Source organism: Brachyistius frenatus, unplaced genomic scaffold (assembly GCF_029030835.1).
Source record: "Brachyistius frenatus isolate BFR_SWC_R1_liver_20210118 unplaced genomic scaffold, ASM2903083v1 Contig_26, whole genome shotgun sequence".
Taxonomy (NCBI): Eukaryota; Metazoa; Chordata; class Actinopteri; family Embiotocidae; genus Brachyistius; species Brachyistius frenatus.
The window spans coordinates 1,590,011-1,727,707 of NW_027210625.1; the positions used below are offsets into that span (position 1 = coordinate 1,590,011).

The 137,697-nt window shown below is 44.3% G+C and overlaps 1 long non-coding RNA gene across 1 annotated transcript; it reads right to left on the bottom strand.

The window, feature by feature from the left end:
* Positions 1-879: 879 nt before the first annotated feature.
* Positions 880-111,233, bottom strand: LOC138620766 (uncharacterized). Its single transcript, XR_011310890.1, has 3 exons — positions 111,157-111,233; positions 110,191-110,311; positions 880-993 (listed from the first exon to the last, which is right to left on the bottom strand). It is a non-coding gene; the product is annotated as an uncharacterized lncRNA (long non-coding RNA).
* Between the last annotated feature and the right edge of the window lie 26,464 nt (positions 111,234-137,697).

Below are 137,697 nucleotides of genomic sequence, written 5' to 3' on the forward strand. Positions count from 1 at the left end.
ATAAATCCATTTTTGCGATCCCATCTCAGCGGAGATGTTCTGGGGCAGGTGTATGTTCTGGGACAGGGAGACTTTATGCTGCAGAGCCTTAATGAGGTGTAAAAAAACAAAACAGAAAAGTATGGGGACAGAGATTGAGAGGGAGACATGAAGATTTGGAGGAAAAATAACCAGCGGAGGGAGAGGAAGAGAGTACAGTGAGTTGGCTGTGCGCTCAAAGACAAGAGAACAAACCCCTCAAAGTCATTCAGCTAATCCATCTCGACAACACTGAAGCCTCATCATATCGACCCCTCCCTAAGCTGTACACACAAACACACACGCACGCGCACACACACACACACACACACACACACACACACACACACACACACACACACACACACACTTCACTCCTTTCCTGACAGACCCTCTCCCCCTTCCTCTTCCTCACCACCAGCTCCTCTCCGACAGTTGAAAGGAGAGAGGGATGAAACGAACAGGAGGTTGGGGAAGGAGGAGGAAGGTCAGGAGGGATACTGTGGATGCCAGAGCGCCCTCTCCCCCCCTCCCCTCCCCACCACCACCTGACTACTACAATAACTAGTAACCTCCTACGACTGATGGCTTCACTAGCTGACCACCCACGTGTCAAGTTTTCCAGTCCGACGCTCCTCAGAGAGGAGGAAGGTGGGGAATCCTGTTTCTGAAAATGGGACCCTTCCATAAGAACCTAACCAACCCTCACTGCAGTTTTTTAAATTAAATTAAAAGATGACAGTTCTTCAGGTGCTCAGCAAGATTCATGACCTGATAGCAGGAGGTGAAAGCGATTTCAAGCGACAGTATGCAGTTCTTAGCCCGCAGCCACAGAGGTGTTTTTACTGGGCCTACCTTCCTTCCTCCTCCTCCTCCTCCTCCGCCCGCCTCAAAGCTTGTCCCTCAACTTGATGAGCTCTCAACCTGGAATGGGCGTCCAGCCTGCGGTCGAGGTAACAGGCAAATGCAGCCAATCTGCAATTAAAAGGAAATGTAAACAAAAATAAGACCGAGTTCACTCTTCCTTCAAATGAATCGTGTACACTGCATTTCAAATGTACTGATGTTTTTGCCTTGTTCAACCACTTTGACGATGTTTTCTAACAAAACAACACACGTTTTTTCAGCTCCAACGTTTTTCAAGAGAACGTTTTAGTCGACTATTGGTTTAAAGGAAAGTTGGAGCAACTGAGAAGCTAAAAAACAGATGTAAAAGCTGAAATCTTAAACAAAACACCTTGATTTTGTTGCTACAGCAAACATGCCGACTGATGTTCCTCACTTTAAAAGTGAACCCCACAATTTTTAAAATACCCCAATCTTTTAAGACAGTGGGGGCACAAACATGTTTTAATTTTCTACACTGGATGCAGGAATGAAAGTACAAGTGGGACGGTCTTCGAATCACACACACACACACACACATTTTCACAAATTAAACTGGGATTTCAACCGGACGTCAGCAAAAGCAGAGTAAGTATTCAAGGTATCTGCTTGTTTGAAGATGTTTCTCACGCTCCAAAAAAGGATGCACACACAATAATGCGACACCCGGGATTTCACCTGTAGTTTGAGGAGAAAAACAGATGGAAAGTTCAACAATTCAGTAGAATCAGCGGAGGTTTCGTAAACATTACACGGATGTGTATAATCTGGTTCAATAGTAGATTGGCGTCATTACAGCTGCACACACACTGAATTGTGACGTTGCTCAGCACAAACTGGTAGAAAGCATGTCAGCATGCAGACAAAACTCTGATACCGAGGCTTTTATTTGTTCCTCTTTAAACAACAGCGGTACGCATAAACCAAATGTTCTGTCTCCTCGACCGACTGTAAGATTAAAACGGCAATAAGATGGAGCTTTTCGCAGCCTTCGAGGAAAAGATGTGCTTCAAAATTTTCGATGGGGTACGGCTTTTCTCAAAATCCTCGCTTGGATTCTTACTCGCCGATATCGTGTCATATTTTCTTAACCCGATGCAAAATTTAAGAAGAAAAGCAAAAAAATTAGCAGTCACAGACTTCTCGAACAGCCTTGCCCATTATTAATGGTTGTTGATCAAAATCACCATGGCGACCAGAAAGCAGCAGGTCATATCGACATTCAGCCAAACGCTCTCTCTGTCACTCTTTCTCCTCCTCCCTCTCCCCAGCAGCAGCATCTCTCCGAAACACTCAAACGGCGAAGCGTCGCCAGAAAAGTCGATTTTTCCTGTCGGACAGTGGATCGGCTGCCCGTGGAGAGGAGGATTGTGGGAAGGCAGGGCGCCGAGGCTCTGATGTTGTGTGGCCGTTGGCACTGTTTAGATGCTCTGCCCCCAGGACCAATGGCATTACTAAAGATTACCGCGCCACACTTGGCAGCAGTGTGTGCGTGTTATTGTGTGTTTCTCCCACGTTAGTGTGTGTGTGTGTGTGCGTGCGCGATGAGACCGTGTGTGTGCGTTCAAGCATGAGCAACCAGTCCTGTGCTTTAACGTGCATGTGCATGGGCCTGTGTGTGTGTGTGTGTGTGTGTGTGTGTGTATGAATTTTCTGGCCTGTATGCGTGTCCCCTCTGGACAGCTGGTGTGCCAAAGCCTGTTGAGCTGTTTGTCACACTTCTCTCACTCAGGAGAGCTCAAACGGCGAGCGAGGCCTTTAACGGCTGACATACTGGAGGCTGTACTGACAAACACACAGACAGATATACTTTCTTACTTATTTTAGGCAGCGATGCTCACACTGAAAAATTATCCTTTTGCATCTGAGGCTTGTGCCGTATTTCGGAGGACCCGAAAATCAAAGTTTATTCTGGAGCACGAGATCACACGAGGCCGTAAAATATCCTCCAGTTTAGCCAACTTTTTTTTTTTACATCACTTAATCAAACCAGTCTCGAGTCATTACAGCCAAGTCTCAAACCTCCCAAGAAGTAACAGGTCAAACCGGCCAAAATGCAGCTGAATCTAAAGCCGTTTCCTTTGAATGGCGATCAGTACGACAGCTCAGCATTTGAACATCTTCCTTTCAAACAGGCGTTAATAGTCTGATTAGTATCTGAGAAAAATTCAAGGTTTTGGTTCTAAGCGGTAAAACAAATGAATTCCAATCTCACATGTCAAATCAAAGTCATTACTTTTAATACGTTTAAGTTTGACTCAAGTATAATGTCTTCTGAAATATTATTAATTCATAGGATCACTGTGTGCAACGATGAGTTAAAGGACCTGGAAGTCTGTCTGCATCTTCTAATGGATGTTTACAACTCGCTAAGTGTGCAGTTGTTTGTCTCTTAGTCTAAGTAAGGTAAATAATATGTCGCAATGTTGCAGCATCCTCAGATCTCAAGTAGCTACACCAAGTACACTGTCATTAAAAACAAATCGGTATGAAATTGAGCTTTATCGTCATTTTTTTCCGAACGTCAGCTGAGCGTCAGTGTTCTTATTTATGAGATGCTTTTGCAACTATTTGCTGCTCACAATCCTCGCTGGATAAGCTGCCTCCCTAAAACATGACGTACAGTATAGTTTCAAAAGTCTGACATTTCACTGAAATCTTGCAGGCAGTGACACACTGCTCTCTTTCCAGATGCCAGAAAACATCATGAGCGGTCTGGCAAGTAGTAGTTCAGTGCGTCTGCTCAGTGATACCTTAACAGAGAGTACGTCCTTAAAACTCAATGTCAGACAACTCAGCTCAGTCACATATACGGACTCGTACTAACTCAAGATGACTAGATTTAAATCATAACCTCTTATGTATTTAAAGTATACATTAGAAGGAGCAATGCCCGGATATAAATTGTGTGATCATGAAGTGTGACATAATACTGATTATACATACACATTGGAGAAATAATTTGTAAATGTGTGCACGCATTCTACAGCTTGGAAAAGCTGTGATTTAAAAAAGGCCTTTATGTGCATTTGTGCACGTGCAGGATTAATGCGCTGACTGTGTAGAGGTCTGCGTGTGTGTTTGTAAATGCAGTATTTGTCTTTGTGTGAATTCCTGCATGAACAATTCTCCAAGTATTAATTTGGAACTGCTAATCCTTTTATATTCCCCTCCTACTCCCTGAAGCTGCGAGGCTCTCTGGCTGTGGATGGTACAACAGGGACACACACATGCAACGCAACACACACACGCACACACACACACACACACACACACACACACACACACACACACACACACACACACACACACGCACACGCACAGAGACACACACATCACCTCCATCTTACATTTTTTTTTTCTTATAACAGACCGACACTGTCCTGCGTTGTGTGGCCTTTTCTCGCTCCTATACAGGCTGGCAAATATAAGCTTTTGCTGATGTCAGATTAATAGGATTTATCAGTATTAAAGTTCACATATTTATACATGTAATAATTGGTTTAAGGCTTCCTTTGGCTGGAATCATTTACAGTTTCACACTAAAACTAAGCTTTTTGTCTTATTTGAAATCAAACTGCTCTTGCTTCTATTGTTCACCTTTTTAATTATGATCTGAATGTGTTTGTTGGAGATTTGTCATATTCGGCTTCTTAGGACTCCCTTAAAAACACGATGACGCTTCTCGGGAGGTCTATCCTTTAAAGTTTTGGGCTACCTCGTGGAATACATGACTTTAGATAAAGAACATGGGAAGGACGAGGAGCTATTGTGAGCTCACCCGCCTCCCACTGATTTTTCTATGGGACGCTAAAGATGCTGTTGAGATAATTAATAATACAATCTACAGTTTGAATAATTTATGGGTCTTTTGAAGGAATTCAGCAACAAGGATCCCATATTTTGGATTGATTTTCTACTGATCACATCTCTGACAGATAAATTCTCCATGGCAACAGTGACCAAGCACTACTAGTGATTGGAGTCGTCCACCATGAAAACAGCTGGGCTATAAATGATAAGCGATTATTGTCTTATCCTTGAGTCTACTGGTTTTGTATGTTACGTAACGCAGGAAATCATCAGAGAAGAAAAAAATTGAATGGGAAATACTGAATGGGGGAAAGCACCTGTGGAATAAGATAGTGGGAGATAATAGAGGATGGAAAAGGGACGGATGGGCACAGAAGGAATGAAAGAACAATGAAGGGAATAGAAATAAATAAGAAGAAGGAGGGAGAGGGGACAAGATGGGAAAACAGCTGAGGAAAAATCAGATGGCAGGTAGAGAGGGATGGAGGGAGTCAAGGCAAGGATAAAAAGTTCCTGTTTCTTGGTTAAAAGAAGAAAAAAAAAGAAGAAGAGGCAATTAGAGGACAAAAAGGAAAAGATCAATAGAAAGATAAGGGAGGAATGAAAGAGGGGAGATGGATGATAGTGAGAGGGGAGGAAGGACAGAAGAAGGGAGAGAGAGACGATGTCCTCACTCTGCCTTCACATCCATAAGCGCCACGGCAGTAAATTTCTTGCCATTTCATGGCCGTCAGCCGGGGCCAGTAAAACGGCGGCGCCGCCGCCGCCGAGGAGACAGACCCCGGGGGGCCGAGGTGAGCCTGAAGGACGAGCTGTCCCTCACACACACACTTGCTCTTTTTCTCACTAACACACATTTCTCTCTTCTTTTTGTCGTTCTCACACACACACTTCCAAACACTCCTTCTCTCCCCTCTCTTCACACCCACTTTCTCTCGTCAGTTTTGTCTCTTTCTGCTCTTTTTCTTTCACACACACACACACACACACACACACACACACACACACACACACACACACACACACACACACACACACACACACACACACACACACACTTGCCATTGCTCCCAACGATGAAGACCCCCCGGTGTCCCCGAGTCCCTCCGAGTCCGCAGGCGCCTACAAATCCCAGGGAGCCTTGCTATGGGACTGCAAGGGTCGCGGCCCAGAAGCCCAAAGTCCCATACTTCATTTCCTCTCATTTCGAAAACGATGAGCTGGAAATTCCTTGGGAAAAAAGGGAAAAAAATATATCAGAGGATCACAGAAATCAAGGGCAACCGAGTTAAGATAAGGCGAGTGTGCGCGCGTGTGTGTGTGTCCACTATGCAGTGAGAAAAAGAGGGAGTGCGAGAGATAAAGCGCATTAAGGGTGTTTGGGAAGATGAGTGTGTGACCCATAAAGATATAAAAAGGCCGGCAGTCTGGGCTTTCCGCAGGCTTTATCCATTAAACTGAGTCCCATGGCTCAGAAATGACAGATAATACACACTCTGACTGGTTGTGACAATTCATCTGTCGGCCTCGACGGCCAGTCGGTCGGCACACGTGCAGTGTTAAAACACTGGAGAGTCGGGCAGAGAAATATAGAAAAGTGGGACAGAGAGGGACAAAGAATATGGCACAAATATCTGAAAGCAGATTTAACTGTTTACGTGGATTCATTATGGAATTATACCATTCATATTAATGTTTCTATATGCTCAAAAGAAGCACCCAAACACACCGCGACGGCCCGATCAGAGTTTCCCTCGAGTTTTCAACTTGTTTCTATTGTCGCTATCTAATGCTAATTTAACTGCTCAATGGTGAGATGTCATTTTAAGGCAGCATGTGAAAGTATTCGTTTTTACGGGACGCGCAAAGATGCTTTCACAGGTGCGTCTACCTGGTAAAAAGCTCTTCTGCCGTACGTGATAAAACAATGGAGTAAGTAAACATCTCTCCTGCAGGAAGGCATCTTTGGTATTTGTCAGCACACAGTTGGGATGCCATATGTGAAACAAAATGCCACCGAAGGTGTTAAAAATGTTAATGTAGAGACTACAGTATGCCTTATCTCTTGGTGCACTGCACTAAAAAGGCTGAATGAAGCTGACAAAATCCAATTTTTTACTCTTAAGGAGAAAAATGTCCAACTTCAATGAGGACAATGTGACATAAAAATGTCTCTTTCCAGGCACTCAAGTTTTTTTTAAAAGAATAAAAACAGTTTAATAAATGTAATATATATATATATATATATAAGATGTACCAATGCACTTCTGCAAACTGTGAACCCAGAAAATGCACACCAGTTGAATCCTGTTTCAATTTTTCTCTTCATTTAGGACATTTTAATATTTGCTTGAAGTGGAACAATTCATCTCAATTTCATAGCATCGTGGCATACAGTCTGATAGATAACAGTGTTGGGTTGATCAAAAGGAAAAAAGCTCAATATTTCTGCACACGAGCTGAAAAATCAGACCAAATCCATTTTGACTTGTCAAAAAAGGTGGATTTATTAGCGTTGCTGCTTCGCAACGGCTGCTGGAACACAGCCGGCATTACCGTTACTGCTGCTATCGGTGCTATGATAAGTCAAAGATCGAGGCGTGAAGGAATCTCACGGTGGCGGCGAAGCCATTACGATTCAGGGATGAGAAATGTATTGTACAAGATGGACGGACTTTTAAAAGGGAGGAAGAAAAATTGATGTTTTTTTTTTTTTTTTTTTTTTTTAATTAAGCGTGGTCAAATCCAATATATAACAAACCCTTCCTCTGGAGAAACTGTCAGTATAGCCGGAAAGCTTTGTGTCTTTTGTGTTTAAAACCTCTGGTTATGTTTCTTCAATTAAATTCCATTGGCTGCCTTTTGGTAAAAGTTTTCCAATAATATTACCAGTTAATAAAATGCAATTAATTCGCGTTGGTAAAAGTAGAGGTATAATGTTATTTTTTTTTCAAAGGTGAGTGAGCAGAAAAGTTTGGGAACTATTAGGAGGATGGATATATCTATTTAATGTATTTAAAAAAAAAAAAAATGGAGTAATATCCTCTGACATCCACAACAGCAGACACATTTCACAAAAGAACAAAAACAAGGTCTAACATTATAGTTTTGACTCAAAATTATTGCTGTAAGCAAACAGTTCAAACATGAAAATCCTGTGACTTTTCTGACGAACAACTTTTGTTTGCTAATGACGAATAAAACACAAAAATGCACGAAAATCTGCTTCAGGGCCCCATCGGGCGCAAAGGTGGCTGATGTAAAAATGTCTATTCTTGCTCCTGCAGGACACCAAAGATGTGGCTGCAAACAGATGTATCAGAGGGTGATCAGGTGCCCCACAGGAGGTGGAGGTCCTACAAAGAGATGGAGGTGTGTGTGTGCGTGCCAGCAGGGCAGCGGAGGGCCAGCCTGTCTGAGTCCCCTGACAGCCACTTGTCACTCTACCCTCAGACCATCTGGGCCCTTTCCTCTGTCTTATCTCCGCACACGCACACGCACACGCACATACACACACACTGCACCGCTGTGGGAGCTGGTGGTGACAGTGGTGACGGCGGGGGTTGGGAGGGCAACAGATGCCAGTTTCTGCACATTTGTTTCCCTCCGTGCTTTTCACCTTCCCACCTCTCTCCATCTATCTTTGTCCCCTTTTGTCAGCCCCTCCCTCCATCTATTCTTCCCTTCCTTCATCCCTCCTCCTCTTCCTCCTTTTTCCCTGTCTCACTTCCTCTCTCCTCTTCCCCCCCCCCTCTCAGCTTTCTTTTCCTTCCATCCTTCCCTCCTCTCTCTTGCATTTCTCTCCACCCTCGGTCTCTATCATGTTAGGCCAGCTGGCATCTCACACCCCTCTCACCACACTCTAGCCCACACACACACACACACACACACACACACACACACACACACACACACACACACACACACACACACACACACACACACACACACAGTGAGCCATATGCTAGCGTTGACCTCCACCGTTGCATTAGACCAGAGATGTAGTTTTTACACAAGTTGCTCTCACTGGGAGCTAAACGATTCACCGGGGACTAATAACTCTCTTGATACAATACGTGGCACAGAGATGGTTCAACAAAAACCTGAGAGCCCCGAGAGACAAGCTGACACAAACACCTGCACGTGCACCGTCCTCATACTGGAAACAACACTGGTTGACAGTTAAGGGCGGTAATATGACCTTTACTGTAAATGACCTGTACTAATCAGCCACTTCCTCTTTCCTCTCCCTTCTGTCTTTCCCTGCATGCATCTCCTTTGCCTTTCGCGTCCACTTTGCTCCTTTGAGCACTCGTCCTCGTCTCGTCCTGCACCTCCTCTCCTTCTTCTCTTCAGGGAGGACAGCCCATCACCATTCGAGACACATAACCAGTCTCAGCCTCAAGTGACAGCATCGCACACACACACACACACACACACACACACACACACACACACACACACACACACACACACACACACACACACACACACACACACACACACACACACAGGCTACTCTCCATCCGTCACATTTACATTTCAAACTGCCTGCGCTTCCACCAACACATCCATTATTTACCAGCCTCTGGCCAAAGAGGAGAGCACCATATCCACACTCCCCAGGTAATGTGTGTGTGTGTGTGTGTGTGTGTGTGTGTGTGTGTGTGTGTGTGTGTGTGTGTGTGTGTGTGTGTGTGTGTGTGTGTGTGAGGGACAAGTACTCCAGTATGCTTGCTGCACTTCCTCTCTGTTGCTTCCCTCAGCAGCCTGCAATTATATTCTCCAAACTTCATAAAACTACATTTTTTCTTCCTTTTCTCATTTCGCTCTGGATTCCGCCTTCTCGCTTCTCGTCCCTGTCGATCATTTAAAAGTCGATTACGGGGCGTTCGGTACCAACAGTGGTGTCAAAATAACTGTACATCACCGGAATTTGGCAAGAAAGAAAACATTCCACAGATTTTAGTTTTTGAAGAAGTTAGAAGTTTGACTTCTTTTGTAAAACAGGAAATGGTTTGTTTTCATTGAAGGTTTTAAAGGTCTTTTGCAACTTTTTAAGGTTGCTATTATTTCTGTGTTTATGTCGATGTGGGTTTTTATTTTTGTTAACATGCTCTTAGGTTGCATTTCGTGCTGCCTGTTTCCTTGTGATAAAAATAATAACCCAAACTAAAGCCTGTTTCTTTTATTGAAGTCGGAGGCACATCCGTGCAAACGCACATAATATACGTGTTCACACGTGTGATTCTCAATGCATGTATATCCCTCGCACGCTCACGTGTGATTCATACTTCGCACCCTGACCGCCGTCTTCGAGCGTGCGGCCGACTGTGCGCGCGTTTGTTAGGCGTGTGCACGATTCGCACTCCTCACGTCAAAACAGCCGAGGCAGGAAGACGGAAGAAGCGGCACATTCTGTCCATCTTGCACACACCTCCTCCTTGCTGTTTTTCTAGCCTCTCTGCACCTCCTGATGCCTCCTCACACCTCCTACACACGAGGTGAGAGCTAAGAATGACATGTTGACTCTCATTTGTAAACTGATTGTGGGATTCTCCTCATTTATCTGTCATGTTAGGATTTGGGGCGTTTTTTTTTTTTTTTTTTTTTGTCTTTACACAGAATTCTGTCAACTTCAGAGTCCAAAAAAGGACCAGGAGAGACAATACGTTAGAAAATATGAATCAATAGAGCTCGGAACAAATCTGTAATGATTCCTTTGATTTATTTGATGTTTTATCAAAACCAATCATGTCACACTCGCTATTTCAAACCCTAAAGGTGGAACCCTCCACACTTAATTGATACAAATCCAAAAGCTCTCGCTATGGACTGCATTGAGGCCTCTTCCTTCATCAGTGACACGCACCAAAGGATTGTGGGATTGCTGGCCAAGTGTCTTGGCACGAGCCCATGTGGTTGGCTGCTGCCACGGCGATGAAACGGTGTGATGTTCGCTCCAGCAGGCCCCCCCACGATCGCTGCACCGGCAGACCACAACAACACACCTTGGCCGGCGCTCCTGGCTGCCGTCCTGAGCCTCGAATACCAAAACGGCACGCTCGGCTCGGCTCCTCTGCCTTCGCTTTCCTCGCCGCTTCAGCCGCCTTCCCTCCAGCCCTTCTTGTTTTTTTTTTACCTTGCTTTCTCACCCAGCCAGATGAGCGAGCACCAAAATAGCGAGCTGTGTATATTTATACGTCTAAAACATCACAGAGATGCCACAACACTGGTGATGAAGTGTTAGACATCTCACGTTGCCTTTAATACCGCCTCGAGCCTTACCACCCGTACCGTGGACAGCAGTCTGTTCCTTCACACCTCTGCAGCGTTAATATAAGGTGTGATAATTTCTTGGTGCAAAACACCAAAGAGTTTGTCCCACCGGTCAACCTACCCGTTAACTGACGAGCACAAATTCCCCCGTGTGAGAGAATTTTACTGCAAATAAGTGAAACTTGACAGCTGAACCCATCAACGGGCCGACCATTCAAGAGCTGACGCGTCATCTTAATCCGTACAAAACACACCTGGCTGCTGCTGAATGAGCGAGGGCAGTCATCTTTCAACAGATACAACAGTTCAGCCAAACCCCCTTTTTTTTTTTTTTTTTTTTTTTAACAGTACAAATTAGCACCAAAGAAAAACAAGTGAAAACACATGGAGTCGATTCAGAAATACTCGGTCCTCTGCAGAGAGTCTTAGCAGCATGTGTGGGCCATTCGCCTGCTCCGTCTCTGTTTGGGACGTCCTCTTGGCACAGCTACAGTCGGAGGTTCGCGCAGCACCTGCGCGTCCTGCCCACTCTGCTCCCTTGTCTGTGTTTGATGGTGAGTGTGTGTGCATGTAAATTAAAAACACGTGGCACCTGGTCATCTTTAAATGCACACAGCTGTTGTGTGAAAATGTAAAAGGAAAAAAACAAACAGTTTGTGCGCATACGTTTGAGTTGCGTGTGAGTTTGTGCATTTGCGTGCATATGTGAAATTGCATCACGCTGACATGTGCAGGACCGGAGCCCCGAGGACAACAAGGTGGCCCAGTTATTTTCACTTAAGTCTGATTGACAACAAAGCCTGACTTGAGGCATGCATGCTTAATTCACAACTGGCTGCCTGCTAAATAACACAAAACACAACACCTGTTACCTGTTTGCACGCACGGCAGATGCAAAGTCGTATCCTCTCCATTAAGTCCAAGTGTAAACTAGTGTTCACTCGACCAATAAACAGCTTCCACTGTGTTATTATACCCGGGTGGTGTTGACGTCCACACTAAGAGACATCTTACTATTTAAATACATTATATAACATTAAATACATGACACTCACATTTCTTTGTGGGTCAGATTAAATGTGATCATAGTTTCAACAATAATGTCCCCACAAAGTCTGCTGAATCTACAAATTTAAAACGTTATTTTATAATCCAGGATTTTTTTTTATACCAAAATCTGAGTTTTCAATCAAACTTCATTAAAATTACAATTTCATCGCTGTCCATGTGGATGCACAATAAATGTCCTCTTGGTTCGACCTCTCTTTCTTCACTGCCATTGTGCCTTTAGGTATCATCCTTCCTTCTCGTAAAAGCTACAACAGATATGTTTGAACTCAACTCCGGAGAAGATGAATCTCAGCACAAAGTAACACACAACTTTTCCTCCAAAATTGTTCAACATCTGTCACACCTCGGTGTCAGGTAGTTAATGTGATTTTTTACAAGTGCCGGTTCACTTGTAAATTGAGAGGTGTGAACCAAAACGAGCCAACTCCAGGAACGCAACAAAGTCAACTTTTTTTTCCCCTGCTGTTCAGACCAAAGTCTGCAGGTGTGATTGCACCTTTTGCTTCATTCAAATTTAATCCCATTTTCTGAAATCTGCAGCTCGTGATGAAAATCCGCCGCACGTCTCCAATTCACAGAGCTTTTGTCACATTAGTCAACAGGGCCCTGTGACTACAGGCTGTTTACAAAGCGAAGACTCTCTCCTCTCTGTCACGTCGCGCTACAACTGGAGGGGAGCCGCGCAATCAAAGCTCGCCGAACACACGTCATCCTTTGAGGGGGTCTTTGAAATCTGGCCCTCATCCGCACACAGGAGCGCATCACGCTGCATTAGACAGTTTGTGGAATAAATATTTGACGGCCGGCAATATCACAAGATGCACAGAAACCTCCGAGCAAGCAGCTGCCCCCCCCCAATCCCCTCCCCCACACACACACACACACACACACACACACACACACACACACACACACTCCCAATCATCGTCCCCCCCTCCTGTCCCGCTCTCCCCTCCCATCTTTTATCCTCCCTCCTTGCAGCCCTCCGCCCTGCCTGCCTGGCTTCTGCAGACAGAGAGCCGGTTTAAAGCTCAATTGTGCATTTTGCAGATAAAGTAGCAAAACTACTAGAGGCGGTGTTGTGAGCGCTCGTTGCCAGGGCAACACTGGTAGGGAGACCTGGTTCTCCATTACTACTTAATTTAGGCGCTCTAATTGCATTCCACACAATCTGTGGCCACAATGTTATGCCGAGGAAGAGGAGGAAAAAGTTGGGGAGGGGGCTGGTGGCAGATAGGTCTGCCTAAGAGCTCTGAGCGTGGGGCAAATGGCTTTGATATTCCCTTTATTGCCATTTGTAGTGATAAAATGTTTAGCTTAAAGATGAACCGCGACATAAAATTTTAGCTTTGCGCAATATTCAAGAGTGCATTATGTTTAATGTTAGGACAGAGTCTGAGTCATTGAAAATCAACAGCTCAGAAGTTAAATATATCATCAGTGAAAGAAGAGGATGGAGCTCATAGAGGTTGAATCTTTGTTTGGTAAAGATTGTGTGTGTGTGTGTGTGTGTGTGTGTGTGTGTGTGTGTGTGTGTGTGTGTGTGTGTGTGTGTGTGTGTGTGTGTGTGTGTGTGAGAGGGAAAATAAAGTAGAGGGAATGTGAGAGCGCAGTAAAATTGCTCTAATTGTTCAATCTTCTAGCCTCTGAGTTCGTCTTTCCCTTCAAAAGGAGCACACACACACACACACACACACACACACACACACACACACACACACACACACACACACACACACACACACACACACACACACACACACACACACACACACACACACACCGACAGGCCTGTGAGCTTCACTGTCCCTTTGAACCTCTATAGGCCATGGCCTTGAGAGAAAGCTGGCCCACGATGCTTTTCTTCGGCCGGGGGTTTGAAATGATTGGTAACTGTTGAGCCAGTGTTTTCAGGTCCCTGACCCCCAGCGCTGAAGTGCCACAGACACTAGATTCAACATAGCCCCAATTATCCTGCACTCTCCCCAGCCACTTCACCAACCCTGTGAACGCCCTGCCTCAGCTACACTGCAAAAAAACACACTCCTCACGTAGTTGATAGTGTTTGTGTGCTGAAAGTATGACTTTCATTTAAAGTACAAAATGTTGTACAAAGCGCAAACATGGAATGAGGTACATTTCAAGTGAATAATAATTTTGCAACTCTATTTTGGACAAATGCTACACAACCTATAGATGGATCACCAACGCTTTTCTGCCCTGAACACTGAGCTGTTTTCTCTGAGCAGGAAAAAAGGTGAACATGCACAAGTCTGAGAAGTTTGTGTGGCTTTCTCTCCTCGTTTCATCCTTCCTGATACACAACTTTGAACATATCAATCATAACCAATTAGACAATAAAGAAAAAAGTGTCACTACTGTACTACTACTACTACTACTACTATAGATGTGTGCAAGACTCCTCAAAAAACATGTACCATCCAAGCCTTGTCTCCAAGATGCTGCAACTACAAGACGCATTGTGGAACAACTTAACAACTTCAGCCGCTGGCAGGAGCTCAGATTCAACTTTCAAATCATAATAAACGAAGCACTGCGCCAACAGGACAAGCAAGGGAGACGGCGCACTGCTCTGTGTTTGTACAAGCGTGGTTTCATAAAATGAATCACCACAGCTGTAAGAACAGGAGATGTGCAAAAGAAATCAAGTCAATCACAGTTATCACTGAGTGAAATCCATCAAGAAAAAAAATTGTAATTTGTTTTAATCAAGTTTATAAATGCTTGAAGCACCATTAATTATAATGCCTCATGTTAATGAATGACTTCTCAAATTTATGGTCCACTTCGATGAAGGTCAGCTCATTGTGTGTACATGGAATTAGTCTTACAGGTACTTTTACTACGACGGTAGCTAAGGAAACATGGTTTGACAGCATGTGAGCGGTTCGGTATCAGTACGTTCATAAATGTGTGAGAAACTTTCCCCTTCCAGAGGCCAGTGTGTGTGTGTGTGTGTGTGTGTGTGTGTGTGTGTGTGTGTGTGTGTGTGTGTGTGTGTGTGTGTGTGTGTGTGTGTGTGTGTGTGTATGATGGGATGTCTGTGTTTGATAGAGTTTTGGTGGATGCGTGAAGGGGGTAGCTGGCAGTTTTGACCCCTGCAACTCTCGCCGACCTGTCCTTTGTCTCCTCTTGCCCTGGTCCCTTCACCCCCCACCCCCATGTCCCCTCAGCCCCACCAACAAAAGGACCTCTTGGGTGAGGAGGAGGAGGTGTGGGGGTGTGGGGGGGCACCTCTTTTATGACTTCTTTGCCTGTTTTCTCTCCCCTCCACCCCATTCGGTTTTCAGCCCTTGCCTCATCCTCCGAAGTCGGGGGCCACCATTTATATCGTTGCCTGGGAATTAAGGCCCCGTGGCCCCTTTTGTTGCGAGGTGGACTGGGGCAGCGGTGACTGGGGCAGGGGGCGAGGGGCAGGGGAGGGCTGCCCTTTGTTCCAGCCAGCAGTGTGGGCTTCAGTTCCCACAGACCTGGGGGCCGACGGGGGGCCCCGGCCCCCGCTGCATGACATCGATGAGGTAATGTTTACAGAATCACAGGCACCTCATACATGCAGCCTGCATTATCACAGAGACAAACGCAAACGCAAACGCACACACACACACACACACACACACACACACACACACACACACACACACACACACACACACACACACACACACACACACACACACACACACACACACACACAGGTGAAAGGTAACTTTTACACACATACACACCATTTAAAAAAATAAAAATCATCAAATAAGTTTTTTTTTCTTCTCTTTTACGATTTCTGACACAATTGTATTATATTGCACAAAAGAGTTCTCCCTCCTTCCAGTCACGATTGTGCTGTTTCCATAGAGGTGCAGGACCTGCTGCTGCAGAGAGAAATGAGCCCACGGTGAGGAAAAATGTGACGGGAGCAAAATACAACCATAAACTGCTCAGGGTTCAGAGGGTCAAAAAAAAGCAATGCTCTGTAAGAGTAACATTGCTAAAAAAAATATAAAAAATAAAAATGTCACACTCAATATACGCAGCTTTTACATGATAGAAACACATGTAGGTAGTCTGACATCATGTATGTAAGACGGGGGCAGAACTGCAGTAAAAAAAAACTCCTAAAAAAGAAATAATAACCTATTACTTAAGATGAGAATACCACTATTGTAAAACGTACACATGTACCTAGTGCCTAATAAAGACATCAATGGTTGTCATAGTGTCATGATAAAAAAAAATTCAGACTCTCGGTGTGTAGAAGGAGATTTTACAGAAACCAAGATAAATGAGTGAAAAAGTTTTGTCTGATTTCTTTTGTATCCTGATTCCTCTGAGTTACCTTGTTTCCAACGTGCATGTGAACACACTGGAAGAGACTCTTTTTCTGACTTCTCTCATTTTCAGTGAGCTGGAAACCTTCTCGCATCGTCACCGTCGCTCTCTTTCTTGTACTTTTCATAAATTCATAAGCTGAATCCTATCTGTTTGCACTCGCTCTATGACACCTGCCAAAAGGCATTGTGAGCAAACTGGAAATCACAAACCAAGGAAAAAAACAGACGAGGCAACAGTTTAACATGATCAAAACTTACGTTAAACATTGTCACAAAGTATGTCAGAAAAGCAGTGAGCGGACTTATCTTATAGCTCTATGACGAATAATAAGCAAACAGGGAAAACAAAATTATCTTAAAAGACACACAGCAACTGTTTTCCAGAAATCATGTTTGTATAAAACTACTCGGATCAGGAATCAGGTGTCATGATTATGAAGAGGAGGTGGTCGGGTTGGATTGTGGGCGTACAGAGCTGTCAAATCTTTCTCCCATCTGCGGTTTAAGCAATAAATGCACTTTGGTTAAGGTAAGAAAAAGACTGTGTTTATAGAAATCAACACGTGGGAATTTAATCACTGTGAACTTTAAACTGGTCAAAACAAGATGATGTAGAACAGCAAGATTCGATATTTAAAATCCATCTTGATTTCACAAACGTCTCCACAAACACTGATTCCTCATTACGTAAACAGAAAAAGTCCTCTGGTCACAATCACTTTCACTTGTAATGTATTTAGTGTTGCAGTTTGGCTGAACATGATTTCTAGGAGACGAGGTTGTCCTGTGTTTTGGAAGCAGGAAAATGAGCCTCGTCTCCCGTTTGAGTAGTTTGAAGAGGAACAAGCTGCTGTTGTTATCTGTCCTACCATCCCACACACACACACACACACACACACACACACACACACACACACACACACACACACACACACACACACACACACACACACACACACACACACACACACACACACACACACACACACACACACACATACACACACGTCTTCTCTCTGCCGCCCTCCTTCTTCCACCTCCCCAAATATTTAGAATCTGTTGAGCTGTTGATGCCCGCAGCTCCGACAAGCTGCAGAGTTCATTCAGAGTTGCAAAGATAACTACTGTATTAGAGTCGATGAGAGTGTCCGTGTCTAGAGAGAAGAGGGAAAGGGAGAGAGGATAACACACACACACACACACACACACACACACACACACACACACACACACACACACACACACACACACACACACACACACACACACACACACACACACACCCGTACGACGGCGACACACCAAGCAGAAGACAAAACATACCACCGCCCACACACACACACACACACACACACACACACACACACACACACACACACACACACACACACACACACACACACACACACACACACACACACACACACACCGGATCAGTGGCTGCAGTCGTCTATTAACAGTTACTTCTCGTTTTTCGCAGCATCCTCGTCTCTTACACACAAAGTTCACAACACGATGAGGGTAAGTGCTGCAGAAAGACGGGTTTTCCGTATATTTCCGTGTTGGTTTTGAGGGAAAGCTGTGATTTCATCCTGAATCGTTGTTTTCCTTGCTTGCTGCTACAAATCTGCAGAATATCTGGTGAGATTTCGTCTACGTGTACTTGATACTTCTTGCGGTTGTTCTGTATTGTATCCGCCTCTTCTTCTTCTTGCGTCATCTTTCCTTTCTTCGGACAGACCTAAACACCCTGTATTTTCTCCCCCCTTCACCTCTGGACTTACAGGTGTAGTGATTTTTCTGGCTGTCACAAGGTGAAATTGCAAAAGATCAATTTACACAAGCTGAACTGCAAGGAGAGTTATTGACACAGTAGTAGTGGGCCGATGGGTCAGGACCCATCGGCCCACTGCTCTCTCTCTTCCTTCTCCGTGTGTTCCCTTTATCTCACTCTGCTCTGGACTCCTCTTCCTCAGCTGCTTTCCTACTCTCGCCTTTCCCTCATTGAGAGTGATATAGTGAATGTCTTCAGCTTCTGGGCTTCTCATTGTAATTATGGAAGGCAAACAGCTTGCAAAGGTAAATTAACAAATGAAACAAATGGTAGTTTCAAGCCCACCACCTGGTGTGTATGTGAATCTGACCATTATGAAAGCTTGAGGTTCTGATTCTAGTAATGAGAAGCTGAGAAGAGAGGATAAAAGAAGAAATAATAGTGAAACATGCTTTAACAAATTGATTTATGGAAAAATAGAGCTGCCTTCTACCAATGAATGACCAAAACTCCACGTTTTAAACAAGTCAAGAATGACAAGTGTATGCTTCAGATTTCATATCGCAGATTTACTGTTTAACAACCCCGTCAGCGCTCCCAACACATGAAAACAATGCAACTTCACTCACAACACAGACTTAAAGCTCAGCGAGACTGACCTCTAACCTTGAGAGACAAACAAAAATGACAGTAGCAAAGAGATGTCTCCGTGCAAAATGCACAAATTAAAGCAGCGGCTACTTTTACGAGCACTAATGTGGACTTGACTTAGTGGTACGAGGCTAAGGGAAATATGGAAAGCATAAAGAGCCATTTTCCATGATATAAACATGTCTGTGTACCCCAATATATAGCTCCGTGCTTGCCAGAGTCGTACATCCCCTCTGTCGTGGTCACCGTCGTGCCTGTTTGTGGTCACACGGAGACATTCGGCTCTGATCTGTGTCTTGGTGACTGAGAGCTGCTGTCCTACAAGTGAGGAATGTCTCCGGCCCCTTGTGTGGTAGATGCTCGATAGCAGCTTTAACAATGGCTGCTATTGTTGAGTCTAATCCATAACACTGATATGATGCTAATGAAGGGATGTGTAATCATTATCCATGGCCTGGCCCATGTTTTTGCACTTTGAGAGGATTTGTGAACGAATCCAGTGATCGGGGTTAATCTTGTTTCAGTTTCAGGTCAACTTTGACACAGTGCTGCTTTTTTTTTTTAGCTGCACTGTTTAGTGTGTGTGGTTTGAGCTTTGCCTCTCTCATTGTGTATGCATGTATGTATGTATGTATGTATGTATGTATGTGTGTGTGTGTGTGTGTGTGTGTGTGTGTGTGTGCGTGTGCGTGTGCGTGTGTGTGCTTAAAGGCAAATGTGGATGATATTTGTGCGTTTGGGAGTGTTTTAATATATTTTCAAGAGTGGATTTGTTTCTGTCAGGTCAGAGTTTCAGATCATTTTCCTTCCTCAAAGGCAACATTTGCAAATAAAAGCAGGATAGAAAACCGTTTGTCATATTCGACTGTACAAGTCAGACTACCAGTAAAAACATTCACTTTGATTTACTTCACAGACCTTTACCTTTAAACCAGCTGAATTTGGCACCTCTTCTTCTTCATCCTTTTTCAGTCAGAATCAGGTCATGTTAAGATTCAGAACACAGTTATTTTCTCTTTAAAATATATGTATTTTATGCATTTTTGTCCAAAATATTGTTTCGGATTCTTGACTTTTGCCGAACTTTTTTCTTCTGTTTTGCATGTTTGACCTGCAAACACGACAAATTCCGCACATATGTTTAAAATCTCTCCTCTTCAGTGGTTTAAACTTCTGGCTTAAATGTTTCCATCGACATATTTTTCAGATAATCGTGTCTGGCAGCCGGACGAACAGTAACCCCCCTGCTGCTGCACTTAAACGTCGTCATATCGCTGTTTTATAATGCCACAAAAACTTGAACTGCATCAGAGCGGGCTTTTTGTCATCGTTCTCCAAATGTTCCACGCTGAAATGCAACGCCAGCTGCTTTTACTAATCTGCTCTGGAGAGAAACGCTAAAAGACTGAGTGCGAGGCCAAAAAGCAGGGAAAAGATGCATGTTTAGGAAACACAGTGCAGACATAGAGTAAGGTTAGTCAGCCGCTTTAATTGCCCACAGCTGTAAATATGAGTGTGAGTGGTTGTGTCTGTCAGCCCCGTGATAGCCTGGTGACCAGTCCTGATGTACCTGCCTGTCACTCAGTGTCAGCAGGGCTAAACTTCCAATTCACACCACTGCAAAGGACAAGGGGGTATACTGGGACAGACGGATACCACCTGGTCTTAATTTTACTCCCAATCGTACACACTGGAAACACAACGCCATCGAATTATACTGAAATGAAATAATACTTCCAAATAAAAACTTAAAAGCAAATCAACACAAGGAAAAGAAACCGGGCTGCAAAATGACGACAAAATATTTGCAGGTCGGGCAAAGTTGTTTGGTATAAAAGCATTTAAAAGAAATGTCTTCATCACGGAAAACAGAAGACAACAACAACGATGACAAGCTCGTGGAAAATAAGGACAAGAACAACTGGAACAAAAAACACATCTAAGAAACGGGGTCAGAGCTCTTGTGTGAGTTTTTTTTTGGCCTTTTTGTGTATCAAAATCACTTCAGGATAAGAGAATAATTGCAGTATTGGCTGTTCTTGGGAGTATTTTCATGATTCCTTCACGTGACAGGCCAATCACAGTCATCTCAAATAGTTTTTCCATTACAGCTACAGATAAAGAGCTTTTTTCCCGCCATTAAAAAATAAACACACTAGGAGGACGGGCAAAGAGAACAATTTCAACATCCATTCACAGCAGAAGAAAATAGGTGTGTTTGCTCTTTCGGGTCAACAACATATTACTGGAGCACCTTTTACCGCCGTGCAGAGCCCTGTCAAAACAGTGCCGTGAAATCCTCCTGTGGCTCAGTCCCAGCGCCGTGCTGCTAATAAGCCGCACGCACTCGCAGTTACAAAAGGACAATTGTGGCAATTTCCTCTTTCCCTTAATCATCTCCTTTTTTATGATAAGGATGTAACTAACTGCGGAGGTGAAGTTACATTCTAATAAAGTCAGCCGGTTAACAATGTAATCTCAAATTACGCCGTAATTACCGCCTCTTAGTCACCGGGGGATGCTCTGTAATTCAATCGCTGGCCCCTGCGATACTGTACAACAAAAAAAGGCGCGTTATCGGGGCTATTTCACCGTGGAAATGAATAGCCCTAACCAGCGTTGCTCCCGCTTGGGGTAATTAGACAGCATAGTCTCCGGCTGCACGCAAGCCCAGACGCTCAGTTATCAGTGAGGAGGCCTTATCCATCAGGGCTTTAAAATGTGCAAGTCTGCAGGGAAGTGTGTGCGCATCAGGATTTATATACGCGTGTATGGATGTGTCTGTATTGTTGCACATGTTTTCAGCGACTTCAGGTATGCGTCTATAGAGGAGCATATTTACAAGCCTGTGGTTTTATTTCTGTATGAATAAGGTGTTTTTCTGTGTGTGGGAATTCACGTGTAAATCTACAGATCTAAAGCTGCAGCTTCTTCCTGACTCTGTAAATCTCTCCTCGCAGTCCTCCTTAACCCCCAAACCTCCTCGGACAAAAATGAAAAGTTCTCCTCTCCGAAGACACACCGCCAGGATAGTGTGGGAATTGTTTTCTGCCTTCCTTCGACTGGGTCGGGGTTCACACACTTTGCAGCGTGCATGTTGGAAAATTAAAAAAAATAATAATAAAGCAGACTCGCATGCGTAAATGCCACGAGACCCAAACCCAATTTGTCATTTATTTTCAAGACGGTGATTTCTTTAGAGACACTGCCTGCTCGATATTATGTGGCAGGGAAAAGTCTAATGCCCCTCAATAGGTTTTCCCCAGGAAAGGGGGAAAAATTAGATTTGCCAACTGAGAACTTCATTTGGCAGGGCGGGCTCTGAGGGGGAACCTGCGAGGGGAGAGTCGGGGGAAGAAATGAAAATCCACGCTGCAGTGCTGAATCAGCAGCGCCTCTTGTCCCTCCTTCTCTTCCTCCCTTGTTCTTCCAATCCCTCCTCCCCTTCCCTTGTTCTCTTCCTCTACATCAGCACAGCGAATTCCCTCACCGTCACCAAGAAGGAGGCAATGTTGTCAGCCTCTGTTTCCTCTACTGGTACATCATCCCCACTCTTCTTCACTTATTTGCTCTTAACGCCACCTGCAAGTCAAGCAGCCTCAAAGCAAAGTCGCACGAGGCAACAGCGGGAGTAAATAGCCGCCTGTCGAAAGTGAAGGTAAACAGTGAAGGCATCGCCGTGCACTCCGAGCCCTCTGACCCCACCCCCCACACGCTGGGACCACTGAAGAAGAGATGGGTAAAATGGATGACAGGCCCCAGCAGAGGGGCCAGGTGCAAGGGCAAGTCGAGAAGAGGAGGCGGTAGAAGTGGGGGGACTTCCAATTTGTTGGGGGTAGGACTGCAGAAGATGAGGTTTGGACCATAAATGGCCTCCTCTTGCAACGTAGAAACAAATACATTTTCATGTCACGCTGTCAGTGACTTGACAAGAAGGCACACACCTCCTGAACACCTCAAATACATCTGTGCATGGGTAGTCACGACGGCAGCGAGCCCGGGGTTCATGGGAGAAATAGGCGACATGGTAGAGGCGTGATAAATCTGACACGGGTGCTCTCATTTTCAACACTGACAGCGAACAGTCACCTAGGTGTCAATGCCTGATCGGATGGATGGGAGACGGCAGAGTGTGACTCGCCAAAACGGAGGGAGCACACGGTACGCAAACACGGACAGGTATGAATGTAATCATACAGCCTACACGGGCTGATCCAAATGCACACATGTCACGATGGAAGTGCACACGGAGCAGGTGACGGCTGTTGAACCCGCCTACGCAGACTCTCGACAATAATGTGAGAAGAGCACGGACGCGGAAAGGCTGATTATATGCGGTGGTTGCGGATTATGTGAAGATTACGTTCTTCCACCACGAAAGGATTACGTGACAACAGCACGACTCGGACACACCGTTCTGACATGTTTACCGAGTGGAAAGATTTGATCGTGTTTATCAAGTGTAACCTAAAGTGAGGGAACTTTTGATTTGAGTATCAAGCTACAAAGCAGATTTTGTTTCCTCTTCTAAGAGCACACAGGAGTCCAGAACATTGCAGATGCGGTTTTGACGCCGGTACCGTTACATACTGCTGGCACAACTACAACTAACTTACAACTGCGTTCAATAGGATGCATTTCCTATCTTGTTATAGAGGGAAAATGCAGTTGTGTTTAAGTGTTAATATTCAACTCAGTATGTGTTTACAGTAAATAATAGTTCATGAGGTTTGAACTCAGGCTACTGGAGTCCCACACGTACAGTTTTAAAGCACAGCTTTGCAGCCGAACTTCCTCTTTCTTGTCATCTTCTTGCACCATCTGCCATGTGGATGTGCATTTTTGGCCTTTTGTGGCAAAGATGAGACTACTTTTTGAAACTAATCAGTTGATGCCTCTGGTGTGTGAAAGGATGCCAATAAGAGGATGATTTTATCCAAATTATACAATATCATTGCTGCGTATTTGCAGCATTGGTGGCCCCCGGTGGGACGTAAAGCACTAAGTCACGTATTTTTCCTACTTTTCCTTCCATGCTCGATTGAACAGAATTCTGGGACAGTATTCGTGTAATCCTGGCAGTGCTGTGTTTCTTTTCCATGCTCTACCCGTCAGGTTACACAGTGGTGATGTGTCTCGCTCTGTGTTGTGTCTTTGGAAGGCTCTCCTCAGCAGCAGTAAGCCGACAGTCCGTGTGTTTAGATTGGAGAATTAAACTCGGTCTAGTCTTTCAGACGCTGACCACAGTCTAGTCTAAGGCCAAGACCCACATTTTGATTTGCTTCTAAAGGGTTTCTTATGGCCAGCTCGACACAGATGCTGTAAAAGTCAGTAAAACCAAAAGAGCTGCTTATAAGTATTTTTCATTCTCCCTCAGATCTATCACGTCCTAAATATTCACTCTTCTACTTTTCAACACTTCAACAACTGTGTGGAGACCTGCAGCGTGCCAACAGAACTATACTGGACTCGGTCTAACAAAATCAGGAAAAATGGAATAATTCACTGATGATGGATAAATTAGAAACACCTGCATTTCCACCCCGTGAGACCAATTCTGTGAACCTGTTTAGTTCCTGGAGAGAGATGCTACCATAAGGTTTCCAAATCCCCGCAACACAAGGTTTTCTTGACAGGTAATATATTAAATCAAAGAAATACTGGTGTGGTTTGATTCTTCCCAGAACATTCCTTTGTTGCACATAAAAGGATGTGGATTAAGTACCAGTGCAGTGGTTGTGTAGAAATATCAAGTTCAAAGGTCATTAATCATAGAAATGTGTCTTGATCAAAAACTCCTATTGATATTTTGCCACTATATTGTCAAAATGACACACAGGGTTGAAGGTAAAGATGAAGTTAATGCGGTCAGTAATTGACAGCTCAACAGACGTGACAAAAGCTGTCATTACAGGTCCAGCAGTGTGAAACAAAACAGCACTGGACCCACATCTGGTTTATATAGTGTGTACGCGTCAACCTGGTCGTATAAAACAGGATTGACTCTCTGTCTTGATGAAAATCACTTGTTTTATGGCCTACGCTGCCACTGCTCCCGGCGCTGAAACCATCACAGTTAAAACCACAACTGCATCATCCTCCCGAGCTGCTATTACACACACACACACACACACACACACACACACACACACACACACACACACACACACACACACACACACACACACACACACACACACACACACACACACACACACACACACACACACACACACACACGTCGTAAAGCATCCAAATCAATTTGTTTCAAAAACACGTTTCTCACAACCTTATTGGGTGGTTTTAGAGATATATGATGCACCTTCAGCTGCGAAGAAGGAAAAATTGCCGGCGCCGGGCAAGCCCATTTGTCCGGCTTGATGATGCGGTGGCCCTGTCACCGTCGCCGCCATTAAGACGGAAAAAAAAAAAAAATAAACAGGGGGCTCGGGGAAACCTCACCCCTACATGTCAATGGACCACTGACCGTCTGCCACGCTGTACACCATGACCATTGCTGAGCTTAGGGGGCATAAATCAAGATAATTCTCTCTGCACGCCTTGAACTCTGACCCCACCACAATTCACACCAGCGTCAGACAAGGAGGGGGGAGGGGGGAGCGGTGGGGAAATAAAGCAGAGGGGGGAGATGGATGAAAAAGGGTGGGGGAGAGAGAGAGAGAGAGAGAGAGAGAGAGAGCGGATGGGGTTCAGCTCAGAGGGATGGCGGGTGAGGTAACAGAGAAGATGTGTGTGTATATGCATGTTTATGTGTGCGTGCGACAGCACGTGCGTGCGTCCGTTGCGATTAGTCACCGCTGTCCAGATTGAGGCGGCCGTCCCATCTAAACGCTCTGTCTTTATGAGCCATTAATCTTCGACTCAGGCCATTTTCATTACCGCCAAACCTCGCTTTGGAGCCACCAGCTGCATGATACTGCATAGTGGAAATTAATAACCCACCCATCTCTGCCTTACAGTCACCACCACCCCTCCTCCCCACACACACCTCTCCATCACCGCCCCACCCGCTCAGGGTCTTGCATATGATGGAAGACGTGAGAAGATGAGTTTCCACGCCACTTTTTAGTCGCTATTTGCGCCCTTGCAATCCTGGCAAAGCCTTTAGTTTTCTCAAGCCTCTGTGCCGCTGCCCTCCTGCCACACTGCACACACCCTTTCTCCTCGTCTCCTGCTGCCATTTGACTCCCCGACGTAAGACAAACAACTCATCCTGAGAATTACTTAAAATTCTCCTGGTGCCCTGATGCTGTGCTGCAGCCGCAAGCGAGGAGAAATGAAGAGAAAAGAAAGGCCTGAGACAACCGTCGGTGACAGAGAAAGAGGGAGGGGGAGAAGAAAGAGGCGGAAGACAAGGAGAAATTGATGTGGGGGTGAGGGCGGGTGGATGGGAGGGGGGGGGGGTATAAGAAGTCCTCTGTCTGGGTTTTTCTAACTGAACTGAAAGGGAGTTGGAAATGACCCCCTGGGTCCCTTTAGGAACGCTAGGTGTCTGCTGGTGTGGTTGTTAGTGTGAAACAGGGATGAACATTATTAAATACTGTACATATGTAGGGAACCCTGCAGGGAGAGAGAGGAGGAGGGACACAGATAAAAGAGATGAGGAGTAATGGGGGGGGGGGATGATTTATATGATGGAAGAACAGGATGGAAGAAGGAAAGGACGAGAGGCTTCAAAATGGGCTCTCCCTGAGGCTTCGCCCGTGGGGAGCCCCGGCGAGCTCGTGGAGTGGCGGAGGAGAGATGTAGCTGTTGCGATATGACACCACTGACAATCAATAAGGAGGAACAGCCAAATTAATAGCCCTCATTGGCAAACAGGAGGCAGAGGAAATTAGTGAGTTGCTGGTTGTTACTGCTGACTCAAAATGATAAAGCACAAGGACTGAAATAAAAGTGGCAATACACAATGGAGTGACTTAAGCCGACAGCTGCGGTAGTCACTCTTGATGTCTGTTTATGAAACGCATTCATTATGAGTGTCCGCACGAGTCGCCTGCAGGAGTGACCAGGAAAGTAAAGAGAGTGACAAAATGAAAAGTTGGAAATAGTTTTTTTCCGCTGCGGCGTGCCATCAGAGGGGAGCCTTTCTCATTTCCTGTTGAGAAGTGCAGTGCATTGTGGGCAAAATATATAGGAGGTTTTGTGATATGAATCACCGCTGGTCATCCGTCATCTTACAACAGACAAAACAAATCACAAATTAAGAACAAGCAACTTTCTTGTCGAAAGCTTGGATTAACTGTATCTTCCTCTGTCCTCCATTAAACAGCCCAAATTAAAATTTTATATTGCACCATGTCGAAAAATGTTGTAACTTGCATATCTGTTATCCATACAAAGAAATGCAATCAATACAATATAAAGTTTGAAGTTGACGATGCTTCAACTGTCCTTAATTTCATCCTGATCTTTTAAAGCATCAGGATCCCTCTAAACACAAATCAATAGAAACAACGTTCAGACATATAAGAGACTCTAAATGAACTCTACAGATTATGCTATTCCACGGCCTCTTGCATCCCTCAGCCGCTTTGCATAATGAGATAAACAGCGTATACAAGCCCCGACGACCCGCACCTTGCCTCGGCTAGCCTGTGTTTGTGTAGGAGAAGAGGTAGAGTCATTCGGTTTGACCTGCCTCCGTTTCCAACCGGCAGAGTTGATAGACGAGCTGCGCTCTCTCGAGGCTTGTACCGGTTTGTTTATTCCACGGAACATGAAATATTCTGCATAACACATCACTTCTCTCAGATGTCCACGACTGGTAATGATGGTTAGACTCAGGGAAGTTGTGCTAAAGTACACAAGAGCAAAATAAAACCGAAAGCAATGATCTATTTATGATTTTAGCCATTACAAAGGCTTGTGTTCTCCCTGTTATATAATTAGGAGAAATTAAGTTGTAATAATGTTAGGGAAGATATTTAGAGTGATTATACACAATGGATTTATTGCCATCATATCAATAATCTCAGTAAAGAAGGCCCCTTTGAGCTTTAATGCTGTACTTCACAGCAACTCTCCTTATCGGGGACGATGACAGCAGATAATTATGTTGTGTTTCTTTGTCCTGTGACTTCCCTTGACAACACACTCATAAACCAAGGACACAGAGGAGGTGCTTTTGCTGTCTCCCGCGTGTGATGTCATCGACCTCGCACGCACTTCTTGCGATGACATCACCCCAAACCGTCTGCTCGGCCCATTTTCTCCTCGGCGGTCATGAATCAGTCAAATCTGAAACCTTTTATCCGCCGCACCGAGCGAAACAATCGACCTAGGACCAAATTCGTGAACGAGATGTTTGTGGGTGGATGGTGCTGAGAAGGGAGGGGCGGGGTGAGTCAGGCTGGGTTGGGTTTACATGCCGAGAAAGTTCAACGTGCCTTCGGGCGCCCAAGTATCGGATTTGAGCCGACGACCTCCGCGGTGTCACAGTTCTAGGCCCCGTGTGAATGTGCGATTGGCCCAGAGCTGCTCTGTGAAGGGCGGGTTCAGAGGGTGCGGGGTCCCGGCCCGTGCAGCTAGTCGGTCCGCAGGGATCTGGGAAGTTCCAAGGTCTGGCCTCCTCCTCCTCCTCCTCCTCCTCTCCCTACTTCATCATTCCTCTTCTTCGGGCTATCAACAATCAGCTGCAAGTGCAGAGAGATGGAGCAACAGAAAGCAAAGCTGTTCTTTAACTCCTCTCTTCTTCTTCTTCTTCTCCTCTGGTCTCTCTCCCGCACGGAGATGCTGCAGGGAAGGTGTTTGTGCTTCAGAGTGGCTTCAGTAAGGGACCTATTGTTCTCCTCCCAGAGGCTCTCAAATCAATATCTCATCTCTCCCCTCTTTCTCTCTCTGCAACAGGGCACCACCGAGGAAAAAGGCCCATCGACTACACAGGACCCGCTTTCATGATTCACGCCACTGAAGAAGAGAAAGACAGAGACAGAGAGGGGAAGTAAGAAAGACGAGGGGGAAGAGAAAGTGGCTGGGAGGAGGAGGAGGAGGAGGGGGACACTGCGGGGGCCGGCAGTATAAAGACACCAGAGGAAGGAGGCGACCTCTGGGTCATCGCTCTCCTTAGCACCGCACACAGCCGGCCTATCTATAGCTGCCGAGCTCAGCCACATTGATCTTATTGTCTTTAAAGGAAGAAAGAGAGGTTGATCCTGGGAGGCCTTAATATCATCAAGCTAACAGCATCAGAGCAAATACTAATTATAGCTCATCCAGGGTAAAGTGCAAATATGTTCATCTGATGCAGTAGAAATATTGGAACATATGCTATTTTTAATTATTTCTATGTCCAACTAGTTTGTATTATTGCCTGAGTTGAGGCCGTAGATCAATACTGTAATGCAGACAAATCAGAGTCAGGCTACAGACATACCGAGAACACTGTTCAAACTTGAATTGATGTTTGTGCTACGTTAGAGAACATTTTTAAGTCCAACCTGTTGCTGGGATAAGTTCTAAGGAAGTCCTGGTCCAAGGTTGAGCTGTTCAATAAAACAGCAAGAGAATTCATTCAAAAATCCTGCTGACCCACGGATCACCTTTCTAAAACAGATGACATAACGTCACCATTTTTCTTCCATACAGTAGCAGGGATTGTGTGCTTAAATGCACTTCAGCAACGTAGTTTCTTGAAGTTGGATCATTCAGTTGAGGCCAATCTTGGGATTCTCTCTAAGAAACGTTTTATCATGAAATTTCATCACTTCCTCGGCTCAAGTCAAACACTTGTATGTATTTTAATCCTCCGAGCCTTGATCTGACATCAACCGAGTCATGTTGGGTCAGGGCTACAGCAGAGAAATTTTAGTAGCATAATGTGTGAAAAATCTCTCTATATATATATATATTTTTTTTTTCTTCACCAAGTCCGTGTTTCTCTTTCTGTATCACTGCACTATTTTCACAGCTGCACCGCGGATTACGTCTTCCACGAATGTGAAAGAAAATGAAATTCTGCTTTCCGCGGGGGTAACGTCTTTATAGCTTTCCCCACACAGGTGTCTCTGTGTGAGTGAGCGAGATAGCGACAGAGAGGGAGAGAGAGGGAGCGAAAGATGCCTTAATGGAGTTATGCAAATGGTGGCGGCCCCATAATCCCCTGGCTAAGTATTTCACCAGAGACGTGGACCGTACAGCTGTGTACGACGGGGCTCCACGCCGCGTCTGCTTGTACACATAAAGCTCTGATACAACTATACATCTCAATCCATGTAGTGTGAATTAAGTTCACCCCCCCCCCCCCCGCCGCCTCCTTCAGAACAGTCTCCTTCTGTTTGCCGCCCGCTGCTTCCTTCACCACATACCTTTCTCTGCCAATAAACTTAAAGATCCCTGCTTGCTGGTGTACATCCAGACTTCACTTGCCTATATTCAGCTCAAGAAGACACACTTTCTGTGCATGCGAACACATGCATACAGTACGCATCCATTTATTTATAATGCCGCTCGTGTGGGAGTTTGTTTACATGTTTATGGGTTATGGCATATGAATTTGTTCTTTCGATACATTATAGAGCAGGATTTGCAACGCTCCAGAGCTTCCAGGTTGAAGATTTATGTGTGTGTGCTTTTTATGGTGCTTTATGGTTTTCTACTGTGCGTGTGTGTGTTGACACACGTTGCGTTATTCTATGCTTGAGTGTCTCTCTTGATGAATGTGTCCTCGAGGCCGATTACACTCGGCGTTATGTGTATGTATGTGCAATTAAACTTGTGAATTAAAGGGGATTTTATTGAGTGTGTCTGTTTTGTACTGCATGGCTTCGGTATGCATATTGTGTGTGCCTCCCATGCACATCTTTTGCATAAAAAGTGTAGTTGACGTGTGTGTGTGTGTGTGTGTGTGTGTGTGTGTGTGTGTGTGTGTGTGTGTGTGTGTGTGTGTGTGTGTGTGTGTGTGTGTGTGTGTGTGTGTGTGTGTGTGTGTGAGATGTCTGCAAATGAGTCAGACCTACCCAGTCTACAGAGTGGGTGACCTCTGACATAGAAAGAACGAGACATCAAGGAAGAGAGACGGAGAAGGGGGACTGATGCAGGGAAGCCTTCCTTGCTCCCACCCTCCCACACCCCCTCCGGTGACTCACACACCCAGCGTGAGTGTAGGCCTCTACCCACAACCCCCTGCTGCTTGTTTAGAACAACAACAGAGGGAGACATTGGGATCACAGAGTAGCTGGCAGGGAGGGAGGGCGGGAGGAGAGAAAAAAGAGGAGGGGAGAGATTAGGTGGAGAGACACTGGATATTTCCTGGTTTCCGTGTGTTTCGTGGTTTCCAGGGATGGCTGAAACCATATACTGCGAACAAAATGAAATACTCAAAGGGCCATGAAAATTAGTTTCCTTTAAAAAAAAATATGGCATTCATTTAGAAACATGTGGAGAAGCATGATGTGCATGGATGACAAGGACTCCTTGTTCTTCCTGGAAAGATCAACAAATGTTACAGCAACAAATGGCTGGAAATGTACTGATCTGAGATAAAAAACATATTTTCATATTTAAGTGATCAGAAAAGGCAAAAACCTTTTTTGGGGGGGAATATAATGAAGCCAAGGTGTTGCGTCTTGGGGATACTGGACTGATCGATTGCCTCAAAGAATTTTCTTTTCTCCATTTTGCCGAACTTGACTGACCTGCACAGTTCACTGACCTCAACCCCATCCGACACCGCTGGGAACAACTTAGGAGGCCGACTGCAGGCCAGGTGGAAAACCTTCCCAGTAGAGTGGAGGCTGTTATAGCAGCTGTCTACATGACGTACATGAAACATCGCTTCTTATGCTGTGCATGTACACAAACTAAACATGCCTACAGATATGCTTATTCAAACACATGTTAATGCAGGAAAATGCATTTGTCCACATAAGCCACTAATTATACACACACACACACACACACACACACACACACACACACACACACACACACACACACACACACACACACACACACACACACACACACACAAATAAAAGTACAACCCTGCACACGCATGCACCTGACACTCCTCCAATCCCATTAAGATGTGTTTAAGGGTGTCTAATGGAAATTGATCAGTGATTAAGATCATTTTCGGTTAATCCAATTAATCAATGCCTGCTGATTAGGATGGCAGCAAAAAAGGTAAAAGACTCATCACAACTCCCGCAGGTCCCGGCGGTCCCCCGCCGACCGTGTCGACACTTCGCCATCAGCTGCAGTTATCAGGGAATTTTAAACAGGTGTGTCACCTTCAGGTCCGGCCGGTGAGGAGGAAGTCAAGCCGACCTGCTCAACAGAGCTGACGAAAGGAGAGGAAGGCGGGATGACACTGGAACTCTCCAATGAATGGAAAGCAAGAGAAATCCATTATGGGTATCTCAGTCAAGACGATAATCAAGCACCGGTTGTAAAATAACACTGCAGCAATATTCAAACAAACCTCACCGAAATTTCTGACTGTTCAAGAGGAAAATTGTTGATGATTCATGTAATCTATTACTTATAACCTCCCTAAAACTTCACTTCAAACGACAATAATCTTGCAGAAATGTGGCCGGATTCTAAAATTTGTCAGAGAAAACTAGTTTTGGATTAAAAGTGGGTTTTTAAAAGTGAGACAGTGGATTTGGGGGGCAAAATATACCCTTAGTTTATTATATATTATTATTAAGATTGACAGAATCCAGGTGTTTTGCCGACATATAACACTACAGGGTTTCATTATTAATGGTTTCCCTTCAGACTTCAGCTTGCCAATAACCACTCGTTATCCTCACTCCGCCACGTCCTTACACTTTTCTCATGAAAAATATTCGTAAAGTTTCAGTGAACCTCAAGCATTAATGTGTTGCACTGCGGCTATCGTTATGCCCACAGCGTGTCAGTGGGATTTGCTGAAGTGAAAGCTACGCTCTGGGTCAGAACTTGTAGTGTGAGAGGGTGGAGGAAGAGGTTGGTCGGTCATTTGGCGGGTCACTGAGAGAGTTGTAGCCGATGGGCTGTTCTTGACAGACTTTGGCCGGAAAAAGATGCGAGAGACGCAGACAAGTCTTTCCACTGTGAGTAGCCAAAGTACAAATGTAGGCCAGAGACCTGTTCGAGCGCAGGACAGACAGAATTAATAGGGCAATTTATGGGAAATGTTGGATAGAGGGGGGCGCTGCCGGTTGTCACTTTCTCTCTCAATCTCCAAAGCACTCGGTTGCACACAGATCGACATGCACGTTGATAAATTGCGTGCCACATGCAGCCGAAAGCGCCAAACCTCACGCACCGAATCTGCACCTACGGCAGTTCCCACACACCTCACATGGAGGACGGCACACCTGGTACGGGCAGTAAGTCATTCACAGCAAGACAGTGGAGCAGAAAACACACTCGCTGTAATCGCACACACCATGTACGACTCAATAAAGGAAGCTCTACAGATATAGGAGAGTTATAAGCTTGATATTAGCTTGGCCAGTCGCTACCTGCAGAATAAGCCACTTAACTGAAAATCCTGGGAAATGTATCTGCTCTAATCTATAGTTTGTCTGGTCCAAATCAGATGGCTGAACAACCTTAACTCTATTATCGCACACACAGCACCGATCCACCGATCCACCGATCCACCTCCACCAGTCTCCTACTCTTGTGTCTTTCCCACACGTGTGAACGAGACCCCAAACACCTTCACTATTTCCAATCCACCCTTTTCTGACCACAACCTGAGATTTGGAGATGGTGACCGTTAACCTAGTTGCCAATGAAGCCAGTGTGGGCTGAGTGAAAAACTCTAGATGAAAACAAAAAAGAAGCCCTGTTTCCTGGTGTCATATATGCGTTAAAGGGATCCATTGTTTAAAAGTGTGCAATTAATATGGGAACATTCAAGCTAAAACAGGTCAAAAATATGACAACTGAAATGACATTAGCTATTACTGAAGTAATCAAAGTCCTGACAACAAACAGAAGACACTTGTAGGGTTTTCCGAGGTCTTTCTTTGAAAGGCTAGTTTGTTAAATCGCACACTACAGAGTGTGGGTCTTTAATGAATTATCATAGATTTTTAATTTGGTTATATTTCCCCACAGAGAGAAGGAGAACGGTGTGGTGGGGACGGAGAGAAAAAGGATAGTAAAGAGCAGTCGTGGGTAGAATGGAGAGCAGAGGCGGAATACAGGAAACGAGGGAGGAAATGAGAGCTCAGGAGGTGGATAAAGGAAAGCTTGGTTAAAAATCACAATTCAGTGGCTGATTAACTGATCCTACGTGACCTTTCGTAAAAAAAAAAAAAAAAAACAAAAAAAACACGTCGTGCACTCTTAGTTTGCAGAAACTAACCATTCTGTGTAATTGAAATGGAGATGCAGGGATGATCAATCTACTCTCAGGCTTTGTTTTTTAGTAGTTTCACATTTTTTACTATTTCACAAGCTGCTGAGAACACACACAGCAAAATTTATAAAATGAAGGGTAACAATGCAAGCAAGATATTTAGGCCCCAAAAGTGCTTTGGTTGATAAAATGCATGAGCAGGTGACAAGTGTTTAACTTTACACACTAAATACACACCACACAAGTGGGTATTTTACCTATTTTTCCCCACTCAACCGTGCCTCTTCTTGTGTGTTTAAAGGGCTTTATTGTGCTAAATTGTGGTTAAAAAAGGGCAAACAGTGCTCATTTTCTCTCGCTGTTGAGTAGGCCGTGTGCAGAAGAAACCAACAAAGCCGTAGAACAGGTGAATGACAGCGTGGCCCCTGCACGATGAAGCACCCGATTGAATTATTTACCTCCTCCATAAACATTTCCCCCCTGCCACCAGGAAGAAAAGGACCTCCTTCCCTGAGTTATGACAGTAAACTGGTTTCGGCAGCGAGCCTCTTCAGAAATAATAGGCCTTTAAGGGCTAAGTTATAGCACAAGGAAGATTCTCCCTGACAATTCACTGACTTCGCCACTGCGCCGAGAGTCGCGAGGTTGTGCAACCTGGCACAGAGATACGCCGAAGGGGGTTTGGGAGAGTAATGAAGGGCCGTTCTGCTTACTTCATAAACTTGTCACAGCTCCTTTTCATTTTATTTCCTGAACAAACTTGATTATTGCCCCCTCCCTCCTCCCGATGGCGTACACAGCTATGGCGTAAAAAAAAAAAAAAAATAAATAAATATATATATATCAGTTTTGCCACCCTAAAAAGTGCTGCAGTATTAAAAAATGGCTCGAGGATAAAATATGGATGAGGCTGCTTCGGTGCTCCAGGTGCGTCAAGTGTGATTTAATATGAGGAAGGGACGCGCGGCAAGGGAAGGGAGATTACTGGGGAGAGCGCAGACAGACAGGGTGACCTCTGACCTCTGAATAGCAGCCAGTCAGCTAATGCTGCTGAGCTGAACCTCACAAAACAGCCACTGGGGAGAGACCTGCCGAAATCCATCAGCTTTACTGATCAAGAAGAAGCACACGTCAATCTCTGGCCAATCTGTTACTGTTCGTGGGAGTGTGTATTTTTGGGATATAAGGTGTCAACACTGAATGTGGGACAAACTGTGCAGAGGTGTGTGTGTGTGTGTGTGTGTGTGTGTGTGTGTGTGTGTGTGTGTGTGTGTGTGTGTGTGTGTGTGTGTGTGTGTGTGTGTGTGTGTGTGTGTGTGCGCACTTGGCAGCGTGTGTTTGTATGAATCATAGGCTTATATGTGCTATAAGAAAAGGTGACAGAGAAGGCATGCGTGTTTAAAGGTGCAGTGTTAATGACTGAACCAAGTTATTAGTATAGGTGCTGCAAACAAATAAGAGAAATAATGTTTCTAGAAATACCAACAGAAGCTTTGAATCAATGTCAACGTGGCTTCATCTGTTTACAGCCACTCCCTCAAGGTATCGCAGTTAATTTGACAACGAAAATGTGACTTGGTTCAGGCTTCTTTCTCTGGGACTTTGTCCTCTACTGGTCGCAGAGCCACAGGCTAGGAAATGGACTTTCCTGTTGTTCAGAGGGGCTAAGCTGACAGAGCATGAACGCAACCGCAAAGCCTCCAAAGTGCCTCCTGAAACCGGCTGGCTCGGTAGCTAATCATTACACATCTTCCTCTCATGTGTTCAGCACTTTTTACTCCTGTCTTCCAACTCTATCCACCCCCACTCCTTCTCATCTCTCCTATTCTGACCCCGGTCTCTCACCTCCCCTTGCGCATCACTTTTCCCTTTCTTGTGTGAAAATGACAGTTTGTGTGCGTGTGCGTGTGTGTGTGTGTGTGTGTGTGTGTGTTTGGGAGAGAAAATGACAGTGGCTGTCGAAGAATAAAGAGAGCGCTCTGTTGGTGTGTATGCACTCTGCAGCAGGGTTTGTGCTCTGAGAACTACCTTGCATGCCCTCTAAATCTGCTGAGCTCTCACAAAAAGGAACTCTGCTTTCCCTCTTTGCCCACCCCACCCCCCACCCCCTCTCCACCCCTCCATCAGATCTCACACAGCGCCAAGGCGGAGTTGTACATCGGAGCTCTGAGATGGGGAAGCACCGCCTGCTGCCAGCCTCGAAGTGAAGAACAGACTCCAGCTTCTCCCTAAGTGTCACTCAACAGCAGCAAAAATGTGCCACTCCAACTGTAACACTCGATTCCAAAAAAAAGAAAAAAGGAAATCTTTAAAATTCTCGGGGTGACAAACTCGTTTCACATTTCCTCTTAAATTAAACACAACACTTCCTTCCGTTTCTTCACAATGAACACAATCCTGATTCATCGCAACCACCACGACCAGCAGACAGGGCTCACTGGGCAGCAACTGAGGCATGAGTGACCCTCGCTGACCGCTGGACAGCCACGGGGACAAACCCACAGGTAGCTGTGCATAATTCCCCTTCCTGCCCCGTGTAATAGCTTCTGGTGACCTCTGGCTGCACGCCGCGACCCATCATGCCCCATCAAGCTCAGCCCAGTCCTGGCAGCACGGTGATCCCTGGAGCTGTGTTAGTGAAAGGCCGGGGATGTTTTTTCATTACTGTCACCTTTGGCCCTCCTCTAAATTGCTACCAATGAATTGCTCAAACTCTTTCTTACAGATCTGAGCCATAAATCATATAATAGGACTCACTTACTAAATATATCTTATTATGAATCATCAATAAGTGAGTCTTGGTCATTTAGAAAAACAAAAAAAACATCTAGTATTTCATATATGCTGTGTTTCTAGAAGCATCACATCTGTTTTTGGAAATATTTGCATGTTTTTATGTGTTCCATTGTCTACAATATATGCTACATGCATGCAAAACAACTGCTGTGCACACACACACACACACACACACACACACACACACACACACACACACACACACACACACACACACACACACACACACACACACACACACACACACACACACACACACACACGGCTGCAGCTGGCTGGGATGACATGTTAAGGATGTGTTAATTCATCCCTCTAAGTTTCCTTATCATGTCTGCTGCTTGGCCATTCATTAATAGTCCTGTTTTAATTAGCCATTAGTGAACACACTCCCCATGTCAGAGATATGAGATGGGGGGAGTGTGTGTGTGTGTGTGTGTGTGTGTGTGTGTGTGTGTGTGTGTGTGTGTGTGTGTGTGTGTGTGTGTGTGTGTGGCATGGAGAGAGGAGACTGGGAGTAGGCATACTGCAAGGAAGGTGTTAGGAGTATGGATGTGTAGTGTGTGTGGATGTGTGTGTGTGTGTGTGTTTGTGTGTGTTTGTGTGTCGACAGCTCCATTCTCCCACTGTGGCGGCAGAACAATTGGCAGGGACACGCTGTTCAGTGGGGCCTCCTCCTCATTATTGGCCCACTGCTCACTTGTGAGCCGTATCATTGTACTGCAAGACAATGGCTGCCAGGGGCCCCACCCGACATGATACCCCCCACCTCCTACACACACACACACACACGCACACGCACACGCACACACACACACACACACACACACACACACACACACACACAAGTCCAGCTATAAGCTTAACTCCCTCTCCTCTCCCTTCCTCGTGTACCCGCAGAGCGGAGGCCCCGCTCCCTCCTCTGCATCTCAACCCCGCAGTATCGCCGCACCTGATTGGCTGCGGCACGGACACCCGACGCTGGTCAGAGAACAGGGGATTAAGTCTAATTAGCATGAACAATAAAAACAAACAAACACGGATGGGGGAGAAGGGTCACGGAGGCAATCCCACTGTCTCTCTTAATTAGCATTGTTTACCAAGTGACACAGTTGGTTCATGATATCAGCTACATAACAGCACACATCTATTAGATTCAACGCTCGCGCGGTCACGTGTGCACACTGTGCTGAAACACAAACCGTATGCATATGTGTCGGGGTGTGTTTACAGCCCAGTGGTTAAGATTGTTCCGTTATTTCCTGTCAAAATTATGGAAATGAATGATTGCCTTTAAATTAATTTGTGTCTAATGTAAAATGAATGTTACTGCTGACAATTTGTGTACATCTAAAATACACTATATAGCTGAAAATGCGGACATGCCTGTTGACAAGCAAAACCTTCACAGGTTGTCTCCTGCCAGACTCCATAGTCACAGCAGTCTGTGCAACCAGCTTAATACAACCCTTAGTTGCTACAGTAATCAAGACATAATCGTACTTATTTTTACCCAAGCCATGATCTTCTCCTCAACCTCACCGCACTGCAACCATGGCGACGTACAGTAAGTGCAGTCTGCCTGTTGTCAAACATGTCGTTTCAGTACGTGGATGTGTTGCTCTTGCGCAAATGCTCTCCATGCATGAACAAAATGGTCCACGGTAGCCATTTTACACTTAAAAACAGTAGTTAATACACAGCAGGGGAGTTAATATGTATCAGAAGAAAATGCACTACTTCCAAGGGAAACGTCCAGAATGAAAAAAAGCAAATACGGTGTGTGGACGCTTGTGAAAGAGAAAAGCCGCTAAATATCCAATTAAACACACAGAGAAGATTGTTTTCTGCATGAAAACATATTTACCAGCACAGACATTTATCAACCACAGAAAGCAATATTAGAAATGATAACATTGGAAGAGTCAACACATCCAACACCTGTGTGTTTATCAGCCAACATCAGCATTGGACATCACAGATGCTCTTGGGGCTGAATGGGAGCAAAACCTTGCAGCCGAGGCCCGTATCTGGTGGGAAGCATTCACAGCAAAATGATATGTTCAACAATCACATGCCCACACGGGCCATTAGCGAGTCATAGACGTTTCAAAACTCATAAGAGCCCAAAGAGCACTAGTTTAGAAGTTACAGGGTCTGAGCGACGGCACGGATGCAGCATGAACATAAATAAAGTTCCACCAGTACACTGATGGGCTGAATAAAAAGAGGACTATCGATCGCCACACCGCACGTATAAATATTAGTGATGAGATGATTGATGATCGGATTTTTAAATCTCTTTGGCATCGGAGAAAAATTGCATTTGCCTCCGAGTATCTGCCCGTCGACGATACTGAAGGCCCCCCCCCCCCCTGGGGAACTCATAGCTGCAGTGGGGGTCAGTGAAAACTGGGCCAAATCAAAGTGATTAAGGACCTGCAAATCAATAACGCCTTTATATTAGATTTACTCACCCTCCTAGGATCGCACCGCGTCAGCAGAAAGATGGAGAGAGGCTGATGCTGAAATGAGCCCAGATCCAACTGAGCGTCGGCAGATTGGGCGCCGGTATAAATCTTTAGGCTCACATCAAGCCTTTGAGGCGCGATAAAATAATATAATCATCTTTGAATGTTGGGGCGAGGATAAGTTGAGGGCTGTCTCTTGTTTCTGCTGATCTCATAACTCCGATATTTTGATGATGAAACAACAAGGAAAACCATTACCCAGAAACCATCTGTGAGGATTCTTGATGGTTAACTTCGGTGGGAAGTAGCTGTACAATATAAACGTCTGTGGAAGCTGTTTTAAATTTTGAATTATGCCAGAGATAGAGGTAATCACGGGGTTCTGTCGGAGATGGAGAGAGACACCACAATGTAGGCTCTTAAGATAATGATTTAATTTCTGACTGGAGAACAATGGGATGTCCTGAAGAAAAACATAGTAAGAGGGAACTGATCAGATCTCTTCATGTGGCATATGTTGGCAATATCAGTTAAGAGAACAAACAACAGGTAGTTTCTATACTATCGTTTGTACATTATGTTAATACCTGTAAATTATATCAATATGCTGATCTATAGAATTTTTTTTTTAAAGAAAAATAGATAATTTTGCAGAATCAATTACTTGTTCGGCGTGATACGCGTCAGCTTGTGAGTGCAGAAGATTTCCTGCAGTGTGTTGCGCTGGTGTCCAACAAGAATCTTCACAATTCCTCATTAAAAAGAATGAAATAAAGATGAAGTGCACTATAACGATACTTTCGGAAAGTATGATAATCAAACAATGCCAGTCTGTGTGACCACCAGAGAAGATAATAGGACATGTTTGGCAGAGGAAAGCAGGCATAGGTGCTTTTTGAAATAAGTCAGTGAGAACATGAAGTGGATTTTTAGCTAATAAGCTACAATGTGTAATTTTGTTCTTCGAATCAGGCCAAAGAAACTGAAATGCAGGTGTACAAGCGGCATAAAGAAATCTTTTGAATCAAATGCTTTCAGGTTATGCAAAGATACCTTGACATATTTTCACTTGCAAGAGAAAAGACCAAGAAGAGAAATCTGTAGAGGAAGAGGGAAGAAGCAGCTTCAACAGGCTGATATGAGTCACGGCTGAAAGCAACAAATTCACTCCCGTTTTCTGCTTTGCCAGATGTCAGTCTGGAAAATGCAACAGTTTACTCATTGAAGCCGACAAGGCAGTTTGAGTGAAAGTGAGTCGAAAAAAAAAAAAAAAAAATAGGCACGCAAGTTGAAACTTTTCATCACAGAAATGATTTAGAACAGAGTCAAGCTCGCTTATTGCATCTCACTTATTGCCAGCCATATTTCCTAAATGGAAATGACAAAAAGATATGAGGAAAGCGGGAAAAGCAGGTCCTGACCTCGGACCAAATATCAGGATTTACAGCCCTCAGATGGCACCACAATCAGACACAATAATCACGAGGCCAACGTGTGGGTTGCCAATGCATCCTCCACGAACACTCGTTAATAATATAAATAAATCAATAAATAAAAAAACATTCACATGACAATTGGTTGAACTCATCACGAAATGAGCGCCTGAGCATGTACGTACACACTTGCACATGCACAATGTGCCGCTACCCTGTATCTCCATGGAGACAACATGTCCTATTGCCACCGCCAAGCCCCCTCCCCCTCCCCCCAACCAGTGTTTGTCTCACAGTAAATCTAAATTGGCGAGTGCAGTTAACCCCCTCACCTCCTCCTCAGCCAGCTCCTCAGTCTGTGGATCTCTGCAGCAGACCATGAGAGAGAATTACAATCAATGTGAGAAAAAAAGGAGCGCGGAGAAAAGGGAGGGGACGGGGTAAAAGAAAAGGCAGTGGAACGTGTTAGCACACAACAGAGCCGGGGTCATTCAGGAGCCACATGTTTTTCTTTTTTTAAAGCACTGAAGATAAAGAATAAAGTAACTTCCACTGTGTGTGTGTGCGTTTACAGTTTCCTTTTAGGAAAGAAAGGTTATTCTGTAAGAATTTTTGATGTAATCTTGTGTGAGAGGGAAGGTGTATGGATATATGTGTGTTTTTATGTTGGGGGGGGGGGGTGTTCAAGAAGGGCTCTGAAGGAACCTCCAATCTGTTTACAGCTCTGATTGGAATTACACAATCAATTACCACCCCCTGCTGTGGCCCAAATGAGCCAGCCCAAAAGACAGGGGAATTGGTTAAATGTTATTGTTGGGAGGCCATTATCCAACAATCGGGGTGGTTAATGCAAGAAAATGACATTCATTAAAAGGCTCGACGGGAGGCTCCCAGGGGCCAGGCTGCAGCTGACCCTCATTCACTGCCCGGCTTTGTGGGCCCTCGTCCACTGTGGGGAGGGGAGATCATGTCAAAGGCACAAAATGCTCCTCTTTTGTCAGAGAGTGGCCTCCAGTCTCTCTTTGCAAGCGTGTGTGTGTGTGTGTGTGTGTGTGTGTGTGTGTGACAGAGTGGGGCAGAGAGCCAGAGAAAATACCTGTGACTGCGAGCGTGAATGTTTTTGTGCTTGAGAAAATGTGTGTGAGGTGTCAGCGAGAGAAAAAAAAAAAGGATAATTACATCATTCTGTGAATTAGAGGGGGAGAGTGATTGAGGCCCCCCCTCGCCGATGGATGCACATGTAATCCTGCAGTAATGAGGCAGCACCAGAATCATACTCCACACACACTTAGTCCTATAATGTATATCATCAACGCTACTGCTTATGAAAAAAAATGCTATTCCCCCCTGTGAGTGCACTTCCATCCGGCAACGGTGATCTATCAACGCAGACAGAGCTATCCAAAGCCAAAAGTCAAAAGTAAGTGCAGACACCAGCCCACAGAGAGAAAGCGAACCGGTCGTGCCATTATTTTTGATACTGGATCCCTGTGAGAGATTATTTTTGCAAACTTCCACCAACGCAAAGCCTTTCTTTGTCTTGTTCTATTCAGAGAGTCGCAGATAGGACAGCGGGTCAGTGAGAGGAAGACAGCCGTGGCCTTGTTATTTCTGTTCATCCTACAGGAAACAAGAACCGTTTCATTTATGAGACACAAGGAAGAAATTTGTTTCTTTAGGGCCAAAAGTCACACTGTAGAGTACAAAGAGTGAACAAACGAGGCTTTTTCACCAAACAGTCAAGAAGCCCATCGAAGTAAAAACAGTCAAAAACATGCAAATTGAGGTTTAAAAAACTAAAGTTTGGTCTGAAGCGAAACCTCTGGTTGCAGTGACACAACACCATCACCACCGTGCACTGACTGCTCAATGGTTGAAGAGATGTTGGAAAGGGGGATTGAAGACCCGGGAAAGCACTGACTCAAATCAGAGGACCTTTGGACACCAAATCTGGATCGAGTCAAACAAGGTTTACCTCGTCATTTGCCAGAACGAGGTTTGGTAACAGGATGCCAGTCGGCCAAGGCAAACATGTCGAAGGAGCAAATGCAGTTAAGGCAACAATCCAAAGGAAAAAGTGCAGCTTATAGACGCGCGTTGAAGATCGGGCTCTGAAAAAAGCAGGAATGGAGTGAGGACAGCTGGTGGACAGGAGAGTGACGGCAGCTCAAGCAGAAGACGGGTCGTTATGACCGGTTAGGATCATAAGTTCCTCAAGATGTTCCTGAGAAACTGTCGCAGGTGGAGGATCAAATGATCCATACATGATCAACTGAGAAAAGGCTGGCGATTTCTTTTCTGTACGACATGCGACGAACTTCCATTACCGTGCACGCTGCAGTCATGTGGTACGGCTCCCAATGAATTTGTCATTCCGATCTATGAGGACATGAGACTGACATCCGATTAGCACCGATAACTGTTACAGATAACCAGGATGAGCGGGGAGCCACAGGAGTGCGGATCCCAGCGGCGTGCTGTTGAGGACTGAATCAATTTTGCGCACTTGCCAGGTCTGTGGCTTATTGAACACACGGATTGACCCTCCTAAAGACGGCGGCAGCCTCAAAGCAAAACAGCGACCTTTGACACTTGACCATCTGCTGGCTCCTCGGAAAAATAAATTAACTTGGCAGGAATAACGCATTGCAATGTTCATTTTGGAAGGAAAAAAAAAATATCGCACAGATAAAGGGATCAAATGGAAATCAAATACAGTAATTACAAAGCAATAGTTTAATGAAATGTTCTGGTTGTTACAGTTGCATGCTGTCTACTGAGAGCCTGGCTCATCAGAGAGAGGTGAAATAATTATCACAGGCACCTGTTATGGCAAAGAACAGGTGGAGCTATAGTGTTTGTAATCTCACATCTCAACAGATATTATCGAGATGTGTGTGTGTGGGTGTGGGTGTGAGTGTGTATGTGCACACAAATTTCCTCTTTGTGCCAAGATACTGTGTGTTAGTGTGTGTGTTAGATGCTGAGTTAAGCCTCTGATTGAGAAACAAGCCACAGTAGCAACATGCCTCACTGTTTCCCTCAGCATCTGTCTTGAGCAGCATGGGGCCTCCGTGAGGGAAGAAGGGAGGGAGGGAGGAGGAAGCAATGGAGAGCTGACTTCCCTTCATCTCTACTTCCTCTCTCTCTCTCTCTCTCTCTCTCTCTCTCTCTCTCTCTCTCTCTCTCTCCCCCTCTCTCTCTCTCTTCTCATTATTTGGGAGGCAACATTGGAGTTGAAAAAGACCCCCTTTCCTCTCTTTCTCTACCCCTCTCCGTCTCCCGTCTCAGTGCGAGTTTTTTTTGTCTTCCATCATCTGCGAGTCAGCGCCGGGTCATATCACAACACGACGTGCTCTGCAGTGAGTTTAGTACCAGACACACCAGCTCCCCGACTCTTCCCTTTGCAACAGACACAATTTCTTTGAGACGCGCCGCGCCACATTGTCAAAATACTGGAGGTAGAAAAGGCAGATAGTCAAACGGAGGAGCTGTCCTGAATGTTTGCAAAATCTCACCACTGCTTAGCTCCTGTGTTACTTGTGAAAGCAAATGGAAATAGATAGCGGCACTGGAAAATATACCTAGGGTATAGAAGAAACAGAAATGCCAGTCTAACCATTTATATTGTTTTCTAATTAGTACTGAGGATATTACTGTCCCAAAAAAGGGGCAAACTCATCGTGTGTATTGTGCGGTCAACGCATTGAAAAACTGGAAAACAAACATCTTATTTCTGCAAGGCTAACAGACAGGATGAGAAACTACATACGGCATATCGTCGCTCTTTCGCTGTAATGATCAGTAATAAAGGTGCAAAATGAAGTCAGCTGGCTGCGAGATGATCAGCTCCACATGCTAGCTCTGTTGGGGTGCCATTTCATCCAGTTTACCCAATCCAGGAACTACACAAGGTGAAACAGCAGCGCTATGAACTTGAACTACCTCTGCATTTTAAACAGCAAAGTAAAGTCAGTAGAATCAAACTGGTTTAAGACTTAACGGTGAGAGTAGTCAAATGTTTCAGGGCTGTTAATTGCTCCATATTTATCTGGACTTATTGTCTTCTCTGCGACCAGCCAGTGATTATGTGGCACTTAAATGTAGTTGTGTGGAAACAATCCAAACTTATAGGAACACAATGTCTGGAGGACAGGGTCAACTTTTCCTGCTCAAAATTGCCTGCCAGCTTGCAGCCTGAGTAGTTGTCAGAGTCCAGCCCCGTTTAAAGAAGGTTCTACGAGTAACAGCCAAGCGGTCCAACACTTCCTTTTCCATGTACCCCTCGCTGTTTACAGTTGAATAAGCAACTTCAAACACAAGAATTCAGTTAAAGGACAACGTCTACAACCAGTTTTCTGACTACTCAGACTAGAAAGAGAAACCAGAATGCTTAGAGTACCAAAATCGAGTCGCTTTGCCGACAGGTTCTGCATTTAAAAGCCGCTACCTGCTTATGCAGATTATAGAGATAGGAGCTGTAGTGGAAATCTCAAAGAAAAAAAAAAACATGTGGCAGTAAAGAAAGGCTTATCTGACTTAATCTAACTCTTCACTGAGGCCCACTGAGGCCCACTGTGACGTACAGCACAATGGACCTTTTTTGTCAAAAGAGGAAAAGCCCAGGTGTAACCACTAACACTGGCGATGGCTCAATCCACTTCAGTGTCCCAGGAAACCAAACGAGTCAGCCTGCATTCACAGTTATAAATTACACCTGTGCTTTTTACTGCCAAAACGTGTCAAACTGTCTGCTGTGAAAAGAGGGAGCTTTTCTTTGGAGCGCCTTTGTCTTAAAGTTATCTCCTTTGCATGCTATGATTATTCTTGAACACAATAGATCTGAACAAATTCATGCTTTTAAATTGTTTTTCTAATATCCAACAATAGCTAATATCCTGATATCTCAAGCACTGGAAAGGAAAAAAAGCACTACAAATTGTTGTGTTGTCTGCGAACAATGTGCTTCAATGTGCTCCGCTACTGATTCTGTGTCATGGGAATACAGTGAATGCCCTGTCCTTAAAACCTCATATATGCTGCAAACTTCAGTTTAAAAGGATGCTTAAAAGCTTGCTGGGTGTTTACTACTGAAGGTTGAACAACTCCTGAGTGTCCTTGAAGAGGTAGACGAGTCTATTAATAGCTGGGAACTGTAACAGTGTGCGAGTCGGATGAGTAAAGTGGCATTTCAGAGCTCTTCATCCAAAGAAAGAGCTATAATCTTCAAGACAACATGTTGTGCTGTATGTCAATATGAGCGCTGTGAGTCCACTGGCCTTCACGTGGTGTGTCTCACATTCAGTTGTCCAAATCTGTTAAATTAGAAAATTGTAATAATCTTCTTAGGTTTACCTCCGATAAGAAGACGCTCTGTTTAAATAAAGGTGAAGTAGAAAAAGAGATTAGAAATTCCAAGAAGTATGGACTCCGTGAAACCGAGGACAACACTATATATATACAGTTGTGTAACTTCTTGATAACTTTTCCATAACTGTCATTTGGTACAAATTCTGACACTGTTTTTTCAGTTCTGTTGAGGTTAGAAGTACTTGTTCAGGCAAATTTCCTGGACAGAGCTACTAAAATCTTAATGACTGGAAAAACTGAGATTCTTTGAAACCCACATAAATATTCATTTATTATTCAAACCGCCATTCTTCATATTTCTTGAATCAGATTCTGCTGACCAGCTGACACTTCACATCAAATTTTATGGTCTTTTCCAGGAACCTAGAAATTTAGTTATTTATATCTTTTCTTTTATAGGAATTTCTTGGCAAAATGTGGGCTCTATTTCCAAACTCTACACACATTTTATAATCTTTTACACTCTTATGGTCGACTGCACACGAGTATTTACAAGATCAACACTGCTGTGAACAACTTCTGGTCGTAAAATGGACATGATCTGCATGATGAAAGTGTAAACAAGCCAGTTTGACTCAGATGTAAACACGTAAATAAAAAAATCCACTGCAATTCTGTCAGATCAAGAGCCGATAAACTTGATCAAAAATCAACAGTCTTAGGAGAAAAAAAGTCTAATTTTCAAACATAGAAACAAGACTCCAGGCTAAAATCAGATCTGGCAAAAGACACATTGGATATCTAAAGACTAAATAGTACACAAACAAGACAATAACTCTTCGCATGCCATCTCATATAGCTACTAATAAATAAAGTAATCCTCCATCTTCATTTGCTGAGAATAAATTATTTCTGCTTTCATCCTTGGCACTAAAACCATTTCGCTTGACTATGATTCAGTTCAAGACGTGCTTTGACGCTAATATTTCAAATATGAGAGCCAAATATATGTTTCCACCGTTAAGAGCCAGACAACTGTACTCAAATATTTACTTTTGTTTTTAAAAACATTCCGACCAATCTGCCCTTAGGTAGTTCAGTGCGCTGAACTGGAAGCTGCAGTCGGTGTCTGAACCTGAACGTGGACTGACTCGAGAGGATTACAACATCGTCTGCTGTCACCAACAGGGCACACACGCCGAGGAACTCCACGTCCAGAGGAAAGCCAAGCGAACAAACAACAGTGTGGTTGTGTCAAGTGAAGGAGACGTATCATTAACGCCAGAGTTGTAACTAGAAGGGGCCAATCAACACCTGTTTCCACTGTTATCACGCTTTCACAAAAGAAAAAAAAAAAAGTGACATCTAACCATAAAAACAAAATATTCCAACGCGCATGAATCAAAACAGCACGTAGAGCTCGCTGCATCCAAACCAACTCCTGCTCTTTTCCTGAACGGCAACTATTTTGGCTAACCGACTGTTATGAAGCGCATTCCTACAGCAAAGCGGGGCCTATATAGAGCTACGATAAGATGGTGACTGTGGTGTTTCCAAGCGAGTGATCTCCAGCAGCCAGCCTAGCTATCATTATCTGTTAAAGAGCCTCCGTCCCTATGGATCATCATTACGAGGCGCATTAGAAAATACTTTGATTAAACTCCCCTAATCCAGCACAGACAGCTGCAGTCCATTCACAGCTGCCTAATCTCCCCGCCACTAAATACCACCGAGACAATGGGCAACAAATGACAACTTACGTGAGGGGAGGGGAGGCAGAAATAAAGGAGAGAGAAAACAAAGAAAAAGAGGGAGAGAAAAGGGAGGGGAGAGCTGATTCTTCTATCAAAGGCAGGCGGTAAACAGTGCTGATGGCAAGCCGTATCATGCCAGGAGATGGCTGATGCTGTCTGTGAAGTGAAAGGGGATACAGAGAAAGACAGAGGGAATGCGAGGTACAGGGTAAAGAGTTTGGGGAAAGGGACTGGGAGGAGGGAGCAATGACTGAGCTGGAGCGAGTGAGGGAGGGAGGAGAGGGGGCGGGGGGCGGGTGGGGGGGTGACGAGAGGAGGAGAGGAGGAGGTGGGGTGGAAGGAGCAGAGACGGATGATGGAGTTGCATCTCCCCTCAGCTGGCAGATGAAATGTTGCAGACGCAGGAGAGATCTCTTTCACCGCAACTACAAACAAGGCGAGGGTGCTGATGGGAGCTGCCGCAATCAAGATGAGAGGAGAGTACAGAGAGAAAGAGAGAAAAATGAAACTACTCCTCAATGGTACAAATCACCGCAGGGAGGTTATCAGGGCCGTCGGCAATCACTATAATGACAACATGGTGTGACATGATAGTTACAGCACTCAAAGAAAATCATTCGCCCAGGCTGGGGAAGAGATAGGCAGGCGGGCAGCTTCATAAATACTGGTCTGGCTGAGAGAGTGAGAGTTTATATATATATGTGTGTGTGTGTGTGTGTGTGTGTGTACGTGTTTTACTGTAGGCGTCCCGCGTCCATGTGTGTTTTTCGTATTTAAGATGACGGGTGTGTGGCTGTTGAGTGGAGGAGAATGAGCATGCGAGTGTGTTGTGATTGTGTGGGACGGGTGAGGAGGTGTACCGCGCAGATTTGTTTGTTTTGTTGACCTGTTCATCTTTTTATAATCAGCAGCATCATCAGTCGCAGCGTGTCGAGTGCGCAAAGACGCATTCAGGAACAAAACCGTATACGACACATCTGTCAGCAGCGCCTTGTCAACACACAGCACACTGAACAAAGTATTGCGAATCAACATTCAAACCGCCACAACTTAGGCTGCAACGTGACTGAAGTTATTGTTATAGTTAGAAATCATCCCCGAAAGTTAGCCTTACAGACAAATAGTGTCTGGATTTAAATGCCACTCGCTGCAGCTTCACGCACTCTTGAATCCATTCAGAAGATTTTGGGTCAAATGTCGCAATACGGTCAGTCTGGGGTTTACATGCACCGATGCATTTAATCAGAGTAGCTCTGCAACATGCCTGAAGGTAATGAACACATCAAGTGTTTGACTAGCTCACAGTCGTTGCTGTTATTGTGTTGCCCTTAAGCAATAGCTTGATAATGACGCATGCGTACTCCTACTGGTAGCAGTGAAGGGGAGAAGGCGCGCACACGAAGGGCTTTTTTTGAGTGATGTTACTTTGCAATTGGCTGAAAGCATCCGATACTGTTGTTGTAACAAAACTGAACTCTGAGCTGTTTCCGTTCAGCTCGGTAGCTTCAATTGTTTTCGTTGGTACTTTTTAAATTTTTTTTTTTTTTTATCAGCTTGTGATAAGGTTTCATATACCCCTGTGTTCCCCCGGCTGCAAGAACATTAAGGCTGCAGTTTTGTATTTGTCACTTATTTTTAATAACAGTGAAAACAAACCAACTTCTCTCATTATAACCAGAAAAGTGAGTGTGTATTTAGAAGAATAAAAGTCTCTTGTTACAAGTCAATAAGCTGGTATGTCATAATAATGAGAAAAATAGCCCATTACAGCATGAAAGTGTCTTGTTAAAAGGAAACTCGGTGTACATTTTTAGTCACAGCTGCACACCGTGTATCTAACAGGCAAATTCAATCTGAAATCATCAGCTGGAATCACCTGGTCAGTCTATTTCTTGGAAAGAGCAAATATTATTAACATTTTGTTCGCTGTGGATGTGTGAAGCACTCGGGGTAATTTGCCTGAGCCATGCTGAGGTGCTCCTGGATGAATCATACATGGACATGCTCACAACACCCATGCTGGGGAATAATGAGACCCAATGAAGTGAAGAATATGAACACACCTCGTCTACAACAACACCTCTTTCTCACGCTCTCTCCCTCCCTTTTTCATACGCTACCCCCCTCCCCTTCTCAGTCACCACCCGCCCCATCTCTTCTTCTCTGATCTCCCTGCGAAGGTGTGCAGTACATCGACGAGGCGCCTGTTTGTGGTGTGAGCACGCATGTATTATTACACATCTACCCTGCGTGATGGCGGGGAGCGGCGGACTCGGCGGCCGCGGTTGTTATGCGGACGGGCGATTGTGCTTGGGAACAGAAGAGGGCCAGGTTAATACGGCTCAGCTCCACGTCGGAGAGGCTGCTGGCAGGGGTCGGAGGTCGCGTGATGAGAAAGCACAAAGCGAGCGCCGGACTTCTCTCTCCGTTTGTGTGTGTGTGGGCAGCGCGGAGGTCAGGATGGTAGGGAGACTGAGTCACTGCAACCACACAGGCCTACACGCCCATACACAACTCGCTTTAAATAAGCTCAAACACCCAAACAAACACGGATAACGACGAACGCAAGGCAAGGTTGTACTTTGAAGCGTGTGCATCCTCGCACACTGGGCCTTTGCTGTAGGGCGTCATAGGTTTTATTTACAGAAAATCAATTAAAAACATCTCCAAGCCCACAGGAATGAAGCGGAAATACCACGTCTTACTGAGTCTTATTCCGTGGTGTTGTGCTACTTAGAGAAGATGCACTTTTTTGCTGAACTGCGAATTTTGCTCCAGTCCAAAATCAAAAGCTGAAGCGGAGACTGCCAGCCCTCTCAAGAGTTCAAAGTTAAATCTGACTTGAAATGAGAGACTGTTATGAAAAAGGCAATATTTGTGCTTTTTCCACAGCTAAATTTATACTTCTTTTGTGAACTACTGTATTGCTGTGATTTGAATAAAAGAATCTAGGAAGCAAAAATGGCAGCATAAAGACACCAGAACAGAAATAAGGGGTCACAAATAAACACAACTTTGTTTTAAGGGGGTTACGAAGCAAAATATATTGTCAATCAATGGTTTACACTGAGCTGCAATTCAATAGCTTCTTTTTTTTTTTTTTTTTTTTTTTAACAAAGTCCCTCCTGGCTGATAAATATCTGTAGTGCAAACCTGAAGCCTCCAAACCCAGTCCTCACCCACTCCGATGAGATCATTATGATATTATCAGGGTTATTTTGTCATCATAAATGAAGCCACAGAAAACATTAAACTACTAAAACTGAAATTTGTGCAAAAACAAATGTTAGAATGTGCCTTTTGATGCAAAGTGGTTTAAAGTAAAGCAATGATGCCTGAACGGTTTGAGATAAATACACCAATAAAGGGTGAACAAGGCTGATGTCTGCACGTGATTCCATTGAAACAAATAAGCAGCAACTTCTTAACCTTGAGTGCGAGCATGCCTCAAATATACTCGACAAAGTCACTCCATTGCAAGAAGAGGAAAAAACACGGAGCCATATTTCTATATGGGGGTCATTTACCGCGCAGTAAACAGACCTACTCATCCAATGTAACCCCCCCGGTCACTTCTCCCCTCTTCGCCCCTCTCCGAGCTCCCCGCAATCATGAAAATGATCACTATCACGGCGGCAGCCTCCGCCACCGTCGACCGGACTACGGGAGTCTGCCGTGCCGAGACAGTATCAGCCTGAAGTCATTTACATAATAACAGATCATCATTCAAAAAGGTCCTTTTATTTGCAGTATAACAGGAAACTGTCAAGATGTCACCCTCGGCTGGGTCCTTAGCGACACGCCGGTAAACAGTGGAGGAGTGGTCTCATTGTGGTGGAGTGAGAACGATGGGGGGGGAAGAAGACAGCGAGATGGTAAAGAAAAGAGGACTCGCTGGTAACACCACAAAGACTCACAAAGGAAGAAATCAAAAGCAAAATGGCAGAGAAGAGAAGAGTTGTTTGACACGAGTGATTAAAAGAAGTCTTCTCAGCGAGTCCCCCCAGAATCCACAGCCTCAATTTACCCACCGATGTGTTCCGACCCAGAATTAAACCCGACTGGGACACAAGTCTGGGGTCGAGTTAGAAAATTGTCAATCTTTCACTCAAGTAATCGTTACTGCTGACTTGGAAACCGTTAACTTCAAAGGTGCATCTTGCAATTTTACCTGGAACTTTGAATTTACTGTGCAAGCATGTGTGTGGAATTACTAATAAATGATTTAATCAGGTAGAAATGTATTATTTGACGCCATCGGAGAGATCAATGCACCTGCAGATGCGCTGAATGTGTGACGGATGACTTGATGAGTTTAAATCTGACAGGGAAAAAGGAGGATATGGCATCGCGATGTTAAAATACGACGGGACAAAATCACATCAGTGACCTGAACAGGAAGTTTTTGGGGTTAAAGGTTGGGCGAGTTCTAGGTACCACATATCCGTGTATATATTTTAGTCACCTCCCTTAGTTTGAAGGCATGAAGCCGGAGCGCACACAGACAGGCTTACTCCAAAGCCATATTAGACACACACGCCCGACTTGGTTTCTTCACACCTTCCTGTGTGTGACAGGATATCACCAGCAGCCACTCGACCTAGGAGCGATTTCTCCTCATCTTCGCCGCTCCTCGCGGGCCTCTCAGCATCCACTCCTTCCTCAGACTTGCTCCTCTACATCTTTTCCACCCTCATTGCCTCTCACATCATTTGACATCAAAGGGGCCGCGACGAGTCTCGCTGTTTACCCTCCCTAGCAGGCGCTCATTACAAAAACATCAAAATAAGCCGTGCAGAGAGGCAGGGCGAATTAATGATCTCCCTGTGCCACCGGTGCCCTTCACTCCCCCCGAACGGTGCCAGGCCATTTGATGCAGAACAAATACATGTGCATGTGGAGGCAAACGTGTAGTTAGATGAAGACGCAAACATGCGTATCCGTATACTCACATGCACACACCCACGCATGCTTTGGTGCCAAGGCCCGTAGCTGCTAACGACCGTTCAATTAGTGGAAATTAGGGAAGCATTGTGAGGTCCATGCTGTGACCATTAGTTGTTGGAGAGAAGGACAAGGAGTGTGGGCCAGGATTAATCCCTCAAGAGCAAAATGGAGAACCTCGCAGGTCACCATCCAACAGGGCCTTTAGGTTTTGAAGATAACGACCCCCAGCGAGGGTGGGGAATGATAATGACAGACCGACATGTTGTATGAAATCTGTTTTGAACTAGCCCTCGCTGTAATTACGAGGTCCATTGCTGGTCGGGCGGTGAAGATTGGATTTAAAATCTCTCATTGCATTATTAGCAATGCTATGTGGGTGCAGTCAGTTGTTTCAACAGCAGATCCAGCGCAAACGCTCATTAGAAGAGCAGGTTGAAGCAAATCCTCATTAGATCAAGTGATTTCATACAAATTGCTGTTCCACAAAAGCAAACCTGATTGTTAAATCAAAGTGCTTTGCCAATGCATTGTGACACAACACATACATCAGTGTTCACAGGTCGCTCTGCAACACGTGGCTTTTCCCATGCATGTAATGCCAGGTTTTTATTTGGAAATTAATTCCTAATCTAATCTATACAGCCCTATTAATAACTATTATAAAGCACACCCCAGTCATGAATTAATCAGGGATTGGTAATTAGTGTAAAATTTAAATGCATGTTGTAAACCCACATCGAGTGTCTGCCACTAGACGGAGGTGCCAAGCCATCGCTGTACTAATTAGTTTGCAATTATGTTTAATAAGTTCTGTGGAAGCCAATCATCTTACAGTCGGGGAGCTGGGCTCTTCCGATACAGGCACCGTGGAACCGACATGGAGGAGTCACAGAGGAATGTCGCATCTTACGCATTTTGTTCCTCCTGCATTCATTTATCTGAGGAAGGTTTGCTGAGTAATGCATGCTTGATTTTCAGAAATGCCCTACTTCACACTCAGTTAAACCCACTTCCTGCTGGGAACTTCCCAGTGAAGCCAGTCCTCTCTCTCTCTCTCCACCATCATTTTCTGCACATTCCCCTCTGAGAATGAGTTGTTTTGTGATGAAGTGCAGTTTTTGGTTTACCTACTTTTATCTCAGCCTGCTTGGGGTGGTGATTTTCTACATTTCCCAGAATGCCTTTCTAAAACAATCATTGTCCCAGAGCCTGTAGCACTAGCTGTGGGTTATTTGAAAGTGGAGATAAAATAGTTATACTGAATGAAAGTGGCAGGGAGTTTCATTGTTTTAACCAACTCATTTCTTTTCGACTGTCCAGTGGTAGTAAATGAATTCAGATGGGGGACACTAACAGGAGATTTTTATGAAAATGTACAAGTAAACATTGCTATTTATTTGAGTTAATCCATTACTGTTTTTGAAATGAGAGTTCACGTAGTAAAGCATTTTATTTGATCTATGATGTATTCTGAATTATTTCCTGCTCCCTTCTTGGTAGAAACTGACCTCTGACCTCTCGCCTTCTACGGTGAAACTTTCCCCCAATTCATGTTGTAATTATGAGCAGCAATCCTGACATTTTCTGAGAGTTGAGATATGTTTCACAAGCAATAAAATATTGCTGATGCACACGAGATGATCCAGACAGCTCCTGGGTCAGAGGGCGTTATCTGACTAATACATGTGTAGAATGAACGCTGCTTAAAGTGGGCAACCCTGCGAAGCTGCAGAGCCACATTTGCTGGCAGTCATATCAAAGTAAAAACATCTCTTGTTAGTTGATACCCAAACCCACAATGCATCTGGAGCGCCAACATATCTCACAATGAGGTCCGCTACCTTGGAGGTATATATTAGACTGTAGGTTGTTCGATTCGTTCAACGCAAAAACCCGCAATCAAATCAAACCGACAGAGCTAAACTGATTCACAAAGATGTGATGACAGGCCTCGTGACACCTAAAAACATGAAAAGCTCAATTCAAAAAGTCTTAAAATGTTGTAGCTGTGTAACAATGTTAAACAGTCATCAGGGATGAACTAAAGAAAGAGAAAGCGAGTTCTACAATTCAGGGAGTATACATGTTTATGAAGGCCGTGGTGCCACACTGGAAGACTGACAACAAAATTAGAGTCCAACAGTATCACCTCCTAAACCCTGATAACACAGCGCTGTTTGAATTGTACTACAAAAGCTAGACGGAAAATCAGGAAAGATAAAACAATCCATTTTATGACCCTCCAGATAAAACAAAAGAATAATAATAAAACAACACAATGAACAGGATGAATGCATGAACCCTGGCTGGGTATCTGTCAGGCTGAGTGCTGCACTGAATTCACTGAGTTGAAAGCATTTTGTGAAAGTTGGCTTCGGACCAAAACGCCTCTAAATGGCTTTATATGTTGGTTTTTAAATGGTCAGCTGCAGGTGCTGATTGAGACTGGAAAAAGAAAAAGGGATGAAAGGTAGTTCGAACCCAAAATATTAAAATTTGTCTTTTGGATTAGGGGAAAAGCAGGCATTTTTCCTGCTTTTTTTGTTTTGTTTGAACGGCGTTGGAGACAACAGCTTCAGAGAGCGATGAAGCAACATATTAGTCGTTAAAACTCTGACAGCTCTCTACAAAGATCTCCTCCTGAGCGCATGGCAACACATCGGGCCTAACGGCAGGGTTCAGCTGGGACTCTTGGCTTTGGCTCTTGACTCGAATCGGCTGCGCGAGCGTGTGTGCACGAGCGCGTGTGTGTGTGCGTGTGTGTGTGTGTGTGTGTGTGTGTGTGAGCTAACAGTCGCTGCGGTGCCATTTGGACCGGTGCCTGACACCCTCCGTGTTAATAAGAGTAATCAGTGCCCCCATGCCTGTTACCAGCCTACATAGCACAGCAGAGACATGGCACAGGCCCGCACTGCCACCTGAGTGTGTTTACGCAAAACAGACGTCGCCTCCCCCGCCACACACACACACACACACACACACACACACACACACACACACACACACACACACACACACACACACACGCACGCACGCACGCACGCACGCACACACACACAGAGACCTCGTGGAAGCTAATGAGGGGGAAATGCAGTCAATACAGTACAATTGATCAGCATTGTCCGGCGACAGCACGCCATCGATTGGGTTTCCCTCGCCAGTAATGCCTCATTAGCTGCGTCTTCAACACACATGAGCAAACACACAATCAGGTGTAATGCATTGCGCCGTAAACAAATCATAGCATTTAATTTCAAAGCGCTCGACGGGCTTCGGTTCATTTCGCAGAGAACCGCCTCGTACATTTGCAGCGCATGAACGTGCTGCTGCAGCCGCGTTCCATATGTTTTTATTAATACCAATTGATATCAATATTAAAGCTCTTGGTGGAATAGCCTGTTGAGGCAGTGGAAGTAGAGGAAAAGCAATCTAACAGAAGTTTAATTTTAAAGCTGATCTGCCTCAAACCCCCGTAGCTCGTGCTACAGATTGATTTGTGATATTCTCACCATTACTAGTTCAGTCTCACGGCGTAAAAACAGCTGGTTTTGTCACGCGTGCGCTGAACACATGACCGTGACTGCAAAATGATTATCAGGACAAGGAAGAAGATCTACTGCTCACCACACTTCCCCCTACTTTTATCAAAATGCACCTTGTTGTGAATTACAAGACAGTTTAAGCTCATTAGGACATTTTCAAATAAACTGGTGAATGTTTAGCTTTTCTGTTCAACTCGTTTAAATACCAGTACTTAACACTTGAAATTTAGATGCAATATTTGTAGCAACACAAGATTTCATTCTTAGAGATAGAGAGGCTTGTCAAAAAACATCAGCTTTCTATAACTTCTGTGTGAAAATACTGATGCCTGTAACTGTGGGCATTTTGTATATACACCTATATTTCATCACTATTTTCTTGAAATCTTTGTGTTTTACTTGGCATTCATGTCACTCTTCATAATTCTCACCAATGTGAGGGTGGAACTGATTTATTTGGAGCATCTGTTGGCCCTGCTGGACTGAAATGCAGCCATGTACACTATAAAGCAACACATTCTTTACTCCAGAGTGAAGCAATTGATTTGACGTTGTGCAAAATCGTTATCAATTACTATAATGTTTTGAAGTGGCTGGAGTTAGGGGCTACCGCAAAATCATTTTGCATCTTCAGCATATACAGCATCATATATCCTCTCGCTGCTCGGAAGGAGACTTGTCAAATGTTTATTTTATCAGCAATTAGGTTTGTTTAGTTATGTTACACGGGGAATCTCTCCTTCCGGCTAGTAACTGTGAGACCTTCCACCGTCGAGGCCTGCGTGCTAACCTCTGCCCAGATCAGATATTTTTTTGTCCTCTGGAGGGATTCAGACTTGATTTGAGGCGCTGTAATTTGATATATGGTTTGTGGTTGTGTAGTGTGTGTGTGTGTGTGTGTTTGGATGGTGGTTGGGAGGTAAATTTGAGTGTGTGCACATGTCCATTAGTGTATTTACGTGTGTATTTGAATGTCTACGGACGTGAAGTGGTAACTGAAACGAGGTGTGTGAGTGAGACTTGTTCCATTGGCCAAACACTGCTCCCATAGATGTGTCTCCTAAGACGCGCTGCTGATCCCCAGCCAGACCGCTGCTTCCTGAGGCCTGCGAGGATGAAAAATATCCCCAGTGCGTGAGCACACACACAAATACACAAATCTGTGGAAAGCCCACTTGCCTGCCTGGAAAACCCTGGAGTCCTGGGGGACTGGATTCCCTCAGAAAACACACACTATTCCTCTTACAGTGTGGGCAGTGTGTTACATCGGCTTGAAATCAACATGCTGAGGAAGCCTTGGGCAGAGGATTCTCGCGCTCTTTCATTGAAAACACTCTCCAGAGGCGTACCCCCCTCTGTTCTCAGATGTCCCACTTGAACCTTAGATTGAAACAGCAAGAAGTAGAAGAAGAGCAGTGAAAGACTCCCCTCAAGCCTGTCTTTGCTGTTTGCCTTTCATCTCCAAGCTGGCAAGTTCCTGCGGTTCAGAGCGGCGCTCAAAATAGAGGCAAACGTGTCAGTCCGCGATGCGTGTTTGCCCATTAAGGCCAAGAGTCGGCCTGTCAAGCTTTCAGTTGTCCTCGGCACTCGCCGTGATGACTGAACACATCTTTATAGCTATTACGGGACTAGGGTGAGGTCGGAGGGGTGTTTCTCTGCACGTCAGTCAGCAACAGTGAAAGTGTGCATGTGTGTGCGTGTGTGTGTGTGTGTGAAGCAGCAGCGGGCCGGATCAATCAAAGATGTCTGATTAAGAGCAAGAAGGCAGGTTCCCATTTCCCTCTAAACTGAAGGCAATCCCGCCACATGTAGATTGGGTGTCATTCAAGCGCAGGCTGCCTCTGACTTGTGTACATAGACAAACACATTAACCACTGGGGCCGATTGCCGTAATGACAGTAATAGAGCAAGCCCGATGACAGACAACAGAATAGCACTTTGGCCAGGGCTGACAGAGAAGGAAATAGGGAAACAGATTTCCAGTTTTTTTTTTAAGGGTCTCTCTTTTTGTCCCTCAACTAAAGGTGCTCATTTGCTAAGGTGAAACGGCTGTGACACAGCAAGCAGGGGGCAATTTCTCTCCCATCAAGTGTGTGTTTAATTTTCCCTGTCCCTTTTTTTTTTTTACTCATCCCCCAGGGCTGCTTGAAGGCTACAATTGATGTTAACATTTCACTTGATTGTACAATTTCTGGGCTGAAGGCCTCCCCTCGCCAATTACTAGTAATCCTTAAACATGTGTGGATTTGATTCTTTGTGCGGTCGAAAGTTGCGATGTGCCACGGCCTGTTTGGTCCAGTCAACGACTGTCAGGAATTTCTTTGCTCATCCTGTGTATTCAACCTTAGCTGCACACGTCCTTCACACAAAGAAGGGACATTTTTTCTACAACTAAACGTGTCCATAAAGGAATGTAGACACAACCATAATCACCTCTTTCAATACTCTGGGAATACTTTGGTGAGACGTGACCTCACAAACAGACCAATTTAATGAATTTCTCTCAATGAATCATGCTTCATAATTGGACTCGTAGCATACAGATGCTGACTTACAATTATCAGATTGTTAACTTTCAATCAGTTTGATCTTAATTGTAAAATTAAGTTGACTGTAGTTCAGATCACACGTAGCAGGCTGCAGGTGCGCACTTTTTTTGTTTGTTTCCATGTTCACTGATGACAAATCAACACAGAATACCACACTGCTCTCTTTGCCCCCCGTCCTCCAACAACAAACACTATACATGTGCATATATCTGCATTGATGCGAACCTACAAACTCACAAATCCTCACCAGCAGCAGGAGTCCAAATCAAGCTCATGTTCCCCTTTGATTTCTTCAGAGGGAGGCCTGCTTGGATTTGACTCTGCAAAGTCAGAGTGGAGCAGCTAGTTTGAAGGCGGTGGGAGACAAGGCGGTGATTTGCGTATTATTAACGTACGAAAGGATGCACACGTGTGTTCCTGTGTGAGAGGCAGTAATCTTAGTTTCTCCTAGATTTGTAACAATCTTTCTGTATTTCAATCTCTTTCACTTTTTGAATTCAATACACACTAAAAACCCAGCGGGAGAAAAGAAAAAAAATCAAAGCCATACCGTCATCTAGTTATGCAAAATGTGCAGAGTATAGTATTTGTAAACCCGGGCTAGCTGTTCAAACAAAGCATGATTATATATCTCGCCTCCACGTTCTCCCCTGTCCTCTTTTTCCCATTTTTCCAGGTGAGAAGATTATGTGGCGGGGTTGTGTCATTTTACTCAAATTGCGCACACCTGACAGCCCGGAGAGAGTGTGTATGTGGCGTGTAAAGCTGGTGCTGGTGCAGCCCTGTATGTTTGCATATCTGCCCGTGCTGTGTGAGTGTGTGGGCATCTGTGGGTGTGTTTGTTTTCGCGGCCACTAACGGGAGCATCAGTGGTGAAAGGTTGGCCTTCGGTGTCGGTGGACCTCTAATTTGTTCCGCCACGGCAGAAGTCGGCTAATGCAGCACACCTGCTATCCCTGTACCATCATTAGTTGGTGCAGAACGGCAAAAAGGTCAAACATAAACAGAGAGATCACAGAGAGGCAGAGAGAAACACAGACAGAATGAGAAAGAAGAAAAGAGAGCGTGTGTGCACGAGAGAGATAGCGGGAGAGGGATGAGTGCTAATGTGGGGATGATGAGTGGGCGTGGGCTGCCCAAGCATGGTGAGATGCATGATGGGAATACTTCACACACCCGGGGTGCCTGCCTGTGATCTTGGCAAACAAGCCTCAACACGTAGGCATGATCAGTGCACACGCGTGCGCGGAAACACACCGACGGACTACTCGCTGAACGTACTCGCAGAGTAATAACTGCAAGAAACCCCACAGTCAGCTGTGCAGATGTGATACAATTTATTTCCATTAATTCTGCTCCAAAGTGAAGAAGCAACAATGACCAAAGTGTGAATGAAAAAAAACCATTCCATCCATCATCATCCATCTTGAAAACCATGCGCTACCTATCTGGAAAACATACCAGAGGTGACTGGAGAGAGACTTGGATTAGGATTCCCACCATGGAGGAATATGAGCCTCCTCTTCCTCAGGCTGCTCTTGAGGGAAAATGTGCAAAGCAAAGGCCACGTGTACAAATGGAAACAGGCTACTTTTCTGTTTTATAGCCAACTTGGCTTCGTGCTTAGTGTTAGTGTGTATATCAATTAGTGTTCAAGTTACGAGGGGAAAAGTTTGGAGTTTGCAGGGGTATGTCTATCAGTCTGCCAAATTTGGTCCGCTGTCAGCGCGTATCACGGTTGATTGGTCTATCGAGACTCGTGGGGCTGCTCATAATGTGCTGTTCTGCGTGCCTATTTTGTTATTTTTGTGCGAGGATTTTGATAGCAAACCAAAGACTTTTAACAACCAACTGGACTGTACTTCCTGACAGCGCATTCTGCCCAGCGGAGTCTCTTTGATCTCATCAACACCAGCGATGACAAATGAATTATGAAACAAAGTAGTTACGAACCTAGAGACACGCCTCAATTTCGAGGCCAAAGTGGTGGAAGTCATACTGCGCCCAGTACGCGTTTATCCGGCCAGCGAAAGAGCGCCTCACCAGACACCGGAAATAAAAACTCCACCGGGTGGTGACAGGTATAATCAGCCTCGTGTGAACTTATTTGGTTTGAATATGACCAACTTCCATTTATATGTAAAAGTCCTGCGCTATGGGTTCAAATAAAACGAGAAGCTTCACCACTTAGTGACATCCAACATTGGCCCTGCTGAACAAAACAAGTCATCACAATAATGTGTGTGGTAAGGAGGGACAAATACTCCCCTGACCACACACACACACACGTGCACACACACACACACACACACACACACACACACACACACACACACACACACACACACACACACACACACACACACACACACACACACACACACACACACACACACACACACACACACACACACACACACAAACAGCGTACACACACGTAATAAACACTGTCCGACGCACGCACACACACACACACACACACACTCTCAAAGAGCGGAGTGAGAGAAGATGCTGTTTCCACATACCTGGCTGCGAGGTAATTAATCGCTGTGGTATTTAGGAGCGTTCAACTAGACAAATATGACAGAGACAGGGACAATTAGTTTGGCTGTTTAAGCTACATTAACTCTCTCAGCTATTACACCCCAGTGCCACAGCCTAAGTCCTCCCATAGGAAAGCAATGCCACGATCGCCGCTCAGTGAGTGTGGAAGACGTGTAGGAGGAACGAAGAAAAACACGAGGAGAGGCTTGTTTGTCGTGATGCATAATTGGGAATAAATTTCAATTATCTGCTCTGTCACTTTCTGAGGTGTGTGTTTTTGCAGTTCTTTGGAGGTATATGAAAGGTTTGAGGTTGTAAATCAGCCTGTGTACAGTACGTGTGTGTTTACCACAGCGTTTGTGTGTGTGTCTGGACATAACTGTACAAAAAAACGACAAGCATTGCTGTTTGGTTAACACCTTGCATCTCAGAAATGTCACCATTTTCCAAACGACAACAACTTATTTTTAGTTGACAAGCATGTATTTTGGGGGGTTTATCTGATGGGTTTTGAAGTACAGTCGCTTCATCACTCCAAGGCTTCCGATGCAAAACAGGAGATTTGTGAAAATTTGTATTTAAAAATAATAATAATAATAAAAAAAACAGCATCAAATATTCGATTTAAGAGGAACAAATTCATGCACATTATACCTGGATATATTTAATAGCCTGTGACACTAATGATATGTGGTGCAGTACAGTTCATCTCAACAAAATAAAGTAATTTGGTTTGTTTCTGCCTTGAAAATCCTTGAGGGCAGATTAATTTGACAGGAGAAAATCCTTAAAGAATTATTACAATTTAAAGGATGGATTTAGACAACTGCAAATATGTAAAAAAAATAAAAATGAAATGATCTAAATCAGTAGATTGTTATCATAAACTACTGAAAAGACTCAAATAGAGAATTGTGTTTATCATAGTAGGTTTAAAATAATTTCTGAATGGGTTCACGACAAGATCCTGATTAAAAGCTTACAAATAGAAATGTATGTGTCACCAAACATGACCATGGAAGTAACTTCAATTCTGGACACTCGTGTAACAGATTGACTGCAACAATGAGACGCAATTACAATTTCCACAGTTCATCCACAGACAGATGAAGTCAGTCTCAGCATGGAAGTGGCTCGTGTTGATCCGAAAGCCGACCTCTGCTCTCCTGGTGGAAATGAACGTGAGCGGAATAATGATACGGCGTCATCTCCCGGGTCACGGCGAGAGCAACACAACAAACGTGACCCACCGACATCTATACAGATACACAGGAGTCGTTCGGGAGCACGTAGGGACGGCCCATATATCGATATTATGAAATTTGTTACGTTATGTTTCTCCACATATTTTTTGGTCATGTGCCGTGGTTCTTCCTGATCACAGTATAACTCACGCAATAGACAATGGTGGATGACACTACTTTAAAATGCGGGTAAAGATCATAGAGTTTTATCATTTCGCGTTTGAGGGCCTCATAATGCTACAAATACTGCCCTAATGGTTTTCACAGCCTGATGAGAGGAATTTAATTTTAAGATGCTGGATATCTACAAAACATAGCAATTATACAGTAATGGTATCACTATTAGCCTTAAAAACCATATTTTGGTGGAGCCAAACACCCATTCATGTAACCCCTCTGCACCCGTCTCATCCTCTCCACTGGCACACATGAAGAGACAACACAGACTGAGCTTTTTCTGCTGCGGTACACGGGAATTTGAACAAAAAAAGGTGCCTGTATTGAATGCTTCTTGTCTATAAATGAAGTTACAGTGTGTACGATTAACTTTAATCTGTGAGTCGATGCACAGATGCAACATTTGAACTCATTTTCAACTTATATTAGCCAAATTGCACCCCTGTGTTTGGGGAAAATGGTTGAGTCCATTGGCCTGCGTTGACCTCGTTCTGAGCTGGTAGTTGGCCACTTATCATCAAAATGGGGGTGAGGCGGAAAAAAAGAGGGACCCTTGCCAAGTCCTCCAAAAAAGTTAGCAACTCGTCTGGCACTCTAAACAACAAAACAATGATTGCTCTCTTGTCCACATTGCCGGTGCTACGAGGCAGCAGTGCCAAGACTCTTGTGGAAAATTCAAAACAAGTGGGTGTTTGACAAGTAGCGACAAACACATTAACGCCAAGGTGGGAGAAATGGTAGCTCAGTGGCTGAGTGTTGGTCAGCACATGTTTGAGCCTGTTTTTGTACCATTTTGCATTTGATCAATCAGTGATGATCTTGTAATGCTGCTTGTTTGTGCTTGTCTTTTTCACTCAGAGCGAAAAGCCCGGGGAAACTCGTTTATTTGACAACTTTAGAACCCGTTATCTCCAGATAACACTAACTATAATACTAAATACCTGATAATTATGCTGTCAAGCAACACCACAACTGTGTTCTCACAATGGCACAGCCATTAAAACGGCGTGTTGAGTTTGGATGACGTGATGGAGCGGCTGTCAACGCAGAGAAAACACTGCATTTGTTTACTCATCTGATCGAGCTGTGTCGGCGTAGCAGCACGATGATTAGGACCGACGTAAAGTGGGGAGCTGGAGCTGGTACGGCGGACAGGACTGTAGGATTTCTTGTTTTTTACGGTCTACAGGGTTAATTAAATTCTGCCCTCCATCCTCAACCAGGGAACCAGGGCCTTCAGGACAAGTTCAGAGAAGAAGGTGGACGGTGAAAGAAGAGGAGGAAAGCCCCGGAGTGGTAGTGAGAGGAAACTACAGAATCTAAGAGTGACAGACGGAAGGAAAGTAGGGAAGAGAGTGGACATATGATTCAAAGTTGTGCTAAAATCCCCGAGAGGCGAGCCCTGCTTCAGCTTCCACCTTTTGCCTTGAGCTCTTCCAGCTGCACCTCCAGCTCTGGCTCCAACTGCAGGCTGCACACCCCGCAGCCTAAAGGTGTGAGCACCTGCCTCTGTAGATATTTTCCTTATCCATAATCAGCTTTAATTGATGCTCGGCTTAGTCAGATATTAGTGAATCATTTCCAGAATGATATCTGAACATTGATTATGTTTACAATCCCACGCACGACTGTTTCCTGCAGCCCAAATCACAAACCTCAACCATGACACCGCCTCAAACTCTCCACACACTAACCCAAATTCTCACTCCTTCCTCCTTTCCCAAACCTTTGCTCAGCCCCCTCCTTCATCTCTTGCCACCTCCCCGCTCCATAACCCCACCGTCAAATCCCTTCATCCAGCTTCCTCCAGCCCCACCCCGAGCCTCATCCCCCTGGCTCAGCCTCTCTCTGGGCTACAGGCTACTCAGTGGGGTGCGCTGGAGCAGGGTAGGTATCTGCTGTGCAGCGTGCTGCGCCTGGCGCTCAGGGCGGCTCTCCGGGGTGAAAAGCCGGCAGGGTTCTGATGAGCTCGGGGTGTCATCTTCAGCTTCCACCACCCGGCAAAATGAAAGGAGCGAGAGAAAGAGAGGGGAAATGGAGGGAGCGAGAGAGAGGCGATGGTTGAGTGAATAGGCGTGCGTTGTAAATCTTCACAGCAGCAACATGCAACCGTGGAGAAGGGAGGGTGACGACTGGGTGATGGAGAACGGCAGGCAGGAAGAAAAAGGGAGCGGGAGAGATGGTGCAGAATGGGGAGCGGATTTGCCTCACTCACTTAATGCACTGCTTATGACAGCTAAAGGGGAAAGTGCGCTGGAAATTGGTGAGGAGGAATTACCAGTGTTATACCGCTTGCCATCTTACAAATGAATACCGTTTAGCCTCGGCATATAAATGAGTGGATTTTGCTTGGAGAGGAAACGAGAACGAAAAGAGAGTAGTGGAATGAGAGACAGAGGAAGGCAAAGTGGCGGCGCAAGCAATCAGTGGCCGGCGTGTTTTGCGGAGGTGTGTGTGTGTATGTGAATTTGTGCACATGGAGATATGTTTGTGTGCATAACTGCGGGCATGTGTGTGGCTCAGTGTGAGGCTCTGTGCCGAGCCAGCCGCCTGAAATTATGCAAGCAAGTAACAATGAGCAAATTGAACCTCCGCACGCTGACACACACACACACACACACACACACACACACACACACACACACACACACACACACACACACACACACACACACACACACACACACACACACACACACACACACGCACGCGCACGCGCACACGCACACACGCAGGCTCAGCGCAAGGTCAGGCTCAAAGACAAGGGAGTAGGGGCGTTTTAGCAGTGGGTGGGAGCGAAAAACAGATCATGATAAATTGGCTCACATTTTACAAAACGCTGCCCTTAATGCACCTCTGCTAGCCATGCCCGCTAGCCCGGCACTGGGGCTGCTTTAATAGCAGCAGCTAGCCATTTGTGATATATGAAAACCAGGCTGTGGCACTAATTGCGCAATTACAAAGCGGAAGCGGTACTGTGTTTTGGCAGCGTGGGGAGGGAGGACAGACAGGGAAGAGAAGAGCAGAGTGGAGCATTGCACACAATAACATGCCTTTTTTCTTTAGTTCTTTATATTTTTTCTCCACCTTGTTAATCCTCCCTCCTTCCTCCAGCCGCCTCCTCTGCCTCTTTTCCTTCCCGTCACCCCTGTGCAGAGGGCTCTGGCCAACTGAGCTGTGCCCCTGGCATCCCTGTAGTTTATTGAGAGGTAGAGTGAGTGTGCCAGTTTCACTAAACCACAGGGAGCAGAGGAACTGGGAGAGAGGGAGCTCCAGAGCATGTGAACATGCTGAAAGTGAGAAGGAGTGCATTGAGATAGGGAGGGAGGAGGGGAGGTGCGAGGAGAGGAGAGAAGGCAAAATTTGTCTTGCGCGTCGATGAAAGGACAATTTATTAGGAGCTGCTCAGGGAGACAGAATATTTTGCCCCAGTGCTTTACGGACTGTCTGGATGAGAAATGGGAGCATATTAGCGCAGTGCCGGGCCCGGGCCTGGGACGGGCTGGGGCCGAGGCTGGAGCAGCAACAACCTGGCACAGTCCCATCACAGTCTGCAGCAAACACCCCTGAGGGTCGTGGATCAGGGGCACACGGGAGTGGGGGCGGGGAGGGGGGATGCTGTAGCCAACGTGAGGATGGTGGTAAATATATCCAGATATATCCACAACACGAGGGTCGTCGCATGATTATAAATCTATTCAGAAGTTGTTTTTCTAAGCTCTACTTTGACTGCTGGGAAACTTACACGCCAGCCGTTGTCCTTAAATAACTTGGTGAGTTAATCAGTTCATCGGTTGATGAACAATCAGTTTGTAATTATGAGGATGGCTTTTTCAAAACTATTGCACACTACCACAGAACGAAAAGGTGCGGCTGCAAAACAAAAGCAAAAGATAGAAAGATAGAAATCCGCACATTTATCTTCTTTGCAATATAATCTAAGCTTTTGCTGACAAGAACTTTCAAGAGAAGAAGTACGGGCAAGTTTTGATCTTTTCTCTAATAACCGGAGATCCATTAATTCATAATTTTGGACTTTTGGTCAGACTAAAGTGGGAAACTGTACAGACTAAACATTCAGTTCCTCAACCTTTTTCCCTTCAATGGGCCTCCAAATCTCTGAGATGAGTTTGAATCACCACCCGGCCTAAAAGTTATTTAATACTATCAATTACATACAAAAGTACATATTATAACACTATATTTTGTACAAACAGAGATGGAATTAATCCAAACCTGAGCTTGTTCTCAGCTTGCTGCACTCATTTACTTGTTCACATAATGTAACTGAACCAAAAATGACGTACAGACTTTCCTGTGAATAGTCCAGCTTTTTTTCTTCCTTTGTTCCACAAACTGCAGGTTTCTTAATGCAAAACCATCAAATTCTTTCCCTTACATGGCATCACAGTCATTAAGAAGATGTTTTGTCGAGCTTGCAGTAAAGCCAGTCTCCACAGATGTTGTCAAAAGTTGTGCATCCTCTCCACTACTACTACTTATTGTGACTGGTGTGTAATATCACAATGTTTCTGCATAAAAATTAAAAAAACAAAAAACAAATCCGGAACACAAACTGCGTGTTTGGTTTCTGTGCGGGTGGTGGAATTATCTTGCACGCATGGAGTATGTTTGTCCACTCCTGTGGCGGCGGCGGCGGCGGCGAGATTAAGGAATCCCTCTTTGGCCGGCCTGACAGACAGCACAACAGTGGGGGCAACGCAGCAAACAACACCTGTGCACATCGCGGTGGATAGCTATCCCAGGGTAGAACTAACATTAGCATGCTGCTGTAAACATGAGCCGAGCAGGTGTCTCATCATTCATTACCAGCGGCCGTGCTTTGATTGTATTTAAGTGAGACGATATAGAGTATATTGCTGCGCACATCGTAGTGACGGCGAGAATTACAAAGAACGTGTCTCGTTCGGACAAGTATTGTAAGTGTGCAATACTGTATATGTTTAAGATGCACAGGATGGAGCAGAACCGTCCATTAAAATAACAAACAAGCAGGAAAAGCACATTGGGATTCCTGTCAAGAACATACATTTGATTCAGTCCCACTTTTCTATGTGAATAGTAATTAGGTTCCTTGCAGTGATAGAAGAGGGGAAAAAAATGAAGTAGGTAAAGCACCGTAGCACCTAGGTTAAAATTATAATTGTTTTTCCTTTTAAAGGTGTTTCGTTAATTTTCCTCCTGCACATAAAAAAAAAACAAAAAAACAAAACAAACCAAGAATAAACAGATGGTCACAAAAAAGCTAAGCAGACTTTCTCCGCCGCTCCTCATTCCTCCAGCCGCCGAGGCCGCTCCCCTGGCGTATACCGTGCCAGTGCCTCGACATATCTCCGGTGTAACTAGCAAAGCACACTTCCTATTTATCTCCCATTTCACTGAGCCGCAGCTAGCTAGCACGGCTGGCGTGACCTCCGCTGGGCGCACATTAATTTCACCTCGCTGTTTCTGTGGCATCGATTAATAAAAAGTGACTAGGTTTTCAGCAAATGAACACACGCTGATAAATGAGGGCCTGCGCCTAATTGCTTGGTAAATTAAGAGCTCACAATGGTGACGACGATGTGTGCTGCTTTTAATATTTAAAAACTCATTAAGTGTGTGAACGTCTCGCTTAGTTGAGCAGGCGGCCTTGTATGATCACCTTTAGGTGCTATTAATGGTGATGTGAAATGTCAGTGAGGGTTTCAGGTTGGAGGTGGAACAGCTGATCTGATCGGAGCTGCTTTAAGGTGACTCCAACCTCCAGATTGCCTCTTTTCACCTTCGAAAAATATTCCCTCTCACACCTACACACACACACACACACACACACACACACACACACACACGCACGCACGCACGCACGCACACGCACGCACACGCACACGCACGCACGCACAGCCCTGCACACACCTAAACACACACATGTGCAGGATATAGAACCAAATGCAATGTTTGGCATCACCACAAATGAGTGTGTGCTGTGGGAATACACAACAGCTCAAATATCAGACACGCACACGCACACGCACACACACACACACACACACACACACACACACACACACACACACACACACACACACACACACACACACACACACACACACACGCACAGCTTACAGAGTACAATATTATACAATTTGGAATCACCCACATGTACACAAGCATAAGATTTCTCCATTCTCATGTAATCAAAGACACACACACACACACACACACACACACACACACACACACACACACACACACACACACACACACACACACACACACACACACACACACACACACAGAGTTGTGTGTCTACATGTACAATACAAAACCACCATGCAGTATGTGGAATTACACACTCAACACAAATTCTCTTTTCCACTCGCACACACAAATAAACACTCCTCCTACTCATGCACATCTACCACACACACCACAACCCAAATGTCATGCACCATTTGGAATCTGGAGAGCAGAGATGAGCGAGCACTGGCAAATATTGAAAGTATTTATTTCTTTCCACAGATGAACGGGACGTAATCCTCCAAATATATTTAGTCGTGTTATGGATTTGTTGTCGCTTAATTTGCATGACAACACACTACCTTTCACTGCGCACACAGCCGCAATTGCAGCGCTGATATCATCTTTATTATTATTGAGCCATAATGTGGCGCTACACGGAGGGGGGAAATTGAGCAAGTTAAGCCTGGAGTAGCAGCAGACACTTGGCTTACGGTGATGGATCGCTTTCAGTAATGTCTCTTTATTATGATTGGCCAAGATCAATATTTTAACAGTTCGGTTTCGGCCTTCAGTACAGTGCTCAATATGTATTATTCATGACCTTTATCAGCATGGAGGGATGGGTGGGATATATGGAGAGGAGGGCTGACATTTTTCAGACGGAAGCAGGCAGAGGCCTGCTCTGTCTGGGACATGAATAGGACTGTGTAATGGACACAAATGGCTGTGTGCGTGTGTGGGTGTGTGAGAGTGGCTGCATCCTTGACTGCCGCAGCATATCCATGGGCCAAGAGACACGTGGTTAAAAGGATGGTTCACCCAAATTACAACAAAAAACATGTTGTCTCACTTCCACCACCTCTAGCGGCATCCAGCCTGCGGACGGATGTGGATTTAAGAATGCATTTATTTGTGTACTGTGGTTGTATGATGCTCTTTTGAGCAACTACGTGCGCTTGTTATGGATTTGGTGTCAGACGGACTAAGCCAAGGTGAACTCATTTGTAGTAAGGCTGCTATGAAATGGCCACAAGAAGACATGTGGTGATATTTTACACAATAGCGACAGGTGGGTATCAAAAGAAGAGATTAAAAGTTACAGACCTTGAACGGCACAGGGGAAGCGGCCCATGACAGAAGACCGGCACGCACAAAAGCAGCAATGTAGACGTCATGAATACACCTGACCTACAATAACAAGTCAAGATGTCTGCGGTGAAAACCTGATACTGGTGAACCTTACGCGAGATATACTCAATGTGTATCATTGTTTCTGATGCATGTTCGTTTAAGTCTACGCATCAACCGCGCACATTTCTTAAGAAGCATGCAGATCAGTGTTAAACAGGACTAGATAATCCAGGGACTTTACCCTGTGAAGAGTAGAAAGTAGTTCCAGCTCCTCCTGCCGCTCGCCTGAGGCCTTTCCATGTGGAGTCTGCAAGTTCTTCATCTCAAGGCACGCGTGTTAGGTTAATTAGTGATCCTAAATTAGCCATACTGTCTTTCTGGACTGGAGACCTGTCTAGGGAGTACCCGACCTTTTCCCAAAATCAGCTGGGACCCTCTACAGGATGAAACGTGTATAGATAATGGATGGATGTTTGAACTGATCCATAAAAGTCTATATTATTTAACACGAGTGAAAAATCTAGTGCGGACACGCCTCTCATTATGATAAATTGGTAATCCCGTAATCCTCAATGGGAATTGAAGCCAGAAAGATGTAGTTCCAGTGACCAAGATGAACATATGTAAAATATAATAAAGTTATATTGTTATGCTATCCTATAGTCAATTCATGTCCTGGGTCAATCCAACAAAAACAGAAGGAGGAGATGGAGGGGACGCCTCATATTGTGGAGCCCACATCAGATAAAATGTGCCACACTCGCTGCGGTTTGTGAAGCTGCGAGAGGAGCGTCTGGGATTAAGAGCTGTGACATATTCATATCTGACCAGACTTAAAGCTGCTGCCACACAGGAGGGTCTGTCGCTATCAAAGCTGCAAGAAATCAGCCAGAGAGGGAAGAAGAAGGGAGCGAGATAGGGATAAAGAGATACAGAGGAGGTACAGTAGGAGTGAGGGAGAGCGGAGTCAGAACAGCAGAGAGGATTTCTTACAGAGCTCCCCAAACCATCTCTCAAAAAGAAAATCCTTTGTACCCCTCTTCCAAACCCAGTGCCCTCCCTCACCTCTACCCTGCTCCCCTTCCCTTCCCAGCTTCGTATTTAAGTCCCCATGTGGCATGAATAGGGAGCGAGTCCTGGAAAAGTTTGTCTCGGGGAAGGCCGGGTCGCTGTGTAGCTGATTATATCAGTTTCAGCGGCGTACTGGTAATAGGCTCCTCTTCGAGCAGTCGCTAACCCTGGCTCTCCCCTGGCAGCCGCCGAGAGTGGAATTAATCAGGCCTACTGGGAGCCTCCTCCATCCCCTCTCTGCAGGCGAGCCACTCCGCAGTCATTTACCAGCCAATCCCACTGTCAACCCACTGTCATTTAGGCCCTTTTCATTACGCCTTTTCTCCCCCCTCCCTTTCCCTACACACACAACCTCACTCTTTGCCTCTCACGTTGGATTTGAAAAAATGAGAAAAATGGAAATGGGTGACAGATTAGCCTAATGCTGGGTACTTTTTATAGACGGCCTATTATGATCGCTATCCCTTTGTACCAAACACACAGAGTAGGGTGCTGCAAACCTGCCAAAAAGCAGGAAATTAGCATCATCGAACTAATAAGAAATGAGAAATTACAGGGTTTCCGTATAGCATCCATACAGTTGTCTTCCCACTCGCTCAAGTCTGTAATTAGGAGCTCGTTAATGAGCCCATGCCAATGCTTGCGTAGGACTGAGCACGCCGATGTCCTAAATGTGACATTAGGCCAACTTTCTTCATCGCCTATAAAAACCCCAGGCCATAACTACCAATTACCGAGGATAGGTGTCCCTGGGGTGCAGGGCCCTCATATCAGGCTGGCCTCGCCTGCTAAGCCTGCTTAAGTGACCTATTTTTGGCTCGGAGCTAGTCTGTAAAACACCTCTAAGGTTAGATTATCCAATGATGAAATACAAGGCTTCCCCGCCACAAATTACCCACGGATGAGGCGCCACCAGGCCATTCCTACGCCTTGCTGATGGTCGTCTTCTTTTTGCCTCCCTTTCCCTCTTCGTTGTTCTGTCCCCCGCTCGCCTCTCTCTCTCAACAAGGCAGAAAAATATTCATGAGTAAACAAAAGGAGTGATTTGAAAAATGGCTGGAGGAAAAAGAGATTAATAAAAAGCATGAATAGTGCATTATGGAAGAGCTGAGGAGCCCCGCCATCTCATTGAGGTTAGAGGGAGATTGCATTTGGGCTTTATTAAGAGTGCAGCTCTTGGTCGTAGTCAAGAGCCCTAAAGAGGAAACGATGCTTCGACGTCTGAGTGACGGTAAGCAAAGTAGTGAGAAGGGAAGGGAACAGGGGCTGCAGCTGTGACCGTACTTCTGTAAAAAAAAAAAAGGACTTTTCCTGCTGTTAAAAATTCTGCCCGGATACCTTCTGATGTTTGTACGCACAGCACTCTGGATGAAGTTGGACATCTCCAAAACATTTAGAAGTGGTTCCATCGTCGTACAGAGTGCGATGACAGCAAAATGAGACCGTGTTGGGTGAGCAAGACAAGAAGCAGACTCTGTGACCATAGTCAGCTCAGAGCCGGACCCTCCTCTGAGACTAGACCAATTAAGATAAGAGGCAGTTAACAGGAAGTGCTTGTTTGACATCCTGTCACGTTAACGAGAACAACCATAATTGGACTCGTGTATTTAACAGTAGGCGTAAAATGCTGTTAGATGTCAGCACTTACATTTTTTTATGACCTGAAAAAGAGGAATTTCTTTTAATTTTGTAAACATAAGGGATATTTTTCTTGCCTGCAGTAGCTAAGGGTCACACAGTAAATGGTCCCATTTCATCCACTAACGATTGTTCTGATCAAAGACTTTTTCATGAAACTAATTCAAAGTTGCTCATGCAGTTTTCTCTTTGCTTCTGCCTGTGGTGGCATTCAAGATACCATCTCTAAACATAAAACAATAATGCCGAGTTGCTTTTATCGAGGATCTGACTGTTTCTCCTGTGGTAAATGTGGGTTTCCATCAAAAATTAAAAAAAAAAATTAAATACCAACAATGTCTCTGCACTGATAGTTTACAAATCACCAGCTGTGGAACTTCTGTGGCTCACTTGCAAAGTTCAGCCGGACCAAGCTCGCAAACATAAGCCCTGGCTGGCTAAAGCTGGAGCTGGTAAGTCCAGCGTAACACTATGCAGGTGCAGGGCTCACGGGGAGCTGCCGTATATGTCGGAGTTCCTGTTTGTTTGGGCTTGGTCCTGCTTTCAAGCCCCAGGAGGAAGTGAGCTGGCCGGGGTTCTGCTCGGGATCAAACCTGGGCCTTGAGTTGGGTAAAAGAAAAAATGGTTGGTGTTTATTGTAGCTGTGGTTGCCTGGAAGTGACTGGCAGAAAGCATGCACGGTTTGTCAAAATGAACACAGGCCAGAGGCAAAAAACAGACAACCTCTTCATACAAGGGAGAAGACTGGGACCACACTTACTGCACTGAGAGAATTACACAAACACAGTATCAATGTCTATGCTTTAGAGGCGGTTATGAATTCCTATACATATATCCAGAATCTATTAAAAATCCCATTCGGGTTGACTTGGAATTAATTCTCCTGTATAAACTCATGTCAACGTTTGAATGTGCATGAATGAGATAATGACACACAGCTTGTGTAAACACCGACTCTAAATATTTGAAAATGCAAGTCACTCATCAGTGGAATTATAGTGCTGAATTGTGTTTCTCTGCTGGCTTTGCGATAACCAGGACATTCTTTAACCTGAGCACCTCCAATTAGAGGATTGGAGAAAGGGGGTTGGGGGTTGGGAGGGAGGAGGAGGAGGAGGAGGAGGGGGGGGTGTTGGGGACGGGGGGGGGGGGGGTGAACGCTATTGCTTTGACCCGCCCGCTTTACTTGGAGGCGCACTCGAGAGGCAGAGATGTGGCGGCAGGATATCGCAGAGGAAAAACAGGCTCAGCCTCAGATGGCCAGGGGCTGCCTGTGCCTCTCTATCAATGCAAAACAGACTACTTCCTTGGGCAAAGAGGACATTTCACTTTTTATAAGCTTCCTTTCTTTTTTTTTTTTTTTTCCTGGGCTTACATTAATTTTGAAAGCAGAGGAGGGGGCAGAGGGGTACAGAGAATGAGAGCAAGAAACAACAAAAAAAAAAGACACAGACAGGGGTGGAAAAGAAAGGCAAAGAAGAGCAGATGAAAAGCATCTTTAGGATGCCGGAAACATCTGGTTTCATATTCGGAGACCCGAAAGGAAATTGCAAATAGACAAAACTCTTATGTTTTGATTTATTTTATTATTTGATGGCTTGGTGATGCCAGCCGTGCAGTAGAAGCCTCTGGTTGTAAATACAGGAGCGGCGCTTCGAGAAGGGGCATGAGGGATGTCTCCTTACTGTCCCCGGATTGATTGATAACGCTTCTAATAACATCCAGAACTGCTGGGTTCTGTTCTAAATTACACAAAACTGAAGGGCTATTGTTAATTGGATGAATGGATGCAGGACAGGGGGTGGTGGAGGGGGTTGTGTGTGGTGGCTTCAGAGGAAAGAGAATGGAAATACAGACATGAGGAAGCAAGAGAATGAGATACAAGCGATAGAGGGGGAAAAGAGATACAGATGTGTTTCTGTTATCAGCTCATCCGATCTCAGCGGTTTATCTGAACCCTTTTCATTTAATTTTGGCTGTACTGGCAAGTTATTCCAGGTTTAAAACAGACATTTAGGGCAGTTGGGGTGTTACATATGGTGTTTTCTATGAACTTGGTTTTGTCTTTGGCCTTGAACTGTTTTCATCCAATTGCCAATGATCGATTTCCACTTCCAGTTGGAAGTCTGACAAACATCATGCAAAATGAAAACGAAGTTAAAAGCTTGGAAAGTACTGACCACAACTGAAAGAAACACCATCCTCCTTTTCTTTACCTATGTTGTGTCACAGCTACACCACAATGTTACTTTGATGGCTTCATATATATAAAATATATATAAAATACGACACTGCCCAAACGATGTATTCGGAAAAGCAGCCCCGATGGCGTAGCTGTAACGAGTGGTGGTATTTTGACCCTCATAGCTGTGGAGGAGGTACTACAGTTTGTTTTAGTGCAGTAACACTGCCAAAAATCTCCAGCTGTAAAGTTACAGCTCCCGATATACTGTAGAGGCGTAAGATAACCTATGAACTGGCCTCCAACCAAGAACACAAGTAGGTGGATTTGTGTCCGAAGATTGCTCAAGTCAAAATCCAAAGTTATCCACGCTGTAAATGACATGAAGCTTTATTTTATTCTTAATCTGTATATATTGTTTATTTAACTTACTCAGGTCGAAACAAAATAGGACATCGTAAGAAAAGTTCAGCAGGGACAAGTTATCAAGCTGAACCCGGTGTGTGTGGAATCACCACAGGCATGACAACAAAGCATCTCGTACCTTACGTATTAAATGCCTTTTCTTCTAAATTGACCCAGTCGACCGGTGTTGACTGTGAGGGGGGAGTTTGGATGGACTGGTCTGCTGTTTCTGTTTCTTTTTCTGTGACTGGCACTGAATGACTGGTGCAGTACAAAAATGTCATGTTGAAATGCAGAGGATCCCACAGAGGGCTGAGGGTGTACACTCAGTGATGATGTTGATCATGAACATCACGGGAGATTTTAGATATCAGTAAAACATGGATAGTGAAATATTTTTCAGAAGAAAGGAGCCGAAGCAGTTCGAGAGACTTGAAGAATCTACGGCGAGGAGAAATGAAGCAGCTTTGGCTGCCTTTTACAAAGACACTTGATGTGGGTTTTCGCTCCCTTTAGCAATCTCGTGGATGTTACCAGTGCTGTTTTCTGAATATTAGATCCCACTGACAAGACCTGACTGCTGAGTGAAGACCAAGCACAACCACTGTAAACTGCCCCGAACACTATAAAGGCATACACATAGGAGTTGTGCAGCCATCTATGTCACTTTAAAATGTCAAAGAGGAACAAGAACCTGCAGTAAAATTGCAGCACCATGCAGACAGAGACAAACTGATGTCAGACATCGTGAGTTCTTCGGCCACATCTGCTGTTAACATAAAACATTTTCAGTGTTGAATTGACAATCATTTCAATGTCCTGTTCTATTCAGCCATGAGTGTTGGGAAACTCTTCACTACATGAAATCAGCACAGGTGCCTTATTCCATGATCGCACATGTAAATGAGAAGCGACTTGCATCCTCTGCATGGCTGGCCAAGCTCAGTCCCCAAAACGTGTCCTCGTATAACTGATGTTCTGCTCCTGAGCTACACAAACCCACCATATAAAGAATGAGTCTGTATATCGAGACTCGCTTGAACCAACAGATGGGAGGAGGTGAGCTGTGGTCGTCCTCCAGGCCATTCTCGCTTCTTCCCACTCTAGAAAGCAAAGATTTACAGCAGCAGTGTTGGAAAACAGCAGCCTGCAACATCTGGAGATGCGTGAATCCAAGGCATGGTTGGCGGTGACAGTGGCTAATTTAAAGGTACTAAAAGTGTTAGCAGCGACCAGGGGAAGAGTGATGGACAGCTGTATTCCCCCGGCTGACCAGGCTGTGAAGACATTGTGGAGCAGAAAATAAGGCTGAAGGTCTCACCAGGCCAGACTATTCCCAACAGCTTGAGATTCATTAGCCTGGAGAATGAGCCGGAGAGAAAAACCCGAGGCAGAAGGAGAGAGTGAGAACAGGAAGAGACAAAGGAAGAGATGAAACAAGACAGGCAGTGAAAGGGAGAGGCGAGTGATTGAGAGAGAGAGGGAGAGGATCAATCAGGACTCACAACAATAATGGGGGGGTGACACCCCAATCACAGGGAAAATCTCACTGTAATTCTGTTTGCTTGCCTCACATTGTGAGCGTAATTGCCACGATCATTTACGGGCGACGACAAATCTAGCCCTGGATTATTGTTTTCCTCTGACTGATATGAACTATTCCATTTCTTCCGCTGTCTCCAGAATAGTGCGAGTTTCCTACAGAATGCCTCGTCTCACTCAGCCGCTCTGGAACTCATCTCCGCACGACCCCCTTTGAAAGAGCCAAAAGGCATGTTGTCGCAGCGACTACCTCTTCACCACTAAACTGTGAATCTAGGATAACAACAACAAAAAATAATAATAATTTCTGTCCAGTACCTGTCCAGAGAGCATGCATATGCATGAGCCCATATGGATGGTGGGAGGAGTGGTAGGCGACTCAATCCCTGCAGTTGAAAACTAAATAGCGAGCTTGACCCATTTTTATCACAAAAATCCATCTACGGTAAGAGAACGCACACTTAGAGACGAGTTGTTTTTTTTTAGCCACAAGTGTGTGCGTGTTTTTTTTTTCTCCCCGACACTCCCAAAACACACACTCGTTTGTTTCAGCCAAGAAGGGTAATGAGACAGCCTGCTTCGGCAATAAGTTTAATGTCACAAAGAAAGGTCTTTTTTGTGGGTGTTTTTCATTGAGGGAGCTAATTGCTGAAGAGAATTAATTAAAAAAATTTTGACTTGAGAATTGTACATTGATTACTGTAAATACTCTCCAGAGTTTTGCTCTACTAATTGAGGAGCATTCTGCCTGGTGCATCTTATTACGTGGGCTACTGTATTAGCTGCAGTGCATCCCTGCCAGTATTGATTTTGCTTTTTTTTGCTTTTTTGCTTTTGCTTTGATGAAGTGTACACTCTCCAAAAATATGAAAATAACAAGTTGCAATTATGATATAAGACCCAAAAGTATTAAACTGCATGGCAAAAAGTAGGTCCACATATGTGTGGTTCTTCAGTCTGCGGCTGTTTTTCATAGTTTGGAAACAAACACCGTTCCAGTTAAGGAAAAATTTGGAGAATTCATCAGATAGAGGTTTCAGTGATACCGATATACTGATACTTTTGTCTATGTAGGACAGAGAAGTCAAAGAGAGGTGCATCTGCAGGTTACACACCTACATCCATACTGTCTTTGTTACTGGATTTGCCACATTAGTTCCATTTCCATCAAGCTTCCCTCTGAACCCCTTAATCACACCGCTATGCAGTTTAACCCTTCAACTACACGCCACATCCACGTTAACCATGTAACGCCTGCACACTCAGGGCCGCACAGAGGGATAGACAAGCAGACAGGTGGAAGGCTGAAGCCCTGTAATGAAACATGACTGGTGAAGGGTGAATAGTCAGGCAAAGGTGCAACATCAAGCCTCCCCCCTTTACCTCTGAGACAGCGAGTGATGAAAAGGGGAGGGGAGACAGAGACGAGTCAAAGGCTGGAGATTGGAAAGATGCTGTATATGTTGATTTAATGAAATTCAATACAGTTAAAAAGGAAAAAAAAAGTAACACATACAAATGCATTAACTATCTCCTAACAGGAAGAAAAAAAGACAGATGGAGGAAGAGCAGAAGTCAGATGAAAGTGAGCGTGAGGTAGACGGTGGTAACGGATGCAGAGGAAGAGGCAGAAAGGGTGGGGCAGTGAGCGATTTTGTTCTGTGTGTTCTTGACACAACAAACGCTGCAGCCGAAACACGAGGATGCAGCAGAGTCCACTCCAAAATTCTGGACCTGACCCACAACAGACGTGTTGAAAAACTACCTGACATCAAGCGGCCAGAAAACCAACACAAAGAAATCTGAGGATGCGAAGGAGTGGTCCCAAACAGAGCAACGCTGGCAGCACTCTGGTGCTCCACCAATTAATGAGCAGCCATGACTAAAACCAGCAGCGTTGCATTGCAGTCCCCTCGATGAACACATTTCTTTTCTTGTGAGCGTACACAACAGATCCAGAGCTACAAAACAGGACCCCTTATTACCTGCGTCGATGAAAAATATGTCTTTCAGCCCAACTTGTGGCCTCGGTCAGATCTCCAGGTAAGAATAAAATGAATGCACAAAGACCCTGAGCTTCCTCAGATTAAAGAAAATTATCTTATATGTGCATTTTTGTTTCTGTATGCGAGTGAGAACTTTCTTCTAAAGTTTTACAAATTTGATACATTACAATTTCCCTCTACTTGCTCCTCTTTCTTGGTCTACCTCTACCCCCCTGCCCCCCCTTTTCCTTTTTGATTTTTTTTTTTTTTCCACCTTCTCTCACTCCTCATCCGACTGGGAGTGTATCTACCTATCCAGGCAGTAGTGCTGGAGGGGTCCCCCAGGGCTGGAGTCCTTTGCTCCTGGCTGTTTGATGTTGAGCCGGCACGGATGAACCTCAGCCCCCGCCCAGAGTTCGCTCCCCATCATCAAACACCCCGGCTGGGTGCCAGGCCAAGGCTGTGGCCTTAATCAAACGCAGGGCCTCTGCGGACCCCCTCGTACACTCCAAATGGGAGAAAAAGACTAATTATCGAGACAACCTTCAGATTCACTCAGCAGCTTCGAACATTGATACAAACTCCTGCTTCTTACCATTTAGGTTAGGTGTGTATGACTGTTTGTAACAAGGTTGTATGCTGGTGCTGGAGGAGGCAAAGATTATGGGGCAGAGAGGGAAATTCTCCTCTGATGCTCAAATAAAAATAGAAAGAAGCTTAAAATACAAGCAAAGATGCTGCAATTAGTTTGGTAGCTTATCTCTGTTTGGACTGCCAAATGTAAAGCCTGTCAATTTAAACATCTTGTATCATGTTATAGGAGCTGAGATACTGTTTTAAAATGTGTTTGGGAGAATTGAGGAGAGAAAAAAAAGGCAGAAGAGGAGAAAGGCTGGGAGAGAAGCTGAACCCGTCCTTGGAGAAAAGGCGAGCGCTCGATTTTCTGTTTGCTGCCATTTGTCTTGTGCTGCTAAGAGAGATCAACAGTCCTCGGCACACAGATCAATATTCTCTTAACCCGCACCTAATCTGGCGAGAGTTTCCTCCAATTTCACCTTCCCTGCCTCCTCCTCCTCGCCCGCTTACCCTCCACTTTTATTTTCCCTCTCCTCTCGTTTTCAGCAATCATTTTTGGGCATCGGCGTGACAGCCATTTTTCATGCTCCTGGTCCGAGCAGGTGACATCGAAGGGAATGATGTTTCCTGACGCAAACAGAGAATGCGTGTGTGTGTGTGTGTGTGTGTGTGTGTGTGTGTGTGTGTGTGTGTGTGTGTGTGTGTGTGTGTGTGTGTGTGTGTGTGTGTGTGTGTGTGTGTGTGTGTGTGTGTGTGTGCAGGGAGGGTGATGGATACGATGTGTTGGTGCGATGGCGGAGCTGCCGTCAGGGGCCCCCTGACGCTGGTGAGATAGACTAGCTGCCTAATCGGCCGCATGACATCGCAAATTCAGCTTCTGCCCCCCCCCCCCCACACACACACACACACTCCTCAAGCATTCCTCACACCTTATCGTATCTTCTGTGTGTCAAGGCAACTCCCAGCGCGTTGTTCAAGCTGTTGTCAGAGTTGTCCTGTCGACTAAATGGAGCGCTGTCGACGTGTCCCTGCACTGTGACGCTTATGAGAGGAGAGAAGTGGAAAGTGTGTACGAGAGCTTGCATGCATGTTCGTGTTGGTGTTTTCTTTGCTTGCACATACTGCACTTGTGTGTGTGTGTGTGTGTGTTTACCAACGCAAGGCAGGGAATCTGATATCATTTGCTTCATAGGGCCCTTCAGAACAGATTTGAAGGTAGTAATGTTTTTCTTTTATGCTGATTTTAATTTGAGAAATAAATGAATTCCTATCTGAGATTATTTTAAACTCATTAATTGTTTTTTTTTCTCTGCCGGTGACGAGAGTAGAGTTGTATTTATTTTTCTCGGGGCTTTATCGTCTGCTGATGCAGAGGTTTGAATGAGCTTTGCATTTCTTCTCCTTTCAACAGTTAGCTGAGTGTGCTGATAGTTTTCATGCTTGGTTGCAAGAAGATGGAAAAAGCATCTGCAACAGATTTGAGTTCAGGGGCAGAGGACTTTAAGACACGGGTGGAGTTCAGGTGTCAGTTTTATTGTATATGCATATACGATGCATATACAATATGGGAACATTTGTGTATTAAATTAAATGCAACATAAACATTACGTCACTGATGCCATCCTTAGCTCCCTGTGATCCTACGAGTCCGAGCCAACCCCAGACTTCCAGTTTGCTTCCTGAACTCTAGATCCTGATGAGGCATCTCCATCTCCACTCTCGCAGCTTTGTCATTAAAAAAGACAGGAGAGGATGGAAAACGCATATCTGCATTTTCTCCACGCTTGGCGAAGTTTAAGCCCTGGACATCCTCTCCTCCCCTTCGACAAGCCGGGGAGTGATTGGCAGGCCACAAGAACAAAGCTACTCTTTCATAGCCACGGCTCGAAGTGGAGGGCTTCTTCCACGGACGTACGTCAACTGCCTGCACAGACAAAGCCCGCTAGTGTACGGCGCCTGTACTCAGAGGCAAGTGCCACACACAGACACAGTAACAGGAAGACAGCGGGTTCAGTTACCAAGCAAGTGCGCGGGCACTCCAAAAATAAAAAGCACAACGTCCAAGCACACACGCAAAAGCAAAGATGCTCACATATGTTGGCGAACAAGAAGACGTCCCACACACTCAGCCACATCATGACAAAACAGACACATATGTGAAGGCATGCAAACATGGACACACACACACACACACACACACACACACACACACACACACACACACACACACACACACACACACACACACACACACACACACACACACACACACACACACACACACACACACAATAGCTGCTTTCTTTGACTAGCTGGCATAACAACACAAGCCAGTCCTGATCCTGGTATACTTTGCCCACATTCTCCAGACACGCGCTGTTTACAGGATTATGTCACAAATGAGATGTTTACAGTCCTGTATACGTGTACGTGTGTGTGTGTGTGTGTGTGTGTGTGTGTGTGTGTGTGTGTGTGTGTGTGTGTGTGTGTGTGTGTGTGTGTGTGTGTGTGTGTGTGTGTGTGTGTGTGTGTGTCAAAGGGAGGGAATGACAGAAAGGCAGTCATTTACAATATTATAATATCTGCACGTCTCTCCAGACATTATTAAACATCACCACAAGAAAATATCCACAAAAAAAGCACCAGAGTTGATTGGGATGAACCTATTTGAACTTAGAAGTAAAATCCAGTGAAAGCATGAGATGATGCTGCACGTCTACCACTAATGATAAACAGTAACTACAATCTTCTTGATACCGATATTCATGTTAGCTGAAACCGCATAGTTGAGATCCAAAATAGAGTAAATGTCTCTTTGACAAACAATATATTTCCCAGTGTAATATGATGGGGAGAATTGGGAGTCTACTATAAAAGGAACCGTTCATGAGCGATGTGGAAGTTCTGATAAGACAAAACATCGCAGGTGTGCGTCTGTCTGCAGTGTGCGCAGCCACAGATGGTAAAACTGTCATTCTGGCACAGAATTCACTGCAGGTTTTTTTCAAGCCGTTCTGACAACATCAATTCAACATTTAAACATTTGCTAGTTTAGCACACTCTGCTATGTCTGAATAGATGCTACTGTACTGTCTGGAGTGGGCCTGCATCCCAGTTGGCAAAATGACTATTCCAGACTGTGGGCTGACGGTAAGGAGCATACAAATGAAAATAGCAGCAGAGAGAAGCCCTTGTCTCTCTCAAGCCAAGCATCTGCTAAGCATTTTAATGGGGATCAATGGAAGGGCAGGGACAGGAGATCGAGGGGTTGATTGGCTGGCCGGCCCGGCGCTCACACAGCCGCCGCTCTCCATACTGCCTGCACTGCTGTTTACAGCCAACACAAGCTGCTGCGACCTGCCCGCACGCTCTGCACCAGCTGATGTGTATATCTGTGTAATGTAGGGGTTTCTGTGCGGTGCGTGAGTGTGTGTGTGTGTGTGTGTGTGTGTGTGTGCACAGTAGGCTAAGTGACATGTGTGCCAGTGTATATGAGCATGATGCATCAGTTTATATTGTTTATGTGTGCATGTAATTATGGATTCACATTAGCAACATAATAAACGTATCTACTTTGTGTGTTATGTGCATGCACGTAACTGCATCTGACTAAGCAGCAACAAATGTGGGTCTACTTAAAGTGTGTGTTTGATTGTGTGTGTTCCAAATGTAAATCAATCGAGTGCATGTGCAACAAATTGCTCGATGAGTGTATCTCTGCTGTTTGTCTGCATCTGCTTTCCATCTCAGTGTGTATTGTTTAATTGCATGTTGCACACGTGCCCTCTTTCCTGGCACACTCAGAGTCATCACTGCATATGAAGGAGCGGCGCAGCAGCAAAGAAACAGTTAAAGTGATGCTTCCTGGCGTGCCAAATGAATCAGATTAATATTAGCCAAAGCGAATGTCATCATTGGCACTTCTCCCCTCTTCCTCCACCTCTCTATATCACCCCCCTCTTCACCCAACACCTCCTCCCCCCCTCCCCTAGTTCCCCCTTCTACCTCCTCTCCCTCCCTCTCTCCTTGCTGCGTTTGGGTTTCTGAGTCCAGGGCGGTAATGAGGGAACGTTATGCAGTGCCATAAACGGAGGGGCTCGCTGTCAGTATGCATAAAGGATGAGACAGAGAAGATGGCGCTGGGGTCAGGGTGGGGGGTGGGGGGGTGGGGGGAGGGGGGAGTCGAGGAGGACAGGATAGATGTGTGTGAAACCGGTTCCCTTGTCACATACACACATACACAGTGAGTGAGCACTCAATGGCAAGGCAGAGAGACAGTCGGGTGACAAATAGGCTCCCCTCTGTGCCTGTCTCACAGGTGCAATGCAGTGTGTGCAGCGCCCCCTACACTCAGCCCATGGGAAGTGATTGACTGGAAAACCCCTCATTTAAGTTCAATCTCCAATGCAAGCAAAAAAAACAAAACAAAACAAAAAACTTGCCTGACATGTTTCGATGACACAAAAAGATTGAAAATGATCAGATCTAATAGTAAAGATAAGCATTCATTGGTTTCATTCAGCTTGAAAAGTAGCCTAGTGGGAAAAAAATAAAGGTAAAAGAAAGGGCACAGAATTAAATTAATTTGATACACGAAAGCAAAGCTTTTGACTTTGTAGCTTTCACTTTGAGCCGATGCTCTTCGCCTGCTAGTCGATGTCTGTCTGGAAGAAATCCAGCTCTCTCGCTGACACACACACAAACACACCTTTAAAAAGCCTTCGATATCATTAGCTGTCATGTTTCACAGTAGGTAACACAACAAACAGTGCACGGGGATACACAGCTCACCACCGAATCTGGAGGGTATAGGCAGTGTGTTTGTGTGTTTGTGTGAGCGTGCGCTCACAAACAAGGATGCATGGTGAGTGTGTGAGTGGATTACACCGGGTTCACAGTGTGTATGGGGAAAGCGTGGCAGTAACTTGGCTCCATAATGGGATTTCTCAGTACTTCTACTCGGCTCTCTCTCACACACACACACACACGCACACACACACACACACACACACACACACACACACACACACACACACTGATCTCACCCCCAAACAAGCAGGTTAGCAGTAACAAAGCAGAGCACATATCCTGTCTTAGCAGTAAGAGGTAAGCTGCAGCAGAGCTCCAGCTCAGTTAAAGACACATATCCCCTCACCTCTCCTTCTCACAAAAGCCAGGGAAGAAGGATAGAGAGAGAGAGAGAGGGAGAGAAATGTGTGGAGGGATCAGCTACATTAGACAGGGATGAGGAATACTGTAGTAAAGCTGGATGAGGGCGAGCAGGGGTTGTAAAGAAGCTATACCATACGGCACCTACTCATAAAAAGCAGATACTGTATGTGAAAAAAAAAAAAATCACAAGATTTGACTTTTAGAGGTATTACTTGTAATATTCATATACATTTTTGTGTCTAGCTTCAGGTCTACATTTCCGATAGATCATTCACACAAATACTAATGACTAAAATGATCTTTCTCAACAATATATTGAAATACAATACTCTTGTTTTTAGTGGCCTTTCACAAGCACAACAACCTTCATCCAAAGATGCATGTTAAGTTTTCGGACCAGGCAGGAAGGACAAAACACTGCACAGCAGACAAGACACCTAAAAAGGTGGAAAGTTGCCATCAAGAAGAAATGTATTTTGATGATGCACATCATTAATACACTGGAAATGCTACATGGGGGCTGGAGGTTGGTTTTTTTTGGATGCTGCCAAATTAATCTTTGTTTAACTTTGTTAAAATCACAAATTCTAACACGAGTGTTGTCCTGGATGCTCATTTATCTTAAAATATAAATCAACAGCAGGAACATATTTCACTGTTTTATATAGATTAATGAGAGAAACCCTCAACGAGACATAGAAACCAGCTTTGTATCCTTGGACTGAAACTGTATTGCAGCTCAAAGATTACGTCTAACGCTAGTGATCAATGCCAATGCAGAAAACATTTGCATCGTATGTAGTGAGGCAGCCGATAGGGGTCTAGATGTTGGTGCAGGAGACTCGTGACCACAATTTTTGCCAAAACCAGACTGTACTTCCCTTTCAGTATATATTAGGCAGTATAGGGAAGAAGGATGCACAAACTATTTTTAGGTTACATTTCTCCATCTAACACTTCCAAATGTCGAGGAATGTGTATGAATACAGAAGCACAAGTTGGAGGAGACTAAAGCAGGAGAGCAGGGAGGGAGCTGCACCTCTGGAATATTCTGTGGTGAGTACCAACCAACCACAGGCCATCTAGGGACAGCGTGTGCTGCGAGCACTATTTAGCGAGCTTTAAAACCACATCATTAGCCCCCACCATCCAGCTCTCCTCCCAGGTGTGGTGGAGAGCCAGGTGCACCTCTCCCTCTTTGTCTTTTACTTTCCGTTTGTGCCTCTTTGCCTCGCTGTCTATCCACATATAACACACACACACACACCTGGAGGGAATTCAGCCAAACATCACTGTTGAATGTCCCACAGGCTGGGGAGCAAAAAATAAATAAATACACATTCTACTCTTCGAGGGCCAAAAGCGAACAAACACCTGAGCATAATGTGAAAATGTGTTTTGGGCTCGGTGTGCTTCTACCTTGTAATTCCACCTGAAAACAGAGCCTCCTTCAGTGGGGCCCCGAAGACAGTTTTACCCTTCACCCTGCAATTTCCTTCAGTGTGTCTTCCCACGTGCCATACAAGGCGCTGTGAGTAAATATTGCGTATACAGGAATCTGTTTAGATTGAGGCAGTCCAATCAACGCTGCCTTTTTGGGACGAAAAGAGCTGCTGTCAGCCAAACACAGCGGTTTCTCTTTGAGTCCAAGAAGCACAGAGATGTGAGAACTCGATGTGCAGAGCAGAGAAAATAGAACCAAACTCCAAACACAAGACCCGGTAGTCTCCTCTCTTTCAATCTTTCAATCTTTCCCCCTCTTTATCTTTTTCTGGTCCTCTGCTCATCCTTCCCTGGCTCCCACTCTGAACTCAAACAGGGCCGACATCCAGTTTTCTTCTTTTTACTTTCTCATTCTCTCTCTCCTCCCACAGAGCAGAGGAAAAGTAAGCAAGGAAATTTTCAACGCTCTGAGCAGGGGAAGACAACTGACCCCCTATGCTTGGGGCTGAAGCGGGCCAAATAAAATAGCAAATGCTGCACCAGGAAATAGCTAGCCAAACACACAGGGCCATGAATCTAGGGTTGGCAGAGTGCAAGGATTTCTGAAAGCTCTCCCTGGGAATCCTGTGTGACTATAGAAGTCTTTTTGTATTTAAAGGACATCTCCCAAATCGCTTTAACAGCAATCAGAATCAAGGAATGGTCAAGAAAGATTGATGCTATCAGTCAATCTATCGTACAGTAGGTGTTGCTGCTCATAGCGCCACTGATAATATCTACGATGCAATTCTTGCATCATGATGTCGAAAAATATTCTGAGCAAAGAACGGATAAGAAACTAATTAGGATATTGATGATTAATAAATCCCTGAAGGGCAGTTTATGAATGACTCAAATTTATTTATGACAACTCTTCTGTCTTTTGTTGGTCACCGTTTCCCAGGAAACTGCAATCAGTTTGGTTTGCTTCACTTTAGAAGACATAAAATGTCAAGATAGCCATGAGAGAAATAAAGGAGTCCTGCTGACCATGACGTCCCATCTTCCTCGAGGAGGTACAAATTTAGTAATTAAAATAAGGAATTTCTTGGCATTTTTACAGCTGATTATCAGGCAATCTCAAAGTTTTTTTTTTTTTTAAATATTTAACTTAAACAGCCTTTAGTGTGTGTTTCTGCCTCTATCCTTGAACCCACTAAAATCTTAGGATTGTAAAATTCTGCTTCGAGAAAGAAAAGCCTTAAAACTAATTATTAATTGTTATTATTTAATAATCAACCCCACATGCCCAGAAAAGAACACTTGAAAACAAATTAGAACAGAACTAAAACCATTAGCCTTTTCTCTAACCTTGCACTACACATTATGCGTGAAGCATGATGTAAATGTGCAGCATTCAGCTGCAGGTGTGACAATGACTTGAAGCAAATTAAAAAATAAGGACTCCGACAATCAATAAGAGTTGTGTGTCCTCTAATTACAGCAGTGGAAAGTTTTAGAAGAACAAAAGGAAACAGAAAAAAGAAAAGGAAAAGGTGTTTCATTTAATGCCAGAGCAACAACAGATTCAAGGTTTTGGTTCCATGGAGCCACTCGGTGTGAACGAATCTGATAATGAGGATGCTGTTCGGTGCTACATCAAAAACTATACTGACAAACAGCTGTGTGTTAATTTATCTGCCTGAGCTAAACAGGTAATAATACACATTGCATTTCTCTGGATGTTTCGGCGGCACGAGGACCTCCTCGCCAAGCTAATGTACGTCCAGACACCCCCTCCTCTCCACCCACCCATCTCTCTCACCTTCCCTCACCTTAGTAAATGAATGAAAGAGGGAGCCTCTGTCCAAGCCTGCGCTGTTTGCACAGGCGACCACAGAGAAGGGAAGCCAAAGATTACTGCAGCCACCGTGGAAATGCTAGAAGTGGGTGGCAATCGCTGGGGAGCGGGGGTTAGGGAGGACAGAAAATAGTTACTGTACGTATGTATGTGCCATAAACGAACCACTGTGCCAGTTATGGAACTGAATGTTCCCGTTCCCGGATTTGATATGTGCTCCTGATCCAATTAATTGTACACGCTTGAGTGCATTTCTATCTCTTTACTCTTCATGTGGTTATGTTTGACATAAACTGATGCAAAACTAAAAACTTCCTTAATGAGGTTAATATTAATCATGCTATGACTAATTTAGTTCGAGACTTGTACTTAGGGCAGGATTGCAGAGATGTATTATTTCCTAAGGTGGCACTACTCACATATTTTGTAGTTCTCTAAGCTAAATAGACTTTTTTTCTGTCCATCTTTAATATTCACAAATTGAAAACTTACTGAAATGAATATCGCTATTGTTGAAGGGCTCTTTTGTCACCAATGTAAACCCGCAACTGGAGTTCGTTGTCAGTACAGTGTCACTGATTTTGCCACTTTTATCTTTTAAAGAAAGGGGGAAGTTTGTGCTCCGTTCTTCTTCTTTGCAATATATTTAATTTTGATTGCAAATAAACTAAAAGAGCACCATGTCGCCAGACCAAGAGCAGGGCCCGGATATTGATTTTGGTGCTCCGGGAGGCTCGAGGTCACAAGAGGTGCTCATCTGTGCAGTGGAGCTGTTGGGAAGTATGGAGAGTGACTGGTGCATTAGTTAGTGGAATTATGTGGATCATGGCTGCAACAGCTAGAGGTACAAATGCTCACCGGCAGGATTAGATAATGCTATTATCAGTATGATAGTAGCATTAGAAAGAAGCATTAGCATGGGTAATTCCACGGATTCAGCAGCAGAGAACCGCCATTAAATCGTTGCATTATACCCAAAGCGATGAGATCCAGATAAAGAAAGACACTTCGGCTGGAAAAAAAAAAAAATCTAAAATCAAAACTTGACGGTAAATCTGTGAATTACAAGTCATCACGTTTTTGTGTCTTGTCGGGTAAACAGGTATTTACCAAGGATGATCAAACACGTCTTTCCTCAACAAGCTGGTAGCACAAACACCCTCCCCTATGTTTCTCATTTAACAATCTTTGTCTCCTCCAGATACACGAAACACATTCTAAGCTGATGGCAGAAGGACAAAATGATTTCATGTTTTTCTGCTGGTGATCATAGCATTGGATATACAGTTTAAGTCACACATTACATGTGTGTACTCAAGTCTTAAGTCAGGCTTCATCCAAACACAGTGCCATCGCAAATGCTGACTACAATTTCCATTCACCTGAAAGCTAAACACAAGTTGATCGTGCTTAAAGTGAATATCTGACGGACGAGTTACACTTCTGTTTTAATCATCACAATTTTCTGCATACACACTCGTAAACGTAACAAGAAGCACATCTTAACACGACAAAACTATTTTTCTATGTTCTATGTGCACATCTACTGTGATTGTTTGAGACGTCCACAGCACAATACGGTGACTCCCGTGCAGAAATAGCCAGGGCACATATTCACGTGTTATTTAGACAGACTGTTATACTTAATCGACTTCTTGTCATTGATCTTCGCAGATGAAAATCCCTGAGTGACCAGCCTTTACCCAGATTCACCTCCACCAGGAATTCAATAAAGAAAACAAAAACAAACAGGTGGATATAATATTGTGCACGCTCTGTTTTTCCCTTTTCCTCGTGGCGTTGCTTCACTCTTGTGAACTTGTGCGAAGGTGGAACGGTAACAGCGTTGGTGTGGGAGGTCTGTTCAGCATGCTACAGTAGCAGGAGGTTGTGCACACAAACAGCTGCTGCCATAGCACCATTGGCAGGAGATGCGCCTGGGTATAAATAGTATGCCACTATTTTGTCTTTACATATTTAGCTGTTGGATATTTTAATGCAAATTAATGTGGTGGGATTGGAGAGGGGTGTTTTTGTTGACTGGAATTAGTGTTGTGAGCGAGCTTTCTTCTCCATTCTTTTCTGTCCTTTCTCTCCTCTCCAAATTACAGCTATTAAGACAAGACTGGTGTGAGCCAAACACGGCGCTCCACTTAATGTGATTTCCCCCGCACTGAGAAAGGAATAAGAGGCAATGATTCATGGGAGCCCCACAAAAAGCTGGAGAGACGGGAAGATGTCCACCTCCGACATGCGCTCAACACAAACACTGGGCTTGTTTAAGTGTGTAATTGCATGTGTGTGCGATTATTGCATGCACGCAAGTAGTTGTGTGGATAAGCTTAAAATGAACATTATGATTTATGACATCCTGTATTTAAGTCAGGCTAGTCCTCACATTACCACAACACTAATCTAATGAATAGACTGCCTTAGAAAGAAACATGCAAATGCCCACTGCCTATTTCTAGAAACCAGGCTCAGGAATGAGCAACTGTGGTCGCTCATCTTGATGTGGCTTTATAGTGTTTCTGCAAAATGATCTTGCTTGCAACTTCCCCCCACTCGCACACAACTGAGGAGTAATGTGACTGCAACACGCGGGCTTTTTTTTTTCCCAGTGTCTGCCACGCCAGCTTTCAACACCCGCCATTGGCAGAATTAGGTTCGACAGCTCTAGTCGAGGCCCGGCGATTGGCCGGACTCCGGGGACATTGTACGAGAAGAGAGGTATACACCACCAAAGGGTCCAGCGACGGGAAAACAAAGCCGTCACCGCAGAGAAACTCAAGCGGGGGTGCGGTCAACCCTGGAAATCATTTCATCGCACACAGCCTAACAGTCATGTTAAGAAACCCTGATAAGGCGTGGGTAGGGGGCATGCAAGCGTGAGGAGGCCATCTGAGGGAATCCGGCGCTGAAAAGTGAAAGTGTGAGTGCTGACAGCAACACAGACCCTTTGGAGAGACACCACAGCTTGGACACAGTATATTGGAGATACTGTAAACCAGCAGGCAGTGAAAGGCCTTCTCTCGACAGCTTTTTCTGATTTAAAAGATAGTGTTGTTCTGAGGGTGAAATGTAGCATAGCGCATTTGTGAAAAATGACTATTATTAGGGAAAAATATTTGGTATTCTTTTAAACAAGTCCACAGTGACACACCGTGAAGACATTAGCACTAAAACGCAGTGTGGGTTTTGCAGCAGCAGATACAGCATCTGAATCCTAGGGCTAACTGGGCTGGCCGGCCCCATAGATCAAAGCTTAATGTAGCCTGCGGCGCTGGCAGGATGGCCGAGACAAATGACAGTTCACTGAGGTGGGGTCCCTGGGCAGAGCTTGGCCTGGCCTCTGGTGCTGCACTGGGGTTAGCTGGAGCCTGCAGGACAGAGGGCCCATGCAGGGAGGGAAACACAGAGTGCAGGACTGGGAGGGCTCACTCGCCTCACTAATGGGTCCCCAGACAACCAGGCTTGACCTTACGGGCCCGGTGCATTCATTACCAGCTGGTTAGCAGGTAGCGCTAGTGCGAATAGCTCCTGCTAGTTAACTGCAGTTAGAGGTTAAAGCCTGCTTAACAGTGGCACGTGAAGACTCGTGTTATCGGCACTTGAGATTGGGTTTAGCTGCAGTTGCTGTTTGAATTGATGAAGCATCAGTCACACACAAGGCAGTGCAGTTTAATGTTGTGAGAGGGTGTCTTAAAAATCATGGGAAACTGCAGCATTACCACACGTAGTGGATATGAGTCTATATTCTAAGTCATAAAGCATCATCAACAATTTGATAACAAGCATTGTTAATTCCTAGAGTTAACAGGAGTAGGTGGTCTCCCAATAATCTCTTTCAGGATCACAGCATAAACTTGGTCTTTATATACTTTATGTAGCTCCAGTTTGATATATATAAAAAAAAAAACATGTTGCTCTTCCTGACCACTCCTGTCTCATTCCTCCTCCTCTCATTTAAAGCAAATGTGCAGTCATGGCACTGCAGATCACAGGACCCCATTTCCCGTTTCCAGCGAACCCGCAAACTCGGCTGAAATAACCTCCTGGAAGTCTCTTCATCTCTATGCAGCTATCAGTTTGCTCCAAAGATGTCCGCCCGCCCTGCAGCAGCAACCCACAGCGCCTGTGAACTCTGCATACATTATCTCTCTTCCCTCCATAGGCCGCTGTGCTTTATGCGGGAAACTGGCCCCATTTATCAGCATCCTCTGTATCCCCCCACTGCCTGGCAAGGCACCTGCTGCTAGTCTAACCGCAGCCTGGCCGTGGCCTTATCGCTTCTGCAGATCACAAGGCGCGCGGATGTAGATTGGCTAAATCTCCGGCTAAAACAAACAAACAAACAAACAAACAAACAAACATAGAGAGCTAGTCTTTATTTTCTTCACTGTATTTCTCCCATCAGATTTGCCAACATCTGAAGGTGAATGGAAGAAAACAAGTTTAAGGAATGGATTACGGGTGGCTTTTGAAAACAGCGTTAACTGGGGCACAGGCGTCTGGCACACTCTCTCCTCAGTGCCGGGCCTAATGATTTCTAATGCTGCTAAACATTACAGCGCTGTGAAAGCCCCGCTTTTCACTGGGGACGCGGCCGCAAATCTCCCATCGCATGTTCCCTTTGTTGATTTTTGTGAGACAACAACACGGCAACGCTTATCTCCATTACAGACCAGCACCACGGGGAGCTTTCCCAAAGCCTCTCACCCAACGCCTTATTAGCAGCTATTCCCTTCTGTCTCCCTCATCCTCCAACTGGGAGCAGATAGAGGGAAAGAGAGAGCATTATCCCGCCGTCTCTTCTTCCGATTCACCACAAACCCTCACTATATCTATTCACACGCCACTGGGCATGGACGGCCCCACTTCCCTCTCTACGCTCCCTTCCCTTCTTTCCCAGTCTTAGCCCTGAATCACACTTAGAAGAAGAAAAAAAAAAAAAAAAGAGAAAGGAAGCATTTCCAGTTATTTATAAGCCCATACAAAAGGTTGGCTGTTAATTTCAAAGCCTGTAAGAAGATGAGCTTCTTTTGTGTTCGTTTGTATTGTGGAAAACAAAAAAAAGGGATAATGCCGTCAACACCGATAGCTTCATATTAGTGACTCAGTGATACAGGACTGATGTAAAGTAGCACATGAATGCAGAGGTTAAGTTCACCACTACAGCTTAAGAGATGAATGTTGTGTTCAGCACGTTGACAAAGGGAAGACGAGGAGTTTCTTATTTGAGGGAAAATTGTGAATTCTAATGCGAGGTGATTTGGCGAGTTGTGGTCTTCTACTTTTCTGCTCCATTATGCCGCCCTTACTTTTGCAAATGTGTGTGTGTTAGTGAGAGACTCGTACTCTTGGTTGCAGCAGTGACGATAAGGATCTACAATTTTGTTTTTTTCTTTCTGGGTTCCTCCCCAGAAGTACCCATGCCTGCAGCCCTCATCTGGTCCCCCCTGTTTGTTTAGCGTGTGTTTATTTGTTTCTCTGTAGTCCTGGGATTAATTATCATAACCATATGCCTGGCTAATACATCTCTCTCCGAGCCAATAGTGTGGCAGCCTGCTACTTCTCCATTTTAATTACAGCTAACATCGTTAGCCTGATTTTGTTTTGTAGATTCCTGCTTATTTCTAAATTCATAATTCAAAATACCGTCCGAAAATGTGGGGCGGGAATAATTAACTCCTGAGAAGTAACTTGCTCAGCGTTGCGACAGTCTAGCACACGGGGAAAATTGTTCACACTTCTGACACGAGAGCAGAATAAATTCAAAGATCTCCGCGTTAGTTTTCGACAAAATTATCCGATTCCGATAACTCAAATATTTCATTTGACTTTCTTGACGCCTGAATTAGTTATTTATCAACTTTCACACAGAGACAATTGCAGAACTTGTCTCAGGTGTGAATATGTTGATTATGTGCACAAGCTTAAAGCATGCTGTGTTGCGAGGCCGTCTGCGGTGAAGGTGAGGCTCGGGAAGTGCTGCTAATGTATCTGGGAAGAAGTGGTGTCATGGGTTCAGTGTCGGCTCATATTTTACCAGTTTGGCTTTGGGCCAGACAAGTTTTGTCTGGGTGTGGTGGTGGGGGCGGGCAAGGAGGGATAATGACTGCTGAGTCAATCAGCACAAGCCGAGATAGTGTTAGGTCAAAGTCACGGCGGCGGGGGGGAACATTAAAGGGAGAGCTGCCATGCTGCTCGGGCTTGGCTCAGTCTTACACACTGACGTAATGACATAACGCTATTAGGTGTTGCATTGCTTGTGATGACACCTAACAAACAGACTCGGTATCGCAGTGAATTTTGCATCACCGTGATGATTTCGCTGAGCAGCAGAGCCGAAGCTGACGCCAGCAACCTCGCAGGGCTTTGCTGTGGCCTGGCTCTGCTGCGTGGTGTTTAGGATTAAGCATTCTGCTCCGTTTCCCAGGTAATGACATGCTCGCTCCCTCTGTTTTCACCAGGTCTTTATTTCAATAAGAAATCATCCATTATTTAGCTCCCAACCTCTCTGCCCTGTTCGCCTCCCTCTCCCCCACACGCCTCCCCTTGAATCGGGGCACCCTGCTGATTCTCACTTCAAGGACGAACGTGGCGGAGAGGAGAGGAGTCGACCCAGTCACCAGACAAGCTCTCTGAAGAGAGGGAGGGAGACAAAAGTAAGGAGAGGGAAGGAACACACACACACGCACACACACACACACACACACACACACACACACACACACACACACACACACACACACACACACACACACACACACACACACACACACACACACGCACAGCTCTCAGAAGAAATGCGAAAAATGTGTGACCCAAATATACATTGCTTTGTACTCTGGTTCAAAGTTTCCTGTCCTCTCTACCAAACATTCAAGGAGAAGGGGAAAAACACAACAATGAATAAATCATACAGCAACTGAAACCTACTGTAGTACTGTTCCTGAAGAGAAAGAGAGAGAGAGAGAGCCACAGTGAAAGAGAGACAAAGACGCCGAGAGAGCACAGAAGAGAGCGAGAGACTAAAAGAGAGTTGAAAGTGAAGCGGAAAGAGCAAACACCTCTTTGGTCTTTTGAAGGCACTCTCTTATGGAACATGGTATTTCTTGATTTACTCTTAAATCCATCATCAGTCAAGCTAATCATTCAACGTAAGTGCTGCTGTGAAGCAATAGATCACATACACCGAGCGCCGTCCCCTGTGAACACTCAAATTACGGGAGCCAAACAGTTGGAGAGCTTATTAACCAACTTCAGACTTTGATTCAAAGTGCCATTTTTATTTCTATAACGTCTCAAATTAACCGATTACTTTTGATATTGTCGGGTCGCTGGAGACTCGGATTGGGTTGAAAAGCTGCAAAAGAAAATCTTTCTGAAAGTGAGGCTGTGTGGATTCCTTTTTTCTTTTGTCCAGAATAAATTCTTAATTTATTTAGTATTGGAATGACATAACATAAAGAGCTTAAGAAATCCATGCTGAGGCTTTTGCTGTAGCTACAACAAAAAATAAACCAGGAGTCTTCATTGACATCCATCTTCAAAGCCCAGGTCTGGAAGATGTTCTATCACTATTTAATCATTTATTAAAATTGGCAAGTTATATATAACTGTGTGTGTGTCAAGATCAGCATTTAGAGTCATGTTCCAAGCCACTTCATGAAAAGAAATCCAATATTTTCTCTTTGGTCACAAGGCAACTCTGCAGGAAAATATCTCAGTTGCTGAGTTTCTAAATGCACAAATAATACACTGCAATCCTTAATTTACTTCCATTTTAAAAACAGCACCCAATGCCAAGACATCCAGACTGGCAGCTGGGTTCAGGACCCACTGAGGACCTTTTGTTGATGTCATAATTCAGCCAGAGAAAAGTAAGTTAAGTCTAAATGTTATAAAAACATAGATTTTGGCAAAGCTTATAAGTATAAACAATACTTGGAGCATAACCTCAATCTCTAATGGTGGCTGCGCCTCAAATATTTATAGCTATGCATATATGGTCTCCTGCTGTCTACAAACACACTTTTCTTGTGTGGACGTACACCTGTCATGCAGTATTTGACAATATACACCAGGTGCTGTAGTGCCTGATGTTCTTTTACTCCACAACAAACATCACATTCTGCGTGATGGCTCTGAAGCCCGGGGAGACCCACCAAAGAAGCTGTCAGAGGACGGGCCAGATCCCACTTAGTAGATCCCATCCCCGTCTTAAATCTCAAATGCCAAGCAGCGACTCCAAATGAAGGCTATCATCAGAGCCCACGGCGGGCTGCGATACAAAAAGTCATCGTTCCATCTATCAGAAGAGAAAGCTGCTAATGATGATGTTTTTCTTCAAGTGCACAAACATCAAGTCCGGTGAGATTTATGTGTGCGTCTGTGTGTGTGCTTGACAGAAATGTCTTCTTGCATTACACTTTTGCTGCAGGAAGATATAATAATTTCCCTTGAAAACTGGGGCTAGACGCACACTTCCTAATGATGGAATCTTTTGATGTTTAAATTAGGATATCACACGCGAGGAGCTATCCTCCCAGGGCCGCACCTTCTTATGACAAGATTAGCAGCAAAGCAAAGCCATTACTGTGGTTTATTTCTGCCCCAGCCAACTCCCAGACATAGGCACAGAGGTAGGCAGCCATCCAGAGAGAGAGATAGATCCAGGGGAAGGAGGGAGGGAGAGAGGTACAGTCAAAAAAAAAAGGGAAGCAAGAAATAGCAAGGCAGAACCCAGAAATGAAGAAAAAGAGGGGAAAACTAATGGGGTATGCACTCTTTATAGATCCTATCCAAACCACTTATTTATAGATAATCTGTGATGCACATAAACCTCCGCTTCATATTTCTGTCAGCCTGTCACAAAGTCAGCCATGTCAACTTTTACATATTTGGCTGTCTGTGCTGTCAACACACTGTACAGTGATAAAAATTAATAAAGCCGTAATGCTGACAAGCGCTAAGACGGACTGGTAGCAGCATTCACTGACTTGTCTGACTGTCCCGCGAGAGCCGAGGTAGCCCGTGTGTGTGAGTGTCTGTAGGACAAGAAAGATAAACTGACTGAAAAATAAAACTGACAATGATCAAATTTCATAAAAAGATATACAAACCCTCCACTATACCTGGTTACCCATCAGGGTGCAAGAGTAGCACACTTCCTGTTATCTTTGTGCAAGAAGAGTATTCTAGTGAGCTAGAAATCCAGATCATCACTAAACAACAAGCAAACCAAGCTCATTTTTACACATAATCAGGAAAGAGAGATACATCGTGATGATGTAAAAGCACTTTAAAGCTCCGTGATTACCAGTTCATACAGTGGACAGCTCCTGGTGCTGAAAGTAGATCGAATGGACTGACCAGGTTAAAACTAAAGCCAGTTTATACAACAAAGTCACAGGGGCCTGGAACTGTATTGCTAAATAAGTGTGAGAGACTCAAAAGCCTCAAAGCCCAAACACCTGATATACCACAATTATTTTCACAGCCTTAGTCGTGCTCTCCATCAGGAATAAAAATCATTATTTAGGTGAGCAAGAGGCAACAGCCGCAGCAACAACAACAACATCTGAGCTTTACAGCTGACATTTTGCTCGACTGTATGGCCGTGTCATGTGCCGACTGTTAAATATAGAAAGTAAATCTGTCTTTTGGAAATAGATTTAGACATAATAGTGACTAACTTTTGAGTAATGACGATCCGCACAGCTGGTTAACGAGCGGCCACTTTATCTTCACCTGTAGTCAATCATTTTACCACATCACTAGCAGCTAAAACAGACCTCCCTCACACACACACACACACACACACACACACACACACACACACACACACACACAGCCACGCTCAGACACACACGTATCCAGGTTGGTGTTCTTTGAAATTTCATCATGCTGAACAGGGGACATTACCTGGGCTTTCATGAGGGAGAGTGGCTGCTGGGGAGGTAAAGCAGTGAGAGCTCTCCACCACTCCACTCCTTTCTCTCTACTCGCTCGCCGTGGTTGGGGAAGAGAGCACAGGCAGCCGTTAGGACAATAAAGAGAGGGCCGGCAATGGCGGGTCCCCTCTGAGGCCCTTTTCATGCTCTCAGGTTGAGTCACAAGGGCCTACTTCATCGCCGTTATCCAGGGATGGGAAATACATAGCTTCTCTTTAAAACTCTGACCCGGCCTTTTAGTCCGGTGCGCTGGGGGCTGATTATCCACACTCACCCTTTTAAAAAAGTCATATGAACACACATACACACCCAGAAATGCTCTCATTCACATTAGAGAACGAGAGAGTGGCACACATACACATGCATACAGTAGATACATCTGCCAAGTGGCTCGTATTCACAGAGGTTACAGCCCAGACTCAGGGACAGATCTATATTTAAGAGGGAAATACGGTGAGCGTTTAACCTTGGAGTTGAGGTGACTTTGAGTGAGTCGCAGAGGTGCGGGAGTTGCTTTTGTGGCTGTCGGCGAGCTCTTTCTGCAGCATTTTCTCATGTTCTCTGTGAGTGAATCAGCCAGTCAGTCAGTCAGTCTGTGAGCTGAGAACTAAGGGCTTGCTTTGCCGGGTCTTCTTTTTGAAGATGACCTTGGGCTCAAGGTAAAACACGCTGAATGTTTTAACAGGCGCTCAAAGTTTCATGCTCTGCCGTGTGGTGTGAAGCCCGGGCTCATATCTCATCCCAGCCAGAGACTACCAACTGCTAAAGTCAGTCCTCTCAAGGTCTGAACTCGCCTGTGACAGGTGAAACAGGCCGGCGGAATTTCAAATTCAAGCGGAGATGAACAAACAAGCGACTCATCAAAGTCGTGTTTCTGTGCGTGTGTGTGTTTCCCGGTCGCCCCCAGCTATGTTTACTCATTAGCTCGCCACGTCCAGTACCTTGCTAGATGAAAGATGAAGCCAAGGACTGATAATGAAAGACAATGCAGTTAACAGCAACAAATAGCACACACAAAACCCCACTGGGAGCCAGCTTCTCTCGTCCGCGTCGCAGGGAATGGGTGGTATCTGCTCTCAGGTTGTTATTAAAACACAATTAATCAGACTTTCAAATGGGATTTGGTGGGAGGGTTGAGGGACACAAAGCGGTTCTACAAAGGTTTTCTATCAGTGTGGCCGGCTTAATCCGTCCACATGTGAGCAAAAACATTAATGAGGGAAGATTTGGTTTTTGACTGTACTTTTAACGGCGATGTAAGCAGAACGATCTGAATTGGGGAAATTCTCCAACTGTCTATTTAGCCGCACCACGGAGATGTAAAAGGTAGTAGATCATGTGGAGGAGAAACTAGTGGAATTACTTAGTGTGGGAATTAAACAAACCCCGCAGACAGTCGGTGGAGCTGTACATTTTTACAATGTGAGCCATTATTGTGGAGTTAGTATTTTTTACCTGACAGTTATCAGGGTCCGGCTCTGTTTGTTTGTTTGTTTGTCGGGACCATTATTTTAATACTCCCTTTTATTATAGAATGTACAGTATTATCAAGGGGGGGGAGAAAGAAGTTAGAGTCACCTATGCTGAGAAATACTGCAAGCACTGTGTTTACAAGCATATTTTATTTGCCTCAGACAGAGGGCCTGCAGGATGACAGAACAGTGCTCAACACAATTCTTCCTGTGTAGCGCTGTACCTCTGGCTCGCTTCTGCTGCTGTTATTAAGTCCACAGCTATGCCAAGCGTTTGTACACAATCCTCTGTTGTTTGGGTGTGCAGCACTAGGTAGTGTTAGCATCACCCCGGCAGCCGAGCTGAGGATAAAGCGTGTGTTTCAAGTGGAGGAATGCCAGTCAGCCAGAATCCTTCTTTTCCCTGCAGCATCTCCGGCATCTAATCCATGACCACAGACATCCCCCTCATTACCGCCAAATTACATGCAAATTTCCCCAAATAAATGAGTTTTAAGTACTTGACAACCTGTCAGCCTACGAATATTGAAACGTTTTGACGGCTAGATAAACAATCAACAATAATCACTCTATGCAAATTTGATATTTCCTGCACAATTACGAGAGGAAAAAACACCCACTATAAATAACTGGACACACAAAGGCATCTGGCATTTGTTCAGGTTTTGAACAGATACGGATGCAAATGAAAGATTCTTTAGGATGTAATTGATTCAAACGCTGCTGCGCCTCCTCTGCCTCCTCTGCCTCCTTTTATTGTTCTTTTTTTTTCCTGGCACTTGTTTTTTTCTCCCTTTCTTTTTATCTCTCAGCTTTCAATATACACAGATAATGGCTGATGTAAATGAGTGAATGAGAGGAAGAAGGATGTGAATCACCTTTCGTCTACCTCTTGTTTTGTCTTTTCGTGTGCAGGCTGCTGCTTTAGAGGAGAGATGTGTGCAAAATAATGTGCTCTTATGAAGTGGATTGGAGATGACTGTGGAATTGAATGCAGGCTGGGAAGCGGTGAGCTCTGTCCGTTGCTTGTGAAGGAGATTACTGTGCGCCTCACCCCCTCCCTCCCTCCCTCCCTCCCTCCCTCCCACTCGCTCCTCCACAACACCCTGAGATTAAGACTGACAAGAACATATCAAGTCATTTCAGGACAAGCAGATCGCTCACTCTCATCTTTCTTCCCTGGGCCTTTCTTTCCAAAACACGTCTTTTCTGGCTCTTTTCACTCAGTCCAGCTCTTTTCTCTCTGCTCTTAATGTCTTTCTCTGTCTCCCACTTTTGCCTTCATCCTCCTCCTTCATCTTCTTAAATTTGTCTGTCTCCTGTCCACACGGAGAGGCCTGGGAGGTGTCTCTCGAAGGTGTAATGTGTGCAGAGTTTGACCCTGGTGACCACCAACCTCCAGGATCAGGACATCCATTAGCGGGCCAAACGGCTTCATCCCTGCCCTCCCGCTGGGCCTCTCTATCTCAGATTCTCCCTTTTCCTGACGGCCTCGGCTCGCTACACTTTGGGCTGCGGTACATGTCTTTAAATCGCTGCCAAACACTCAGGGGGAGACATGATCAGCTGCAGGGGACATTGTTGGGCTATAGCTACGGCTTGAAGTGATTCTTGTCATATCGGACATATCGGATCCCATCAAGATGTATTAAATGACGGGTCTTTATGCACAACGAGTGGAGTTTGCTGCACTGACATGAGGTGGCTCGGTTTCCATTGTGTTACAATGTGCCTTTTATTTTTTACTCAAAAGTAAGAATTCCAGTGGACGAACAATACATGCAAAGGTGCTATTTAAATTCATATTTAAATGACTTACTTTAAAAATAACTTTAAACTAATTTTGTGTTTGCGTTGCAACAAGTCAAAGGTTAGATAAATGAGGTGCTTTTTTCAAGAATGAAAAGCATTGCATGAATTTAAAAAAAAAAATGCTTATTCATAAAGCTGAAAACTATTTTTCACAGAATAGTACGTTAAATATACACTAAATAGGTTTGCACTCCAGTTAACATGGTATGGAGTTAATGCATCTGAATCCAAATCAGACAGTAAACTGGATACTGGATTTGAAAAAAATCCCATCAAAATGGCAAGTGTAACCGTTTGCCTCAGTAATTCACTCAATCAGACTCGGAAACTCTAAATTGGGTTTTCCTAGTTCTTAATTCATCGGGTAAGAATCGGGGCTGGAACCTCTTCGGTGAGCAAACAGGTGACGTTCGCATGGCTGTGTTCTTTCAGACCTATTCAACATAAGCATGCACTGTATGTAGAAAGCTACGACTGTGGCCATCTTCTGTAACCGAGACTACAGTAAGACGTTGATAATTCCATGGCAACATGTACAATCGTAGTGTTCAGAAACTACGCCTGGTTCATCTTTTCTGGAGCTCTAACTTGTTCTCAAAGTCAGCTGCCCTAAGAAGTCAACAAACACTACAACCGGTTTGATTAGTGACGAAATGCAATTTTAAGAAATATGAAGGTTCACGGTAACATAGACAAATAAGACTTGGATTAAGTAGCCTGCACATAACAGTAATGCCTGTTACAGTTGTTGTGCTATCGTTATCCGCTTGTAAAAGACCTCTCTTCTCAAGAGTCACATTATCTCCATTGTATAGTGAGATATTACATGTTTCTTTGAATGCAAACCAGCAGCTTTCAAGGCTTTTGGTCATCTGGCGCCTTAAGGCACATATGTTTTATCCCCAGAAGGTAATCCGACCATGACAGCAGCAGAGGTTGCCCTGGTTACCTAAAGGCACCGCAGCCCTCAGATCATTTTTTTACATTTTCCTGTCGGCGAACAGAAGAAGATGATCTCGTGACTGAGGTGCCGCTGGGAGATCAGGAGCATTTAGATCAGGGTGATGTGAGAAGCAAAGCCCTGCGACTGATGGGATCTATGAAACTGCTGTGGTGGACACCTGGGCTTGTGGGAGAAGAAGGAGAGAGAGGCGGATGGTCATGACGGCGGCGCTGAAGAGTGCTGCCGTTATCAATCACTGGCTGCTCTATTAATTTCATCAAGGCCCTGGTGCCTGCTGACATTAAATGACACGCTGGTTGGTCCGATGGCGTCCCTGAGGTGGCAACACGACCGGCCGCCGCTTTTGAAATGCAAATCAGGCTTTAACCTTAAACAGAGCCGCCCGGCCGAAATTATCTTTCTGCCTTCAAGTCAGGTGCTTCTCTCCTTCCTTTCTATTTTTTTCTCCCTCCCCACCCGTACACTTCCCACCGTTCCTTCCATTCCTCCTCTTTTCCTCCCCCTTGTTCCTCCACCAGCTTGACCCCTGGGGTACAGGAGATGGAAAGAGCATCTTTAGAAGAAGCGACAGATAAAGGCAAAGGTGGAGGAGGGCGGGGAAGGAAGAGGGGGAGGAGGAAGAGGACGGCAGTGCTGACACCAGCATTCTGTCCTGATGAAGGGGCAGAGGGGCGCCACCGCCAAACCCGGGGATGAAGACGTTTCAAGGACAAGGAAACAGGAAAGAGTATGGAGCATATGTGTGTGTTTGTGGTGAAGGGGGAGAGGGGGGAGGGTGTACATCCACTCCCCAGGATGACCACACACAAGCTCCTTTTGTCTGATTACTCCACACTGACGACGGTGATGAAGATACTACCTGAGAACTGAGAGAAACAACAAAACGACGTCAGGTATAACTTCCACAATAAAAGCCACATGAAATCGGTTTGCAATCCAATACGCATGCTGCGGTTCGTTTTGGCCCCAGGTTTAAAAAAAAAAAAAAAAAAAAAAAAAAAATACCCCTTTAGAGAAACTGTGCCATTAGTGCTGTCAATATTGTGAAGCATTAGCGTGGGCCCAGACATGGAAGGATTGGTTACCAATATGCAAGACGATGCCATTGTTCCTGGAAAGGCTTTTTCCTCCTCTTTCTTCTTTATCTGAGCAGACTGAACCCATTAATTTTAATTGAGACATCAGACGAGAGTGAAACACAGAGCGCTGCCTGGACAGGCGGCAGATACATGACGGAAAGGAAAAATATATTCAGACGGTGACTAAAAAAGAGAGGAGGGAGAAAGAAAACGGGGGGGTGAAGAAAAGAGCTCCCCGCGGCAACACAAACAAACATATCATAAACACATGAGAGCTATCTCTCTCTTTATCTTTCTGCTTCTCTTTGCCTTCTCCATTTCTCTCTCATTTTCATTCCTCTGTCTCCTTCTTCCTCTCTTGTGCCTTCTGTCTTTAAAGAACAAAGCAACGCTAAGCAAACTCTTTCAGCACACAAATTCTCCACGCACCGCCTAAATCTCGGTAAGGATATGTTCACTGTAAACAGCATACCGTCAATGTAAATCCAAAACTATATGACTCAGCATGTGTTACAGGGGCTGCAGGATTTGACTTATCTATCTCAATACACCGTCATTACAAATATGAAGCTACGTTTTGTGTTTTGAGCCGAATGTTTTTAGCTACACTCTTCGTTAGAAGTGGCACTATTAAGTCATTTTTTGTGTTTCTTCTGAAAACGAAAGACAAATCTGACACTAGAGTGAGAATATTTCAACCTGTTTTCAATGGACGTTTGAAAGTTTATAAGTATATCTCATTTTTGTTGATGCTAATGCAGCAACCTGACTCTTTCTTTAGAGATGCAGACCCTCGTTTCAAGAAAAGGTTGAACTATTCCCACAGCACTGGCAGATTGTTCCAGTGACAATAAAGTCTTAAGGACTCATTTAAAAAGTCAAATTTGCAAAAGGGACAATGTTGCAAAAATATATATTATGACATGCATAAAATAAAATTTGAGGATTCAATCTGCTAATATTTTATGAATATGAGTTTTGCTGCAGATATCTGTGCATGTACAGTATGTGTATACAGAGTATATGTGCAAACAGTCAGTAGTGTGTGTGTGTGTGCGCTTGTGTGTTCAGGAGCCGGGGGAGGGAGGCGAAGTTACTGCAGAAACGAGGCGCTAAGCCCGTGATGTTAAGCACGGGGAGACACCTGGCACGGAAACTTAAGTGCTTCCACCAAGTATCATCAACCCAAGATTAAAAGCGTCGAGGGGGAATAGTGGGAGGAGAGGGATGCAGACTGAGGAGGAGAGATGGGGAGGGAGTGATCAGGCATATGACAAGACGGTGGAAGAAGAAGAAGAAAAAAAAAATCAAGAGAGGACTGGAGGAGGGTGGAGGGGGTGGGTGGGCTAGAGACAAGAGGAGTATCTCAGGGTAACGGCATAACAGGAAACTGCAGCTATACAGTTTGTGTTGGTCGTACGTACAGATGCATATTCTGGATGTGAAGACACACACAGACATGCAGTGTACAGCGTATATACAGAGGTATAAACTAACACTGCTGCTTGACGGATAATAACAGGATGTTATTTCCCTTCACCAGACAACATGATGATTGGTGACATGTGGACTGAACAAGGAGAAGGGAGGGGAACAAAAAGCAAAACCCTAAATATACAACCTTCCTGACAGGTAACTGAATATCACTGTTGTCATATAGAAACCAAAACTATGGAACATTTTTAGATTCATTTTAAAGGGTCTCCCAACTAAAATGGCCATGTTTATGTCAGAGGATGCTTCACCTCACAACAATATAACACAACAACCGCAATAATTGCAGTTGCAAGGTTTTGGTCCACGAGTCCCACGCCTTAAACCACATAGCCTGATTACCAGACAATCTTTCCTCAGATGTTTCTGTCTAGAGACTAGTGTGTCAAGGGCCTGCTGATTACTGTACACAAATACAGGGCTAATATCGTCTGTCAATGGCAAACAACAGGATGTGTGCACTGCAATCTATGGCTTGTTCTGCGAGTGTGAGTGTGTGTGTGCGTGTGCGTGCGCACACTTTGCTCCGGCTCGTCTTCAGAAATCTGTGTTTTGATTGCAGAAAGTAACTGCATGTACGCCTCTTTAAAAAGACGACTGCGCTCTCTCCTCCCCATTTGCCGCCACTCCTGCGAATGGTTATTATTATCGTCATCAGCGGAGAACGGTGAAATCAGGGCCCTGACAAGCAATCTCTTCTCTAACTCAATCTCTCCCTCCACTGCGAGAAATATCCATCTCTGAAAGTTATTCATTCCAGTATTAGGTTTCAGTCAAGTTTTTCCAACAACAAATTTGTTAAACACAAGAAAATGTGAAAGCCTATAAAGTAAGAAAAAACACCACAAATGTCCCTTTTTCCCAATTATTTACACTTGATCAAATACTGCACTGAATACTGAATACAATCTGCCTTTTTTTCAAGATATTACTGCACAAACAACCCATAAATCTGCTGTATTTATCCTGACAATTAAATCTGCAGCAATAATATGGCACAAATTGTCACTTGACTGAAGAAAAATTGGATTTACAGACTGATCATAAACATAAATGACTTCTCGGCCCGACATTTTTTGCAGCGTATCTCCTTCTCTCCTCCTCTCCATCCAGTCAGCGCACTTGTGTGCATCCTACAGTCGTATTGACAAGAAGAGGCTTACAACTGGCACACACAAGACCCACTACAGGCTTAATAATGTTTCAAGTGTTTTCTCCCGGACTCGTGTCGAACCTCCCAACTGAATAACAGCCCAGAGTCGACGTGAAGGGTCTGAAGAAGTGGAGACGGCAGCAAGTTTGAAACCACATGCAGCTCTCCTCTCCATCCGGAGAACGCCACAGAAAATCAGTGGATCTGTCAAAATTTGTGTGTTTTCTTTTGCAGAAATGCTCGTGTGGCCGAGGTCATCGCTGCTTTTAGTCAGCGATGATGATAATAATAATAATGATGATCATGGCGCTGCTGCTATTGATGATCAGGAGGAATTGATACAGATTCTTCTATTGAAGGAGGAAATTAAATGGCAAATTAAATGACCCACGGGTCCACAATAACCCCATTCAGAGGCCAGTGAGTCATGATTGCAGATTTTTCTGTCTGCCAGTGAGTCAGGTGGCTCGTCTGTCTGTTTTCAGGACAGAGGTGAAGAGCTACAGTTGAGCTCTTTCTGAGGCTTAGCACCAATAATCCAACCCACAATTCTCCTCTCGTTCTGAACCCAGAGAGAGGATGAAAGATTTAGACTTTCACCCTTGGTCTCTGAAGTCTTGCTCTGTCTGTCTTTTTTCATTCCTCTCCTGCTCCCTTCCCTCCTCACTCTCCTCTCCATCTCTGTTTGTCTCTCGTTATCCTTCACCTCCGTGACTCAGAACAGAAACAGATCTTGTGATGATTATTTCACAAGCATGCTGATATCATCGTTGTGGGTTTTCTCGCCTGTTCTCATCTACGAAAAGGTTTACAAATCACTCAACACTGAGCTGCCTCATCTTTCTTACCTTGAAGCCTATTGAAGAACTATTAGTAGACTTTCAATATGGATCACATTCAATACCAACAGAAAAATACAGTGCAGTATTGTCTGCAAAGGTCCAGTTGTTACATGTGAGATTCTCTCATTCTTTGGAAATATAGTTCTGGGGTGAAGATCCATCTTTTCCTTAATTTGCTCACAGGCAAAACAAAAAAAGTATTTTGTCCTCACTTACTGATCTGAATTAATTAATTCATGCATATTTCAAATTGTCAAATTCAAGATATGCTGAAAAGTGTCTTCATATAAGACTGAAAATATTCACAGCACAGACTGGGAAGAAGTTAAACTCATCACCAAGAATCACCAGATGAAGTAGGTCATTTACCTTATATATGATATATATGATATGATATGATATGATATGATATGATATGATATGATATATGAAAACTGAGCAACATTTATCCTTACATGAAGACCATAAGACGTGTCTGAAAGCTCTATAAAAAAAAAACACCAAAGTTTCCAGGGTGAAGAATGACCCTTCAAGGTCACATCTTTAAAGATAATGTAAACTACAGAAACTGATGAGACGAACATTTGTTCAACAACATTTTCAATAATTTCTGTGGTTGTTTCCGATCGAAAGTCCACTTCTTACTTCATATCAAGTTAGAATAATTATTATCGTAGTGATGCAAATAAAAGGAGATCGACTCCAGCAGTAACGGTGGCTGGCATTTAGTTAAGAATAAGGCATTAATATAAGGCACCAGGGATTACCCTGCTGTCACACTAGGGAAAATGAAGATATGTAAATATTTATAGGCAAACATGGTTTATATGTTTAACTACTCTAAATACTGCCAGTTAAAAATCCTCATCAATGATGCAATATTTTTTGTGTTTTGTACAAAAAAGGTACTATTGTTCACATTTAATGACGATTCAAATATCAGACTATGATGACGACTGCTGGGAAACCTTAATTACACTGCAAGCACGGACATTCATTCCTAAAATGAGGTTTTGCGTTATATGGGATAAAAGCAGAGATGGTAAAAGATACAAAGGTTTGAAGAAAATCAGCTGAATGAAATATATAAAACACCTTTAATCCTTGATGGTACTTCGTCCTCCTACCTACAGTTTGTAATCTTTCTATATTCTTAACTCATTTGGCAGTTGCCCCTCGACTGGCATCTAAGGGCTTTGATGTAGTCAATAGACACCAGGGGAGCACCGTGGTAACCTGTGTTTGAGAAGTCTGTGGGCTGCCCTCTTTACATCCTCTCTCTCTTTCCCTATCCTTTTTGTGTCTGTCCGTCTCTCTCTGCCAGTTAATGAGCCATGCAGGACTGCCATCATTCTGTGTAGTCATGCAGAGAGTCGGAGAGAGGAGAGAAAAGGGAAGAAGAAGAAGATGAAGAAAAAAAAAAAAAAGAGCTGGAGAGGCAGAAAACAGGTGAGACAGTGAGAGAAGAGAGTGGGGACATGATGTTTTCCCTCACCTCCTCCCTAATCAGGCCCGTCTCCCTACCAAACGCCACACGGCAATTAGACCTGACAGTACTCCGACTCCCACAATCCCACCAGGACTTCACGTTCAAACACTCGTATAAACACGAGGAGGGGAAATGCCTGAAAACCGGCACAATTTCAAGAAAACAGAGCTCCTGATAGCAGAGATGCAAACACCGAGGTAAAAATCGCAAAACTATAAAGACAGAGAGAATAAAAAAAAAAATCTTGGTGTCCCGTTGCGCACGGCCAGATGTTATGCGGGGAAGTGGTCATGACTGTGTGGGGCGTGCACAAGCATTCTGCAATCCCCAGAGGATGCCTTTGGAATAGTAGGATGATAACAAATACAATGGAGCTCGCTTGTATGAACAGTGAGCTAATTGGGATAATTAGTTTGTTACCTCGCTCGTTATTGCATTTTAATGTGGATTCCACATGATGAGGAGGGGAGGAGGGCGATGCTCTATGTATGTTTGTGCCTCTATGTTTTATCCACATGGCCTGCGTGCATTTAGACGTTTATGTCTCAGGCAATTAGTTCACACTCGTAGCCACGATAGCTTGCATCGAGTGAGCAGGTAAGCAGTGCAGGAACTATTCACGCTATACACAGTACAGTAAATACTCACAATATTACAGATCATTAATCTGCTATTTTGTAAAGTAATTCGCCTTTTTGGTGCAAGAATATCTACTACTTTGTCAGTTACTGATTTCGTACCTTTTCCAGCGTGTCTGTCAACAACTTCCACAGAAGGGACATAAACTTGTTGCATTCAGCTCGGGGTTAAATGTGTAGGCGAGGAAAGCGATAGCGATGGTAAGAAGGAGAGAGAACATTTCGGTAGTCGCTTTATTTCTGTCAAAATGCAACATGTGTTGAGGCAGAATTGAAATATGGACTACTGACTAAGAGATTAGTCTCCTCTATGATCGATTAATGCCTTTATGATGTGACACATCAGAGGAAAATTTGGGGTTTTGAAAGACGTCCTTGCTCTTTAATTCTGACAGAAATGAGATCTGAACATAGTTTTTTGAAAAAGATGTTTCTGATAGCTGAAAAAAAATTCAATGTGACATTGTCTGCATTTGGATCGTTAACTATTTCAACAAACAAGAAAATGGATTCATCAATTCCTTGTGTTTTTGAGTAGATTGTTCCTTGATGGTACATATTGATTGTGGAAGAAATAAAGTACAAAGTGCTGTGGTTACCGGGCAGTTTTCTCTCTGTTCACCCACATTTGTGCAGCAGAAGCTGCATATGTGCCACATGCATGAAACGGATGGCAGGCTGAATAAAATTAAGTGCAGAGAGAAAAGCCTGTGTCTGGTTGATGATAGCAAAGATATGTGTGTCACCACTGAAGCTCCCTATCTCCCTCTTGAAGAAGCCATTTCAACCGCACACATCAATAGCCAACTCTCTAGAGCAAAGCACAGCAATAATTCCAGATAAATCATTCCCTCACTGAGCCACTTGCTGCGTTCAAACGCACCCGTGACCTTCAGCTCTGCCTCTTTCTACATCATATAGCCTGGGAATATAAAAGCTTATTAGCTCAGAACATTGTTGATACGTTTGTTCGAAGGCAATGCACTAATGAGGCGTTGCAGGATGCGGGCAGCCGCCGACTTTCCTTTTGGAGATATTTTTTCCCCGCCAGAGGAGCATAATACACTGCTAATGGCATCTCCTTCACAAATGGGCAAATAAAAAGAGAGATGAAGTACAATATAGCTTTACCATATCAAAGGAGTGGCATCCACGGATTGTGCAGCTGTCTGTTGGCATGTTTGATGGGTGAGCAGGAGGGTGGACTTCTATAGACACGCACGTGATGGACGTGAAGAGATAGTTACAGAAGCTGCCGGAGCGAAAAAGAGATAAACAGTGAATTGGATGGTGAATAAACACAGACAGAATAAACAGAGCAGAATTTCAAGAACAAGCTCGACCAGCAGACAAAATGACAGAGCGTTATAATAAATGTGAGCATGTTGCTGGAAGAAAGGCTAAAAAAACAACAACTCGGGGACATTATAGAAACAAATTTCAGAAGAATAAATGCGTCGTTATTTCAACTTTACATCCTTTTAGTCACGTTTACTGCACTCTACTGTGTCTTTGTGTCGTCTCAGCAGCAGCACCAGCAGATACTGACACACACGCTCACAATATACACAAGTTTACTGTGTAACATAAAGTGAAAAGGTGAAAATCCGATGACCAAACAATCTGTTTTTTCGTCACATTATATATATTTAATATATGATGCTCATTTAATTTACAATCCGCTAAGGTTTTTGTCCTGCCTGCCTCTGTGAACCACGGGTGGGAAAAACCAAGTCATCGGGATTCATGGGGGAGTTCAGAGCTTTAACTCAAACTAAATGGTTTCCATTTAACATGAATGACATTTTTTAATAGCACAAAGAAAAATAATATTGTAGATCAACCTGAGAACTAATCTGCATCCAACATGAATACCATCCTTTTACTTGTATATAATGCCAAGTGAGTCCATCCTACCCTCCCTTTTGTATCTATTATCCGACCTTTGATTATTAGCTCATACAAACTTTAACATCATACCTGCCTCCTCAGCCTCCTATGACTAACAAGCAGCAGGACAGAAAATAAAGCATGTGCTTGACTTGCATAATCTTTTACAGTTTTAAAAACCTCCTGCAACCTCCACTAAACACTCACCTCAAGGTCGAGAAACTCTTTTAGATCTGCTTCGTGTACTGGTGACGTAAGATGTCCCAGGTTGCAGTTTTCTGTAAAGAAGCACATGTTCTGAAGTCAATCAAGTGAGCTATGCTAATCAACACTTTACCTACACGGCACTTCCTGGGGACCAAAATCCTCGACACCAGAGGGAATTCACTCTGAGTGTTACAGTCTTTTCTGATCTCTAGCCTCCATTTGTAATTTGAAATCTCTCCCATCATACCCGGAGACATATGGAGAGGTTGCATCCTGAGCAATCCACAGACAAAACAGCGCTGCTTCTTTACACTACCCATTCAGTCTGTCACTCTCTTTTTACTTTCATGAATATTCCCGTCTAAGCCGCTTCCTTAACTACGACTTATTTTTGCCAACAGCCCCCAGAGGACCAGAGTGCTCGCCTCTCTGAGCGAGGAACCATGGGGGGACTCTCACTCAAGGGCTGCCTCCGAGGGGGAAACAATTTTTTACTTTATTCTGGCAGCGAGCGCTCAGTGGGGAAAAATGTCTAAAAGGCCGACATAATTAGAGGATGGAGTGAGAGGTATATACACACCCTGGTTTAGCTGTGAACTCAAAATAGTAAATCAGCTCAGGCTTGGACTTTATAATGCCACACATGGATGGCAGCACCCGGAAACATGCTGCTCTGCTTATTGCTGGGATCCTTTGGGGTGACGTGGGGACACGGCAGGGAAAAGGGGCTCGACGAAAAGGAAAATAAACACTTCTTAATTGTTTCCCAAATGGTTTGCAATAGTGTTGTTCTCTCCAGTTGTTTTGTCAAGTCTTGCAAAAAACTGCAACAGCATCTAGAAGCCATCATAACCTACAATGATCACCTGGCACCAGAGATGTCTTTTCAGGAGGAGCCTTATTTTGATATAAAAATCCTCCTTTAATTCACTTTGTCTTGATGTTATGGCAAACAGCAATTAAACACATGCAAGACACGCTTCCTCCGTCTTACGGACAGAGTTCGGAGAAAGAAATCTGCAGTTAAGCCCAAACTGTGAAGCAAGGCATGAATTCCCTCAGTGACACACTTCTCCATCCCACCTCAAGCCCTCAGCAACACACAGACACTCGCACTCTCACAAGCACACACCTTGTACTGTCTTCAGCTATGCTCAATTATTAATGGATAAACAAAGAGCGGTGAACTATGATGGGCTGTCGGCAGATATTTTCCCCTCTCATATCTTCGAGGCCTAGGAAACGTACACGAGAGCTGGCGCTGTAAAGAGGGAGGAGAAGCTTAAGGTCAAACTCACTCACCGCTTGGGATGTTTGCATGCACACAAACACACACACAAACAAACCAGATGTGCATGCATGTATTCACAAAACAGATACAAACAAACAGAGAATCTGCAACGAGTCTAAAAATGTCAGGGGGAATTGCATGTGTGTGTGTGCGTAGAGGAAAGTGTGCGTGCGTCTCAGAGAAGTGGAGCAGATAGCTCATTTCCTCTACTGAGACGGCTAGCTGCCTTCTCTCTCGGGAGGTTGGCTACCCATGTGAAGAAGTGTGCGAATGTGCGTGTGTGTGCGTGTGCATGTAACAGACAACAGAGTCTCCCGGGTAAGTGAGGATGATGTAAGGGCAGTTCATCGACTTCGTGCAGCAGTAACACTGCTTTTAAAAGGCAGGCTTTAAAGGTAAATAAAACAGGAATGATAGTTTAATTACATATTTAAATATTATATATGACAGTTCCAAAGACCACGGCTGGAGACACGATGCAAACGAATTCCTACAGTGTCGTCTAACCAGGCTAGTTTTCTGTTTATCCTCATGGTTGTTTAGAAAATTTACAGGAAATGCTGGTTTGTTGATATCTGGGAAGTGACTCTAATGAGCCATGATGTCATTCTATCCTCTCTGTCAGCAGGACGGTGTCTGATTCAGCCGTCTGCCTCTCAGTGTGTTTGTCTGTCTGCCTTTCCTTCTGTTTCTTTTTCCTCCAATCGAATTTGTAAGGGAGGACGTTCACATGTTCTACTGACCAGAACAGATCTGTGTCTTTTTGTCCATTTGCTATAATTATGATATTGTCATAATAATGATGCCAGTGTGTACATGCTGGTTCAGGTCTTTCATTTTCCCCAATATATTTCCTGTCATAGTTTCCCTTTTTAACACACACACAAAAGCAGGATACATAATGCAAAAAAAATGCAAAATGCATAAAAATATTCCCAACATTTTGTCCATTACATTTGTGTGTCACGTGTTTTAAAATAAGTAATCAAATTAATCAAGTGCTGATAAAAACGATCCAGCTTTACAGATGTATTTCAGCTGCCAGCATGGATGCACAACCTGTCTGAAGCTCACCAGCCAACATAAGCGGATCGCCAGGCTTCCACTGCTCAGTTAACACGCTAACACACACACATACACACGTATGTGTATCACATGCACATACCATGCACATGGAAAGAAAAACACTCAGAAAGTTCCCTTTCAGCTGTGCACACACAAATCCATCAAACTGTGGCACACATCTCTGACTTGTTAAGGTACTATTTGTCAGCTGCTCCTGGAGTGGCTGTGTGACTCCACCACTAATTGCCACTGGTGCTAAATTTAGTAAGGGAGATATGAGTCCTTTTGATCAGAAGCGCTGAATCTAAGAAAAAAAAAAAAATTGCACTCAGCCTCGCAGGCAAGTTTACCCGCCTCTCCTGCGCTCTCCCCCATCTTCCTGTCACTGGGGAATAGGTGAACTATTCCATATGTCAGCCTTGTCAATCAGCGGCAGAAATATGGGAAGTGCTCCCTCTCTCTTGCTTTCTCTCCCCCTTCTTTCTTTCTTTCTTTTTGTCTCTCTCTCTCTCTCTCTCTCTCTCCCACCGAAGATCCTGGGTAGATGTTGTTCGTCTCTCTGAGAATCCTGCCGGTGCACCGGGGCCTGTTTATTTATTTCCATGTCATCATGGGTGGTTTGGAACCTCAAGACAAGAAGGGAATATTAATCAAAACAATCTCAGCCAAGAATTTTAATTGTAATATTAATCAATCATTGGAAATGAGACGAGGCCTCGGCGACGCTCTGAGAAAACTTTTTTCACTGCCTATGTGGTGCACAACAAAGCTGAGGTTGGACTGGTGCTTTTCATTAATTGGAGGTTATTTTAAGGTGTTGATCAAACAGGGCATATTATTTTTCTACATCTCAAACATTGCAGCCTCTATTATATATAACAAGATCACTTATGACCTTTTTTGTTTTTTTCTGTCACATATCAAGAACACAATTGCAGATGCTAAAAACACAGTGTGAGCAGCAGGTCGGGTCGATGCCAGGAACGTCGTCATCTCATCAAACGGCTGGTTTGCCGGCTATCCAGCCAGTGACACTAAGCAGTGTTGTCCGTTTGATGATTGATGGTTCAGGCGCTTCCATCATAACTCACAAACTTTAGCTGTTTGTTGGAAGTTTTATCAGCAATCAAGGTTATGGCTGATCAACTTTATCTTCCACGAAAAGCTCCATTTTGTGCGAGCAGCGCCAATAAATATTCTGTTTTGATCTGCTTCAGTGACGTGATGCCGTTCAGAAGGCTCTTATTTTAATTAATACATTTTTCATAATGCGGGCGAATGGTTAATAAAGGGCTTTGTGGGGAGATTGATCTCTTTGAGAAGAACATCCATAAAGGACACAAATCCTACTAAAAGCACCGTCTAAACAAGACACATAAAGACCAAGGATCCGGAGTGAGTGTGCGGCAGCTTTTAAAAGTTCTCTTTGAATCAGGGTCGTTTGTTTTCTTCTCCCGCTTGTTGTCTCTCCTTTTTACGACCTTATAGTCATAACAATTGGTACATATCTTTCAACCAACATTCACTGAAACAATAAGTTCGCCTTGGTTAAAGTTAAGTCAGTTTTCTGAGCCTTTAAAAACTTTTCCTGCTCACACCAGGTTGTGGTTGAGGCTGAGTGTTCAAGTCACTGTTCTGAGTAAAAAAAAAAAAAAAAAAAAGCTTTTATTTTTTTGGGTCTACATCTGCATGGAGCAGATAACATCAGTATTAAAAACATCAGCATGACATGTGACTACATGTTTGTGGCAAACAGGTTAAAAATAAGTGCAGCAGCGCAACACACCGAAGACGTGAAAAAAACAGCATAAAGAAAGACACGAATGATAGAAGACCTGCATCCGCGTGATTCTGACTACGGTCTACGAATTGTTATTAGGAGTAAAATGTCACATCCTGTTTCCGACAACATATTTGAGGTGACCAGCGTCATGACAGTCAGCAGTTCCCGTCTCCCTCAGGTGGTTCTCGTTTGCGCCCCGTCTGTTTCATTAGGATGAACGTAGGCCAAGACTAAACCACACACAGACGCATCAGCATACCACTTGGCAACAAGTACCACAATCTCTGGTGAATTACATGATAGCAACTATCCTTTATTACAGGCAGCAACTTTGACTTTTAGTGTTCTTCAGTGAATTTCCGGCAGAAAGGAAGGAGAAATGACAGGAATTAAAAAGCCTGCAGCAATTCAGGTGCTTTTGCAGGAAATTTCATCAACATGTTACTTCAGTTAGTTTCACAGCGAATCATTCAAACAACAGAGGACAGATGTCTTGTTTGGCTTAAAAAAAAAAATAAAAAAAAATGGCGGCCACTGTAAAAAAACAACAACAAAAAACCATACAGTATTGAGAGCACGACAAAGAGAGACGTTTTCGACACTAGAGGACAAACTGCAAAGTCAGAAGAGAAAATAGCACAACAAAATTTAAGATGCTGTAAGCTTGATGACAGAGATGCCTTACACCAACACAGCAAGGTAACTCCCTGAATTCAAACTGATAGCCTCGCAGAGCCGTATCTCGGCCCACCACACTGTGTCCATAAATCAATCTGCTAAAGGGGACAAAAAGTGTTATAGCTTCCTTGTAATCAATGGCAGGTTTACACCTGCAGTCCACATCCAGCGACTCACACTATCACATTGCAAAACAAGCTGGTGTCACTACTTGTTATAGTACAAATGTTGGTTAAAAGCCAATTAAACAGTTTCCCCCAGTATCTTAACTGCAGGTCCTGGAAGGAGGACCATACACAAGACACAAGGTACCACTTTATGACTATGAGACCACAATAAAGTAATTCATATATAAAAATGTACCTGTAAGTGAAGTGTTGAATGAGAGTCCTCCTCATGTGACCGGTTCTTTCTCAAAAATAGGCCAAAATCTGCAAACACTTTAAATTTAAATTAATGTCACATGTTTTATGTTATGTTTTTAATTTTATATATCTATATATATATATATATATATATATATATATATATATATATATATATATATATATATATATATATATAACATTACGTTATCCCAGTAAAACCTGCTGCAGATGTCTCAGAAACACTGAGCATTCTTAGAAAGACTAAACAAAACAAAATCCCAAAGTTTGTTTCTGGCGTTCAGTGTTTACAAATTACAGTTTATTGAATTGTGGGGCTTTCTTGAAACAAGTTTTGTTTGTTTGTTCGGTTTTGGCAGCAAAAGAGCTCCCTAATAACACTTCCTATTTGCCTCTAAAACACTTTTCTGGTGCTTTTTTTAGTGACCGCTCGGTGTTTCCACGTCGTTTTTCCTTCGTCGTGACGCTCTTCCGCCAGCCTCTTGTGAACAACAAAGCACCGCAACACGCTCCTATTGTCTTGAATAACGTCCACGTTTAAGCAACCAAAACAACTTTATGTTCTCATTGTAGCTATAGCTTCGGCCGAGCTCAAGCTCAATGCTCAAGTTCTCACAGCCCTCAGCGCCCCCTACTGGCGACGTCGCTGCAATACTACTACCATTCAATATGAATAGCTGAAGATGCATTTTAAATAACCATGCCTCGTCACAAAATAATATCAATCCCGCCGACATGTTTAAAGATGTGTACAAAATACTCCACTTTGAGTAATGCTTTGTGTCTGATATGTTTTTTTTTCTTCCACAAAACATGTAAAAATCCATAAAACGTAAATCTCTTCCATCTGACTCATCAGGGATTCCAGACTTTTCTCAATTTTATCTTTGCACCTCTGGCAGATCAGAGTTATGCAAAATGTTGTGATACAATTTGGTCAATGGAATAAATTTGTGTCGTGCAAAAGTTCAACAAAACTGAACTCTGAAAAGTCATCTCCATGAGCACATGCACCGATCGCACAGCTCTATGGAAAAGTCTGGATTTTAGTAACAGGAGTGTGTGTGAACCGCAGAGTGTATATAAAAGGATGTGAACCTGACAATCATCACATCGCACACATCTGTCCTACTACTCACAGCAATAACAGAGACGCAGAACCAACTAAATGAATCCATAAATGTAGGCATATTTCCAACAGCTGTGTTTAGTGTTTTCTTTCAAAGCCCAGCATCTCTCCGACACACCCACACATCCACAGACAACAACACACACCCAGAAACAGAGGGAGGAAGAGGAGAGAAGGATGAGACACTAAGAGCGATGATATCACAAATCACAGGGACAATCAAGACAGTGTCATCTCCAAGCTGTGGACGAACAGGCTGTTAGCAACAACATGAAGGGATGATAGAAATAATTTCCTGAAGGGTCTCCTGTTGTACGAGGCAAAGGATCTATTCTGCCCATAACTGGATGATAAAATGTTGCATGTGGATGAGATGTTGTAATAAGTATATGATGTCTGTCATGTATGGTAACTTGCAGAGGGATGAAATGCTCAAAGAAGGACCGCTTTGATCTGCTTTCATGGAGTTGTATGGTAATGCAAAATAGAATGAGGACATTGGACAATGAAAACAAGATACATACATTTATTAATTTGTTCAGCATGAAAGCACTGCCATCTTAGGAGTGTTTTCTTTTACATTTCCAATATATGACAAAATGCGCACTGCATCGCATCAGTTTTGAAGCAATAGAGTCGGCACACTACTGTGAAACCTGAATGTCCGGCCTAATGCAATCCAGAATGCTTCACTTCAAATAGAAGATTCAGCTTTGAACCTATGGTGCGCATATGTGTGTCTGTGTGTCTTTGCATTTACCTCTTTGAGACGGGAAGACGAAGAGAAAGCAGGGCGGGCTGTGTGTGAGAGGATCTCCGTATTGACCTTGCTGCTGGCTACGACCCCCACCCCCACCCCCACCCCCACCTCTACACAAACACACACATAGACACGCAAACGTGCACATTTACTCAGGCATCGGTTCATCCCAGGCACCGGACCGCCACCGCTGCCCTCTTCCTCGCTGTGTCTGTGGAAAAACCTACGCTTGACCTCGTCCCCATCGCCGCCTCCCAGCCCGGGACCCACTGACAGCTCACAGGCAAGCCGCCTTCAAAGGTGCAGTGCTTCAAACAGACACACACACACACACACACACAACAGTGCTACTTCCTTTTAACCTTTATTTATCCAGGGGAAAGTCAAACTGAACTTTTTCCAGCAAACTTTGGCTTTACACCCTGCAACCGACTAAAATCCTCGTCCCTTGCACAGCTGGCGATGCCTTGCTCAGTGGCATCTCTGCAGGTTTGAACCAACAACCCTCCAGCCACGAGCCATTCCATTGCAAGCACAAGTTGCCTTGCTGCAGCAGAACAGCAGTGACTCATAACAACACCAGGAAGGAAAACCAACGAGCTATGAAACATGCGCAGCCAGACACGCTCCCTGAAATGTATACAAACATGAGTCTGATTATTCTCTGCAGACAGATGATTTCATTCCTCGCTGAGAGAAGAGGGGCAGAGAGAGAGTAAATAAACTTGTTCAAAAGAAGTACGCAGAAGTGCAGCTGACTGCCACCACTGCTGGGGAAAGTTTCTGTCTGAGTAACAAATTACAAGACATAAAAAGTTTACCTTCCTGTACATTTTCATAAACATAAAAATGGTTTAGCTCTAGGATAATTCCTGCTGCTGTAAGTTAAGGTGGATTTAAAACAGAAGTGTATTTAGTTTCAGTCATGTGACACATTTCAGTTTTTTTTCTTTGGACATTTAGAAAGGACACGGGGTTAAATAAAACTTGTTCATTCACCAGATATAGCATTCATATTTTTAGGACTCTCCTCAGGCACACAATCTGTTGCTGTGTATCACTGCAGTGAGAGTGATGAAACACTTTGAGGGACCCAGAAATCTTCCACTGATGAAACCCTCCAAGAAGCCTCGAAATCCTCCGTTGACTTCTATCACGCCTGTGGATCTACCTGGCTGTCTGTTCTCATCAGCCGCAGCCCCGGCAGACTCGACTGCAGGGAGGGTTCAGCGCTAACACATGTCGGCCTAACTCTGCCTGTCACCATGAAATAACTGACACCGGCCCCGGCCGAGGCCGGCTGCAGAGAGGCCGCTGGAGAAAATAACCCGAGTTGCGGAGATGGGGGAGAGGAAAAATAACTCCCTGACTTGTCACAGAAAGTGTTTAACTCTGAGTGAAGGAAACATTGTTTGCCAGGAGTATGTGTGTGTGTGTGTGTGTGTGTGTGTGTGTGTGTGTGTGTGTGTGTGTGCATGTGTGCGTGTTATCTATGCATCTCACTCAGAACTACCGGTGGAGGCCCTGTATGAGCTCACATGGCAGAAGGATGTGGGTATGTTACAGACATCCGAGGCTCTGCAACCCCGAACTGGAATCGTACTGGGAGCGAGTGTACAGAGGCCCCCATCCTCATCAAAACAACACACCTCCGCCAGACAGAACAAATTACACCACCCGGCGCCCCCGCCCACCACCACCCCATCCCAAAAACAAGCTCGCATTACCTCTCCACCAGACTGTAGTGTGTACACACACTCTCAGGGCAATGGCTCTTCTGTTGGGAGAGATGTATAGGAGGAAGCGAGGGCCTGATTACTCATTTACTCCTATTTGTTTTCATCTGCCAGCCATACTTTATCATACAATCAAAGGCCCGACTCTTGCCACCTCCTTCCCCTCAAACCCTTCAACAGAATCAGACCAATTCATCTGCGTTACACTGATGGATGGACGCCCGCCGCTGACACGCCGCCTCTGGTTTTCAGAGGAGGAAACTTCCATGCCCGAAACAGAGTGGGCTTTGACTGCCTGTGCACACTGTTGTGGCTTTAAGCAAAGGTTTGCAAGAAGAAGGTTCACCCACAGCTGTAATGTAAAAAAATACACTGCAATATTCATCCTTAACTGGAACAAGACAACAGCCTGGGTTATACTAGAGGCTTTGTAAGGCCGCGATGCTTATTGTGAAGACAAACTAACAGAGATAGATACAAGTCAAGGTCTGAAGATTTCTTTGACCTAAAAAGAAACGTTGACCTACTGATGGCGTTACAGGACATAAAAGGTCAGATTGTCAAAGTTAAGATTCAGGAAAAAAAAAATCATATCTCTCCAAACTGTTATCCCAATACAGCACCGAAATCTGATATTTCACTGGACAAATAGGACAAACAGTCAGGAGATGAACAAACTCATTCGTTTTTGTGAGGAACATAAACGTTTGTTTGCTTTTGGTAGATGTCATCTTTGACCTACTGGGGATCAATAAAGTAGAAATGGTAGTCATCCTCCAGCCAAATATCACTCCAAACATAACACACCCGTTTATGGCAAACCATCCAATAGTCCGTGTGATCGTTGAGCTAAAGAATTCATCCTTTCGTGGGCGACGTGCATGCACAAAATTTCATGAAAATCCTGCCAGTTGTTGCAGATATTCGACCCTTGATCAACACAGTGACTTACTAAAAAATGCCACCCAAACAGCCCTGCCTGTTATGTGGCTAAAAAGCCGGATCAGCAGTTGTAATATAAAAAAATTAAGTGAAATAATTTATCCTTAATTGGAAAAAATGAGCCATAAACTAGGACAGCCGAAGTCTGTTTTGTTGTTGACATGTTTTTCTGTTGCTTCAATCAGATGCTGATATCAGTTAAAAATATGTGTATTGAAAGGAAAATGTTTTGTCTTTTTAAAGATGAATTGAATAAATAGTTTTTTAAATGGATAATCAACAGAAAAAGATTGCTATTTATTTTTAAAGAGCAGATAACAAAGTAAGAATTTCAAAGTGCTGCTTTGGGTTGTATTTTGAAGTATCAGGCACCAGTTCATTTGCAGTTAATTACATTTCCACCCAATGAATCTGATACAATAACTGTTTTCTTCCATTCACTGCTCTTACATCTTCTGCTTTTTGATGGTCTGATGGTGTTAAAAATATATCCTCTAACAAAATAACACCTTTTTGAATCTTCGGTCCAAACAGAAGCTGCGGCGGCGCTGAAATAACGTACAGCTGTACGGCAGATTGTCCTCGTGCCAAGTGTGAAATAATGTTCATTAAAAGTGACAAATACCTGATTTGTAAAGAAGGCATTGAAAGCAACATGTGCTGGAATGACATGTGGGATGTGGATGGTGAGAGTGAGACTTGTGAAAATGCAAAAGCTTTGTTTTGAAACCCAAGAAGTCAAAGTGAGAGGCAGATATCGCACAAATTCCTCCCCACATCTGCACACTTCCTGTGAAAGAAAAGAAGAGAAGCTTTACTTTTCAGTTTTCTGTCAGCATGTGTGTTGAAAATCAAATCAACCTACAGCAAATCCAGGTGGTTTTCTAACACAGAACAATGGTGCACAATGACAGTGCAAGGAAGGGGGGTTAATGGGGGAGTTAATAGGGGCTCAGCAGTCAACCCGTCGGTTAAGCAGCCTATATTTACAATACATCACTGCATAATAACAGTTGTTTTGATATTCCGATGCATAAATATTTGTGCACATAGAAGCAAAAAGCTAAGAAAACTATATCATGGCCCAAAATGCCTGGCTTCAGATTATCATCCCAGCAACTGTTTCACGTTGTTCAACAAAGCCTGTAGAGGCTGGCAGGAAAAATGAACGATCTGATAGATTGTGGTATTAATCTAATAAATTTGAATAATACATTTGAGTCCAGTGTATTTTCAAAGCATGCTCGAGATTCAATTTGTATTACATGTGAGTAACATATTCATTCATCTTTTAATTACATATCATTACTAAGTCATTCTGATACCAATGGATTAACCACTGCAGAGTGTAACTAATTGCTAGACACACTTGCTACAAGTTAATCAAGAGTTTCCCTCTAAGGAATCGTTGCACTGTAATATAATATACAGGAATGTTCTATTCTGGAGTTGGCTACTTCCTCCTGCCTCCTCTCCGCCACATGTAATATTCATGACAGCGAGTTCTTCCCTAAAACCCCTCTCCTCTCCTCACCAGGTGGGAAAGCAAGCAGGCGTCTCCCAACAAAACCTCAGCCACTCTCGCTGCTTTTTATAGACTCTTCCTCTCACTCTCTCTTAACGGTTAAGCTGTCCCTGGGTTCCTCTTAGCTATTGTAATCCATACACAATACCCACACATTTAATGGGAGAGATGCCTGTAATAAAGCAGAGGGTGCATTTCGAAGGGAGCAATTTAGCCTTCAAACAATGTGCCAAGGTTTCCCTTCTTGGGACAATACGGCTGTTGGTTTTTTTCTTTGTCACACAGCAGAGTACAGGATATAGTCATTACAGTTTGGATGCAAAATGAAAAGAGCGGGAGTGAATCGCACACTGCCGTCCTAAGTTACTTTGCATTGAGTCTTTGTAAAAGTAAGCGTTTGTGCCTTGAGTGGAATGAATTTTCTGGATTGTGGGGCGGTGATAACCCAGCAGGGTGTCCTTTTAGTGAGCGCAACGTCCAGCTGCTTTCTCTCATCTCAGCTGGCTTTCGGGCTAAACGTGAAAACCCACCTGGGCTAACGGAGAGGCCCTCTCTGTTCCCTCCCTCACCCTCTCCTCCGCCAGGACACACAATACCTTCCGCACTCTAACCTGTGGGGACAATGGACAATAAAAAGCAATCAATCTCACTTCACCAGCACAATTACTGTACAACTTAGCTCCCCCCCGAGTTCTTCCAGAAAGTGAGAGTGGAAGAGTCATAAAAAATAGTGACTTTTCTTTTCTGTCTTTTTTTATGGAAGCGAACATGGTGTCGGCTTCTCTGGTGTTTGCTCCTCTTCCCTTCATTTCCCTTGGTGATAAGATACACAAGACTGAGCGCACCAGCACAGTGCATGCTGGGATAATGTGGCAGCGTGCTGCTAAGCACTTCCTGTCCACAGCAAGTGCAGGGGTGATAGTTGCAGTGTTTTCCTACAATTGGGAAGTCTTCTTCACTCCTCTCAGATAAACTCCAGAAACACAGAATCAAATGCGTCACACCTTTGCATTGACACATCCAGTTGTGCACCTTGTGATCCTGGCAGGACTGGCTGTACTGTATTAAAACCAGGCAGATATCCATCTGTCATTAATAATGACAAAGCCCACCACTAAATACATGTCCACTGTTAATTATCAGAGGCCGTGTCTGTTAAATATCAGATTCCTCCCTCTAAATAGTGGGCAGTTCTCCCTTGCAGTCTCATCTGTCACTGTAAATGTCATCACTTTATTCTCTCGTTGGCGACCGTGACAGGCCCCACTTTGAGCCCCGCTTTATCTCCTTTGCCTTCCATTCTCCCTGCTACAAAGATTCCCCTCTGTCCCTCCTTTTCTTTTTTCTTTTTTTTTTTCCACCACTCACTGCTGTATCCGCTTTCCACACGTGGCAAATGATTGCCCCGGTAAAGGTATTTTCTGTTTCAATCTTACATTTTCCCTAGGGAGCGCAAAAAAACCGGGGGGGGGGACAAGCTTTCTGCAGCTGGTTTCACTGAGAAAATTGTTCAGAATTGCCTCATTCCCGGGCAGATTAGCGAATGCATACAATCCCGGGCTAAGTGCTATTGTGCACTACAATTTGGCCATTATACTTTGTCTTTTCCATTTAGAGAACCCCTACCCAATTAAAGTAATACAGCCCTTCCAATACCTGCTCCCAATTAAATCTGGGCGGTATTACCTGCCTTGATAGAGCTGGCCATGGCTCCTCAACACTCACTTGCATTCATTAGGCCTATTCAACGTGACGGAGCTGATGACAACGATTCAAGTTGTTCTCCCTCCATCCCTCCCCCTTGCCACTCTCGTCTCTCTTGTTCTCCCCCTCTTCCGGACGGGCTCTCACTTTCTTTCGGTCTTTTTTTTTATTCCCTGCCTTTTCTCTCTGTCACTCCTCTCAAGACTAGAAATGCCTGCCGCTCACTCGGAGGATTCAGAATTGGCTGGGGAATAGAGAAGAGGGAGGGTCAGTCTGTGACACTTTTTTTCTCTCTCTTTCCCCTCCCTCTACCCCCCCTTTTCTCTTTCTTCGACATTTTCTCGCCTGCCCCTGGTTTTGTTTCCCAGGTAGCTAGGATTTTTTTTTTTCTTCAGTTCATTGTGCCTTTTTCAAATCCTTCGTCCATGCTGCTTGGTTGGCACCATTTTAAAGCCCCACCGTCACAAAGAAAGAGCTTGTCCAGGCCACTGACTCGATTGACAATTTCAGAGTGTTAAAAAAATCCACAAAAGCCGGAGGCTTGGGGTGCTGCAGAAGTGGGGGGAGGCCGTCAGTATGACATGTCTGCTGTCCAAACCCATAACCACCAGGTGTTTGCAGCCTTTCAGGAAAGATCTGTCATATCCCACTGTTCCAATTGAACTCACGGCTCATGCAAAAAAAAAACTTTTTTTTTTTTTTTACTATTCACAGTGTCACATTTTATAAAGCTGCGGTTATAATGAACCAAGTCAAAGGAAGGAAAATGCTGACAGTAGTTGTACTTAAAGTTGGTCGAAGGACTCTTCAAGTGTGCAAGTATCCTGTATAAATAGTCCTCAGAAATTAGCAGATTTCCTCAAAGGGATGCGTTACAGAAATAACAAGAAGTTGCTTTATTTCTGTTAATAAGTATCAGCATAAAACTAAGTAAAGAGATGCAGATACCTGCTGGGTAAAGTTGGTGAATGCACTTAAAATTTGTGAAGAAAAATATCCAATATCTCAAGTCTTATCTTTTAAAGTTGTAAAAGATCATTTTGCTATAGTCATAGCTGGTTAACATGTTTCCATCAAGCACCTCACACCTAAAGAGCATAATACCTCCCTGATAAATTCCTCCTGCGCTATTGGTTTTACTCTCAGTGACATTTGGAGATAATGTAGGTGAATGTAATGGCAGTAGGAGGTGGAAGTGGAGGTGGGGGGGGGGGAGGGGGATGCGTCTCCAGTATGGGAGTGAGAGTGACATTCTCAGGACCCCCCATGAGGGGAAACCTCTGGTCCCTGCTCAGCAGCTAGTGGGAATGATATCAACTTTCCCTTTTCAGTCGGCAGGAGGATCAGCGGCTCCCTCCGCCCGCACAGCTCGCATCCAGATGAGACCGAAAAACTAAGATAAACCAGTCAACTGAAAGTAATGTGGGCTTATGGGGGGGAGGGCACGGGGGTTATTTCAGCTTGAGACATACAACTGTATGCATGTAACACTTGTCATTTAGTACATTTGGTTTTATTTGCACAATATTTGAAAAACTTAGCTTAAAATTGAGGGTCTTATTTTCCTTATTGATAATATTTTTTTACATTACAATATAATTAAAAGTTTTGACAAAAAATGCTCAAAAAAAAAAAAATCGTCAACATCTTTTCTTACAACGTTGCAGGACAGCGTGCAACCATCTCATCCATACTGATGTTCATTCCATTTTCATGAGTCCTTGAAGGAAATTAATTTTCCAACCTTGTGATAAACAAATGAAAGTTGGTTAAGGGATTGCGTGCTATTTCATCATGATTTACAGTTGCAATTTACCTCTGAAATACATTAATTTAAGCACTTTGATTATTTGTTTAGTGGGAAAGACACGTTCAACCTATGGAGCCCTTTTTTTTTTTCATTTAGGCAAATATACAGCAGCACTGCAGAGCCAGCCAATCAGATTCATGTGAAGTAGGTTTGCATGTTTCGACCTTGGGAGCCACAGCAACCCAGGGATCGCGCTCCGCTTTGATATGCCAAATCAAAGATCCTGCATCGGCAACTGAAGGCTGTTTTGTTGCTCTACTTGTTGTTTTTTCCTGTGTCCATGTTAAAAGGGAAATTGGCCGTGACTTTTATTTACGCTGCCTGTGTATAAGAAAGAAAAATGATCAACCTCTCTCACCTTGGGGGAGATTTTAAAGGGAACACTACAAGGATGTTTGACATGTTTTACTGTAGCTGAAGAAATAATGAGGCGACGGAAAAAAGTATTTAAATCTGGTATATAAAATATCCATCTTCTTCTCTTTGGTCTGCAGTTTTGCTGCTGGATGCTGAAGACAAAACGCATGTATGCAACCACTTAACAAACACAAAGTAAGGAGAGGAAGCCGGATGGGAGAGGGAGATAACGGATGGCTAAATTCAGACCACATGGCTACATGGTTGAAGAAATAGGGTCACCAGGGGCTACTGCTAGTCACGGTAGCTTTATGAAGCTGGGAGAAGAGAGGGAAGGGGACCAGGGATGAAACCGCACATTGTTTACATCACTTATCCATATTTAAGATCGTCATTACTGAGAGTATTGTCAAGTTTCAGTGAAGAGTTGTTGCTTTTATACAAATGTTAACATGCTGACAAGTCCTTTTCCTCTTACTATGTTTGCAAATTTGACTTAATTTTTTTAAAGTATTTTTTTTTTTACATTTGCATAGTTTCCATTCAGTTAACGAAAGTCCAAGGTTTCTCTTTCACCTTGTATCCACGCTGATGCAGAGTCTTGATTCCCTCGTTTCCCACCTCAGCAGATGTTAGTGACTGGCTAGAATCAGCACACTAACCCCAGCCAGTTTTTAATTAATTTTACACAGACAGTAGTGCAGTGACCCCGTGAAAAAGGACGAGGCACACCCGACTAATCAGCCTGAACCCCCGTGACATCACTCCTGGACCTGCCAAGCCAGCCCAAACAGGGGGAGCATAGGTAGTTTACCGTGGATACAAAGCGCCAATTTATCACTATAAGCAAATGCTAACCTAGGAGCGTTGCCCCCGGCAGAATTAATTGGCCCTCTCCCTGTCTGTGAAGTGTCTGGCCTTGTTTAAAAAGACAGGCTGCCCCAGAGACCCTCTCTCAACACGCTGCTCTGAGGAGCTGCACCACTATTGGCTGATTGATATCCATGGAAACCCCTGCTCTACATAACCAGGAAGTGCTTGTTCACGAGAGCGGCTGGATGCTCAGACCTGCTGTGAATGGATGTTGTTAATAAGTTGCGGAAAGCAGTGCAGAGATGAAGTTATTTATCTGAATATTAAAATAAATGTACTCCAAGACATTGCACCAACAAATACTCTGTGTCAAAGACACACCGCTGCACGGTGGCCGGAGCAATCAGGGTGTGCAGCGAGTGCCACGTTTAATGGAGTTCCTGGTCACTGCGTCAGCGGGTTTCCTGCCAAAAATGCCATCCACACGACATGCTCCAGGGTGCACAACCCCAACAGCGGAAACAACACAACTCAGGATGAGGGGTCCTTTCACGTGTCCTGCCTGCTCCCTTTGGAGCTGATAGTTGAGGGGAAAAGCAAAAAAGTAGTGATTAACTACACTACTGGCTCTTTCGACCCACTCTTCTGTGACTAAGAAAGTGTGGGTGCATTGTAAGAGCAACTTTCTAGTACATTAGCCACTGGAGATTGAAGGCTACTGTAGGCTGAGAGGGAAAAAAAAAAAAGGAAGAGACAACAGAGCTCTCCCCTTCTTCTTCCTCCCCTTCACCCCACCACCCACTCTCTTTATCTGGCTTCTCCCGTTCAGTTGAGAGAGTGCAGCCCTATCTCGCTGGCCCATCCGTGGTGTCTCCTTTCCCTGGCTCCTGTACTGGGGGGAATAATTAATCGGGCTAACAGGTAAGAGATACCGAGACGTGGCATAAGAGCAGCTTTCAGTGCTTTGTGTGTGTGGGGTTTCCACGCTGAAATGGATCCGCTCGCCACTCAGGGCCCTTTTCACCAGAGGAGCCGTTGAGAAGGGGAGTCAGCTGTGAGTGGATCTCACCGGGCAGCTATAGCAACGCCTCCCTCACCCTCCTTCAACTCTCTCCCGCCCTCTCCAACCTCTCCTCTCCTTCCTTCATCCCCCTAAAACCTCACATCCTTTAATTTTTTTTCCCCTCCTTCTCGCAGAGAAATGAGACTCATGCACGCATCTAGCCAGCCCAGGGCGCCAGAGCAAGCTGGAGAGCCCTTGGACATTTTCCCTGATCTGTCCTCCACCATCACCACTCGCACCTTTCACTCAAGCAACCAAGCATGACTCACCTCCGCATGTTTTGTTGTTTGTGAAAAAGCTGCCCAGTTTGAATTTAATTATTTTCTTTTACCACTATCTCGCAGAAATCTATCCTAAAAGTAACTGCTGTCCTGGCTAACAAAGACTGTCTGAATAAAAGGACGTGGATGTGACAGTACAGTTTGTAAAGCAGCATGTTTCTGAAGGATTATTTCCTGGAGGAGGCTTCAGTTTCTTCCTGTGGGTGTCAGGTGATTGACAGCAAGCAGAATGTAAAGTAATACTTGCACTGATGTGAAAACATTCAAGTGGGTACAATGGAATTGTGATTTTTTGTTTTTTGTTTTAAAGAAAAGTTTTAAAAAGCCAAAGTCAGGCGTCATGTTTGGAGTAATGAGTGATGCTGTAAAATGAATAATAGGACGTGGCTTGTTTTAATGGAGGGAAAATTGCTAACTTGTCAGTTTGAATGTGTGCAGATGGCAACTCAATCTTATGACATCAAAACAGATTTTTAAATCTGATATTAAAAAGCAGATTTTTGGAATCTCCTGAAATATATTAGATATACATTTTGATCAGATGTGGAATTTGTTTAGTGAATCCAGAGGGAAAAGTGCGCTCTTGTGCGTAACATAAAATGCTGGGAGTAAGATGCGGGACAGGTACAGTAAAGCTCGGATTATACCAACAGTACACGGTGAACACGTTCTCCTGCTCCGAGAACTGTGGCTGAGCAGCATGTCAGTCTGACAGCAGCTGAGTGAAACGCTTGCAGAGGGAAAACGTCACAGCCGTTACCGGTGTCACACCCTGAAAATAGACTGTGAACTTAAACTCGTAGATACTGAAAGTGAACTAAGTGATATATTATTTATAACTGCCAACACACCGCTTTGAGGTGAATGCTGCTCGACTCGGGAGTGCTTTGTCCCTAAATGCCGTCTACAAAGTATCCAGGTGACGTTTGTAGATTGTCTGTTTGTTTGAGGGCTCTAATGACAGTCAGTTGAATTTTTTTTAAACTATACATCACTACATCACACATGACTCCTATTTGGAAATGGAAACTGATCCTTTTCAGCAGCAGTTTGTTGTCCAATATGAAAATTCACTCATATTTCTAAAATTAATAATAAAAGAAGCAGCCTTCTTTTTTTTTTTGTATTGCAATTAATTCTCCGTGGAACTGCACACATTCATCAGTTTGATATTAGAGATTCTGTTGGAGAGCAAACACATCTTGGTCAGTTCTGGCTGATGAACAATGACTAACAGAAAGAGAAACCACTTAAAAAATATGTTGCTGAAGTATCTGCCATTATAATTTCATTGAAGTCAATCAGCTGTCCTCAGGGTAAGAACATTTTGATATTTTAGCAGGTGAAATAGGCTGTTCTGAAATATATAGTGTATTTACCACAAAATTGATTTTTTTGTTTTGTTTTGTTTTGTTTTGTTTTGAATGAAACAACTAATCTCCTTTAATGGCAAGGCTGTACAGTAAGTAAATGTAATTCACTCTTTCCCCCTCCCTCCCCCAGTCTCCCGTCTTCCTCCTTCAAAAGGTCACCGGTGTAAAAGTACAGTAGGATGCTTTTTTCCCTGCTGGTCAGCTCCAAAATACAGTATTGTACTCCCCGCAGAGCACACAGCTGGACACAGGAGAGGCCACAGCGCTGCCACCACGCCGCTCTCCTTCCGCCAGGCCACTGTAAGAGGGAGGTCCAGTCAGGCTGCCACTCAGCTGGGGCGAGCTTGAGGTACGACCAAAAACCAATAGGATTGATAGGAGCCCCAGCAGAGCACCTCTCTCCCTCCTTTTCCTCAACCTCCCCTGTCCTATTCCCTCTACCAGCCTTCCTCTGTTTACCCTCCCGTCTTCTCCCTCTCTTTGCTCTCACTTACTTTTCCTTTTGTCTTACCTCCCCCTGCTGGCTGCCTCTCTCTTTCCTCCTCCCTATGCACTCTCATGGGCTTGCTTTAGCTCTGCAGCCTGAGAAGAGCTTAACATAAGGAAAAAACAGGCGATGCTTTAATGCAGATTTGCATTTTGCCAAGTGCTGCGTCATGAGTTTGGGAAATGCAGAAATCCCACGGCGCTGTTGCAATTACCATTATTTTTACATTTTACATGGCAAAGAAGCATCAAATGCTACTTAACAGCGTGCATATCTGAATGTTGAAAGTGTGGCACTAACGCTGCCACAGGGCCACCAGGGCTATAAACACAGCCACTCACTCAGCTGTGATTACATCAGATTAAAGCATTCACCAAATGCCACATGTTAGCAATTAATCAAAGATATTGATAACACCTCATCAGAGATTAAATCAATTTTGTAATGTCAACGTTGATGCTTAATCATCTGACTCAGGTTCATCAACAACATTGATTGACAAGCTGGAGAAGAAGGAAGAGAATAATTAAGGAATACAGTTATTCCTGTAGCTGTTGTTAGTCATCGCCTTCATCATCAGAATATGAGGGTGGCTTTCGTGGTTGAAAAGGATACTGCTGACAAATTCAATTATTGAATGACGACGGGCTAATGGTCCGTGGTAATGATTTATTTCATAAGTGTTTCTGCTGTATGTTTTAATGAAAGCTTACATTGTCACTGGTGGCAAAAGGAGCGGATGCCTTAGACCAATTACTATACTGTCACTGAGGGTGCATGTTGCAGCAATAATCCTCCCCCTCACTCCACAGCCTCGAGACTACATATACACAGTATACTACACACAGCCGGAGCATGTGTATGTGCACAATAACCCCAAACACAGAGACACACATTTTTTCTGCCCCTGTCTGCTTCCTCTTTGTGAAAACACAAAGAAAAGAGATCCTCTCTGTTATTCTTTATTTCTTTGGTCCATTATTCACTAGGACTGGATTTGGGGGGTCCGGGCGCAGCCTCTGCCCCACCACGCTTCACCATCCCTGGGCATGAGAGTTAGAGATAGGGGCCTTCAAGTGTAGAGGACTGCAGGTCTTGCGAGGAGGAGGAGGAGGAGGAGGAGGGTGGGGTGGGCGTTGGTAGCGGTGGGTAGGGGGGTGGGGGTGGAGGCTGACACATCTGCAGCCCAGAGAGAGAGAGACAGGCTCAAAGGCTTGGGGAGAAAGAGAAGGGGGTTGCAAGGGTCAGTGACAAGTGGCACACACAGGGTGGGTGTGCGGGTGAAGTGGGGTGGAACAAGTGCTATAGAGGGGCCAGGGATTGTGTTTTTCCCATGGTCCGCTACCCCCCTCCCCCCTCCCACACCCAGAAGTCTCCTTCATGGACCCCCATCCAAACCCCCAGAACCACCCACCCGTCTCTCTCTCTCTCTCTCTCTCTTACTCTCTCACTCTCTCACTCTCTCACTCTCTCTAGTCAAGAAAGGGCCAGGCAGGCTCAGTTTCACTCCACAGGGCCGGTGTGTTTTCAATGAATTGATACAGATGAAGAAGTTCAACACAATGGATGGATTACCTCAGCCAAAATAGAGTGACCCCCACACCCCACCGCCTCCCCCCTGCCCACCCCGCTTATTCACGCAGTCGCTGACACGGACTGACACTGGATGAGATAGACTCGCCTCACAAACACACACACACACACACACACACACACACACACACACACACACACACACACACACACACACACACACACACACACACACACACACGGACACAGATATGGACTCACATAAAAATGCTTGTAAAACTCTTGCACAGTTTCCATGGTTGTTCAGTATAAAAAGTAATGGACCTTATATTTTAAATATTCAGAGGAAAACTGACTACCACAACTTCTATGAAGCCATCATTTCGGGCACAAGTTTTTGCTAATTAAAAACATTGAATATCCAAGCTCGGTGTCCCAGTTTGTCCCAGGAATTGTACACAAGCCGCTGTATGACATATGCAAAATGAGATCCTGGTCTCTGCTGAAAGGAAACTCTTTGGAGTTTGCAGTCAAAATGTTGGAAATAGTGTGAGTGATACTAAACCAAATTTCTGGAGGCACACACATGGTAAAAGTGAACATTTTTAAATCATATTTTCAATGTTAGTGCGCTGTTTTGTGTGCACTCCTGAGATGGTAAAATAGTTAAAATTCCTACTAAGCTGATTTTGGACCTGTGACCTTTCCAGCAAAATATCCCACAGTGAACCAGTTTCCTTCCTTTTTAAAAAAACAAATAACTTAGCCTTATTGCACCATAGGAGCCGATATCTTTTACTACGGCTGCACTTATTTTGAAAATAAACCAATAAACCTGGCATTGGTGGTGTGAGGTCATCCCATGTGAACTGCAGAACCACAACAGTCATAAAAACAGCAGGATTCTGGAAGCGAGCTCTATTTTGGATGACGTGCAGAACATTTGTGTCTTTCTTTAATCCAGGTTTCCAAACAAGGATTGCTCCTTGAGCCAAGTCATGAACTTGAGAAACCTCAACGACTGCTGCCTGATTTCATGGGAAATATTTTTTTGTGAAAAGGACAATGGCCTTATATTTCTAGAGATAAACAGAAGAAATATTGTGGCAAACTGTCCCACCAAAGAAATTAAAGGAAAATGCAGAAATGTGCAGCCCAAAAACTTCCTCATCAATGCTTATTGACATACCATATGCAGCTTTTATTACATCCTGGACAAAATGTACCAAACCCCGTGCTTTCACACCCGAGGCCCCGCCCACAGTCGGTGGCTGTAGTAGGAGGTGGAGGCGTCCTTAGCTGTCCAGGCTAATGGCTACGAATGGGCCCTAATGCACGCTTCTACCAATAAATCACACGCACAGCGCCCTGCTTAGACATTCAGCAGCTTGGCCGACCACTCTGCTCCATCACACACTCCGAGATTAATGAGCACACACCCATTTACCTTGTACCAATGGACAGCCAGGATACACAAAGGCACATACACACACACACAAGTGGACAAAAACACACTAAGATTTATATGACAATACTTATGAGGACTTTTCTATTGACTGCAATTACTCTCCAACAATATTCTTAAGCCTGCACCCAAGTACTGACAGCTGGAAGTGGCACAATCTAAATTTTTCTATCCTTCTGAGGAGTCCACTTTTAGTAAAATAAAAGGGGACATAGTCGCATCCAGACACACCTTCTCTAACTGCCCACCAAGGTTTTTGCAACACTTAATTCTGTCTGGGGGACAAAATGTCTCCTCGCAAATATCCACCACTGTGTCGGTCAGGCAAAATAACACACTCTCAGAGAGAGACGTGTGCAAGGAGTAACGGTAGGCAAGCTGAATGATTAATAGGCATGAGACACAACTCTTCCTTTCTCCTTGTTGAGGTAAACTTTCTCCCTCGGGAGGCTGCTGTGTCCTTTGATCTTTCATTTAGAGTTATTACAGTCAGACAGCGCCGCTGCTAACATTTCAAGAATCCAATGTGCTTTCCAAATGTTTATTTTAGCAAGAAATAATGCACTCAACTAACCATATCTTTGGTGTTATCATCATTGCCCAGGCTATTTACAAACTGTATCTATTAATCATTTTTGAGCATGTACAGCAATTAAATTAGGCCGGGTCACACTCGAGCAATAATACGATTTTAATTGCATGGGGCAAGACTCTAATTCAACTATCTCTGGATCGCTTGACGGGGGCAAATGAAACACTCATTGGGAGCACAAAGGAAGGAGAAGAAGAAAGAAAGGGAGAGATATCAAATAACAGACAGTTTGGGTTTCAATTTATGTGAAAATGAACCAAAGGAAGAACAAAAGGGAGTGAAAGCAAGTAAAATCCAAATAGTAGGCAGTCTATCTTTTCATTTATGCACCTGGGTGTTGCAATCTGAAAAGACAAGTGCAACCGCAATTACACTGACACCTGGGTTTGCCTCATCTCCCCTCCCTGGAACCTCTGACAGGAAAACGTTTCGATACAACTCATCTCCAATCACCTTCAAATACAGCTCTGCAATCGCAGGTCAGACCCCTCTGTCTATACCTGACAAGCAAAACAAACACGGCACAGTTGAGGAACATGCAAACATGAGAATATAAGTGTGTGAAGGGTTGGGGGCGGGAGTGTGGGGGGGGGGGGGTTCTAGATGGTAGAAGAGAGAGAAACACACAAAAAAAATGGAAACCCTGAAGAAAACACGAGGAGCTCTGGAGCAATATGAATGTTTACTTGTTGAATCTTTTATCAGTTTTGTTTTTATCTCTCTCCTCCTCTCCCTCTCTCTCTCTCTCTGTTATCTATGCAGCAGGTACTGAGCTATGCATTGGGGCTGCGTGGAGCTGATTAGAACAGTGATAGATGGGAGGGTGGATGACCTTAGCTTCCGACTAAACACAAGGTTGGACATTTGTCTCCTTGCTGCATTTGCATGCTTTCCGCCCGTTTATGGCAATTTGTCAGCATACTCGCTTTGCCATTGAGAAGAACGCAGTTTAGAAAAAAAAAAAAAAAAGTAGGCAGTGCAAGGCTAGATTCCCGGCAATTTTTTTTATGATGAAGCACTTTCATTCAAATAATTCCACAAAGTGCAAAAACGCACATAGTGCGAGTTTTCCTCATGCTTAACCTCTCCTGTTAGTATGTTAACTCATAGAGGTGTAATTAAGGTACACTGGTGCAGAAATTCATCTTAGTTGCAAAATATAAAACTGCACATGTCTGTAGTGCAGCTTCCTCCTCAGATCCTCAGCTCCCACCCCCTGCCACCCATCTCTTCCTCGAATCACACACACACACACACACGCCATAAACACATAAGCATACACAACACAGCACATGCTGATGAATGGCCTGTCATGCTGTTTGGTGATCAGTAAATTATTTACACTCATATGCCTTTAATAATTCAGGGGCCAAGTCTTAACAAATTACCGCACTGCTCCCCAAACCAACATAGTTCACTCAGCCAGAGCGCCACACGCAGCCCTTCATCCACTCTCCAACACGCCCTCCGAATACGACAGCGACATTTGTGCAGGGCACTAAATCTCAGGCGTAATTCGATAACTCTGAAAGCCAGACATGTCTCAGCTAATCAGTCTGCGAAAACATCTCCACTCTGATCTCTTGTCAACACATGTATGAGGCTAAACTGCAAAAGCTAAAGGAGTTTCATTGGTCTGTGTTTCGGAGGTTAAAGTTCATCATCATGATCGAATCATTTTTGACAAGGTAACGCAGCATACATAGGGATAGTAATCTTGCAACCAACCGATACACTCTCTAATAACCATGATTCTGTCTGATCCAGAAAGACCTCAAGGATCCACCCAAAACTCATTTATTTCATTTTCATGTGAAGTCACAAGGCCTGACACAGACACCAGAGATGGCGCTGGGAATGTATTCATTTACAGAGCGACTGACAGGAGAATGTTTGTCCAATCACAACACTGACGGGTTAAAGACAGCCACTGCTGACTAATTCTGCAACACATACATAAATTACAAAATAGGTCTAATTTCCAATGCCTGCTTAAATGACATGGACGAGTGTTTTCTGCAACTTCTGTAGGACCAACAGGTTGTCACATCTACAGTGTAAGACAGAGGCCATTTGCCAAAATGACCTACTGTATAATATTGGAAAGTACAAGTAACAGGAGAATCGGACTTTCATTGCCGTGGTAACATTGTAATTAACGATGGATAACATTTTCTACTTTTTTTTAACTTACCTACCTCAAGTTCTGTTTCACATACTAAAAGAAAGATCTCAAAGAAAATTGGTCCTCATAAATACACGGATGAATTTCACTGCAGATCCCCATCACGATGCCATAGCAACCTCTGCCACCACCCACAATGCACCAGTACTACCAGTATGTCAACCAACTGGCTCACAGTGTGAACGTCCTGTCAGTCACACAGGGTAACCTGGTCATGTATACATACAATGACAGATTAGGTCGTTACTACGTGCCTTCCTCGGATTCCCTCGTCATCAGCTAACACACATCCACACACAGAAATACAGACAAAGACAGCACACACACACACACACACACGGACAGAAACTGGCACACACAAACACACACAGAGGCCCCACCAGACACTTCCAGGTCCCTAACGAGGTCGCTAATTAACTCTCCCACTTGCGCTCGCTCGTTTTCATTCGAGGTGCACATTGCTTTTTTGACAGGAGAAAATTGCCGGGCAATTAAATCATCTGAAGACGAACACTCCAGCAGCTGGTATTAACAGCTAAATGTTACATCCATTTTCAAAAATTTGATTGTGGAGGAACTGTACAGTAAGTGACTGCTATAGTGCTTGCTAATAACACAGCTGAGGCTTTAGGGCACTGTACTGTTTTAATGCAGCATGGTATGTTGATGTTAAATAATCAGCATAGTGTATCCATTCCTCTACACAGCTCTTTTTTTTGTCTTTTTCTCCTTCTTTGTAAAATAATTTGTTGTATGTTGATTACAGATGTTCTCATCCTCATCTGTCTCCTTATGCATATGAGAATTCTTTATGGCATGACTGTGCTGCCATTTTGGCCCAGACGCTGTCAATGTAAAGATACACACCCGTTTAACGAGGGTGACAAAAAGCTTGAGAGGCCTGCAAGTAATAGTTATTTGCATTGTTGATAATCTTGATTATTTTTTCAATAAATTGTCATCAAATCAAGGAGGAGTCTTTAAACGGTTCATATTCTCTGACCCGCCTCCACAGTTCCTGTCTTTTCTTGCATTTTACCATCTTTAAGCTCACTTGCCTCCCAACAAACTATAGACAAAGCTAGTTACCGACGGTGCATCGAGCCATGTATGTTCTCAGGGAGCTGATGGAGACCAAAGCAATGCAGAAACCGCATTGATTATGGTAACGTTTTTGTCATGACAAGCTGGGCAATTAAGAAAACGTAATAAAGGACTTTTAAGTAAATTTCGCTTTATTATATTTCCTTTTATTTGAACTCTGCTCATCCTGTAAACCCTGTTAATATTTCTCTCTCTCACGACACACACACACACACACACACACACACACACACACACACACACACACACACACACACACACACACACACACACAGGTTCCACTTCATCTCAGTGCAGCCTCCCGGGTCCCCGGCCTCTTCTGAAACTGATTTTTGTCTCCTATTTTGTTAACCTCGCTCGCAATTAACCCCACGCTGTGAGCAAGCCACACATGGGCCAATAGAGGCAGCCTACAGTACGTGAGTGCCCAGCCTGGTGTGAATCACCGCATTGTGTCATCTGTCCTGTAAAGAAAAGAG